We start from the raw sequence: 133669 nt of genomic DNA on the forward strand, positions 1-133669 counted from the left end.
AGAGCACAGGTCTCCTCGGGGCTTCCTCCTACTTCCCCAACACCCCCTCCCCGCCCACTTGTGTCCCCTGAATACCTAGATTCCAGGAACACCAACTTAGGGCCTACTTGGTGCTGGCGCTGTGCTGGGAACCTGCCTTACATCACCTCCATGAACGCCCTCATGACCCAGTGAGTGAAGCAGGTAGTACTCCTACCTCCTTTTCAGAGGTCACTGAATTGACTTGCCCAAAGTCACTGCGTTTGTTCTGTCTAGAGCTGTGCTGTCCAATATGATAGCCACTAGCCACATGTGGTTACTGAGTCCTCAGGATGTGGCTCTTCTGAATTGAGATGTGCTGTACATGTAATGCACACACTGGATTTCAGAGACTTAGTATGGAACAAGAATGTTAAGTATCTCATCCATAATCGTCTATATTGATTATGTGTTAAAATGATAGTATTTTTGATATAGTGGGTTAAATATGTTATTAAAATGAATTTCATCTTTTCTTTTTAAAAATAGCTACTGGACTTCCCTGGTGGCGCAGTGGTTAAGAATCCGCCTACCAATGCAGGGGACACAGGTTTGATCCCTCGTCTGGGAAGATCCCACATGCCGCGGAGCAACTAAGCGTGTGTGCCACAACTACTGAACCTGCGCTCTGGAGCCCGGGAGCCACAACTACTGAGCCCACGTGCCAGAACTACTGAAGCCCACACGCCTAGAGCCTGGGGTCTGCAACAAGAGAAGCCACTGCAATGAGAAGCCTGCGCACCTCAACGATGAGTAGCCCCTGCTCTCTGCAACTAGAGAAAGCCCGCATGCAGCAACGAAGACCCAAAGCAGCCAAAAATAAATAAATAAAATAATTTTTAAAAATAGCTACTGGAAAGTTTTAAATTACATATGTAGTTTGCATTATATTTTTGTTGGACATTCCCCAGGGTCTGGTCTTATGAAAGTAGGGGTGGTCTGCTCACCCGTGACCTTGCCACAAGTCTACAAGGCATGGAAAGGCTTCAGGTGAGCTTGGGTGAGCTTCTCAGGCTGTCTCCTCATTGCTTGGGAGGGCAGCGTCCCATTCAGCACCCTGGACAGCACCCAGGGCTGGCTTCCCACCTGGGGTCCTAATATATATAGCACAGAGGCCCGAGAAGGAATAACTGGGGGAGGGGTGGATACCACCTGCAAAACTCTCCCCAGGAATAATCTCAAGTCATGTTCTGGATACCCAGTGAGGAAGGCTGGGTAAGGATTATCGGTATCCCCATTTTGCAGATGAGAAAACCAATGTTCCGAGAGATTTGTGCATTCCATCTGTTCACTCAGTAAAGAGCCACTGAGGCCTGCTCCACATGGAGCCCTCCGCTGAGTGCACAAACCCAAACCAGGCTGACATAGATGATAGCCATTCTGTGCAAGCAGTGTGAGAGTCAAAGTGTGTGCCGGGGCTGTGGAAGCCCAGCGAGTGCTGACTGCTGAGGCGGGGAGCTCAGGGGCAGCTTCACGGAGGGGGGCCACTGGGGCTAGATCTGGAAGGCTGAAGCGGAAGTTGCCAGTGTGAGCAGGTGAAAGTTCCAGGCAGAAGGAATGGCATGTGCAAAAGCATGGAGGTGAGAGAGATGGGCCAGGAGAGGTAGGCAAGGGCCACATCACTAAGGGCCTTGCATTCTAGGCTAATTCTAGGGTCCTTGGAAGCCTTCTGAGCAGGGAGGGCAGTGACCTGGCCAGATGTGCATTTTGGAAAGATCACCCCAGAGCTAGGTAGCGACTGGAGGCAGAGAGAATAAGGAGGACAATGAGATGAGAAATTCAAGTCTAGGAAAGACGTGACAGGTTGTTAGATATTAGCCCAAGCGAAAGGACAATCAGGACTACAGATAAGGAAACCCCAGTCAGACGGGGCCCCGGTGACCTGTCTGAAGAGACGCAGCAAGTCAGTGCCTAGGGAGTGGGGACTGACGGGCAGAGAGGAGCACAGCCCTCGACACAGGAAAGCTCTGCCCCTGACCATGGAAGTGGTGAGTCTCAAAGCCCTCAGGAGCCTCTGCTGCAGCTGTGGTTGCTGTCGAGCAGGATCAACAGGATGAATAATACTCACCCTCCTCCTCAAACCAGATGCAAAGCAAGAAACTACAAGCGGGGAGGAGAATGCACACTGCAGCTCATCCCGAGAGATCCTTGTGGTGGCCAGTGGAGCCCAGCGCTGGGAAGCGGGGAGGCAGAGACACAGGAGAGGCACCCAGAAGGCTTTAGGTGATGCCTCTTTTAGAAAAAGGCCTGGCCCAGATGTGGCGTGGGATCTGCTGGCAAAAGGTCAGGGACCGGGGCTTTGTGTGTATGAGCCTACTGCCCCCTTCTGGGAATAGGACCTCCCCTTTTGGAGACCTACTCCCCCTCCCCCTCCCCCTCCCCTGAGGTTCCCAAGGGGGCTGCCAATCACAGCGCCCTACCCCCTGGCTGGGGCCAATCAGAGCCCTTCCTTGAGGGTTTTCTGATTGGAATTCAAGAGAAAGTTTCTTTCCCTCTGGGGGCAGAGTTGAGTGATAGGGGCTGGGAGAAGGAAGCCTGGGGGGCCCAGGGGGATGAGGAAACTTGCCTGAAAGAATGGAGCTGAAGTAGAGAGCAGCTGGAAGGGATGGGAGATCTGGCCACACCCTGATCCTGGCCTTCATCGCCCAAGGCTAGCCACCCACCCACCACCTACCACTCCCTTCCTGCAGCTTGCAACTCCGAAGCTAACGAAGTCCCCTTTGGCCTAAGCTGGCTGGTACTGGGGATTCTGCCACCTCCGGGCACAAGTTGCAATATAGCCACTTACAAGCCGTGGGAGTTTGGGAAAGTCAGGTCCCTCTCTGAGCCTTGATTTCCTCATCTGTAAAATGGGGGAGTCACAATACCTACCTCGAAGACTCAAGTGCCTGAGTGATCGCTTTGTACCCATAAGTGCTAGGGCTGCCCGAGGGGAGGGCGGGGGTCTGCTCCCTCCTCTGACCGGGCCGCAGCTGGCAGGATTCAGAGGAGACTTAGGGAGCCAGTACCACCACGACACCCACTCCTCCAGCCCCTCCAGGAGGCCATTAGCTGTGACACCCACCCCCACCCCAGCAGCCAGTCCCTTCTTCCTTCTCCCCCATCCAGGCTCCTATAGCACCTAACTCCTCCCTCTGACATGTCCACCTCCAGAGTCAGTCAGCTCTCCAAGGGCCTGCATCTGTGTCTCAGAGTCTCTGGGGAGGGGCCCAGAGGTGCCCATGCCGCTAAATGACCAGGCCGGCAGCTGCACCTGTGGCCTCTGCTCCCATGGCTGCCTGACCACAGAAGAGCCATGGCAACATGTCTCCACACTGATTCTACCCGTTCTTTGCCTGGATTCCTGGGAACTGAGAAGGGTTCACTCACTCAGGTTTATAAAGACTACGCCCTAGAAACTGCCCTCTGGCACCCCACACCCACCCTGAGCCCTGGAACCTCCACCCCACACCCCACACCCACCCTGAGCCCTGGAACCTGAGCTCTCCGATGCTCCTCTGCAGCCATGAAGGTCAGGTCCCTGGAAGCTGAGCTCAAGCTTCCAGTCCTACTAGGAGGGTACTGATAAAGGTGAAGTCCCAGCCCTGTCTCTGACTGTGGCCTTGAGCAAGTCACTTCCCATCTCGGGCCTCATTTTCTTATCCACAAAATGGGCCACCTAAAACTTTCCTGCAAGGTTGCTGTGACGGGTCCAGGCCGAGGGTGTGGAACTCCTAGCACAGAGCACAGCAGGAGACCAGGTGCCTTAGACAACAGCTAATACTAAAAGAGCTTCTTCTGTGCCAGGCACTCGCTAAGCTAACTTTACGTGTGTTAATCTGTTTCATCCTCGTAGCAACCCTATGAGGTAGGTACTGTCACCATCCCCATTTCACATATGGGGAACCTGAGGTCACTAAGCTCTGCCTGGCCTCTGGGCCCCAGTGAAAGGCAGCCATGACCATCACAGCCAATGGGGAAGTCCTACTTCAAGGGACCCCACCCTACATTCCCAATCTGCTTACCTCAGGCCCCAACAGGGGAAGGGCTGTGTCCAGGGTCACCCAGGGAGTCAGGGGCAAGGATGGAGTCAGAGCCTAGGCCACCCCCTCCCAGGTGGAGTCAGCCTGACCCCATCACAATTTGACAAGACCAAGCGAGGCGAACCAAAGAGATGGAGGAACAAAGTTGGGGTCCCAGGGCTGGGCCTTCCCCTGGGGAAAGCAAATAGCTCAGCAGCAAAATCCACAGAGTGAAGTTTATTCCCAAGAAAGTTCCCTCCCCCCTCCCCAGCCCGGGACAGGGACAGACAGGCTGGGGGTGAAGATGGGGCTCCAGGGGCTGAGGGGCCTCTGAGAGACAAGGAAGGGCCCTGGTCCCCCGGCCACGCTGTGTCTGGCTCCCCCAGCCCAGCTGAGTCCACTGTGCCTCCCTGCCCAGCCCTCGGGAGAGGGGAGGGGGCGCTGGCTCCTGGGTAGTTCCAAAGTGGAGTGTGAAAATAGAGAGATATATAATATTTATACGCAGTGGGCAGTCCGGAGTGGCACTCACACCTCTGTCTGGAAGTCACCATCCGGTGGTTCTGTGGGCTCCCAGGCTGCTGCCCGGTGCAGGGCCAGCCGTTCTCGGGGCTTAGGGGGCAGCGAGCCCAGCGTCATAGACTTAAAGGTGCTCCAGCTCTGATGTCGCCGCTGTTGGGACAAGCCGGGACGCTCCCCTGGACTGGGTTTCTCCTGTGGCGGGGAGAGGGAAGGGCCCGTGGCGATGGGCCAATACCCTCTCACCCACTGTACAGAAGAACCAACTGAGAAGGCCCAGGGAGAGCCAGTGACGCCCAAAGTTACCGAGCAATCGGGTGCCAAAGTGGGGTTCAAATCCAGACCCGCCTGGCTCCAGAGTGGGGTTCCTGATCCCTGTGCTCAGAGTGGCCCCCTGAGACCATGTCTCCTGCTGCCCACCCTCCTCAAGATCCTGATGGAGCTCCCACCAAAACCCCCCATCTCCTAAAAACCCCAGACTGTTGCTTATGCCATGGGCAGGCCCTTGGTGAGGCAAGCTGAGGCTGCCCAGGCCAGGGGAGGAGGGCAGGGAGGGAATGAGTGCCTCGAGGCCCACCTCCCCCCACCCCACCCCAGCCTGGGGCACTTACGCTGGACACGCTCCGTTCGGCTGCCCCACCTGAGGACACACTCCACCGCTTCTCCCTCTGCAACGGGGGCCACGGGTCAGGGTCTGACCCCAGGGGCCACTGTGCCAGGTTGGGCCCCGAGCTTCAGGCACAGGCAGTCACAAGAGGAGCCCTCACCTTGGCCGTGGACTGGCTGCGGTAGCGGTCGAAAGTGTGGAATTTCTGGTTGAGCTCATGGTAGAGTTCCGAGTGCCGTTTCCGGGTGTGCATCACCTTCTGGGAGCCACAGGGCGTCAGGGCAGGTGCTCCCCGTGGGACGCTCAGCATCCTGGGTCCCCACATCCCTGCTTGCTGCCAGCCCCTCTGGGACAAGGCCTGGCTCTTTCTTCACCCCAGAGCTACGGGCTTGGGCAGTTGAGGGACCGTCATGGGGTCAGGCTCTGCACTGGGGCTTGGGCTAATTTTAGGAGGGGACCCTCCAGGGACAAACCGCCCCCCACAATCCCAAACCCAACACACATACACTGTAGCACTTACCTCAAAGTCCAGGTCTGAATACCGTAACTTCTTTCGCTGGGAAGGAGCAACAAGGAAGCAGTGAAAGAGAAGAAAACTTTTGACCATGTGCAGGGGGTTTAGAGTGAGGAAATCTGCTCCCCCAGGGTCTGCCCACTGTACCTTCCCCCAGCCCAGGCTCAGGAGCTAGGAATCCTTTAAAGGACAGCCCTTGAGGTTGTGGAAATGGGCTTGGGGCCTGGGAAATGAGGTGCCAAGGCGCTACCCCACCACAGGACTGCCAGGGGCACACACAGGCTGGCACACGCGTAGACATGCACCTGCACGTGGACCAGATGTCACAGCGCAGACTTGCAACACGGCGGGACACAGATCCCCACATGGGATCACAGAGCAGACCCTCTTTCCTCTGTGTCCTGGATCCCACCCCTCTGTCCTGCCCCATCTTGCCCCATCCTCTCTGCCACCAACGGGCTCCTCTCTCCCTGGAAACCTCCACTTGTCCTGCAAATACAGGACGCAGGGTTACAGAAACCTTCCTTTCACCGCACTTTGCCCCTTTTCCTGCCAAATTTGGCCCTGCCTCCCTGGCCTCCCTCCCTCATGCCTCTCCCGGCTCTCACTTGCCCAAGACCACCTTCAAGGCCCCAGTGGCCTACGCAGCATTCGGTGCCACTCAAGAAGGAGGCCTTAGAGTCTCAGAATGTTGGCGCAGGAGTGCTCACAAGGCCAAGACCAACCTTCTCAGGTTACACTGGGGAAACTGAGGTCCAGAGTGAAGGGACTTGCCCCACAGTCCTCAAGGACGCCGCTAAAACCGCCATCTAGATCTCGCCAGTCCCAGGCCTGCAGACACGCTCACCACCACTGGCGGTGGTGACACCCCTCTCCTGGTCCTTCCACCTCCCTGCCTGCTCTTTCTTCGCCATCCACCCTGGCGTCTCCAACTCTCGGCCCCCGCACTCTGCCCTGCGCTCTCCCCTGCCCTTCACCACACACACACACACACACACGCACGCACACACACACGTGTCCTCCCCGTTCCCAGCCACACTGCACTTTCTGGAGGCAGCGGGACTCCTCTCCCTGCTCCCTGATGCCCACGGGCAAGGCACACACGGCTGCGCCCAAGAGAATAAACTCTAAATTCCCCCGCCCCAAACACGTTCCTCCGCCCCATCGCAGTTGCCCACACCAGAATTCTGGACGTCATCCTTGACCCCTCAAGACTCTGCCGTGTTTTTTGCTACCTCCCACACAAGGAGCCCAGGGCTGGCCCCTCCTCAGGGGCCCAAGCATGGACAGGTGTCCCCAGAACAAAACCTGCCACGATGCTGAGCGCTCCCCTCCCCAGTTCCCGTGTCAAGTTTTCTGTCTTTGTGACGCCTTCCTGTTTCTGCCATCTGCGGCAAGAGCAGGCACCAAATGTTCAAGAAACATTTCGGGAGAAAAACTAAACTTGCAAACCTTCTAGCTGCTAACTTAGTTTTCTCTGTGGGGAGGAAGGGGAGCTGGTTTCTGGGGCCGAACATGAGCAGCCAGTGGTGCCCGAGCTGTGACTCCTGACCCTGTCCTCATCCACACCCTCCTCATCCCTCCAACGAAAGTTCTAGAGTTCTACAGTGGGCCACGACCAACTGCTTGTTGCCAGTGATTCCCTGCAGGGAGCAGGCCTGAGGAGGTCAGAGAGAAGGTGGGACAGCCACAGAAAACACACAGGCAGGGAAAGAGAGGGGCTGACATTTTCTCAGGAAGAGAGGGGCAATTACCACAGGCCTACGGGCAGTGCCTGAGGCTGATTTCAGGAATGATACCAGTAGCAATCCCCAATCATCTAGCACTTTCTATCTGCTCCACACAGAGATAAATATTTTATATCAATTAGTCCTCGCAACAACTCTACCAAGAGGCTGCTCCTGTGTTATCCCCACTTTACAAATGAGGAGACTGAGGCTCGGAGAGATTAAGGCGAAGAGAGACTATGTGAGCCTCAGGGGAAGATTATGCTCCAAATCTCACTGATCAGCAGCGTCCAGATCTGAACTTGGGGACTCGGAGACCCAGGCTCTCATCCCCTATGATGTGGCTTCCCTAGCAATAGAGCACCGGGCCTGAGCCACAGGCCCCTTAAAGGAGGGCCCATCCTAACCGGTCACCCCAAAACAGGCACTAAAGCAAGTGTGAGCACCTTCGAGAAGTGCACCCTCAGCGCGTGGCGTCCAAGCCCATTTGAGGAGCTCAGAGGAGCCAGGATTCCCTTGGAGCCGCCATGGGCACAAACGGAGGAGAAATGCACAGCAGATATACTCCCCAGGACTTTGTATGAGGAGGCTGCCGGCTGTCCCTTCCTGGCTGCTGCCAGACATAGTCACAGGCACCCGGGGGCAGGCCTCCCACCCCCTCACCCCCCGCCCGTGCCCAGCAGCCCCTTACCTCCAGGGAGCCCAGCTTCATGGTGGAGCCGGGCACGGTGCGGGGCATGGTCCGGCTGCGCTCCCCCGGCTCGGGCACTTGGCGGGCGCTGGGTGTCGGCGGTGGCGGTTGGAAGGTCATCCCGTAGGGGTTCTGTAGCGACCCGTAGGCAGGGCCCAGCCCCAGGCCCGAGTGGTCCACAGACAGGAAGCTGGGGTAGCCTTCGGCATGGCCCAGTGCCTTGGCAGCCCGCCGGGGGGTGCCCTCGGGCCGGGCCCGCGGGGCGTCCTCGCCACCTCCGCCCCCGCCGCCGGGCTGCAAGCTCAGAGTCCTCCGGGGCAGCACCATGTAGTCCCCGTCGGAGCCCGGCTCGGCAGGCTGCAGCCATGTGAGGTCCAGCTGCCGCAGGCCACCCTCCCCACACATGTACACGGGGTTGGCCTCCTGGGGGGGCGGTGGCTCCCCCAGCCCTGGTGAGGCTGCCATGGGCACCAGGAGATTGCCAGGCAGCGGTGAGAAGCTGAGGCTGCCCTCGGGACCCACGAGGCAGGATTTGGGCTCCTCGTCCTCGTCCAGGGACAGGCGGGACAGTGTGCCCGTGATGGTGGACGGGTTACAAGTGTTGACCTCCTTGAACAGCACTGGGGGCAGGAGTGGAGGGAGGTAAGTCCGGGGGAGGAGGAGCCCCCAGAGGCCCTTGCCCAGGCTGAGCAGGTACCAAGCCCCTGAGCTTGGACAGCGGGGGAAACTGAGTCCTGGCGTGATGGCTGGGTGGTTAACACAGGGGTTAAGAAGGTGTCTATCCCAGAGGCCCACAGCAAGGGAGGGCGAGGAACGAAGCCAAGGCCCAGCTCCCACAGTGCCCGGGTGCGGGTCCTGACCTCTGACCCGACAGCCCCAAGGCTGTCAAAAGAGCCTTGCTCCTCCCCGCTCCCTGGGCAGCTCCTCCCCAGGAGACAGAACTTGAAGGAGGTTCTGGTAAGAATCATGGAAATGACACAGTGATATAACAGCCACTTTGTGCCGAGCACCCGGCTAGGCACTTGACGTCCCCCAGTTCACATAAGGCTCCCACCCACCCTGGGAGGACAGATTTCTCTCCTTTATAGGTGTGTTAACTGAGGCTCCAGGGGTAAGGTGTTTGCCCAGAGTCATACAGTGAGTGGTGTTCACAGCCTTGAATCCAACTCAGGGTTGCCTGACTCAAAAGCTGGACCCCGCAGCCAGACGCCTGTCAGGGCCTTCCTTGGTGCGGCTGGGGGCCCTCCCTTCTTGTCCCTCTCTGGGGCCATTCTCGGCTCTGCCCTGGCCCACTCACCTGTCTGACAAGCCAGATCCACATCTTTTTCAAAGTCTGACTATAGGCAGAGAGGGAGAGAGCAGAAAGGCAGAGAGAGGATCCATGTATCAGGGTGGGGGGGATGCAGGCCCCTCCCTACCCACCCAGAGGGTCTGCCTCTGTTGGGCACACTGCCCAACAGAGCAGAGGGGCCCCAGGCGTGGTCTCCTCCAGCCACACCTGACAGCAGGAAGACTGAAGGGGGGAAGGACTTGCCCAAGGCCACCCAGCTGTCAGTGGCTGAGCCTGAATCAAACCCAGTCTCTGTTCCTTCCCTGCCATAGATGAGGCAGGTGAGGGGTCTAGGGCAGGGGGCACTCAGAATGCACCTGTGCCCTGCCCAGGCCTCCTCACTCACCAGGATCTGCAGCTGCCCGTTCTTACACGAGTTGGGGGAGTCTTCACTCTCATCGGCCCGGCACACGCCCATCTGGCACTTCACCACATCCTGGACCTGGGGGCAGCAGGTGCCTGCTGGGCCTGAGGCTGCCACAGGGCCCCCCGCCACGGTTGGCTGTGCCTCCCACCCCAGGCACCCAGATGGGTGTGGAAGGAAAGAAGCGCATCCAGCCTAGGGGAGGGGAGAAGGAGCCCCAGGGGGCCGAGGCCAAGGCCAAGGCTGCCCAAGCTATCAGCGTGCACATTAAGGGCTGCCCAGCTGGGGACCCGGTCGGGCCTCAATCTTCCCCATCTGCACCCATCTGCACCATGGGGACAAGCGAGGGACTGGCATGGTCGGGGGCGGACAGGGGCAGGAGAGGCCCAGCCCACCTCTCGGCGCAGAAAGCAGTGCACAGCCGTGATGACAAAGCCCTGCGCGGAGTTGAAGACAGCAAAGAGGGCCTGGAAGAGGACGGAGCGGCGGTCTGTCATGGCCAGGACGGCGGACATCCAGGTGAGCGCCAGCAGGGGCAGCACCACGCAGGAGCTCCAGAGCGAGGCCCTGAAGACAAGGCAGAGGGTCCGTCAGGGCGACACTCCAGGGGACAGGCTGAGCGGAGCCTGGGCCTGCACTCAGCCTGGGGCCCTTAAGCTGCCCACGACTGGCAGGGCCCCAAATGCCAAGACCTCAGTAATGTCCCCAAGCAGGGGGGCTGAGGAGCCGGAGGCAGAGAAACAGAACAAAGACAAAGAGCAGAAAACTGGGGGACAAGGAGAGGGGGAGGGACAGACACACCGACACAATGGGACTGAGCCAGAGGCAGCATCAGCGGACAGAGACAAAGAAGGTGGAGAAACAGTGGGAGAGAAGAGGAGGAGGGAGACAGATGCAGACGCTGTGAGTTTCAGCCACAATTTGCACAGAATCACAGGCCTGGGCCACATCCCCAGAGAGTCTGGGAGGGGAGGAGAGGAAGAGGGACAAAGAGAGACGGCAGACATGGTGAGAGAGTGGATGAGACGGGCAAAGACACACAGGAAGGTTAAATCGGCAGAGAGGACGGAGGACATCACAGAGCACAAATCTTTGGGGAGAAGACGGGGGGCCAGGGCAGCAGAGGCTCCTCCCCTTCAGCTTCCCAAGGAGGAGGTGCCAGGCTCCCAGGGCCTGCTCAGAGCTGGGCAGAAAGATCATAGCTGGGGCTGGGGGTCAAAGCCAGGGTCAGGGCCAAACCCACAGATCCCCGGCCTCCTTGACAAGGGAGGGCAGAAAAAAAAGGCAGAGGGGCCCGGGCATCCGGGCACCAGTGCCAGCCTGCCCCCACCAGCAACAGCCCACGAGCGCACAGTAGGGCAGTCTTGCCCTACTGGGCCAGGTGCCACACCCTGCCCACTCTGCCTCATGAACACCGCTGATGGGAGAGTCAGGCAGGGGTGGGCACAGCTCTGGACAAGGCAGAAAGATGGGCAGGCAGCCAAGACCTGCCCTAGGAAGAGCGGTCCAGGGCTGTTCAGCCTGGCAGGGGGCGGGCACAGTGGTCTCCATAGGCCCCGGGGGCAGAGCCAAGACTAAAGAGAGGACCTAATCACAGCCATGAGGGCTACCACTGATTAACCACCAATTCTCTGGCAGGCCCTGCACCAGGTACTTTACATACATTAATCACACTGTGACCAAAACAACTCCAGTAAACAGGCATGGGGATTATTATCCCAATTTACAGATGAGGAAACTGGAGTGTGCCCAGCTGGGCAGACAGAGACAGAGCCGGGATGCAAACCCAAAGTGGCACCTCGGAAGCCCAAGCTTTTAACTGCTAGTTCTGAGAGACTGAGTCAGAGAGGCAGATGGGAGCCCAAGCGAAAGGGAGCTTTCTGCTACACAGAGGTTCCCAGAGATGTTGCCAGCCGCCTCCAGAGGCAGTGAGCTCCCTGATCCTGGAGGTGTGCAAGACAGAGCTGGGCCCCCACTGCTCAGGGAGGGTCAGCTGGATTTGTGGCCCTGAGTGGGAGGTTGGGCCTGAAGCCCTGAAGTTCATTCATTCATTCTACTCTTGTGCGGCTGGGATTTTAAGAGTCTCAGCAGCCCGGGGACAGCTCAGTGAAATAATTCCCTACCTCCAAGATTCTCTGTCCTCCAACTGATTGTAAGATTCAGTGCCTCTGAAATTCTAAGTCTCAGACTCTATGACAGATGATAAGACTCTATGATTCACTCATTCGAACATTCTTAGCTTCTGATTGTCTTATTCTAAGATTCTACCATTCTAATTCTAAGGTTCTATGGGCTCAAAAATTCTAAGGGTGGAAGATTCTATGAGCCTCTGTAGGTTGGGGCTATAAGGGGGAGTGTGTGTCTGTGCCTGGATAAAATGTAAGCCGGGGCTGGGGGGGCAGGGCCAGGGTGCAAGGGGTGGGCACGGGAATCCGGCATTTTCTGGAAGGCACAGACATTCATTCCCTGTGGCCTCTTTGCCATCACAATGTTGAGCCCTTGAGAGTGCATGGCAGTTGGCGGGGCAGGGGAAGCTTTCCAGGGCACTGGGCTGATATCCCTCCTCCCCCCACCATGGGCACTGCCCCCCCCTTCTTTTGCCCCCACCCATCCCCCCCCTTTCCCACGGGGGCACAACTAACATGGCGTTCCTGGCCGAGGCTGAGCTGAGCAGGGGGCTGGGGACCGCTCCACACGCTGAGCAGGGGAGGAGCAGGCTGGCCCAGGGGCACCGCTCCGACCTCGGGGGCGGCACAGACATGGGAGAAGGGGGGAGACACACGGGAAGTGGGAAGAGATGGGGCAGTGTGAGCCCCGAGTGGGGTGGGAGGGGGAGGGCAGATGAGAGAGAGAGAGGTGGGTTAGGGTGGGCGAGGGGCTGCAGCTGAGCACACCGGGTGCCCACCTTGCCTGCACCCTTGATGCACCAAGGTCAGGGAGCCCCGGTCGCATCATCAAGCCCTGAGTCTCCAAGAGTAGCTGTGGCCCACCCTCCCTACAGCATTTCCCACAAGGCCAAGTCACAGCGACCCCCCTCCCCTTACCCGGCCCTCTGCTTCTTGGACTTGTCTGAGATGCCATCACGAGCCATGAGCTTGTTGAAGACGATGATTCCGATGAGCATATTCACCTGGGGGCCCGGTGGAGTGGGGTAGGGGAAGACAGGATCACCAGATGCCCTCCTGGCAGGGAAATCCCCAGGTGGAGGAGGTAGACCCCCTGGGGCCATGCCCCTCCCCGGATGCTGCAGGGGCACATACCAGGACAATGACAGCTGCTGGGCCCACAAAGGCATAAAGCAGACCACCCTCCAGAGAGAGCCAGCAGCTGGGGAGAGCGGAAAGAGGGGGTATCAGACAACCAGTGGGCCCGCTCCCATGCTCAAACACCATCCCTCAGGGCTCCCTGAGCTGCCAGGTCACCTTACGCATGGGGCAGGGACCCAGACAGGGTGAGAGCGAGCCACTGACTGTTGCTGAGACCCTCTAACAAGGGCCCTGGGGCTACCTGGGCCCTGGGGCTACCAGGGTTGATCCCTGACCTAAATGGTTCTGAGATTATCCAATCCCAGCACAGCCTTTTATAGTCAGGGAAACAGGCTGAGACGGGAGAATTTGCCCAAAGTCCCACAGCAGGAGTGGGCCAGGATCACAGCCCGAGAAGTCTGGAGGCCTATCAGGTCCACTGACTCCCGCTTCCCACCCCGGGAAGGCCCACGTACTAGCTGGATGTACCGTATCCTTTGGTGCGGGTAAAGCCGACCGACACGGCCACCACCAGGGCAGGCAGACCTGGGGGAGTGGGGGAGCCAGAGTGAGATGGTCGCTCGTCCTCAGGGTCCTTCATCCTCCCAGACCCCCAGCCCAGCTGACCCCTGTGCCCAGAGAGCAGGGCCGGGGCCGGAAGCTCACTTGCTGCCCCTGCCCCCAAGGCCCAGTGACAGGGTCCAGCACGAGCCCTGCTCACCCCAGCCCAGGCAAAGGAAGCGCTTGCGGACGAGGCGGGTGCGCATCCGTCCGATGACAGCCAGATAGGACTGCCAGGCCTCAGTGAGCACCCAGCAAAAGGACGAGAGGAAGAAGAAGTGCAGGAAGGCGGCTGTCATGGTGCACACACCCTGCAGGGAGAAGGAGAGGGAGGGAGTGGCCCTGAGCAGCCGCCAGGGTGGGAGGCGCCGGGCTTCCCACGTCTGCTGCTGGGCGCTGCCACGGCCGCCCACCTGAGCTCCGCCTCCCACAGAACCCTGCCAGGCACCCCCGTCTTCCTGCACCCACACACAGCACGACACAGGCCTGGTGACACGCACACGGCACTCGGCATCCAGGAGGCGGGCGGGCAGGCTGCCCACGCACAGACGGGGCTGTCAGGGAGGGGGACAAACAGGAGTGCCTGCCACGTCATGGCCGGGTGGGCCCCACGTCTGGCACCAGCAGGGCTGGCGCTGTGCAGAGAGGGCCGAGGGGGCATAAGGGACAGCCAACACAGATCAGATGCGGGCAAGTGGCACAGGAGGCTTCGCTTGGGCTCCCACATGCCCGCAGACACGCCCAACACACATGCGCACAGGCGCTCGGCTCACGTACACGTTCACAGATGTACACAGACATCCCTCACTGGAGTACACACACCCCCTCTCCAACTCCCTCATGTACGCTCACACACTATCTCCCACACACACCCTCACCCAACACCCAGCTCGAGTGTCTACACACATCCGGCACTTAGTTTCATACACACGAGCACACGCGCCATCCCCCCTTCGCCCCACTCTCACACCCCGGCCCCCCTGTGAGCCTGCACCTGCCTTGCTCAGCACCCGCGACTGGCCCACGAGGATCAGGATGTTGGATGCCAGGATAGATAGGCAGAAATTCAGCAGGATGATGGAGCGTTCCGATTTTATAAACCTGGTGGGGCACAGTGGGCAGAGACAGGGGAGCTAGCCCAACCTGGGGTGGCCGGCCACCTCCCGCCCCGCCCCTCGCCCCCCCAACCCCCCACCGTCCCACCTACCTCCAGAAGGCAGCATAGATGGCAAGGAGGGTGAGCAGCGCCATGCAGGACACAGCACAGCCGATCACAAGGGGGACCGAGGGGGAGCCCGCCAGCTCCAGGGTCTGGGGTAGAGGGGCAGACCGTCAGATGGGTCACTGGGAGAGGGCAGCTACAGGGGTGCCATCGCCCTCCCCACCTCCTGTCTAGGACAGACTGGCACCTGCACCTGTGTCACACCCACGCACATTAGGGGACTCACCACTGCCTCCACACGTGCACAGAGCAGACCCAGTCACGTACGTGGACGTGTATTTATGCTGTCACCCGCACTCTTCCACACACAACCAGACACATGTGTGTGTGTATACGCATGCAATCACCCACTGCCACACACCCCTGGGCATGTGTCATCGCCGTGAGCACCATCCCAGGGGCACAGACTTCCACGTGCAATCCCACAAGTACACCCACGCAAACGCCACGTGGGATCACCCAGATCCCCGCCAGCACTGTCACAGATGGCCACTGGCACCCAGGAGCCTCTTCTCCGGCCCAGCCCAGGCACTTCCCTCCCACTCACCAGGTCCTTGGGCGGCTGGGCCAGCACAGCAAAGGTGGACAGGTGCTGGCACTGGCAGCGAGTGTGGGCTGCCTGGGTCTCCAGGGTCTGGCAGCTCTCAGTGTCCCAGTCCCCTGAGCTGGCATCTCTTGGGTGGAGGGAGAGGTGGAATGAGCCCCAGCCCAGCTCCACGGCCCCACCCCCAGTGCTGGCCACTGCCCAAGGACAGGTGAAACCCAGAGCAAGGCCACATCCAAGAGGCAGGCAGGCAGGCAGGCAGCGGGAGCCACAGGGTTTGCCCTTGATCCCTCAGGCCAAGGATGGTGCCAAGGCACCCTCCCTCTGGCCTTCCAGGCAGGACATCCCCTCCTGAGGGAGGAGTCCCAGGGCTGCAGCCTTCCCCACACAGAGCCCCTGCCCAACTCACGCTCTGGAGTAGTCCCAGCTGGCACAGTGGGGATCCGTGGTGCCCTGAGGAGCAGAAGACCTAAGTGCAGCGTGGGGGGGAAGCTGCCCACCCGTGACCACCCCCATCCTGCCATGGCAGTCCCCACACAGGTCAGCGGTTCAGCCTGCCATCAGGGCAGACCACCTGCCCATCAGACAGGCCTTTGGCTGCCCTGGCTGGGGCATACCCAGGGTCCCCGCCCAGGGCCCCACTCACGTTGATGATATAGGAGAGCTCCACGGTGATGAGGGGCTCAGCTAGTGGCTGGGTGGGGGGCCTCACAGTCACTGTCATCACCCTGGATGTGACGGCCAGCGGGGGCCTGGGGGACAGATGCTGAGGTCAGCTCCTGCCAGCAGGTGCTCAGACCCAGTCAGGAACCCTGAAGGTGCTTTGGATCGAGGGCAGGGGGCTACCATGGTGCCAAGGCCAGGGGAAGGCCTAGAGTTCAGTGGGGCCCAGGACTTTGGGTGAGGTCTAGAGCTCAGTCCAACACCCCCGGAACCCCCTCTGAAGCCTCTGGGAGCTGCATGGACGTCTTGGAGAAGCACCTGTGTCCAGAGCCAGGCGAGGGGTCCCTGAGGCTGCAGATGGCTCTCTCTGTGGCCAGCACGGGCTCAGCCCTCCTTCCCTTACCTGGGCCTCCCTGGACCCGCAGCAGCCCCATCCACCCCTCCCAGGGACTCACCTGGGGGGCGGCAGGATGAGGCCGAGGGTGCGGTAGAGCACAGCACCAATCACAAAGTAGGAGGAGGACTCCTCAGGGTCTGCCGGGAGGAGGCGCTGGTGGGAGTGGCCCGGGCCAGGGGGCACGGTTCCTGGGCCTCTCCCCCTGCCAAGGCTGCCTGCTGCCCCGGATGCGGCCGGCTTCCCTGGGGAGGAGAGGCTGAGCACCTCCTTGGGTAGGAAGAGGCGGTCCTCTGAGTACCGCACCCAGTCCTTCATGCCCCGGCGGCCACGCATGGGGAACGTGATGTCGCTGGACACAGCCGAGACGGGCTCTCGCTGAATGCTGATCACTGCAGAGGACAGACAGAGACAGAAACAGAGGGGAAGGTCACAGGGGAAGAGATGAATGTGGGGGAGACAGACAGCAGGAAGGCAGATGCAGACACCAAGGTTGGTACAAACAAAGAGGCGGGGAGACACGTATACAGAGAAACAACAAAGAGACGAAGCATGGGAAGAAACATGGAGACAGAGATACAAATAAGGGGTTAAATGAGGGAAAGGCAGGGCCCAGAGAAAGAGAGGAAGATAGGAAAAGCCCTCAGAAACCATCCCTCCCCCAAGGCGTCCTGCGTTTGGCCACATCCAGCACCCCCTCCCCTGCCTGCCTCCTTGTACCCAGGTTATCTGTGACAATCAGAGAGCTCTGGAAGGCCTTGAGAGCATCGCCCACCAGGTGAATGAAGTCCTCCACGACCCGGAGCAGGTGCACAGAGCCAGGGGACACCTGGGGACAGACAGGGCGTAAGGGACCGAGGCAGGGGTGGGCCATGGGGGAACAAGCCTGGAAGCCCAGCCCCTCACCTGCTGAGCGTCATCCCACTTGTCCTTGTTCTCTGCATCCACCATGAAGCTCACCACCTGGAAGAAGCGCTGGGGAGAGAGCAGTGGGTGTTGGGAGGTCCCAGCCCAAGGGACAGTAGCTTCCCCGCCAGAGCCACACCTGCCACACCCCCACGGACTCTGCTATACGGGCTCGGCCTCCCCCTTCAATCTAGGGCTTCTGAACCTTCAGCCCTCCTTCCTCTTGACAGGGTAGAGGGTACCTGCACGTCATCAGCCGAGGGCACATAGGTGGCTCTCTTGAAGGTGTCAGTGACATTCCTCAGAATGTCCACGGAGAAAAGCAGGTCCCCACTGTAATAGGTGCGCCGGGCCAGCAGCTCCTGCAGGCTCCGCACCACTTGTGACATGCCCTCGCCCGCCAGCATGCGCTGCCCCTTGGCCAGGTGCTCCCGAAGCTGCCAGTGACAGGTAGGCTGCTGTCACCAGAGTGTCAAGAGCCGGGACCCGCCCCTGGCCCATCCCACTCCAGTCCACCCACCACTTGCATCCAGAGGGAAAGGGTCAGATAGAGATGCTCAAAGGGATCATGGGGAGACAGAGTCTAAGAAAGAAACCCATAAAGACAGAGAATCCCCAAAGATACGTAAAGACTTAAATAGGAACAGCAAAAGAAAGGAGGAGCTCAGATATACATATAAAAGATGACAAGCACAGTTGAGGGACAAGGCACCTCCCTAATCCAAAGAGGTCATCACACGCTGGAGTGTAATGCGCTCTCTCTCTCTCTCTTTCAAATACAAGCTCCAAGCACAAACACAACAAATACCGGTTACAGTCAGACGAGTACACACAGGCCACGTTCGCTAACAACATTCTTACCCCATGGCAGGCCCTGGGCTGGGCACTGGGGACATAAAAATAATTTCAACTTTGTCCCTGCTTTCAAGGAGCTCCCAGTCTCACAGGACACAGACATTGTGATGAGCACTCATAACACCTAATGACTGAGAAGCTCAGGGGGCTGTAGGAACCCAGGGGGAGGCACTGGGGATAAGGGAAGACATCTGAGAGTCAGGCCTTGAGGGATGAGTAGGAGTTTGTCAGACAAGGAGAGGCACAGGCAGGTATTAGTGGGCACATTGTATGTACGCCAAGGCACATGGGCACGAGCAAGAATCAAGCTCCCTCCACGCCCACCAGAGTCTGGGACAGATCCTGTGTCGCCCCAGCCCAGCAGGGTGCACTCACTGACAGATACAGGTAGCGGTACTCGTGGGAGATGCAGCGGGCAAAGCTGGGCAGCCCCCAGTAGGCCACGCCCTGGGCACTGAGGAGACAGCGGCGGCTGGCAGACCCTGCATGGGGACAGGACAGAGGGTTGGGTGTGGGGGCCGAGCTCTCACCCACTTCACTCCACACCTCAGGATGGAGGCTCAAAGAGGCTGGGGGCCTGGAAGGGAGCGGCAAGAATGGCGGGTGTGGGAGGCATGCAGGGAGAGCCACCCGCCCCTCACCTGAGGCGTTGGGGGGGCACTTGTTGTAGATGATCTCTCCAGCAGCCGCCTTCTTCCACATCATCAGCATCACGTACTCGTCCCTGCACATCTCGTGGAAGGCTGTTGGTACAGCAGAGGGGCTCAGCCAGGCCCAGGCACTTGCCCCCCAAGCCCCAGGGTCCGGTGGGCAATACCTGGACACCTCTTCTCACTGCAGGGCTTCACCTCCTCTCCGGTGCCCTCGCAGGGGTAGCCCTGAGCGCCTGTGGCCTGGCACATGCGGAAACGGCGCTGCCAGCCTGTGTCACATGTCTTGGAGCATAGGCTCCACGCGTTCCACGGCCCCCACTTGCCGTCTGTGGCTGCAGAGATGGGGGGCGTGAGTGGCCCCAGGCGCCCCCTGGGCCAGGGCCGCCACCTGCCCGCCCTATGCCGTGCACTCACCCGGGCACTCAAGGTTGCCGCACTCCCGGGTGTCAGTGAGGGCCCCGGTACACGTGGCCCAGGCTGGGCCCGCCACACTGCATTTCCGGCTGCGCTGCTGGGTCCCATTAGCACAGGACATGGAGCACGGGCCCCAGGGACCCCATTCTAGCCACTGGCCTTCCACTGCATGGGGAGACACAAGCAGGGTTGGCTGTTGAGCAAGGGGTGTGGGGATGCGTCAGGGCAGAGCACCGCAGGGAGATGGCATTCAGATTTAAATAAGGCCAGACCCACTGGAGAGGGGTGGATGAAGCGGGGCTGGAGGGAGCTGGTGGTGCCTGGGCCTGGGCCTGCCTGCCTGCCACCAGCTCCAGGAACAGAGGACCCCTCTCCACTCAGCACTGAGGCACGCGCTCTCTTCTGGCTAGGGAAACGGGCCCCGGGCCACCTTCTGATCTTTGCCCACATGTAAGCCCAGCTTTGTGTCCCCTCACAGCCCAGCTGGCCATGAGCACCGAAGTGCTATGAACAACAAGGGTAGTCCAGGGCTCAGGGGAAGGGGCACTGGCAAGCAGCCCCCTTTAGATGGAATCACAGGGTGCCAACTCCAAGTAGGCTGGGCCAGGTCACCTCCCACGCTGGCAGGTAGACTCTGCCAGTCTCCCCATGCTTGGTCAAAGCTCACTGGGGTTCCCCCAGGGGCAGGGCACTGGACCTGACTTCCTCCCCTTTCCCGACCCCCACCCGGCTGGGCAGCGACCGCCTGGAAGCCCACGGGTGCTACTGACCCGGGCAGGCGGCCATACTGCAGAGCTTAGTCTGCAGCTCGGGACCCTCGCAGGCCTTGCCGCCGTGCTGGGGGGGCACGCAGGTCCGCATCCGGCTCCGGGACCCCCGCCCGCAGCTGCGGGAGCACAGGCTCCAGGACCCCCACTCCTCCCACACGCCGTGCACTGCAAGGAAGCACGTGGCCGGTGGCTGGGCGGCACCTTGGCCCCGCCCACTGCCCACCCGCCCACCAATCAGGAGCTCCGGCAGCTCTGCCACCGCTCCTCATTGGATCTGCCCTGGGCCCCAGGATTCCGCCCTTTGTGGGGGGTGGGGATGTGGAAGACACAGACTTCTAGTCCCAACTCCCACAGGACACTGCCTGTGGACACCCGGACGGGGAGACTAGAATCAACCCAGGAGGGGAGCCAGGGGTCCTCCTCTCCTGGGGGCACAGGAAAGCCCAGGAAAGGGCTCAAGATCTACCCCATCTTACCCCATCCCCATCCCTCCCCACCCCAGATCCAGAGCAAGAATCCAACATGGCAGGCCTGGGGCAAGAGAATGCCCCTCCCCACCCCAAGCACAGGGACACACAAATAGACATGACCCTCTACGTGGACACTGACACAAAGAGCTCACATTGGAACATGGCTTTGCCCCACCCCTTTGCAAGCTCCTGGCACACCCCCAGCTGCCAAGACCCCTTCCCAGGTAGCCCTACTTTAAGTTCCCAGCCAGGAGCTGATCTGGCCTAGGTACCACTTGCACTCCCTCAGGCACAAGGGGCAGGACCCGCTGAAGCTGCCGAGCCCCTCCTGACGGACAGGCAGTCCCCACAGGCACATGCACATTCTCAACAACTCCATGCTGAACTGAGGAAGGCTTCAGGGTCTAGGGGAGGCTCCCTGGGGAGTGGGATAGGGAGTCAGAGGAGGGAGGGGATGGTCAGAGAAAGCTTCATTTTTTTTTTTTTAAGTGGCATTTCTCTTAGATCTTGAAGGACAGGCTGAATTTTAATAGCCAAGGTAGAGGTGGAGGGGATAGGATGAGAATAGGCAAGTGCAGGGTGGTGGGAAAGTGCAAGAGGTGCTGGTGTGGCCAGAGCATAGGGAACACGGAAGGCGGTGAGGGTAAAAAGACAAGCCTTGATTACCAGGACGTAGGCATCAGGGGAGTGATGTGCCCAGAACCAAGCCTGCTGGTGCGGGCCCTGGTCTGATTCATCTGTGTCCCCGATGCCCTGTGCGGGGCTGGGCACGGTGGGGGTTGGGGGGACAGTCAAGTTTGCTGAATGAAAGGAGGAGGCAGCCAACCATCTTTGGAAGATGAACTTGCCTGAGTCCCAGGCAGGACCCGACCCTGCAGGCAGACTGGGCGGGGAGGACGGGCATACCTGGGCAGGTGGCTGAATTGTTGCAGGGCCGGGTCTCCCGCAGGGGCCCGCTGCACAGGGTCCCATAGGGGGAGGACACGCAGGAGCGGGTCCGCACCTGCAGGCCCTGCCCACACGTCAGGGAACACACGCTCCACGGGGACCACTCCTCAGCCGCTGGGTCGCCTACGAGAGAGGGACAGCGTCGGCGGCAGGGGGCATCTCCCAAGCACTCAGTCTCATAGGAATCCTCCTACCCTGACCCCAAGTGACAGGCTCTCCAGGAGGCAATCCAGCCCTGCCCACAGGCCTCGCATGGCAGAGAGACACGACTGAGCTCCAGGACATAGACACAGACGGGCACACGCCAAGCACACATGCCACCAGACGCCACAGAGTCGGGCCCCCGCCACAGAGGAAGGGAGGCGGGCCCGAGTTACCTGTCTGCGCCATGTACAGCCCAGGCTCATCTGCAGACCTTGGCCACTGGGTTTTCACCTTCGGTTCCTCTTCCGGCTCCTCACCTGGAACACGGAGGTGGTGGCAGGGGCTCAGCAGAGGCCAGCTCAGTCCCGCCAAGGTGGCACAGAGAGGGCAGCCTTGCTCGCCCTCAGCCAGAGAGTCTGGAACCAACTGCAGGTGACGCTGAAAGAGCATCACGTCCTGCCCCCTGCCCCACCACCACCATTTTACAGATAAGGAAACTGAGGCTCAGAAGGCCACACAGGGCTTGCCTACAGCCTCACGACTGTCTTTTCCTCTTGCCTCAGCCAAACTGGGGGAGACTGGAGAGGAGTGGCCGCTCATATTAATGAGCTCTGGGAGGCTTCTGTGCCAAGTACTGTCCCTACCTATCTCCTTAACCCTCCCCTGGGAAGTAGGGACCATCACCTCCGTTTAAAGATGAGAAAACTGAGGCCCAGAGAGGGGAAGTGACTTGCCCAATATCACACAGCTTGGAAAGCCTCAAGTCCAGTCTCTTTCCCCTCACAGGGCTGACCCTAAGGCAGACAAACAGCCAAGGTGAGCAGTTGTGACCACTCCGTAAGCTTGGGACACGACTCATGCCAAGCCAGGGGCTGGGCCTGGGGCGCAGATTCTGCTCCCCAAGCAGCACTGGACTGTAACCCGGAGGCACAGGTCAGAACGCTGCTCCTCTGAGACCTAAGGGCCTGGGGCAGGTGCCTCCATCCAGCAGACCCTACTCCCCACCGCCCTGTGGCCAGCGAGCAGGAGGTGCTCTGGGATCTGCTGCTGCCGCCTCGGCCCCCGCCTCACCGGGCTCTTGGCTGCCCGATTTCTGTGTCTGGTCTAGGCCTCGGAAGCACTGCCAGCTCTGGAGGAGAGGCTGGGAGCTCCCATTCTCCAAAGCCAGGCCCTCCTGCTCAGACGTGAGCTCATCAGGCCCTCTCCCACAGGCTGGGTAGCGGGGATGGTGGCAGACAGGAGTACAGGGGAGAAAGACCCAGCCCACGTAGAGGCTGCTGGGCAGGTGGGATCGGAACAGCATTTTGGGACAGGGCTCAGCCCACGCTGTCCCCAGACTAGAAGGTACTCCTCTCCCCCACTCCCAGGCCCTCTCCTATTTCTGAACACCAGGTCAGCACCGAACAGGTACTCTGTGTTGGAAGGAACCCAAGAAGGCTGTACTCTTCCTGCCCCCTGCCGCCCAGTCCAGGCCCTGCGTCTGAGAGAAAGCTCTTCCTCACCAGGCGTGAAGAGTGGCCACTCTGAGCAAACCTGCTGTCCAGGGGGCCCTGAGCTGCCACTCAGCCCAGTCTCTGGTCTCATCCACTCCTGGGCCCTTCCCTCCACTTCAGCCACTAGTCCCAGGACCTGATCTTCATCATCCCCGAAACTGCTCCACCATCTCTGAAACCTGCGTCTTCCCACCCCACAGGACACCTTCAGAGTCAGGCAACCCTGGTCCCAACTGGGGCGTGGACACGGATCAGCTGTGTGACCATGGGCAAGTGTCTTTGCCTCTCTGACCCTGTTTTCTGACTTCTGTAGAACAATACTCAGAATACCCCCTACCCTGAGGGCTGACCTCAGGACTTCCTGACAGGAGATCATGAAGCCCTCAGCACCCTGCTTGGACATGGGGAATGCTCAGAAGGCAGCAACTATCTGGTTTATTTTCACCATCTTCCCTTCCCTCAACACCTCCACCACTTCAGCACCCTCACGTGCCACCATCCCTCAGCCCCCTGGGCCTCCTCCCTCTGAACAGCATCTGCCATCGCTCCTGGCCTCACTTTGGGCCCTGCCTCTATCAAGACCACAGAGAAGGTGCTGGAACCATGCCTGGCAGCTCCTGAATCCCCTCACCCAGGCTTTCCACCACACCCGCTCAGCCAGTCCCCAGCCCTGGAGACTGTGACAAACCGCCTTCTCCACGCCCACCCCCAGGCTGCTAAAGAAATCTACAGCTGTGCCAACTGCCACCACGACAGATTCAGGGATGCACATCCGATGGCCGAGCAGGGCTCCCTGCCTTCCCTGTCCCCCACCTCGGCGGGCTGTGCCAGACCTTGACCTCTCTCCTCAAGCCCATCTCCGCCCACTCCCTCTCTGCAACAAGCTCCTTTACAGAGAAAGCAGAAGCTATGACACGGGAGCGCCCCCATCCCGACTTCTTGCCTCACCCCTCCAACTCCCAACTTTCCTGGAGCCCTTGTCTTCACAAAGACCAGCCCCTCATCCCAGTGCTGCCTTCTATTCCTCCCGCCTACCTTCTCGGGGAGGGCTCCACCCATCATCTCCTCTCATCAGCATTTCGTCAGCATTCTCCTCGTGGCAGCCTGGGAACAGATCTAGGCCCTTCCCGTTCTCAGAGGGGCCCTCCTCTGACTCTCCTGCCTTCTCTGGCTACTGCCCTCGGCTCCTCTTCACCATCAATGAGTGGTCCACAGCTGGCACTCCAGTTTCTCACCTGCCACTCACGTCCTGGCTCAGATGTCACCTTGCCTGGTAAATCCACTGCAGTCTGGCTTCTGACCACATCTTTCTGCTGAAACCGTTCTTGACAGAGTCATCAGTGCCCTCCTTGTTGCTAAATCCTATGGACGCTTTGCAGGCCTCGTCCCGCCCGACCCCTTGGCAGCATTTCGCCCTGCTGACTCTCCAGCCCTGAAACACTCCCCTCCCTGACTCGCCTGGCTTCCTGCTACCTCTGCCCTGCCTCCTTGACCGGTCTGTTTTCATGCTGCTTCCCACGTCAGGCATCCACGCTTTGTCCTGTTTTCACAGGACAACACCGCCCCCCCCAGGCTTCATTAACCCCCTCTGAATGGCTGCTCTGAAGTCATTGCGCCACCCACTGAACCTGTGCTTCACTCCTGTATAGCTTCCTGCCTCCTGAACAGGTCCCCTGACGAGGTGGGGGGCGGGGTGGGCCCTCAAACTCGGCGTGTCCAAAATAGGATCATCATCTCCTCTCAAACCTCTCAAACCCACTTGTTCCCCACCTTCTTCACCTGGAAAACTCCTACTTGACCTTCAAAACCCACCTCAAATGACCTCTTGTAGGCGAAGTCTTCCTTATCCCTCACTCCCCTGCAGTTGGCTGCCCCCTCTTCTACATGCCCACTCATCACAGATGATTCCATCTGCTGTCTGAATTACCCCCCATCCGAGAACCCTTTGAAGAAAGGCTGTGTGAGCCATCTCCCTGACCACATGAACACCAGCACAGAATCCGGCCCAGAGAAACAGCAATAAACACCGATGAACATGCTGCTCCTAGCTTCCCCCACCCCATGCGGGTCATTGGAAATGGTCGTTTGTCATCTTGAGTATCAGCTCTGACCTGCAGCCCGCCACCTAGACCACCCCAAGCTTGACATCCATTTATTAATAAACACTCTGGAGATACCATTTGACCTGTTGCAAATCCAGTCAAGAGTCTTCTCATCCAGCTCCTTTTTGGCGTCTTGGCCATTACTGTTGTGGGTGGCAACCCCTCCCATCCCTGGCCTGGCATCCAGTAAGCCCATCAAATGCGGCCACGTGAGAGACCAGCCTGACTTGCTTGTCGTGGACTCACACTGCTTCCTGTGGTGCCCCCATCCTCTACTGACCACTCACCACCTGTTTGCTGGCCAGCCCCGCCATATAACCAGAGGTGGTATCAGTAGTTTCTAGAATCCACCCCATTTGAAAATCAGAACATGTCCCAGGTCCAGCTCTTGAGCCCCTCTCCTAGCCTCCTGGGCTGGGCCAGAGAGGGGAAGGGACAAGCCCAAGGCCACACAGCCGGGGCCTGCACTGACTGCCCTCCCCTCCCCACCTACCCCCCTCTGAGGAAGGCCAGTTCTCCCTGCAGGGGAAGAAGACAGATAAGACCAGAGGTGTCAGCCACTGAAACAAACGTTTATTCAGCATACACCACGTGCAGGCCCCTGCCAGCTCCGGGCCCAGACCAGGGCAGGTGTGAGAGAAAGATGGGCCAAGAGGACAAGGAGGGGTCCAGGAAGGGGTGTGAGCACCCCCAGACCTCCTGAGCGTCCCACTCAGTGGGCGCCGTGAGCTGACTGGACCAGGGACTCTGGTGCTCCCAGCCCCACCACCTGTCAGCTTTCCCACCTGGCTGCTTGCTGCCTGGGACCCGCTTCCCCGCTCAACCCCGGATGATCTCTAAACTGTTCTGTTTTGTTTTGAATAACCCTGTAGGAGATAATTTACTACACACCTCCTATGTGCCAGTCACTGCATGCTCTACGTTACCTCATTTAATCCTCATTAGGGCAGGTTCTCCCATTTTACTAATGAGGTACTAATGAGGCTCCAAGGTCTCATCCTGGAGAGAGGCTGGTGTGGGATTCGAACTCCGGCCTGCCTGATTCCAGAGGCCACTTTATGCTGAACTGCGCTGGCTCTGACAAAATGCAATTCAACTTGGACCTCCTCAGAGACGGCTTCTCTGATTCCCATGGGACCCCGAGTTACTCCCTCGCCTCCCCACAGCCCCCCACGTACTTGCCTCTATTCTCGTTTTCAAATCTCTTCCTAATTGTTCCTTTGAGCATCTACGCCCCGCGTCCGCCAGGCGAGACTGATTCTCCCTTGTAGGCTCCAAAGTGGTCCTCTGGAAGCCCAGCCACACACACTCGCCTGCTGAGAAACCGTCAGTGGCTCCCCACTGCTACCACCACAGTAAACCTCTGAGCCTGGCATGCTCTGGTCCCTGTTGACCTGTCCGGTCCTGTTTTCCCCTCCCCACCAGGCAGCCAAACTGTGAGGCCGTGTGGGTCAGTGGGAAGGATGTAGATTTGGGAGCCAGACAAATGCAGGTCTGATTCCCAAGTCTGCATAGTCTTGCTGTGTGCCGTTGGGCAAGTCACCTCACCTCTCTGAGCTTAAAATTTTCCAACTGAGAATAGAGGTGACACTTCCTAATTCATCATGAGAATTAAATGATGAGAGATACGGATCACCTGGAGCATAATAAACTCTCAATGAAAGGAGCTGCCATTCCCTTATTGTTATCCCTTGAACATGCAAATGCTTTCCTCCTTCCACTCATCTGTTAATGGTGTTCCCTCCTCTTGGAACGCCCTTCCTCTACCTCAATCTGTCAAAATCTTCTAGATTTCAAATGCCACCTCCTCCAGGAAGCCTCCCTAGGCTGACTACACAGAGGTCTGGGTGTGCAGGTCCCTTCTTCTGCTATAGCTGTGAGTATCCTGTGCTAATCCCTCTCCTGGCCCCTGAGGGAGGGTTTCAATCTCCCTTGACCTCTTGCACAGACGGCCCAGCTCTGAGCTGCCAGACACAAGACAGGCATTCAGCAAACACCAAATATCCCTGAGGGTTCCTCCACCCTAACCACACAGGACCACTCTGGTCTCACCCCTGACACTGGCAGGCAGGGTGGGCACAGGCACTTTGCCATCTGAGCAGGACTGCACACACCTGCTACCCCATGCTCCGCAGACCCTGCCCCCCAAACTCCACACAGCCCAGCCCCCTCAGCCTCCTTTGTCATGAATGTGTTAAAAACAACCATGATAATCACCACTTCCACGGGGAGAGAGCAGTGCAATTTACAAAGCAGTCCTCCCTCCCCAGGGTCTCTGCATCCTCCCTGAGGCTGGCCCTAGAGCCCCAAGTAGGCACCAACTGATCCCCCTGAAACACGGTTCTGTCATGTCCCTCCATGGCTCCCCAGCCCCAGCAGAACATCAGGACCCCAGGGGGGCCGGGGCAGAGGAAGGTGGCTCTTGTAAATTCTAGACTCTGCCTGTGCAGTCCCATGCAACTGGGTACACCCAGCCAGAACGCCAGTCCCCTTCCAATGACTTCCTCCCCAGGCTGCTGGCCTATCTGCCCAGCCTCCCAACAGAGCTAACTGGGTCTCTGCCACCTCCCCCACGTAGCCAGGAGCTCCTCGAGAGCAGGGACCGCGTCCGACTCATCCTTCTTCCCCCACGCCGCCCAACTTCTTGCTGCCTTAAAGCCCTTGGCCAACAGGGTGAGGTCCCAGTGTCTGGGTGCAGCAGTCAGAGCCTTGGCCCCATCTCCCACCACTGGGGCTACCATCTGGTAAAGGCTGGTCTACTACAGCCCCCTGTCCTCAGCATGTTCACACTCCACGCCCTGGCACAGGCTGCTTCCTTTACCTTGAGAGCCCTTCCCCTTGCACCGGGAAATGACTTGGGGAGGCTCACAAATGTGTCATAAAATAACACTGGGTCACGGACTGAGGAAGTGATCCCCTTTCCAGGTCTCATTTTAGTAGAGTGACTATTTGCCAATCTGCCTGGGATAGTCTGATTTAGGCCTATAACCCTGATGGAATTAATAGTACCCCCTCCCCCCATTTATAACCTCGAAAATGTCCCGGCTCAGATGATAAATTATATGGTCACCTCACTTTTAATCCTTCCAAGTGCATGAGAAAGAAGGTCTCTGTGCAGTCCGAGACTTTAACACATCCCCAGTACGTGCTAATTTCTCTTTCTAACAAATTGAGAGGAGGGATGAACGTCTAGCTAGAATTTGTTGTTTCTTTGGTTATCTTCTATTTCAGATAAGTGATACTCTTTTTCCATTGATGATATGAAATTTCTTTGTAATGTATTAAATTTCAAAAGCGATTCGATTTGAAGAAAAAAATTCACAGGCTAGTGAATTCCTATTCACTCCTCAAAACCCAACTCAGAATCACCTTCTTTAGACCACCTTCCCACCCCTTTGTGGTTTAATCCCTCACTCTTCCTCCTCTTTTGACATCCAGCACATACATTCATACCTATTACACTAAGTTATGACAACACACAACTATTTATCAGGGATTTACCATGTGCCAGGCACTGTGCTAAGCATTAACCCACATTCTCTTGCTTAATCCTCACCATTACTCTTTAGAATAACTCCACTATCCCCATTTTACAGGTGATGATATAGGGATGAGGAAACACGCCTGTTGTCACACAGCTAGTCAGTGGTGGTATCAGGGATTGAACCTGGGGCTGGGTGACTTCAGCCTGTAGCCTTGACCACCACTGTACACTAGTGGTCACTCTCCCCCACCAGAGGGCAGAAGGTGTGTCTGCTTCACCTCGGATCTCATTCACTCAGAGCTGCTCCAAGGCCTGGCATAAACTCCATTCTGATAAAGAAATGAAGACGTGTGTGATGGATGGGCTGGGACTCAGTCCCCTCTGAGATGTCTGGGGGTGGTGGGGGGGTGGTCTGTGCCCCACTCCCCATCCCATGATGGAGCACACAGATTTCTAGCAGCAGAGATCTGGGCTGGAAGGATCCTCCAGGAATCATACCACATGTGCTAGGTCTCCCCCAACCCCACTCTGAGAGAGGCCCTGCCTCCCCAATGTCTGCACCCCAAACAGTCAGGTAAGGTAGGGCCCCTCTTTCTGCCACCAGACCATGCTGGCCAAAGGAAGATGGCAGAGCCTGAGGGTCAAGGAGAAAGCCAGTCGAGGACTGGGTTAGGCAGGTGAGAGGCAGCTTCCTAGAGGAGACAGGGCTTGAGTTGTGCTTGGAAGGATGGGGCAAAGGATAACCCAGGGCAAAGGGCATTCCAGGTGAGGGAAACAGCCCAAGCAAAGGCAGGGAAGCCAGAAAGCAGGGGGTTCTGGGGCCAGTAGGAGCCCCCGTTGAAAGGGTGGGAGAGAACCAGAGGGAAAGCAGGTGGCAGCTGGGTCAGGGGCGGGACTGGAATGCCAGGCTGAGGAGTCTGGGCCACGATGGGGAGTCCCTAGGGGCTGAATCAGGGAAGTGACACGCAGAGAACGGGGGGTCCTGAGGCCCCAAGGGGGTAGCGCCTTGTCCAAGTCACACAGCAGCAGTGGCAGAGGGGGGATCTGAACCCATTCTTGCCTCCCAGGCCTGACACTCAGGGGACCGCAGGCTCACCTGGCGCCCATGCCTCTGGAATGGAGCCTGGATGATGGAGATGGTGGGCTAGTAGCCACCAGCCAAGGGTGGGACAGTGCCCCTGGGGGGAGGCAGGGAGTGTGGCAGAGGAGGGAGGGGGCTGCAAGAGTGAAGGACACTTTCTCCCAGATGTCACCCCGCACAGCCACATCTCAGGATTGGAGGGTCAGCAGGCAGGAACTGCAGGTTGGCGACCAGCTCCCTGTAGCTGGGCTCTGGAGCTGGTACCAGTTCTACCACCTGCCTTCCGGCCCCGGCCTCGGCCAGCCTCCGTGCCTGTCCTCCGTGGAGCTCCTTCCTGCCTTCCTTCCCTTTCTTCCTCTCCCCCCACTTAACAGATTGCGGCAGCAAGATGGCACAAATTTATGGCTCAACTCACCAAAAATAACAAGAGATTTATCAAAGGCAGTTTGCGTGAAATTAACAGGCGTCTGTACCCTCTTGTCAAACGCACTCAGCTCTGAGGCGGGCCCAGGCACTCCGCTCCTGGCCTCATCGCTCTTCCAGTACCAACCCAGCTCCACCTCGCTTGGCCTTGCGTTGATCCTACCTGGGATGCCCCAGAGAAGTGGAGCACTGCTCCCCTGCCCCAGTGCCTGGCAGAGGGGCTGGGATGAGGATCTCACCTGCTCACCACCATCCCACCAATCTTGTCCTCAAGCTAGCAGCTCCATGTGCCAGCCAGTTCTCCTGCAGCTGGTACGTGTCCAACTGGCCCAGTGGGGAGGAGGTGAAGAGAAGCATGGAGGTGAGGCCAAGGGCTTGGCCAACGTGGTGCCGCCACCAGGCACAGAGTGCTCCAGGCCCTGATGATGCCACTGGCCCTCAGATGCCCCCTGCCGCATGGAACAAACTGAGTCGTGTGCCCATCGTCTCTTGCCCCAGAGAGGGTGGGCAGAAGGTAAGAGGTGGCAAAGAGGAAGAATCTCTTGCCTGACAAGGGAGAGGAAGGGGCCGTGCCAGCCCAACTCTGGACACCAGTGTGCCCTGTGAGCCAATGGCTGATGCCACATCACCACCACCCCTGCCCCCCATAACTCCCTACAAGAGCCCTCCCTTCAGGCCATCCCATGGAGCAGCCTGGCAATATGCCAAGCAGGACAAGGGGCATGAGTTGGGAGCCCAGGGCTCCCTGCTCAGAGAAGATACCAGGCTTCATGCCCAGGAACAACCAGCATCCAATCTCCACCCATCCTCAGTCCCAGAGGCCTCTGCAGAGGCTCTGATGATGGTGGGAACAATGGTGCCCTTCCCGTCACCAGCCCCCTCTGACCCCTAAAGACACCCCGGCTACCAACCAACTCCCGCTTCCGACTTCAGCCAAGCCCAGCTGGCTGCTCCTGGCTCTGTGCTCCACATGGCAGCCTGCCCGGATGGTGCCCGCCCAGGAGGGCAGAGCCTCACTCCATCCACTGTGAACCACTGGGCTGATGGACCGCAGAGAAAGCCAGACAAAAGAACCCGCCCTCTGCCGAGCACAATGGGGGAGGCCCCCACAGAGTGACAGGCAGTGGCGGCCAGGCAGGAACAGCCATAAACCTCCTGATATACGCCTGGTGCTCTCCGCCGATGTTCGACAAAGAAGCAAAATTCAATTTCTTCCTGCAGGCACTAAATCCCAGGCCAGCCTCCAGGGCCCGTAGCCTGCCCAGGGCCTGGCTGTCACTCGGATGGCTTCATCGACTGCTGTGAGAGGCCAAGCTGGCCTAGGGGAGAGGCCAGAACAAGGCCACTGGGCATTTGCCATGGATGGGTGTGATGCCAGATGTCTCATGAGGGAGGCTGAGAAGCTCTTCCCCAAAGCCTTGGGAGAGGCTACTGTCATGATAAACACCTCCTCTAATTAAACCAGGCTATCTCCCCATTTTACAGACAAAAAAACTGATGCCAAAAAAAAGGATCTACTCAACGTAACAAAGACAGTTCCCAACTTTCGGGTTCTGTCTCCAAAGCAGGCATGGGAACAGATCATACCCCTCCAATACTCCTAGCAGCCTTCACACGAGACCCCCTGTGTCCTTGTAAAAGCTCTCAGCCAGATCCAGACGCCCCTCTGACCCATCCCTGCATGACAACCTCACAATGGTAGGCGAGCATCTGTTATCCCAAATGGGAAACTGAGGCCCAGAGAGGGGCGGGAACTCCCTGTTAGTACCAGAGCTGGAAACCAGATCCCAGATCTGCCTCCCTCCCACCCCCACGTCCTGGGACCCCTGGCCAGTCCCTGGCCCAGCCCTGTTCAGCAGACACTTAGGACCCAGCCAAGGATCTTGGGGCCTTGAAGCTGCAGGAAGGAGGGTTGGCAGAAGGTGGCCGTGGCTGAGGGAGCTGGGTGGGAGCAGGAGCAGGCAGGACTCAAGGGCTTGAAGAGCTTTTGCCCAGTCAGCAGGAAGCTCTAGCAGCTGGCAGCCTTGGTCCCAGAAGACGTGGGCCCAGAGCGGGGGAGACAGGGGACGCTGGGAGCTGAGCCAGGCCAGCCCTCCAAGGCAGCCTCGAAGCTCAGGCCTCTTCACCCAGGCACATTCTTCTGTGCCTTCCTCTGCCCTGACCCTGGGGCCACAGCCAAAAACCACTGACCCGTGTGGGCAGGAAGATGTCCCTGCGCCCTGCCTACTCCAGCCTCCAGGCAAACTTGTCAACTTGCAGTGCCAGCGCCCGCCGCCGTCATTCCCAGCTTTGGGCCTTTGTATACACTGCTCCCTCTGCCTGGAATGCCCTCACCACTCCTTTGGCTTGGCTTGCTTCCACTTGTCCTTCTGATCTCTGTTCTTGTATCACTTCCTTCGGGAAGCCTTCCCTGACTGCCCAGTTAGGGGGTCCCCTCCCTGGGTTTATCACACTGCATTGTCTATGGGGGTCTATGCCCCCATTCATCCACCCAGACTGCAAACTCTTCAAGAGGGAGGTCTGACCCCAATCCACTTTGGTGACCCCAACACCGGGACAAGGCTGGACCCAGTGGAGACATTGGTGAACAACCACATGAATGCCCCAGTATCCGCCAAGATGGGCACCATCAGCCCTCCAGACACACCCACCTCACCTGGGCCCTGCTCAGACTCACCATATCTCATCTCTGTGGTGAACAGGTCATTGCTGCTCCCGGAATGCAAATCGGCCTCGGCAGGTAGGGCTGGGCCCCCGGGCACCAGAGCATTGGACAGGGTGTGGGCAGCAGGAGGACCCGGAGGCGTGGTGGTAGCGGGGCTGGCCCCTGTCTCACCAGGGCAGCTGCAGCCCGGCTGGGCAAAGCCACAGGCCCTGCCAGCCGCACGGCCGCACTCCTCGCTCCAGCGACACAGGACGCCGCAGGTGAACTGGCTGGAGTTATTGTTGTTGATGAGCAAGACCTCGACGAAGCGGAAGGCCAGGGCTGCGGGCGCCAGCAGGCGTGGGGCCTCCGAGGGCTCGGCGGACAGGCACAGCTGCACGAAGTTCTTGTCGAAGTGCAGGAAGGTGAAGGGGCCCGAACCGCCGCACAGCTCCAACCCCGCGGCCTCCTCCTCCTCCTCTGGCCGCCCCAACTCAGCCTGGGCCTCCGCCTCGTCGGGGCTGGGCCTCAGGCAGGTAAAGTTGACTAGGTAGTGGTCCAGGGGCAGCAGGCGGGGGGCAAAGTGGGCGCACACCTGCTCCTGGCGGTTGAAGCGCAGGTAGAGGGAGTACTTGGTCGGATCCGGGTTCTCCAGGGTCCAGGAGCAGCCCGAGGCGATGGTAGGAAAGAGGTCCTGCAGTGAGAAGGCCCCGTAGAGCACGCCCGAGGCCAGGGCAGAGCAGGCGCTGGGGGCGGGGTCGAAGGCGGCGGCCAGGCGCAGGGACAGAATCACAGATAGTAAGAGGGGACAGGCTGGGGTCATCCTATGTCCCTTGCCCTGTGGAGAGAGACAGTGGTCAGTGGCCCCGGGCGCAGCCAGCATGGGCTCTGAATCTCCTGTGGCTAGCTGCAGGTCATGGGCCTCGTGGTGAACACTATGTTCTTTTAAGTCACCCAGGTCCACCTGTGTGATCTTAGACAAGGGACTTGACCTCTCTGAGCCCCTTATTTGAGAAATGAAGGCCCTCAGGAGAGTGTCTGGAATCTCGTAAACCCTTAAGAAACACTAGTTGTGACTATTATTCTGTGGTTCCTCCATCGGTCCCATCAACTGCCAGCATCTCGGCCTGACGTTCAGATCCAGCCCCAGCCCCACCATGCAACTTGTATCCTCCAGAACTGCTGCTCTCAGTCGCAATGTGTCGTGATCAGCTGTGAGGCGTGTCACACATAATCCAGAGGTAATTGTCAAAGTAGCGATGTTTGACAACGATTTGCTTTTTTATAAATCAGAGCAATTCAAGGTTATTCCCGGAACACTGTTATTCTCACTCACTTGCTTTACTGAGTGGGAGAGAAAGGGGAGGAGTTACCGCTGGTGTGCTGGGGACTGAGCACAGCCTGAGCCATGCCCATGGGAGGGCATCACAAGTGTGAACGTCATGACTACCGCTGCTGTGGATTTCCTGCTGGAAACAAGCGGGAGAGGCATCTGCAAAATGGGTGCAGTTGTTCCCCTCTAACCCCTCTTCCCCTCCCACCATGGTGTTATCCTCCAAGGCCTGGCGCAGGGCCTGCTACCCCCGGGGAGGCCACCAAGCCATTTCCCTCCTCTTAGCTCCCACAGCCCCTTCCTGAAAGTTTGCGTCACCCAATCGTGACCACTAGCCCTTGCTATGTCCCCAGGGCTAGCTCACTCATCTCATGAGTCTTCAAGCTCCTAGGAGTGGAGACCAGCATCCGTTGATTTCTAACTGCCCCCAAAGCACTAAGCTGAGCTCCCAGCAGCTGTGCATGTACTCCAGGTGTGGAAGGGCAACCAGGACCCAAGTTGACAGACACACAAAGCAGTCACGCCAGAGTGGACAAGGGATGGGGGTGGGTGGCGCTGCACCTACCAGGCCAGGGCAGAGCCACTGCCCACAGCCTCCACCCCAGCTGTCCAGGTAGCAGAGAGTAGTGCCCAGGCTCAGCCCCGCTTCCAGCCCTGCCCCCAGGCGGGGTCCACGCTGCCTCCCTCCTCCATGCCCAAAGCATAGCTCACAGCACTGGATGGGCCCCCAGAGCCTGGTTGTTCCACATTAGAGGAGAAAAGATGAGGCTCTGAGAAGGGAGGCAATCTGCTCAAGATCACCTGAGAGAAGCCAGGCTGGGACTGGAGCCCAGGACCTGAGGCCCCAGCCCGGTCTCTCCCGTATCCACACATAGCTTCCTGCTCTGTCCCCTTCTCTGCTCCTCACACTTCAGTCCCAAGCTATTAGCTCTGGGAACTGAATCACAAACATAGGATAATTCACAGGGTGTGGCTAGATTGTGCCAGGACACAGCTGCTCCCCAGGGACAGGTTTTCCTGTGGCTGTTCAGGAGTCTAAAGAGTGGTCAGAGGCGGGGGGGTGGGGGGGGGTGGGGGTGGGGTGGGAAAGGAATGAGAATCCCAGAATTCCAGTTCCTGTGCAGCATCCAGGGAACTCCTCGCTGCCCCAGATCCCACGTGTTGCCACTCTGAACCAGGCCCAAGCCCCAAGCGCAAACACACATTTGCCCCTCCTGGGCCACAGCGGGGTGGGGAGGCAGGCTCTAGACAGGCGCATTTACAAGGAAGGAGCCACACCACCCTCCTCCAAAGACCTGCCTGGAGTTTTTCAGCAGAAGTCAGTATCGGCTGTGTCTCCTCTGCCCCGCACAGAACTGGAAAAGGGACCAGACCCCTGGCCTTCCCACCCCACATCATGACTGTGCCAAACCGTTCAGCCTGCCCAGCCTGCTGCGGCACCAGGGAAGCCAGCAGCTGATGATGAGTGACATCCAATCCCCCCACTGCCCCCAATTATTTCTAAGCAGGCTGCAAAATTCAGGCCATGGCTGTAGCTCAGTGGAGGGGAGGTGGGGCCTCATTATAACTGGCCTTGTCTCCCCCACTTAGAGCAGGGCAGGGAAGCTCCATGCACAAACACACCAACACCCCTGTGCCCTGCAGACATGCACACAAAAGCATGGATGCACAGACACGTGTGTAGCCAGGCATTCAGCCTGTGAAGAGATACACATGCACACAGACATGCACAGAGATCGGAGTAAACCACAGATGAGTGAACTCAATGCACACGAGGTGCACACACTCACATGTACCAGGCTGTCAAGAGCCAGACACTCATACACACGTGCAGAGATGCAAATATACTCTCTAGTGTGAACACACAGGTATTTGGGTTTTTGAAGCTCAGCATATGACAGCTAAGCATCAGGCAGGATCTGATCTGCTGCTCCTTCCTTGGTGTTCCTGAAACTGAGGGCTCAGGCCCCCAGCCCCATCTCCTGAGCCTCCCTTGCTCCCTAGTCCATAGCTCCAACCCATCAAGAAGCACTAGGTCCATATCCTTCAGAGCCACAGCCTGGCTTCTCCAGAATTGAGCCACCTCTAAACCCTGCCCAAGCTCCCTCCTCCACTCAGTCTCCTTCAGACACCTCCCCTCACATCAATTCTGGAATTACACCCTGGGTGTATATGACTCTCACTGTTCCTGCTGTGACATAAGACCTTCTAGGGCCCCCTTTTTATATCACTCCCCATCCACAAAATAAGGCAAGGAGCCCAATTCCAAGCTGGGTCAGAGACCACCTCCCCTGGGAAGGGACCTAGAAGGATCCTGGCCTCACAGGCAGCTCAGGTGGTTATGAGCCGTGATCAGCCTCCCTGAGCCTGAGTGTCCCCCTCTGTGCAGTGGAGACATGATCCCTGCCCTCAGGACTGCATACACCTTCTCATTCAGCCTCCTGGTGAGTTCCCAGCACAGAGCCTGCCATGCGGAGAGCGCTCACACCATCCTTTCCCCTTCGCCCTCCCTCTTCTCAGAACCTCACAGTCTCTCCTCTTTCCTGCTGAAGTTGAGGTCGGTACCTCTGAAGGCTCTTTGGGCTAAACCTCAGAGTAGCTTTGCCACCTGCAAGCCCAGGAAGATCACAGACCCCTCCACGCACAGAGCTAGACAGGAGGGGTATGGAGGTCACCTCCGAGGAAGAACTTCCTGGGTCAGGAGGCTGATGGAGAGGATAATCAGTAGGCCACCTCCTTCAGGACCTGTCTGGGCGGAGATGGGTGAGGAGCTCAATCTCAGTCTCAAGAACCCCCTCCTCCAGCCACAGGCCCCCTTCACCGGATGCCCCCCTGCCCCCCTCAAACCTGAGAATCCCACCCTCTCTCCAAACACATTCATGCCCCCTTCCTCCCAGATCCCACAGGCCTGGGCTTCCCTTCTGCACCAGTGAGGGATTCCGAGGCTTTCCAGCAGCTGGAAGGGCCAAAACAAGACTGGGGTGGGAGGAGGCATAGGGCGTAGTGCGGCGGGGAGGGGCACCTCAGCGCAAGGGCTGGGTCTCTGGGATCCCTGAGATCGACCCCTAGCCTCCTGATAGCTGAGAGCAGGGGCGCCGGGCGGCGGGAGCCGGGAGCCCCGGCCGCGGGCGGGGGAGGGGCGGTGGGTGGGGGAGGGGGCGCGTCGGTGCGCACATCCGTCGCGTTTATCCACCTGGCAGCCCCAATTCGCCTGCCCGTCACTCACCCTCCGCCTCCCGGGCGCTCGCTGCGCGGCGGAGCCCAGACCGACACGCGGGCGGGGACCCCCGGGCCTCGAGGTCCCCTGCCCTTGCATCGGCCGGAGGCGGGGTCCTCAAGCACCCCTCTCTCGGAGCTCTGGCACCCAGGAAGGCACACACCCTCCATCCAGCCTTGGGAGCTGGTGGGCCGGACCGAGGGGAGGGGGCGAACCTCCCCAGTGCAGCCCCTCCCTCTCCGGCTGGCAGAGTGTCTCTCCGTCTGGCGAGGGGGGCAGGGGCCTCCGACACACCACTAGGATGCGGGCCCCCAGCCCCCGGGGGAGGGGGGGGGGCGGTGCCGTGCGTGCGGGCGGCGGGGGAGGGGTCGGTGACTCAGCCGCCCTCCGCCCGCCTCCCCGGAACTTTGCAGCAGCTGGAGCCGCCGTTGCTACAGGAACCGAAAGCTTTTGTTCCCCAATGTCAGGGCTGCCCCGGCAGGCGGGAGGCTGGGAGGCTACCACTCCCCGGTGGGACCCAGGCCCAGCCACACTGCCCAGAGGGCTTCCAGGCCAGCAGAACGTCACGGATTCGAGCCTCCTCTCTCCCCCTTGCCCGCCAAAGCCAGGTTTCTTCAAACTCTTGGGGCCCTCTGGCCAGGTCGCCGCCTAACTCTGACCCGGAGCGCTAACTGCCCTGGAAAGTTCCTGCTGGCATCTCTCCTCCTGGGAGTAGGCAGAGGCTCTTCTGTGCCCCATGTGCTCCTCTGTGACTGATTTCCCACGTGGGCCGCCCCCCCCCAAGAGGCAGCCTACCTTTGGGGACCTTGACTTGGTTCCTCCACTTCCCCAGCTTCTACACTTGAACCATTACCTCAGAGGCCTTGGCCTTTCACTGATGCCCCTCTGATCCCGGAGGAATCTAGTGGGGTGTTGAAGGATGGGTGAGGGAGGGAGGAGACTAACGGTCAAAGGCTCCCTGGACCCATTCTGGACCTGAAGCTATTTTCTGGCTTTATTATCTTGGAGGTTGGAGCGATGTCACTAGAACTTGTTCTGCATTTCTACTCTGGGATTAGGAGTGGAGTGGAGAGGGGCCTGACCTTGGCCTTGAAGAGAAACAGCCCAACATACCTATCATTGTTGAGCATTACTAGGTGCCAGACACTCTATACAAACAACCTAATATCATTTCTCCCAGCAACTATATGAGGCAGTTATCACTGACCCATTTTATGGAGGGCCAATTGAGGCTCAAAAAGGTTATATAGCTTGCCCAGGTCACACAGCTTTTGAACCCAGGTCATCCAACAAAAAGCTGAGTTCCTAACTACTCAGCTCCATTACCTGGGGGTTGGGAGGGAGGGAAGAGGGCAGAGACTAGCTGGGACCTCAGTCTGGGTTACAGAAATGCCTACCGCACACACCCACCCCAGGCTGGACCTCTTTCCTTCTGAAGAGTGATGGGGGAGGGAGAGAGAAAAGGGGAGGAGAAGAAGAGAAGGCAGAGAAGGGAAGAAGAGGGGGGAAATCTCTCTGTCAATCTTGGTCCAGAGAAGACCCTCACTCATGGCCACCACCCCCCCCCCCCCCCGCAAACCAGGGCAAGCCCTGCAGAGTTCATACTGACCCTCACTCACCCCTGTGGCAGCTCAGGGGATGCTCCCCAGGTCCCTGCTCTGTCCCAGGGCCAAGTGGACTCCCCCACTGCCTACTCCATGCCCAAGCCAGACAGAGCCCACCTTTGCCCCCCCCACCTAGTGAGTACTGCCATGGGGTAGACAGATAGAGGCTTCCTGGGGACACCTGCCCAAAGCCCAAACGAGCCCAACCAGAGCACCTCAAATCCAGGGGCCAGTCCTGCTGGTCTGTGCCCTGAACTGCTGCTGGGATAAGCCCTCCACCCCACCCCACACCTCATCCCCAGAGGATAAGGCCAGACAACCAGGGCTGTTCTGGCACGGCTAGCAAGAGAGGGCACCGGGCCTCGCCCACCAGCCTCCTCTCCACAGGGACTTCCCAGCGCCCCGCAGCCACCACTGCTGCTCGGGCTGCGGAAACCTAGGGTTGCCCGCGGGAGGAAAAGGGGAAGGCGGGTCCAGGGCTGCGGGCAGGGGGCGCCAGAGGACGCCCAGGGGCCCGGCCGGCAGCTGGCGAGGCGGGCAGGCGGGCAGCATCTCTTGGCCCGGGAGCCCCTCCCCCCGCGGGCACCAGACCCTTCGCCAGCTCTGCACTGGCCGTGGCGCGGAGGACTTCCCTCGGACCGAGCTGACTGCGGGAGTGGCCGCCAACTTCACGGCCTACAACCCGCCCCCCCCGCCCCCGCATCATGCCAGCCCCCGGGGCTGCGGGAGGGTGCGTTTGGTGCCCAGCTCTATGCCCTGGGGTGGGAGGAGAGGGATGGGGGATGGACAGAGAGACTCCGACCAAAGATGGACAAGGGAGGCAGGGATGCGAGGCCAGTCGAGTTCCCAGACTGGAGAGGAGGGGGCTCAGAGCAGACATGGGGAGCACGGCCCCAAGTCCAGGCTGAGGGGGAGGGGACTTGCAGCAGAGACTGGCGAGGGATAGCGGGACTCCGGGTAGATATGGGGGAGGGGGCGATCAGGACAGAAATAAGAGGGGAAGCATGGTTGGGTTACCGGCGCTGGGAAAGGCAGTAACTATGGGCAGGCATGGATGGGGACAGGAAGGACTCTGTGCAGAGATGAAGTGCAGGGGAGGAGCAGGGTCCGGCTCCAGACGAGGAGGGGGAATTAAGCGGGGAGACACAGGCGAGCTGCAGGTTGGAGAGGGGAGCTCTAATCAAGGGGGAGGGCGCACCCCTGGATCCAGGCTTAGATAGGGAGAGACTCGAGACAGCGATGGGGGTAGGTGTGGGTGAGGACTGGCGGCGGGGGCGAGGGGTTTTGGCAGAGATGGGTAAGGAGGAGGGGGACAGAAAAAGGACTCGCCAGAGATGAAGGGGACCTCGGCCCCAGGCTTGTTAGTTCCCAGAGAGACGAGAGTGGGTAAATAGAGGCTGAACGAACTCAGTTCGGGCGGGGGAGAATTCAGCAGAGGTGGGTTGGGGGAGCGCCCCCAGTCCGGGCCGGTGCGGAAATCGGGACCGCGACAGGAGGGCTCGGTGCGGGGCCGGGTCGGGGTCTGGGGCCGAGCACTCACCTGGACGCCGTCAGCAGCAGGAGCGGGGGCCGGCGCTGGCGGAGGCGGCCACGGGGCGCAAGTTTGCCATCCCTAAGGCGGGGGCTTGGCGGGGCGCGGGGCAGCTTGCTGCAGCCGCGCAGAGGGCCGAGGCTCCCGCTCCGCGGAGCGGCGGGTGCAGAAAAGGCGCCGCGGAGCAGCGTGGGGCGGGCGGGCGCCGGGCCGGGCGAGGGCTCCTGCCGCCGCCTCCTCGCCACACCGCCCCCCACCCCCCGCTCCCCACTCCCCCGCCCAGAGCACCGCCCGCGCTGCGCGCCGCCTCCTATTCGCCGGCGGCGGCCGCAGCTCCGGGCTCTGCAAGCCGGCGCCGCATCCTCCTCGGTCTCCGAGCGCCGCTGCCGCTGCCGCCGCCGAAACGGGTTCCTTCGGCCGCTCCGGCCGCTGCCCGCAGCGCGCGCGGGGCCGAGTGACGGCCGAGGCGGGACGCGGCGCCTGCGCCGGCCGGGCCCGGGAGGAGGCGCGCGCTGGGCCGGGCGCGAGGAGCCGCCGGAGAAGGGGCGGGGGGGTGGGGGCGACGCGCGCCGCCTCTTGTTAAAGGGGGAACAGCTCCAGCCGAGCCAAGCGCACCCTCCCCCCTCCCCGCCCTGGGCCCCAGGCGCCGGCGCGGGAGAAGCCCCGGGTAAGACCCCGCCCCGCCCTCGGCCTCCAGGACCGCAGGCTGAGGCGATCCGCGACACCCCTCCAGCGATATCCCAGGCGTAAGGCATCTCGCGCAGCCAGGGTCTCGGGGCCCTGAGGGCTGAAACATTTGCCCCCCTCCCCCATGTGCACTGCAAATTGCATATCCCTGTGCATGCAGGTGCCAGTCGTGTGAGCTGAACTTTGCATATGCTTATGCATACAGGTGCCCTAGGCGTGCACTGCAATGTTGCCTGACTCTGTGCATGCAACTGCCTCACACATGCACAGTGCTTTAACTTGTGCTCAGGTCCTGGATGCATGTTGCTTTTTTCTGTGGGGAGGGATGCTATATATGTGCCAGCTTATAAGCGCCACATGTGTGCTGAATGCTGTGCGTCACTTGTATGTAGGAACCACATATGTACACTGCAGCGTGGTATGTTTGGTGCATACTCTGGTGTCAACTCGGCAATGTTGCATGTCCCTAGGCACGGGTATGCTACACGTGTGCAGTGTGTTACATGTTTTCCTGAGCGCCTGTCTATTCCCTCAAGTGCCTTTCCCTGTGCCAGGGGCGCCCCCATGTTGCATATGTTTGTGTAGAGGCAGTAGAAACGTACAGACCCGCCCCCTCCCCATCCCGGCAGTGTGCCCAGGAACAGTTGGGTGGGGCCAGAGCCCACATGGTAAAGGCGGTACTCAGGGAGATGCCCATGGCTCAGGACCCTGCTCCGGTGGTTTGTGGCCTGGGCATGTTGCCACCAGGAAGGTGGGCAGACCAGGGACACACCACTTCTGCCAAAGAAAGACAAGTAGGTTAATCCCACGGCTCTGGTCAGAGGAGTAGCCAGCAGGGGGCAGCTTTGCAATGAGGGTGGGATGGTTTCAGGGACTCTACTTTTTGAAGGTTCTCTGGCCAGGAGGGGGCCAATCCTAGGGAGCAAGGAAGTCCCCAGTCCACCCAATCCCAACCCCAACTCTCCACTGAAGCCCCTTGAGTTGTGTCTCCCGGGAGATGGAGCAGGATAAGACCACCTCTCCCCAGGGGCAGTACCAGAGAAAAAGCCCCCGTTCCCTCCCTCTGTCTCTCGCCTCTCCAGCAGTCTCAGTGACATTTGTTGTGAGTGATTGTGAGAGATTATCCACTTTAATGGAAGGAGGTAATAAGGAGTGATGAAGGAATCTCACCCATTACCTTAAGGGAATTTATGAGGCTGGATGAGGCAGGGAGGAGGGCTGGCACTTTTCCTTTCCCAGCAGGAGCCCAAGGAGGCCTGTGCCTTGGGCCTAGCACTGGCAGGCAGGGCTCCTGGGTTCTTGCTGGGCACCCTCAAGCACACCCCGGGTCTCTGGGTTCGGAGGTTCAGCCGCTACTGAGAAAGCCAAGCCAGGCGAGCCTTGCCATCTGCATGGTGTGTTGCGAACCACCCCAAGGGCAGTGGGAGATCCCAGGCCTCCTTACTCGAGCGCTGGGAGGGGCTGGGGTTGAGGTCCTAAGGAGGTGGGCAAAGGTGAGGAGAGTGGTCAGGACATGGGATACCCACAAGGATGTAAGGACAGGCCCTCAGAAGTCTCCAGGACCCTGTCCTCCACAGCTCCAGCCCCTTCCACTCCTACAGGGAGCCTGCCTTCCTCTGTATGAATATTCATGACATTAGCATACTAGAGACCCAGAGCCCAGAGAAACCCGGGCAGGTCTCTTGCAGATGTGATGCAGCTGGATCCATGAGGCTTTCCCCCTCCCCCCAGGATCCAGCTGGGTTCAGGGTAATGGGAGGGCTGGCTCCGGAGAGACAGCAGGGTGTTGTCTGTTTCTCTGTGCCTTGGAAACCCTCAGAGTTCTTGACCCCTTTCTTTCAGCCACAAAAACGTATGCCCTAGGAAAGACAGGTGGTCAGACAGAGTGAGGGACTGACAGAGATGGTACCCCATACCTGGGGGCTCATTGGGGCAGGGTGGGGAGATCAGTAAGGCAGGAGGGGCTGTGGGAGCTGTGTGGAGAAAGCTGGACCTCCCAGGGGTTGTGCAGGAGCAGCCTAGATTAGGTCAAACCCCTGGAAGGCTCTCCCCGAGGTGCCTCCCTGCACTGGGGCTTCCCCACCTCCTTTCCCAGGAGCCCCTGCCCTTCTAGACTCACTCTGGTGATTATGCCGCCCGGGAGGACTTGGAGTAATTACAAATCGTTTCCATATTCAAATCCAGCTGGTTGAAGAGAAATTACTTCTCTGACAGCCCTGGCAGGGGGTGGGAAGAACAAGTCTTAGCCCCAGGAGGGCTTCCAGGGAGCCTGGGGCAAAACCTGGGCAAGGTAAGGGGCACCGGCCACAGCCTGAGCACAGAGAGCTTGTGCAGAGTGAAGAAACAGCTCCCAGCAGCTCCCCACCACACAGACTGGACAAGGACAGTGAGTCCAGCTCTTTATCCTCATTGGGGCCCCTTCTGGGACCTCTGAGGGGATGGCGGGGACCACTCCCACAAGGGCAACTAGAAGTCAGGCTGTCTGCTTGCTCTCATACTGCCGTGCTAGGGTACCTTGAGAAAATCCCTTCAGCTTTCTGAGCCTCTGTTTCCTTATCTGCGAAGTGGTATAAATGATCTCACCTGCGCTCCAGTAAGATAAAGATATGGATTAGCAAGAGTTATGCACCTGAAAAGGGCTTTTTAAAAATAATTGTTCGATTACCAATTAATTTGTATTTTTATTAACAGTAACCACCACCAGTAGCCCAGTCGGGAGGCAGCCCAGCCCTAAGTGGGGCAGCACAGGAGAAGATGGCTTGTCGAGGAGGGGAGCAACCCCAGCCTTGCCCGCTTGGCCTCAGCTCTGCCTCTCGCTGGGCCAGCCACCGCTATGCTTCATTGCCCTTTAAACAGATGAGAAAATGTTCTTCTTCCCTTTGCAATGATTTATTTGGCCCAGAGCCTGGGCAGGTTTACTTCCAGTGGGTGGGACCTAGGAGCACCCCTCCCTCAGCCCCTGCCCTCCATTGCCACCCAGCCAGGCACCTACAGCAACCCAAAGCTCTGGGTACCAAGGTCTCCTTCCAGACCCCCACCCCCACTGTAGACACCTATCAGGAGCTCATAACATGTCCCCAAAGACACCCAAATCCATGTGACAGTCTTCTACCAGGGTCTGCCCCAGAGCTCAGTGCTCTGGCTGCCAGGGCGGGGTATCCTGGAAAAGATGGACTGGCGGGCCCTCTCTGCCTGCAGGAAGTCCTGCATGTCTAGCTTCCTGCTGCAGATGCCAAATGGGTTAGGAGCCTGGGGCAACCCAGGCTGGATGTTTGTCATTTTCTTGGTGCTATAAATTAGGGAGAAAAGGGAGGATTAGTTGCTTCCTAGCTAAATCTTCCCAGAAGGTCAATGCCTGGTTTGTGTACAGCCCTCAGGGCAGTGCCTGCATTCTCTGGGCCCTAGCCCCTGGGGCAGAGGATAGAGAAGAACTTTAGGGTCCTGGGTGATTTTTACATACATGTCTTATACTGGAGGATGTGCACAAGACACCTGGAGGGTATGCACAAGAAGATGCCTTCACTCATTCATTCAACAAATATCTGTTAAACGTTTACTATGTTCTAGGCACCAGGATACAGACCATCAGCAAGTCCCATTGCTTCTACCTCCCAAAATATCCCAAATCTATTCACTCTTCACATCCGCACTGCCAACACCAGGATCCAAGCCACCAACATCTGGTGCCCGAACTCTCCCTTATTTAATCTCCGGGTTCCCACTTCTACTTCTCCATCCCAATCCATTCTTTGGAGCCCACTGAGCCATCTTTTTAACATGTAAATTGGAGCACCCCTTCTTAAAGCCTCCAATGGCTTCCCACTGCATTTAACACCATGACCTTCCAGGCCCTGCATGACCAGGCCCTTACCAACCTCTCCAGGGCCATTACCTCACCCCCACACTATGCTCAAGTAGCACAGGTCTCCTTGCTGTTCTTGGAAAACTCCAAACCCTCCTCCTCCCAGCACTTTGCATGGCTGACTCCTTCTCAGCAGGAAGATCTTAGTTCCAATATCGCCTCCTCCTGCAGGCCTCCCTGATGACACTTCTAAAGCAGCTTCCCCCCTCCCTGACCCCACCTGCACCGCTCCAGTCGCTCCATCCCATTGCCTTGTTGTATTTTCTTCCTAGCACACATTACTCTGAAAATATGTTGTCTATTTACACCCATGTCATCTGTTTCCCCCACTGGACCATGAGTTCTGTAAAGGCAGGAACCTTGTCCATCCATTCACCATTGGATCCCCTGGCACAAAGCACGATGCCAAGTACACGGTAGGTGCTCAGCAAATGTTGAGGGAGTGAATGGTGAAAGGACAAGCATAGACCCTGCCCTCAAAGAGCTTCCAATCTGCAATCCTCGATCAATGTTTGTCCAATAAAATTGTGTTTTACAGTTTCCCACATGATGAACTGGAAAGAGTTCAGGCCCTGGGATCACACAGATCTGGACTCCTGCTTCTGTTCCTCACTGGTTGTGTGACCTTGGACAAGTCACTTATGCTCTCCAAGCCTCAGTTTTCTCTTCTGTAAAATGGAAATAATGATCCCAACCTAACAGAGCTGATGTGAGTCACATGAGACGATAAAGATGAAGTGCCTCACGCAGTGTCAGACATAGGGAGGTGTCATCTGCATGAATGTGGGCCCCTTTCAGACCTACTCGGGGCTGCAGGCTGTTCTAGGTTCTGGGGGTCATGGAGATGACTCAGAATGGGGCCCTGACCTTGAGGCCTTCCCAGTGCCCCCTACCTGAGCCCCATACCAGCTGGAGTTCTTATCTGCTGAGATCTTTGAAGTGAAGGAGGCAGCGGGAGCCAAGGTGTGACCAGGACAGTGTGCGCATGTGACCCCTGCAGAGAAACTGAATCTGGATCCACTTCTCTGCAGCACCTCCTCTCCTCATTTGGAAGCCCTTCTTCCTTTTCTGCCATCCTTGTCTGTGTAAACACACACACACACACACACACACACACACAGATGCATATACAAACATATCCACACACTTTACACAGTCGCTGTCCCACAGACATGTACACTTGACTGGGGTACGCAGGTATATAATTAACCAACACACCCAACCCCAGGACACGACCCCCTCCATTTTTCTGGTGCAGCGGGGACCTGTCTGGCTTATCTATCAGTCCTGTCACCTCCTGCTCTAGACTGAGGTCAGAGACAGTCCCTCCCAGTTGACAGGAGGCAGCCCAAGCACTCCCCTTGGTAAATTCTCCCACACTCCCCGCTGCTGCAGGCCTTAGGGGCTAGGAGCCCTGGCAACGACCTGGGGTCAGGTGGGGGGAATCCCTTGGGGGAGGGCCTGGGACACTCGGCAGGCATGGGGCACACTGGCAGTCAGGGGGTCAATGTGTTCCCATCGTTTGAGACGCCCCAAGTTCTCTCCCTGCCCCCAGGTGGGCTCCGTGTCACCTGGATCCTGCTGAACTGGGCTTGTATCAAGTCGGACCCCACGAGCATAGCAGGCAGGGTGGGGGTGACCTAGAGGTCTAGAGGGACCAGCTCATCCTGTGAAGCCCTTCTGTGGGCCTGATACTGTGCCAGCTGTTTCTAACTTATCGTCACAATTAGCCCCTGGAACAACCCTTTAAGTTGGTAAGGTCACTCCCATTTCACAGATCAAGAAACTGTGGCTTAGAGAGAGGCAGAGATAGAACCCGTGCCTCCCCTCATTCAATAAGGCCCTGCCTGAATCCTGCCTCATCCTTAGCCTCCTTGCTACCCCCCAGAGGACAGACCAAACGCCAACTGTGGAAAATAATTTATTTCAGGATTAGAGCTGATCTTCCAGAGAAGACCAGCTCCCTCAGGGTGAGAGATCTGAAAGGGGTCTGACTCCCAGGGCCTCGTCCCTGAAGGGAGAGGCTGAAGCCAGACACCTAGATTTGGGGGAGACAACCAGAGTTGCTGAAGGTGTTGGGAAGGACATGGCACAGGCCTGCTGACACCCACACCCTTGCCTGGCAAGTACAACCGCCGTTGCCACAGACACCACCGCATGGGGACTCACCCCAGGAGGACATCACTCGTGCTTAAGCATACGCCACCTCGTGCTGGCAGGAGAGCAATCACTGCCAGGTGAGCGGCTGGGCCTACCTCACTGCCAACCCTGGCGACTCTGACCTCTGGGGTCTGAGGCTTGGAGGTGAGGCCTGTGGCTGAGGCAGGGGTTGGGGGTCAGGGGAGGAGGGGAAAGAAGGCTCCTGAGTGCTGTGGTTGGAGGGGAGAGGCCCTGGGGTGCACCACTGAGCCAGTGTTCTGCGTGTCAGAGTGGGAGTGAGCAGGGCTGAGCTCGGGTACATGTGTGGGTGGTTGTATGCGTCAATGCGTGGGGGGAGAGTCTGTGTGTGTATACGGTGTGCCTGCCTGCAGGTTCTGTGTGTGTCTGCCTAGGCCTTGTACGTCAGAAGCCGGGGCCTGGCTCCGGGGATCTCTGCTCTGTGTGTGCGTGTGTGTGTGTGTGTGTGTGTGTGTGTGTTTGCGTGCAGGATGTGTGGTGTATTCGTGCATTGATTTTTCTGTTTGGGTATATGTGTGGTGTGGAATGCATACTTGTGTGTGACACTGGGATTTGTGCACCCCCTCAGTGTCTGGGTGAATGTGCCGGGTGTTGACAGGGCAGTGTTTGGTGTTGTTGGAGTTTGTGTGCAACCAGAGGGTGTGGTGTTTCTGTTTAGTGTGTGCTTGAGCCTGTGTGTGTGTGTGTGTGTGTAGGAGAAAGTGCTTTCAGGCCTGTGCATGTCTGTGTGTCAGTGTTTGGTACATGTCTGTGCCAGCCTGTGGTGTGTGTTCCTGTGTGCACTTGGAGCTGTGGGCAGGCCTTCAATTCCCCAGGAGGCCTGTGTGTGTGTGATACTATTTGGTGCATGTCTGTGGGCAGTTGTGGGCCTGGGTGCTTTATATATATGTATATGCCTAGGTAAGTGGTGTGCATTAGTGTGTTGCGTGTGTCTGCTGATCTGTACTCATGACCTGGTGATTCTTGTCGTCGGGGATTTTTTGAACTAATTCTTGCCAGGAAGCCCCCGGGGACACACGGCACTCCCAGCCTGAGACCTTGGTGGTGCTCCCCACTCCCAACCAACTCGGTGAGCTCTGCGCCTGCCTTCTGGAGGCGGAGCCCTCCTGAGGGTACCCAGAAACTGTCGGCCACCGGGGCAAGGTCACACAGCTGGAGGAACACGGCCTCCCCGCACCCCTCCGCTCACAAAGGGCACTCGCCGAGGCTGCCGAGCACCCCGCGCCCCGCCCAGGTGTCCCCTGAAATGAATTTTCATTTCCGCTCGGGGCGGGCGGCGGTAAGGAGTCCGGAGCCCGCCGTGGAGGCGGGGGCGCCGGGCCCGCAGGGTCGCAAAGCGGCGGAAGGCAGCGCGGATTTGAATTTCAAAGGCAGCAGGGGCCCAAGTGCGTCTGCGTTGTGCGGTTGTGTGTGCGGCGCTGGTGTGTCCGCTCACGCGCGCCTGCGTGTGTGGCGTGTGTCTGGGTGGACGTGCTTTGTGACTGGGTCTCTGCGGGGACGGGGCGAGCCCGGCGTGGGCTGCGAGCCAGTAACTGGGAGCACAGGTGTCAGGGTCTCCATCACTGCGTGAACATCCACGGGAGCGTGTCGCGCGTCTGTGCGCGCTGTGGGCAAACGTTTGCCTCTGCGAGCATGTGTTTCCAGGACGAGTCCGCCCGAGCGTATCTGTGTCTGTGTGCGTCTGTGTTCCCGGTCCTGCGTGTGTCTGCGAGTGTGCCAGTGCGTCTGGGTGCTCGCTGCCTATGTCACTGCGGGTGTGTCGGTGTGTCTGCGCTCACGTGTGGACGAGCGTTTGCCCCGGTGAGGCTAGGGGGCGGGTGTTTGTAGGAAGGAGTCTGAGTGTGTCTATCCGTGTGTGTCCGCGCCCAGCCCCTGCACAAAGCTGCGATCGTGTCCCTGCGTTTGTGCACTTAGGTGTCTGTATCATAGTGTCCCCGCCGGCGTTGGCGCCCACGAGTGTCGGTGTGTCTGTGCAAGGGTGCAGGAGTGGGTGTCCGTGAGCGTGCGCTGGGGGCACAGCGCTCTGGGGAGCAGGCCCGACGCCCACAGCCGCCCGTGCCCCCAGCGCTGTGTCCTCTACACCGCCACTGGGCCTCTCTGGGCGCCCGCGGGAGGCTGAGGGAACGGCCCTCTCCTCACAGGGACCCCGGGCCGCCAGCCCCGGGCACGCCCCGGCCCTCTCCTCCCCGCCAACCCCGGCTGCCCGGCTCGCCGACCCGCGGGCGCTCAACGGGCTCTCGGAGGCAATGGCCGGAGAGGATGAGCCATTAGCCCGAAGGGCGGAGCGGCGCCCATTTCACGCTCGCGCTCTTCTGAGGCTGTGGGGGGAGCTCATCCGTCTTGGGCAATGGGCCTGCGCTGCTCTGAGATCTTCGCCGACATGTGGCTGCACTGAGATTCAAGTTAGATTGCAGGAAGGACCACCAGGGTACCAAGGCGGTGCCGACTCCTAACAAGCACATGCGCACACGAGCCCTAACTCAGACGCGTCTGGGCACATTCCTAAGCACGCCTAACACAGCCAGGCGTGTGAGACAGGCCCCTGACACGGGGCTCAGAGGGCAGGACCACGGGTGCACACCCAGAGACCGGCAAGTGTGTGTGCACATTTCACTCACTTGAACAGCCTCAACTCTCCCTGGGTTTTGGACCCTGTGGGGTAAAGAGCACCGTGGCTCAGAAGTGCTAGAGAAGAGGGGCAGCCTGAATCACTGCATGTTCCCTTTACTCTGTCAGGCCCTAGTTTGGGCCCTGACAGGGAGGCTTCACCCTGCATCCTATCTCCCAGAAGCTGGGGGGAGGGGGCACAAAGACCCCAAATCCAGTTATTCCTGGTCATTCCAATAATGTGTGGTCCCATAGCCAAAGGCAGACAAGAGCCAGTTGCTGCCTCCTCCTGGGAACCCTCCAGAGGCCTGACTGGGGACAGGGAGGTGACATCAGGATGCCCAAAGGACAAGAGAAGAGGAACTAGGGATGAGAAGGTGATTTCAGGTCCTCCTTCCCTGACAGATGGGGAGCATTTTGAGGAGGGGAGGGGCCGACCCCTCCCAGTAAGGCTCAGCCAGGGGCCTGGCACCAAGGGGCTGCTCCAGAAACACTAGGGACAGAATGAAGAAAAGAAATGAATGAGTCAGAGAAAGCAGAGGACCACCTGAGGGCTAAGGGAGCCCTATACAAAGGCAGAAATAGTATATCCAGGCTCTGTACCTGTGTGTGTGTGTGTGTGTGTGTGTGTGTGTGTGTGTGTGTGTGTGTGTTTGTATTCAGCTGTTTGGGGGAGGACGTGTGAAGCTGGAGGTTAAGCTGGAAATATATCACTGAGGGTCTTGTAAGCTAAACTAGAGGTAGATTTTATTCTGAAAGCAAGAGATCTATGAAGAGCGTTGGACAGGAAAGAATCATAGTCAAGTTTGTTTAAGGAAGGACACTAGGCAACTGGAAGGTGGATTTGAGGAGTCAGAATTGGAGAAGGCAACTGGTTAGAGGCTCATTTGATCATTCATTCATTCATTCAACAAATATTTAGTGAGAGCTTACTAAAAATGTCTGGCACTGAGCGAGTGAAACGGATACAACCTAGGATCTCAAGGAACTTCTAGAACCCGACAACCACATAACTGCTGTGGTTATGTGGAGTTTACCTTCCAGTGGGGGAGGGGAGCCAGGTACAAAAGCATAAATACATGGCATGTGAGCGTTGCTAAGTACAAAGAAGGAAGACAGTGCTGGGTAAGGAGGCAGAAGAAGTAGAGGAGAATGGGGGTGATTTGGGGTAAGGTGGTCAGGGAAGGTGTCTCTGGGAAGGTGACATCCAAGCAGAAGGAGGTGAGGGATATTTGGAGGAAGAGCTGTCCAAATAGGGGGAACTGCAAGTGCAAAGGCCCTAAGGGGGAGTGTGCTATTTACTCAGATGGGGAAGGATTCGTGGGAAGTCGATATTTTCTATTTTGGACACACTGCATTGAGGTGCCTTCAGGACATCCGGGGATGGTGACCAAGAAACAGGAGAGATTTGGGTAAAGATAGGGATTAGAGAGAATGGAACCTTGGGAGCTAATGCAGTAGGAGAGATTAAGGATACACTGCAGGGAGGAGAATGGGAAGCAACCTGAGGCGTGAGAGTCAATTTTGGAGAGACTGGCTGCTAGGGGTGGAGAGTGGGCGTGGGGACAAGGTGACTAAAATGGCATCCCCAGAATGATCCTGGTACTAGCTGCCCCTCCTCCCAGTCCTGCCTGGGCCCACAGCCTCTCCTCTCTTGCCAAACTACCCTGCTGCCTGGGAGAGAGCCAGGGAAACAAGCTGGGTTGTTGACAGGAGCCCCTTTCGACATGACCTCCTGTGGTCCCCGGGGCTCCATCTGCCCCATCCCGGCCATCAGACCCAGCCTCTCCACCTTTAGTGCTTCCTTCCCCTCCCTTGAGGCTGAATCCTCAGGCAACTCTGCAGCCCTCTCAGATGTTATCGGTCCTGGGGAGTAGGGGAGCCTGGACTGAGAGTCTGGGGGCCCACAGACTTCTTAGGTGGCTCCCGAGCCTCAGTTTTCCCTTGCGTTGGGATTTGTAGAGACCTTCCAGCCCCAACATGATTAGAATCTCTGAGGCTCTTCCAGCACATTTCAGATGGTTTCAGTGGTGTGCTGGTAACTGTTTAACTGGCTCTGGGTAGGGAGTAGGGAGGTGTAGCCTTGATTTGTAGCATTTGTCAATTTCCATGGTGTAAAGCCTCCCATGATGGTCAATTTCAACTACTAACATGAAGTCAACTGGTTGACAAAATTCCTAAACATTTACAATGGGCTCTTATAAGCTGGTATGAGCTGGCTTTGGCACCTTTGCCAGACCCTTTCCAGAGAGATGGAAGAGGCAAAAAGCCTGGGATGGGGCATGGGGGTGTGTGCGGTATCTGCCGGCAAGTGAGGAGGGAGAAAAGCTGGGCTTTCTAGCCTCCCCATCTTCCCTCTCAACACCGAAGTCTTTCCCCAGGGAGAGGCTCAGAGCCTCTTGTCTGCCCCCATTGCTCCTCCAACTTTAACCATTTGACATCCTTCCTAGGCTTTCTACCTACTGCATTTCCTACACAAAAGGGGTCTGGTACCCACGACCCCTCCCACTTTCCCCTCCTCCCTCTCAAAGGGGCACCTTTACTTGGAAACAGAGGTCAGACAGCCACAGGCCATGTCATAAGGACCCGTAGTCAGGCCACAGCTGTGGTCACTGTAGACAGGTGACCCAGATATCTGGTCCAGCTCTGCCACCAGCTCCCAGGACGTTCCTCCCCCTACCTGTCCTCAGTTTCCCCATCTGAAAGATAGGTAGCAAGTGCTGGCCTCTCCAAAGGCTCTTTCAACTGTGAGATTCTGCAGTCTCTACCTTTCCTTGTCTCAGCCCTGATGGCAGCTCAGGGCCTCCTCTCTCAGACACATTTCCCCAGCCTCCTAGACCCTCCCTGCTCCAGTGGCCCCCCACTGCTTCTGGCTCCCCAGGCTCCCCGATAAGGGGCCCAACTAATTACATTAGGATTTCATGTCAATTAGCGAACAATTACACGGGAAAATTGGTGCCTAATTTGGAGCAATAACAACAATTCCATTGGACATCTCCACTGGCCAAGGCGAGATAGCTGGAGACAAGACTGCTCAGCAGGCCTGGCCCCGTCAGAGCCCCTGCAGGACGGGAGCTGGCTCTCAGCCCTGACCTGAGCCAAAGCCTACAGTTCTCCTTTAAGGATCTTTCTTTGAACAACTTTGTGCTGATGACATGGTCTGCCCGGGCCTTTGTTAAGTGAAGGTTATAGAGGAAAGGAGGGAAAGTGGGCAGTGAGGACAGAGGGGAGCTGAGGCAGACAGGGCCTCCTTCACTGAGGAGGTGGGGAGGGTATGGAGAGGCAGGGAGGAGGGGAGACATGGTGGGGGGGACAGTAATTAACATGAGCAAAGGCTTGGATGCTGGAGTGGGTGATGTGAGCTCATGACTAATGGAGAAACCAGTTGGGCCAGAGCACAGGTTGGTGAGAGGATCTGAGGCCACAGAGGTAGGTAGGGTCAGACTGGGAATGCCATTCCAGGGGATTGAAACATTCTCCTGGAGGCCTAGGGAGCCACTGGGGGCTCAGGGGAGGAGGAGGAGGAGGAGGAGACTGTGCTGAGACTCGTCTTGGGTTCCTGACCTTGGACCACCAGCAACTACCCATCTCACTCACAGCTGCTGTGGGGTCCCATCTGATCTCCCCTCTTAACATCTCTGGAATCCACTGCCTTTGTTCAGGACCACAGACATGTAACAGTAGCTGCTAGTCTTGTCCCTCATCCTCTGACAGTATTTTCCCCAAGTGATCACCCTAAAGAACAAATTCAACCATATTCCTCCTTTGCTTAAACCCCCACCGGCTCCCCAGTGCTCTCGGGATAAAGTTCAAACTCCTTACCTCAGCATTCACTGCCTTTTACCATCTGACCCCTGTAGACCCCCCAGCTTTCCCTTTCTTCCTGCTTCCACATCCATCCCGTGTCCCAGGATCTAGACCCCATTTTCTGATCGTGCCAGCCTCTTTCTCACCTCCCAGTCTTTGACCATGCTATTCCTTCTGCCTGGATTTCTCAGTGCATCTTTCCAGGCCCCCTCCTCTACCTCCCAGATTCCTCCAGAAAGCATCAGTTCTTTTCTCCTCTGGGCTCCCTTTGTAACCTCCTTCTGTGACACTGTAAACTCTGTTTCAGAGCTGTTAGCACCAGCATCTGCTTGTCCCACTGGACTCAGAGCTGCTCATGGGCAGGGCCTGGAGCTGATTTACTCCGTGTCTCCTTCCTCAGCACCAAAAGTGAACAAATAAAGAAGACAAAGGGATAGGAGAAAAACATTTTCCCCTGAGGGTGGTAGGGAAACTGAGGCAGGGACCCAGAGAAATATTCATGAATCTGGTGATGCTTCACTTAGAAAGGAAAGCTGGGTCAGCTTTCAGCCCTCTGTCTGCTAGAGCCAAGCCCTGCCCCCATCCCTCCAGGTTTTTTTCCCAAACGTCCTTACAAAGCCTGGAGTACCTCACTTCAATCCACTCTTACCCAGGTGTTTTCACCTCTGCTTTCAACAAATGAGATAAAGAAAGCCCCTACTAAGCCAAGGATACCCCACCGCCAAAAAGGCAGTTCTCAGGAGGGCAATGGCACAGTAAACTGAACTGCAGCATGAAGAACTGTGGGCAGACTCAAGGAGGAACTTCCTGACCATCAGGGCTCAGCCCCTAAAGTGATCCCTAAAGGAATGACAAAGGGAAAGGGGTGGGGGGCCTTGGCCTATCCAAGAGAGACCAAAGAGAGGCCAGGGATGGATACGCAGACCTTCCTGGAGGCAGGGGGATACCTGGCTGACTTTTCTGAGAGCTTGGTTCTCACTTGGGGGGTTGCCACTCCATCTCAAGGCCCATCATTCACATTAATTACCGAGAAAAAGCTGATTTCTCCTCATTTCCAGATCTCAAATGACAGTATCATTAGGCTGGTAATGTTCAGAGAAATTGTGTGTGTCTGTCTTGGAACGTTTCCTGAGCCAGAATGGGTGAGGGTGCCCCCAGCGAGGGCTTGTCTCCAAGACACTCCGTGTGACAAAGGGCCAATCTCAGAAAGAGATGCTGTGCCACCAGGGCAGAGGTGCTCTCCTTCTCGGTGATGGTGATTAAACCATACCAGGCAATGGTGTGGGTAACAGCTCACAACACAAAAACCCTGCCAGATGTGAACAGAGCCAGCAATTCCCCTCTGGGACTTACACAAGGACACAAACATCCTTCACTCAGCTGAACTTGAACTCAGGCCTGACGGTTGCCACAGGCCTTCCCATTCTAACCTGGACTCTGTGCTCTGAGATCCCTGCCCACCTCTAGACCAAGAGGCATCTGGGCACCATCTTGTCTCTGGGAACGGGGAGTTGGCCATTGCCACACATTCCTTCCTCCCTCAGCCCCCTGAACGTAAACATGAGCAGACCTCAAACAATACCTCACAGCCCTTTATATGCCTCTTCACACTCTTCATCATGTTTAACCCTCACTCAAACCCACTTATCATATGTGGAAACTGAGGCCCAGGTAGGTGAATTAATTTGCCCAAATTCAATCCTCCGAGCTAAAGCTTGACTCCAGGTCTTTCTTCCCAATGTCAAAGTTAAGGCTGAAGACAGAGTCTTCAGTGAAATCCAACCAGTACTCTGGGAACACCTCCTCCGTCCCTGCTCCTGATACAGAGAATTGGACCCAATAGGCTCTGCCCTCAAGAGCTGAGGTTGGTGAGGGAGAGGCAGGATGTAAAAATATAATTATAGCTCACTGTGATCTGTGCATGACACAAAAGAGGAGATACAAAAGCTTTATCCTCACCAGTAATCAAAGACATGCAAATTAAAACAATATGATGTAGTTTTACCTATTGAAATGAATAGTTTTTTTAAAGATAGCACCAGTGTTGATGAGAACTGAAATCTGGGGCGCTCTCAGCCTCCATTGATGGAAGGGTAAAGGCCATCGGGCTGTGGTGTCAGGAGCTTTTAAAACAGACAGACCCCTTGGTGCTCTTAATCTACTTTTAGGAACTCAATCCAAGAAATAACCAAAGATGTTGAAAAAGAACCACGCATAAGGATGCTTATTGCCATTATTTATAACTGTGAAAAATCACAACCACCATAAATGTCTAGCAACAGAGGGTTGGTTAAATAAATTATGATATCTCCATATATAAGAATATTATGCAAACATTAAAAGTCATGTTCTTGAAGAATTTTTAATAACCTGGGGAAAAGCTCATTATATAATGATAAGTGAAACAAACCAGGAAAAGAAACTGTACATACAGGATAGTCTTAATTTTATAACAAAAATATTCAATCAATTCATTTAAAGAAAGTCTGGAAGGAAATAAACAGAGAATTGAATCTGAGGAGAGGATTATCGGTGATTTTTTTGTTTCAATTAATACTTTTCTGTTTCTTCTAAATCTTCTACAAAATTTTTGGGGAAAAGTCATTAGAAATATGTGCAGTGTGTGTGTAGGGGAGGAAGGGGGCAGCCCAGGATGTCCTGAGAACACAGAGGCTCCTAACCCAGCCTGGGCAGTCAGGGAAGGCTTCCTGCTGGAGGTGATGCTTATGCTGAGTCTCAGGATGCGAAAGTTTATCCAAAGGAGGGAGGATTGGCTAGTATAAATGGTAAGTATAATTTTGGATATCTGGGTAATTTCTAAGTAAGATAGGATGCTCAAACATTGGTCATGAGGTATAGTCTATATCTAGCTTTGCTTCTTATTTTTATATGTTATGAAGTAGTTAGATCTTTGTGTCAGTCAAACTGCCACTTAAGAAGGTATAAAAGGGATGTGTAAAGCAGTGGGGCTTATTTCATGTGTTCTTATAAACTCTTTTGGTTTGTGTGAAATTGTGATTTATAATAAGAAATATATATTTTGTCTTCCTCTTGAAAAAAAAAAAGGAGGGAGGATTGGTCCCAGGCTAGGAAACATTATGTGCAAAAGCACAGAGGCAAGAGAGATCCTGACCTCTTCTGGCAACTCTTAGTAGCTGTGTAGCTGAGTGAAGGGGCAACAGGTAAACCCAGTCAGTGAGCAGAGACCTAGACCAGGTTGAGGAGCTGGCGCTTTGTTGTGAGAATAAAGTGGATGGTCCTCTGCAGGGGCTGTAACATAACAAGATCCAAGTTGTGTTTTAGAAAGATCCTTGTTGTGGCCACAGAATGGGGCATGGGAGACAGGGTGAGGCCAGGAACTGGGGAGAGCCACTAGGAGTCTGTTGCATCATCTGGGTGAGAGAGGGGGTTGGCCTGGGCTGGGCGGTGGTGACAGAGAGGAAGAGAGGAGGGGCAGGCTGGAGCAGTGATCATGAGGAGATTTGACAGGAGAGGGGAGGCGGGGTGGGGGAGGGGAGGCTCTGCCTCTGACAGTGACTGTAGCGCGCACATGCAGGCACTCAGATTTAGACCGCACGGTTTCAGGAGTGGCTTTCTCCCCCATTCTCCCAAAGGGGCAGATTTGGGGCTTAGTCAATATTTGGCTGCAGACCCTGGAAGAAGCTGACCTTGGCCCAGTCACTCTGGCTCGCACTGGGCACCCCTGTGCCCGTGTGTGTGTGCCCAGCCTGCTGAGCCGAAACGTGGGGGTGGGCAGGGTTAAGGGGAAGCCCACATGGAGGGGGGCCATGGGGCCGTGGGGGGCAGGCACAGAAAGGCCGAGGCTAGGCCTTCCCTCATGACTCAGATACACACAGCCACACACATGGACCGGGATCCACAGAGAGAGGGCACAGTCGTCCACAGGGACTCTGAGAGTCACAGACGGCACAGACAGAGATGCACAGAGGCACAGCCTGACGTAGGCTGTCAGACGCGGGTCCTGTCGCACACACAGCCACGTATCCACAGTCAGACAGCCTCCGACACAGTCAGCCCCAGACGGGGCTCACGCTCGGGCCACTGTGCTCAGCTGGAGCCCCCAAGGGCCTCCCGGCTAGTCCACCCCCAGCCCTACCACCCCACCTCCCTCCCCAGGAGGACAGGACAGAGGGGCCAGCAGAGGGGACTGGCACAGAGACCAGCAGCCAAACGGGGCAGCCGGGAGGGAGGCCTCTGAGAAGGGGTTGCCAAGGCAACAGGCTCCTGCAGAACCAACCAGGGGCTTAGATTCTTGACTCTTATTTTTAGAAGTTGGGCCTGGGCGGGTTGGACCAGCCAGCGGGCCAGGTTCCCCCAGGCAGCGCCTGATGGTATAGACACCAGCCTCAACCCTGTCTCCGGGGGTTCAGGTGGGCACTGCTCCTGCCGAGACTTCCACACCCCCCCAGCCTCCTTCCCAGGGACATGCCCTGGGCAGGATCTTCTACTTCCTTCTGTCTTCATGCAGACCCAGGATCCTTCTACCAGCACTAGCATCTAACCTCCAGGCCCCAGGAATGGGGACAGAGCCTGCCCTCCTACCACAGCCTGTTGATGTCTATGGCTTAATTTCTGGTGTGCTGGGGGAGGAAAGGGTGGGGAGCTTGGCCAGATTTGTGTGGTGGTGCAGGTGGCACCTGTGTCTGAATAGTGCATATGTGTGTACATCTTAAGGGTGACTCTCGCACTCAACTCTGCATGCCTGTGTGTGTGTGTGTGTGTGTGTGAATTCTCTCTTCTGCAGGGGCAAGACAGAGTTCTCCCTCTCTCTCGGCCCCACTCACCACCACCCCCCCAACCTCCACCCCTGTCTGGATGTCTTAAGAGTGGGGAGAGGGCAGAGACCTCAGCTGGAAAGGTCGTGCAGGGCCTGGGCCCTGGTGTCCCCTCTTGTCCAGACCCTCTCTGCGTCTGAGCAGATAGCTCCTGAGGGGGGTGAAAGAGTGGCGTCAAGGACGGGAGGGACCGGACACATCCAGGTGGACAGAGACTGGATGAGGGGAGCTGGGAGAAGCTCCAGTGAGCTGACATCATGGCGACTCCTCCAGCTGCTGGGGATTTCTCTGTTAATCTGGGACTGCTCCATTTGCATCTCATTTGCCTATATTTGCATAACAAGGACCTGGCTGGCACCAGAGATTGAAATTCCTAGCCTGGGTAATTATGTGAAAAAGCCTCTGGAGACCAGCAGGAATCCTGGGGCCAGGGAAACAGAGGCAGGGAGCTGGATGTGTTGATGTTACTGGTACCCATTCAATCCCAGAAGCCTCCACTCCTTCCCTAATCCCTGCTGCAGGAGGGGTGGGGATGTCAGTGAGAATGGGATGGGAGGGGCGACAGGACTGAGAATCAAGTCATCCTTGGGAGCCCCCGAAGCCCAGATGGAGCTGGGCACAGAGCATTCCCATGGGGGGGATGGCCTGAATTTGGTCAGGGCAGGGTTGGGAGTGGGGATGGAGAAGTAAAACTTAGCAACCTCTGCCCATCCCACCAGCCCCCTGCCCCCCTCAGCCCCCATCAGTCCTTTAAGAGCTGACTCTAACCAGAGAGCCTGGGATCGTATCCTGGATCTGCCATTTACTAGCTCCAATATTTTCAGACCTGAGCAACCAAGGCCCTTGCCCTGGACACCCCACTTTAGATGACCCCACTTTGGCCCTCTTCTGCATGGGGTGAAGAATTTGAAGGTTCACAGTGCCACAGGGTTGTGCCCACCTGGAGCTCCAGCCCCCTTCTAAACTATACTCCAACCCTAAACCAGGCCCTGGCGGCCTCTTCCCACATCCTTTCTCCTCAAGCTTGAAGGGTGGCAGAAGGGTGGCTCTTTGCCAGGAGTGTGGCAAGCAGGGTCTTGAGTGTCAGGGCATCAACAGGCATGCACACAAGGCCCCTCGTGCAGCCACAGGGAGCCCAGGGATGGGAGAGAAGGGAACCAGGTGGAGGGCTAGAGGCCTCCTTTTGTACTCTGCCCTAGGCTCTTTAAACACTTGGGGTGGCTCTGACAAGCTGTTTGACATTGGGCAAGTTACTTAACCTCCCTGTGCCCCTAAGTGGGGTTAATAATAGTAACTGCTTCATAGAGTTGTTATGAGGATGAACTGAGTTAATTCATGTAAAGCATTTAGAACGGTGCCTGGCACAGTGTAAGAGCCTGTAAGTGTTAGCCATTATTATCTATTATCCTGGGACTTGGCTTTTTTCCTTCCGGCTGCAGAAGAAACACCTTTTTTTTCACTTTGAGAGACTGAGGAAGAAGTAGGGGATGGGGGATACCCTTTCCACTCTTTCCCCTTCTCCCTCAGAGCCCAGACCCACCTTTTCTCCCTTCCCAGCAATTGCATCCCCAGGCCAGGAGGCCAGGAGGCCAGGAGGGCAGCCAGGTTATTAGCCTGAAAGTAATGATTTGTTTAACGTCCTTATTGGTTGAATGAGTGAGTGAACAAATGAACAAGTGAAAAACAAAGATTGAATGAATAAAAGTCAAACAGAAGGCTCGATTGACTGACAGAAGGAGGGACTGACAGGCAGATATTTTGGCTTTGGGGGCCCTCAGATCTGTTTCCTGTCTGCTTTCATTAGATGGTGGGAGGCCGAGGGGGAGTGAGGGGCCTGGCCAGGCGCTCTGCAAGGTTAGCCCTGGCTTTGGCGAGTGGCTCATGCCTTGGGAGGGGGTGCCACTGCCAAGGGCTGCTAAAGGGGGAGTGCCAGACACTGCCTGTGTCTGGGTCCTTTTGTGTCCTGTGGAGGTCTGCGTCTGTGTGGGTGGTTCCGGGTGAATCCCTGTAAATGTGTGTCTCTGCTCAGAAGCTCCTCCCTGCCCAACAGTGAGAGGCCCTGGGGCAGGCCGCATCTGGGGGATGGGGGATGTTGGTGAGCCTCATTACCCCCTTATTTACACCGTGCCCCCCTCTGGCAGAGCCAGGCCTCAATGTGCCCGCCTGTCAGCTGGCGGGTTAGCAGTGAGGGAGAATTCTCCTGGGGCCTGGAGGCCTCCGCCATCTGGCCAGACTAGTGTTGGGGGAAGTGGTAGGGGGACCTGTCACTAGCTCCAATACTTTCAGACCTGGGCAGACCTTGGAGTCTAATTGTTCAAGTGTCCGTGTTTCTCACCAACCTGTCGGTAGGGGGACCTGTCACAGGACAACCCTCTGGGCCCTCGGGCTTGGCACTAAGCTCATCTCAGAGAGGGATGGGAGTGTGGGCACGTGGGAGTGCAGGTGTGTGCGGGCATCGCTGCGTGGGAGCCCATGTGTGTGATTTTGTGTGTGAGGTGAGACTGTGCGTGGGCAGATAGGTCTGGGTGTGACCGTGAGTAGAATTTTATGTGTTTATATTCATGACTGTCTATGTTTGTGTGTCTGCATGACTGTATCCTTGTGGTCTGGGGTTTCTGTGTATGATGGCGTATGTCCCAGGCTGTGAGCTAAGTACATGAGTCTTGGGTCTGGGGGTTTTCCATGGGAAGCTCCAAGGTGGAGGCAGGAGTAGGAAGGGCCCGGTGGGAACTGGAGCTGTGGCCTTGAGAGGACGGTGAGCATTCTCAGTGAACTCCTGACTCGACTTTCAACCAGGAAAAATTAACCTCCAAGTCCATTCCTTTAGAAACTGTTCTCATTTCTCTCCTCCTACCTGGGTGAGGCCCAATGGTGCTGAGTCCCACTAGAGGGGCTGGAAGTCCCTGTGAGGAAAACCAAGGAGTCCTAGAGGATGTTTGACAGTCTCTGAGCCTCGATCCCTGGAGGCAGACCCTGGGATCAGCAGAACTCGCAGGTTCCCCGGGAAGCATCCCATAGAGAATTCCCTCATCTGCCCCAGCACAGGGACAGGACACACATAAAGCCACTTTGAGGTACAGTCACACAGTGACCCAGACCTGGGCACTGACATAGCATCACACATGAACCGGAAACCCACGTGTGTAGTCACAGATCTGCTACACACAAGCACACGTACCCATTCCCATGCACACATCACGACACGCGGACACTCATACAGGCACTCAGATGTATAGACCCATGCGTGCTTACACACAGGAACATGCCCATACATCGGTAAAACACACTCTTGCAAGGACATACATGCTTAGACTTACATGCACGCATACATGCTTGCATACATGTTCACAAATACTCTGTCCCTTCCTACCCACACTCCGGTTCTCTCAAACCAATGCCCAGCTGCAGCTCTCACCCACTACGCACGACCCTTTGCAAGGTGGGCATCAAAGGAGGGCAGATGCCATATGCATCTGGGACCCTAGGAGTATGGAGCTGTGTGTCCATATAGTCAAACTGTATATGTGTGTAGCTGTGTGTCTATATATCCAAATTGTATATTGTATATGTGAGTGTCACATGGGGTGACACTGGTTGTCTGGTTGTCTGTGTGGCTCTGTCTAAAACAGGGAAGTGTCTGTTTATGACACTGTGGGTATTTTCCTGTGTATGTCTGTGTGTATTTCCGAACGACCAATGTGTAGCTCTGTGTTGTGTGAATGCGAGTGTGGGTGACAGTAAAGGATGTGTGTGTCTGTGTGACTGCACTTTGTGGACTATCTCTGTGAGCCTGTCTGTCTATGTATGTCTACGTTTGTGTATATGCACATTTCCCATGTATATATGACTCTGTGGTCCTGAATCCACAGGCTGGCTGGCCTGACTCCCTCCTTGCAGAGGCTGCAGCCTGGGGCGGGGCCAGGAGAGACTGCACTGAATCCCTCAGCCATTGACAGTCGTATTTACAGAGCCCCGAGTAGGACGTAATTGCTTCTATTAATCTTTCTCCGGTTGTTAATTGCTCACTTATCGGGTTGTGTATTATGCTGACTGTTGCTCTTAATTCGCCTCCATAGCTGCAGGTGTTTGCTGCCTTATTAACTGTTAATCGGCGCGGCTAGAGATGGAGACTTAATTGGCCCCCAGAGTGGGACACAAGCAGGCCAACTGGGCACTGCCAGGCTCTCAGCCTGTCCGTAGAATCCTTACTTGTGGAGCACAGGTGGCTACTAGGGAAGGAACTGGCTCACTGCCATCCGCCGGCAGACAGTAGTTCTGCATACAGTGTCAGAGTGACAACGGCAGGGTATGGCCCCCAGGTAATTCCACCTCCTCCAGGAAGCCAACCAACCAATCAGAATCCAGCTTCTATACTCCCTCTTCATCACCAATAACCTTCCTCTACCCAGGATAGGAGCCAATCTCATTTATTTTAATTATCTGAACCTAACTGAGAACTAAGAGACCAACACAGAGTGGAACTGATTCTCCTCCTTTAACACATGCTCTGCCTCCCCTCTGACCCTAGCAGTCAAGGCTGTTAAGGTTACAGAGACACCAGCAGAAAGGAGGGAGAGAAGGAGCTTCTGCCAGAGCAGGAAGGTAAAGTTAGACCCAGGAAGGACTTCCCAGCTTTTGAAGAGGCTATCTGGAACAATTAGAGTCCAAGTAAGAACAAGAACTCCCAGGAGATCTACTGCTCCATCCCAGCCACGCTCAAGGGGTACCTCGCAGCCTCTGCCCCAACAGAAAACTCACTTCCTCCATGGCACTGCTACAGAGCTGCAGCAGTGAAAGGGTTCTCCATACTGAGCCCTCTGCCCCAAATCACAGCAGAGGAGTCCCAGTTGTCCACAATGGGGAACCTGAGGACCAGAAAGGGCAAAGGAGTGGCCCCAGGGTCCCCTAGTCCTCTCTGGTAAAGGCTCAGATATACGGCTCTTCAAGCAAAGTTTCTGACCTTAGCCTCCTGCTGGACCCTGCTCCATCCCAGACATCTCAGTCCTGGAGAGTAGTTTCTCCGTCACCTTAGCTCTGGTTCTTAAGTCTCTCAACCTCCCTGCTGCCGTTTTGAGACAGAAATGCAAGGTTTCTGGAAACGGCCGCTGAGAGAGACAAGGGTGTAAACGTGTGTGTGGTAGTGGTGGTGATGGGGGTGGTGGTGTCCATGTTTCTCACCAACCTGGCCTCCAGCCTCCAAGAAGGACAAACAGGAAAACTAATAGTCCTCATCCTGTGCCTCGAACCCAGTCTGCCCTGACATCCGGAAGTTCTTCCTGGTGTTTAGTTGTCATGACATGAGCTGCAAAGAAGTCAGTTTGCTTTGGCTGGGGCCTGAGAGGAGGTGGGCTCCATGGAGGGAGGCAGAGAGCTACCACTGAGTGGATACTGTATGCCAAGAGCAGCAAGAAGTGCATGTAAAAGTGGCATCCCATTGAACCCTCATGTAACCTGATGAGTTAGGGATTAGTATCCCTATTCACAGAGAAGGAAACTGAGCCATAGAGAGGACAACTAAACTTGCCCAAGGCCACACAGACAAGAAAGGGCAGAACTGGGATTCCAACCAGGCCTGGCACTGCCCAGTGGGACTGGGTCTTTGGTCAAGGGTACCTGGACAGATTCATCCAAACAGCTCTATGAGGTGACTGGGGGGCCCGGGAACCGGTGGTCACTATTACAGTGCACCCACCCACCCCCAATCTGGGAACATTAATAAGCAAAACACTCACGCATGCGCGGCCCACGTGCCCGTCAGGCGGGATGAGAAAGAAGCAAACGGAACTGTCCAGGGATACTTGCCCAAACAAGTTCCGGCTCCGCCTCTATGTTAATGACATGCAGATATATGTAAATTTGCACACGCAACCGCTCAAACCTTTGGGAGCAATGGGGTGACACTGGAGCGGTTGCTATGGAAACCCAAAAGCGACCCTCCCTCCCCCTACCGCACAAGCAAACGCGTAGGCACGTGCACAAAGACCCAGGGTTCCTCGCTCCAGAGCCCAGAGGATAACGGAGTCGCGGAGGGTGTGACCGGAAGGACCCTCCGAGACGGCGTCCTGCCCAGGGGAAGCTGAAGCCCGCAGAAAGTCGCGGGGAGAGTAGCGTCGACGGCCGCCTTCTATTAAACCGAGGGAAGTTAGCTGGCCCTTCGGGTCCCCTGATACGCCTACTCCGGCCAAGCACCGTGAGCCCCGCCCAGCGTTGCTTAGCAACCCCGAGCCCAGCAACCTCCGGTCACGCCCCCTAGCAACAGCTCGCCTAATCCGCGCTCCTGGCCTCCTCTGCCAAAAGAAAGGCAAGGGGCTTGTGGACTAGAGCCAAAAGGTGGGTGAAGGTCATGCTGTCCAGCCCCCAGCCTCGAAGCAGGCTGAGGCTTTCGGGGCTCACCTATAGCCCTCTCTGCGGGGCGAGATGCCAGAGGGCCGCATGATCACTCCCATTTACAGAGGGGAAAACTGACGCTCCGAAAGGAAGTCCCAGCCCAGAGTACGGAGCTTTTTCCTCCCTGAGTGCTCGGGAAGGCAGCAAACGGTCTCCCGTCTCCCTGGGAGGAAGTCCTGGGCTTGGAGGGAGGGGGCGCATAGCCGTCCCCCAACTGCCCTGTGTTAAGAAAATGACCCAAGTTGCTGCCAACTTAAGAGTCAAGCCGCAGGTTGCAGGTAATTTGGGTAATTTGCATATAGCACTGAGGCCCTCACAAGGCCCTCGGAGCTTCCACCCTCCCCGGTTCACCTGTCCCGTCCCCACTCCTTGTCCCACCCCCGGCACCCCACCCCACCCCCACACACGCCCCAAATCCCTACGGCTAAATTCCCACACTTCGTCCCGCCTCCAGCTTGGCCTCCAGTCCTGCCAGCCCCGACCTCCATCCCAAGGCCTAGGGCCCCCTCTGCTGTCGGCCGCGGGTAGGGCAGCAGCACAGCTCATGGGGCAGAGAAGTGGGACTCCCCCAACTATTGCCCCATCTTCCCCAGCCCAGGGCGAGGCTGGTACATGGGTAGACTTCAGAGAAGGGGTGGGAAGAGATACACCCCTTCAGGCCGGGGCAGGGGTGAACGGTGGGGTCCTGCCAGAAGTTCTCTCCTCCAAGCCAGGCCCTGCTTCTGGACCCTGGGTTAGGTAGCGAGGAGGCAGTTAGTTCCCATGGCAATGCCTAGACTCAGCTCTCCGGAGGTACACACACACTGAGATGCCTTACAACTGTAGCTGCGGTTAAGAGCTCACTCCAGGCCCCAGGCAAAACAGCACCATCCTGCCCGATAACACCAGCCTCCAACCCCATCCTGAATGTCCACCCCCAACCCCGCACCAGGCCAAGGCCCTTGGCTTTCTCCAGTATCAGTCCCCAGGAGCGGGCAAGAGGAACAGAGAGGAGACATCCTATTTGGACCTCCCAACTTCCTCAACAGAGACCCACACACAGACATATGGTCACAGGCATGCGCACACACAGAGACCCTCAGACACACACAGAGATGCGTAGGGATTATGGCGGTAACCCCCAACTATCCAAAGGAAAAAGTCTTGGTAACTGAAAAATTTTAAATCCATTGCAACTTGCTTTCCTTTTCCTCTCTAACAATCTCTAAGTGTCTGTGCCCCTTCAAAAGCCTCGTTTTTCTCTCTCTCCCCAACCTAGTGCTGCCTTCTCTCCCATCACTTCTTCCACCCAGTTCAAAATACTTGCAAAATGCTTCCAGAGCCCACCATGGCAACAACTGAACCCTGGTGCACAGTGATGGTTAAGGACCTCAGACAAGCAGCTGGCAAGGCTGCCCCCTCCATCCCTAACACTTTAGCTCTGCTGTATCTGTGCACAGAAACTCCCAGACACACCCACCCCAACCCACACGTGGTCAGGCCCAGGGTTCCTCCTGTCCAGCCAACACATGCAGTCTCAACTTTGCCAAATTCTTTACTAAACCAAAAATCAACACAAAGCAAACTGCAGAACAGGAAATTCAAACAGCTGACCATCCCCTTCCTCTGCCCCTGTTGCTCTTTCTGGAGCACCTTAGGGTTCAGCACTGGTTAGGGAATTAAAGCCCCTCTTTTGGTGGGTAATGAGTGTAAGGTCTCCCAGGAAGGGGACACTCAGAGCCAGCTCCATCTGTAGACCCCAAAGAGGAGTCAAGGGCTGGGCCAGGGGGCTCTGGAGCTGCAGGGGACTGGCAGAGGAGGCCAAGAATCCCAGGGGCTGCAGGAGGCTGGGCAGGAGGTCGGGGAAGTTGCTCCTGGCCTAGGGACCTCAGTGAGGCTTGGAGCCGGTGGCTCATGGCCACCAGGGATTTGAGATGCTGGAGCAGGGCTTGGTGGGGACAGGAAGCCCTGTGGAGGTGCTGGTCATGGCCAGCTGGTGAAGCTGAATAGGGATGCCAGGACTGGTACCAGCCTGGGTTTGGAGGCCGTTGCCCTCGCCCAGGACCCTGCCAGGTCTCAGGCTCTCCCCACAGTCTCCCCCTGCCTCTGGGAGGCCTCTGCCGAGCACAGATTCCCCTTGGGGCCAGGTTGCCTTTGTCCTGGCCCTGCTGCAGGGCACCCACCGGGGAAGGGGAGCCCTTCAGGGCTACGTCTGGCCCCCTGGCCTCTGGCTGGTAGTATCTCATCTCCACTTTTCTGTTGAAGGAGAGCATTTTGCGAACCTTCCCCCCCAAGGGGCTGGACTCTGCTGTGTCCAGAAGCCCTGCCTTGGGGAGCAGCACCGCCAGCAACAGGCTTGAGTGAGTGGCTTCCAGGCCTGGAGAAAGAGGGGGAAAGAGACCAAAGGCTTGGACGGAGAGAACTCATAGCCCCCAGAAGCTGCATTCTGGCTGTGGCAAGAGGTCTGGAGGTTAGACCCCAAGAAGAGCTTTCCAGTAGTGAGATGGGGCCCATGAGATGCTGGGAAAGTAAGTAGGAGGGTGTAAGATTTGCTCTCACAGTGTGTGAAAGGGTTCACTTGGCTGAGACTGGGGCATGGATGGTTTAATCTCAAGACTGTATGATTCAGTCTACCACACTGTCCCCAGGACAGGCAGCCCAGAAAGATCAAACACTACTCAGCAACAGGTACAGTCCACCCCTCGATACCCCCTCCAGCCCCCTCCCATGCTTTCCTGGATCCACGCCCTGGAGGCTATCCAGGCACAAAAGCCAAGCTTGGCCCAGGATAGCTGTGGTGAAAGCATCTCTCCTTCCTCTTTTATTTAGGTCCTAATTTCAGCCAGTTGGTGGTCCTGCCTCTGTTCTGCTATGCTGGGGTCAAATGTGACTGGTTTCTCATCAAGGTGCCTGATTGGAGAGGCTGTATGTGTGGTGGTTGGGAGGCCAGTTTCTGCTACTGACTGGCTCTGTGACTCTGGACAAGTCACTTGCTTTCTCCCTACCTCAGTTTCCTCATCTATGAAGTGAAAAAATTAATAGCACCATCCTGAAGGGGTTATTTTGAGGACTAACCGAATTAATATAAGTAAAGCTTTCAGAATGTTGTCTGGCACATAGTAAACAATATACAAGTCTGAGCTCTTCTTGTTTTTGTTCTCACATTTGCCCATCTCAGAAGTTCCCTTCTGAGATGTGCCTGTCTCCATGGAGACAGGGGTGACTGTGTCTACAACGCCTGTCTGGTCACCATGTGAGGGGAGGCAGGGTCTGGGATGGGCATCGGGCACTCACCTGGGCCTCCAAGAGGGCGCAGCCTGGAGGGCAGGGGCTGGAAGGCAGGCAGGGGCAGCAGGACCACCCCCACCTGTTCCACAGCTGCCAGGCCATGGCGCTGCTTGTCATTGAGGTAGGAATAGAGCAGGTGGCAATTCTGGGTGTCCCGAGAGCCCTGTGGGCACAGTCTGACCACACAGACGTCCTGAGGTTGCAGGAAGGAGAGCAGATTTAGGAACAGTCATTCTTTGCTCCTGTGAACACCCCTGGTCTCATCTGAACCTCTGAGAACCCTGTGAGGAAGAGTGGCCCCATTTTCCCAAGGTGGAAACAGAGGGACTTGCCCAGGGTCACACAGTGAGTCTGCAGTCACAGTGGGAACTGGACCCGGATATCTTAAACCAGGCCTCTGCTCCAGAGCTGGAGCGAAAGAGCTCAGGGCTGGGGATATGGTGCTAGGAGGAGAGGTGGTGCCCAAGGGTGGGTGGTTACCTTGGCCTTGGCTGGGCAGATGCTGGCCAGAAAGTCCCAGACAGCACTGGGGGGGATGCAGCCTGCAGAGCGGATCACCTGGGGCAGGGCCTGGGGACAGGTAGGAGGCCAGTCAGCCTCCCAGCTTCCCACCCACTTAAGGCAGACTCAATACTGGCTACCCGGAAGCCACAGCCTGTGGCCAAGAGGATTGACAGGCAGTATATCAGGAGCCCCAGTGGCTGCTGGAAAGCCCTAACTACCCCTGGAGGCCTACAGCCTGTCCTGGCCAATCTCCTCCACTTCTCAGAAGCCCCTTACTCCCTCCTCTAACCCCCTACCCTCATCCAACACTTAGCTGATCATTCACTCACTCAACAATAACTCCTAAAACCCTTCTCTGGGCCAGGAGGCACCAGACCCTTTTCCTGGGTCCTTCCTGCTTTATGCCTTGGGTTATAGGGAGTCCTTTGCCCATGTGTCTCTGCAGGAGTGGGGCTGCATCTAGCCTAGCACAGGGCCAAGCACAGAGAGGGAGCCAATGACTTGTTTCAGAAGGAGTGAGTGGGTGAATGAATGAATGGGGGTGTGTGTAGCTGACTGGGCTGGTCAGGGTGCAAGGGAGTCTCCGGCGAGCAGGGCAGGAGTACCCGGATGAGCCGAAAGTTGTGCCCCGAGACCAGCTGGGCCTTGACCTGGAACCGCTTAATGGAGAACATGTCCAGAGACCCCTCCCAGGGCGGCTGGCTGGGCAGGGCTTTTGTGGACCCAGCAGGCATCTGGAGCCTAGAGGGAGGGACAGAGAGAACAGGGCCAGGTGAATAGGTCACCAGGGCTTCCCCAGCAGCTCCTTAGTTTTCAGAGAAGGTCCTGTGTCCCCACTGTGGGTGCTGGAACACTGGTCCAAACATGGCCTTATGTGGTGGAGACCAGTAGGCAGGGATGATTAGTTCCATTGCACAGATGGGGAAACTGAGGCCCACACAAGAGGCAGGATTTGCCTAAGGCCATATGGAAAAACCCACCCTGTGTCTGCTGCCTCCCCCCACAACCCTGCCGGTTGCCCACCTCCTTGCCCACTGCCCCATACCTGTCCTTGGGCTCCGTGGGAGGCTTCTCCTTGGTTTGGGGCATCTCTGGAGAGGACATAGGGACTAGGCTTGGGGCTCTCTGGAAATCATCATCCCCCATCCTCCTGGTGGCTATGAAGGAGGCTGGCTGCTCATACAAGGGCTTCCAGTCTGCAAAGCGGAGAGGCAGGAGCTAAAACGCGGGCCGGCAGCTAGGCTGAAGCCAGCCCAGGGCATTAGAAATGGAGTTTGAACCAGGTCCTTTTTGAGGTGACCTGGAACACGGGTACCCCCGCCCCACCACCTTCCCCCCAAGCCATGAATCCCCGTTGCCGCTGAACCCCACACTCAGCCCCGGCCTGCCCACCACCCCTGTGCCCCTCCTGTGTCTCCCTCCCACCCATGCAGATGCGGCAGCTGGGGTCTAGGAAGTGGTGCTCGTGCTGCTCCGTGGTGTCCTCGTGCTGCTCCGTGGTGCCCTTCGACGTGGCAGGCAGGGCCAGTGGGTCGCCGTCTATGGACACCATGGGTCCCTGGGAGGCAAAGGAGGAGAGAGGGGTGGGCTGGGAAGGCGGCTGGGGAGGTCAGCAGCCCTCCATGAGTAGGGGGCCCTCAGGGCTGTGGTTTTATTTTTCTAAATAATATATTCTTTAATTACAAAAGTATCGTGAACTTGTTACAGAAAATTTAGAAAATACAGAAAATTTGAAAATGAAAAAAAAAAAATCACCCCTTGTCCCACCACTCAGAAACAACTGTTGATATTCTGGGTATCCGTTTATAATAGTTTATCTATACACAGAGTTTTGGGGGTCCTTTTGTGGTTCATGTGTCCATGAACCACAGCAAAGGTATCTGCCATGTTATACTATCCCTGTAGGCACTGCACTGATGGGGTGGGCTGGAGTGTACGCATCACCTCTGCTGCTAGACAATCAGGTCGTTCCCAGGCTTTCACTGTAACAAATAACACTGAGGACATCCTTATGCTGAAAGTATTTTCCTAAACTTTCAATTATCTCCTTAGGATGAGTTCTCAGAAGCAGATGACAGAATTGGGGAGAATGAACGTTTTTAAGAACCTTGATGCCAAAAAAAAATAAAAAAAAAAAAAAAAAAAAAAAAAAAAAAAAAAAAAAAAAAAAAAAGATTAGGGCTTCCCTGGTGGCGCAGTGGTTGAGAATCTGCCTGCTGGTGCAGGGCACACGGGTTCGAGCCCTGGTCTGGGAAGATCCCACATGCCGCGGAGCAACTGGGCCCGTGAGCCACAATTACTGAGCCTGCGCGTCTGGAGCCTGTGCTCCGCAACAAGAGAGGCCGCGATAGTGAGAGGCCCGCGCACCGCGATGAAGAGTGGCCCCCACTTGCCACAACTAGAGAAAGCCCTCGCACAGAAACGAAGACCCAATACAGCCATAAATAAATAAATAAAAATAATTTAAAAAAAAAAAAAAAAAGCATACTATAAAAAAAAAAAAAAAAAAAAGATTAAAAGAACCTTGATGCCCAATGCCAAATCACCCTTTTTTCCTCATAATAGAAACACCTTTAAACACACAACAAACATTGCTTCAGGAAGATTTGAAAAGATCTTGAAACTCTCACTCTTGCCTTAAAACCACCTCCAGAGCAGTGACAAGGCACAGGCTTTGGAGTCAGAGAGCCTGGGTTCCAGTCTCCCCCACTGCCAACTAAGTGACCTTGGGCAAACGGTTTCAGGTGCCTCACCCAGGAAACTGGCATCACCCATCTTGTAGGTTATATCGTGAGGTTTGAATGAGGCATTGTTTGTAAAAGTGGCACATAGTAGGTGTTCAATCGGAAGAAATGTTGCTATTCTGTGTTATCTTCCCCTCCCCTACTCTGCCGCCCCTTCTCTCTTCCCTCTCTCTCTGGCTCCTCCCCCTATATTTACATTCAATTTACTCAGGGAATACAGGTTGGTTTGGGTTGGGGAGCAGCCACGCCCTCTTAGGGCTCCTCTCCGCACAGCCAGGAGGTCTGGTTGTTGGCCTGGATACTGGTGAGGGAGAGCAGGGATTTTTGTCGGTCAAGGTCACTGCCATTTCCCCAGCGAACGTGGCTCAAGGGACCCTGCGCTCCCCCATCCTGGACACACAGCTGATTAGACCGGGGTGAACATCTGACCCACGGGACACCCAACCAAAGCCAGAGCAGCCTTCTCCTGAGAGTGACTGAAGTGAGCCAAGGGGGCGCTCTGATTGGCTGCAGGAGGCTGAGGGGATGGGTTCATTGATTCGAGGGCTGCTGAGCCATCCTGTTGAGCCATGTGCAAGGAGGAAGAGCCAAGGGGGAGGAAGAAGCAGGATGGACAGGAGGATGGGGCAGATCCCCCACAAAAAAAAGGACACTCTGCACAGACTGCTCTGGACTCCAGGTGGTACCCTGCCGGAGCATCCCTAAGTCCTTCTGCTGAATAGAGCAAGTCTCTGCTCCTTACATCCAAAAAGTCCCTGCCTCAAACAGTGTGTCCCTCCTGCTTCCCAACCTGGGATCTGGTCGGAATGCCTGAGCTCGGGGGGAACTGCGGAGATAGGACTCACTACTACTCACATGAGGTGCCCTGGGGTTAGGCCACAAGGAGGGGGAGCGGCACTGAGAAGGTGCGGACAGGCCCGGCGCCGGCGTTTGTCTCACCCCACGCTCACCCAGACCCTGTGCGGCGACCATCATCCCCCTATTTACGATGAAGACCGTGGGCCTCAGCGTAGTCAGATGACTTGCCCAAGGCCACACAGCTGGTGAGGTGAGGGGTGGGATCCGAGGGCACAGGCCCTGCCTGGCACCACGTCAGGCTCCCACTTACCACCAGATCCTCCAGGGTCAGCATCTGGTCCATGTCCCGCAGGATCTCGACTTCCCCCTTGTGGGTCAGTTTGGAGGCCGGGAGGCTGCACGGCTCCTTCTGTAGCTGCTCAATCATCTCCAGGCTCTGAGGGGCGGGGCAGCCCCAGCTCAGCCAGGGTTGGAGGACTTTGGCCACCAAGAGCCCAAGTGCTCCCTCTCCTCCCTTGAGGCCCCTCCGCTGCGGCTCCCCTTCCGTGCCAGCCCTCTCCCTTCCTCCACGTCTCTGCTTCTGCCAGTCCCTCACCTGGAGACCCCCCGCCATCCACCTCGCCTCTCCATTTTCCACTCATTCACCCTCCAACTTAAACCCGGCCTCCTCCAGGAAGCCTTCTGAACTTCGCCTTCTCGCACGAGTCAAATCTGCCCCTGACCGTATCCCACCCACCCTCTGCCCGGGGAAGAGTGTGGGGTAGTCGAAAGAGCACAGGCTCTAGAGCACCAGCTGTCATTAATAAAGACCCACAAGATGGTGTGGCCCTGGGCAAGCCCTTCATTGCTCTAAGCCTTAGTTGATCTGTTCTCTAGAAATGAAATTAAGAGCATCATATTAAACAGCTTATGTTGAGTGCTTAGCCTGGAGCCTGGCTCATAGTAAATGCTACTTGTGATTCTTATTGTTGATCAGTGTCATCCTATCTGAAACGATTCCTGAAAGCCTGTCTCTTCCTTTCTAACAACCCCTGGAGGACAGAAGCCGTGTCCTCCCAGCAGGGTTGGCTTCGTGGGCATGGGCTCCATGCAGTAGCCCAGGGCCCTGCGCCTAGAAGGGCCCCATGCTAAATACTGCCGTCATCTTGAAATCCTTTTTTTTTTTTTTTCTTGGCCGCGCTGCCGGCATGCGAGATCTTAGTTCCCCGACCAGGAATCGAACAAGTGCCCCCTGCAGTGGAAGCACAGAGTCTTAACCACTGGACCGCCAGGGAAGTCCCTGAAATTCTTAATCGTTGAACAAAGCACCCGCATTTTCATTCTGCACTGGCTCCACAATTTACATAGCTGGTCCTGGTTGCCCACAGTGCCCGGACAGAAGCTCAGAGTGGACAGATGCTCCTAATGGATTCCAGTTATTAATTCTAACCAGCCCAGTGTCTGTCAGAACAAGGGCCTTAGTGCCCCAGCCCATCCCACGGGCCCTGCTCCCTCGATCAGTCCCTCCCTTCCTCACCGGGGCACCAACAAATATTATGCAAGCATCTCCTGAAGCTGGCTCAGTGCCCACACCTTCCCTGCCCCTGTGCAGTTCCCTGGGAAGGAGAGACCCACGGACGCAGGGTGTATGGGGGTGTATCTGTGAACTGCTGGAGGCTGTGGGGTTCCTCACTCCACCTGGGGCACTAGGAAGACTTCCAGCCTTTTCTGGAACTTCTGGGACTGGGACTGGAGCAGGGGCATCACACTGGGTCTGTGCCCCATGGATGGCGGATGACAGTCCTGGATTCCAGACTCTGGGCCAACATCCCCAGTCCCCCCACCCACTAGCCCAGCTCCATAGAAAAGCAAGTGGAAGACGACACCCCCGGGGGCGTCACCTCTCTACTGAGCTCTCCATCTCCAATCCCCTTCATTTCTGCCCCTTTTCCCTTTTTTTTGGTGGGGAGAGTCTCTCTGACTCTCTCCCTGTCTGCCTGATCTTCCTGTTCCCTCATTTCTGTTTCTGTCTGTCCTGTGCTCCCCTGTCTCATCACCTTCCTCCTCACTCTTTGTCTCTGTCTCTCCCGCTCCATCCTCGGGCCTCCCCCTCCACAAACCCCTTCTCCATGTCCTGACTTGACCCAACAGCTCACCCTCTTCTCCTCCTGGTCCCGCCAGCGGGCCAGCTCTTGGGGGGCCAGCTGGACTGAGCTCATCCGCACCAGGCCGTGGGGGCTGACGTCTCCGTGAACCACTTTGAGAAACAGGTCCTGCAAGGGCAGGGGCTGCACCACACCGCTTGGAGAGCCCCACCCAACATCCTGCCGGGGCTTCCCACCTCTGAGGGGGACCCAGCCCAGCCCAGAGCCCCACTCACCGGGTTCCTGGGGTCCCGCAGGTTGAACAGCAGGCTGCGGTACTTGTTCTTGTAGCGGCCGTTGGTGGCTTTTGTCAGGTCGAAGAGGGCTGCCTCGATGCCAGCAGCGATGCCCTCCACGGCCTCCTCACTCAGCACCAGGTCTGGGCGCTCCTGAAGGCTGTGGGGCACAAGGGCAGGGCCAGGGCGCCGAGCCCGAGAGGGAGACATGGGTGGAGAGCAGGGTCTGGGCCAGCTCTGGTTTCTATTCTGCACATTTTCCTACATGAACCCATTTATTCTCCCCCCAACTCTGTGAAGAAGAGGTATTATCATTCTCCATTTACAGATGGGGTGACTGAGGCTCACAGAAGATAAGGGGCTTGCCTGAGGCCACACGATGAGTAGAAAAGTAAGATCGGATTGCTCAGCCCCTGCTCTATCCCTGGCCAGTGAACCGGGGTATGGAGGGAGGGGAGGAAGCCTGGTGGGGGGAGGGTAAGGCATTGGTCAGGGGAGGGGATGGAGCCCTGGCCCTGGATGTAACCCTGAATCTGCTACTGACTTGCTGTGTGACCTTTGCAAAACCCTGTCCTCTCTGGGCCTTGGTCTCACCATTAGTAAAATGACAGCTCTGTGCTCAGATCTCTGAGATAGTCCCAACACAGAGTCTCACTGTGTCTGAAAGCATTTGCTGTGGGTGACGTCCACGAGGACCTGAGCAGACACTGAGAGCTGCAGCGGCTTAATGAGAAAGCACAACCCTGAAGCCAGAGAGACCCAGGTTCAAATGTGTGGGCAAATGACCTCACAGGACAAAATGGGGTAGTCATACACACAGAAGCCCTTAGAACACGGCACAGCCCTGGGAGGTGGTGTGTGTGAGGGCAGCCCTTCAGGATGTCCTGGATGACAGGGAACGCGGAACAAGGCCTTACCGACTCCACAGCGCCTCCTGCATGGCACGGACCACAGTGCCTCGTACCCCGATATCCAGGGGGAGCTTCTCCTGTTGGGGCTGAAGCTGAGCTGTGGGGAAACAGAGTCACTGGCGCCCGGTGGATGCTCAGGGGCAAGGGGAGGGGGTGCCTCAATGCCGAGGGGCTTAGGCAGGCAGGGGAGGGGTCCCACCCTCAGGGACCCAGGGCATCTAGGATGTCTGTCTGGGAGCCGAGTCCAGGCAGCCAGCGGGCCCCACCCCTTTGGGGAAGGACTACAGGCTGATTGGGGGTGGGAGAGGAGAGGAGCCTTAGCAGGGGCTGGGGCCCGGAGCTGGCTGGGAGCCCCCTGCACGCTCAGCAGTCCCTAGAAGACAGACGGCTGCCGAGGGGCACCCTCCACGGCCCCTCACCTGAGTCCTCTCCCCGCGCTTGCTCACCAGGCTCCTCCTCTTCAGCCTCCACTGGGCCACACTGTAGGGGAGGGGTGAGGAACCGAGGCCTTGTCCCTGGGTGCAGCCTCCCAGCCCCAGGGGGACCCTGCTTCCCCAGTCGCCTCCCCAGCCCCATATTCCCCCTACCCGTGCTCCAGGGAGGGATGCCGTGTGGCCAGGGCAGAAGCACTCACCCCGGGACACTCAGCACCAGCCTCCTGAACGGGAACCCCCTCCTGCAACAGAATGAGGATGTGGAGCCCCTGGGCGGAAAGGAATGACTCCTCGGATGGTGAACGGGGTCAGAGAGGCCACCAGAGCCCCATGCTGTCCCCCCGAGGGAGGTGGCTAGAGGATCTTGGGATGGCAGGACATGAGGGGCGGCCAGGAACAAAGGTCAACAACTGCTCTCTCCCCAAATGCATGGAGGCCCAGCCCCTCCCTTCCTCCTCTGCTCCGGTCAAGCTCCTGAACTCAGCAGTGCAGGAGAAGGAACGAACAGACCACCGCCCGGGGGCGGCCAGCCAGCAGAGGTCTAACCCTGCCTCTGGCTATTACGTTCTGTGTGACCATGTGCAAGTCACGGCGTCTCTCTGGGCTGCAGCACCATCTCTGTGAATCAGGTGTGCATGCGCCTCTCCCAACAGGATAAAGAGACATGTCAGCGTAAAGAACATCTTCTGTACCTGGCACCCTGCGGGGCCCTGGGCCATGCGCCTTTCCTTCCTTCTGGGCCTCTGGGCAGGTGAGGCTGAGTTGACCTCCATCATGTCCTCCAGAACCTCCAGCTTTGGAGGCAGCAGCCCCCCTGCCTGGCCGTAGCTGATGGCCCCCAGGAGGTGGATCACTGCCCCAGAACCAACCTGCCAGGGGAGAAGAGCCCTTCAGAGCACTAGCCTCACCTGCAATTGTTTCCTGTCCTCGCTCTTCCCTGCTGAACTGTAAGCTCCATGAGGACAGGGAGCATGTACGTCTTAGCCCCCACTGTATTCCCAATGCCCAGAAAAGGCTGGCACAGAGGAGGGCTCTATAAATGTTTGCTGACTGCCTGGCCTCCATCCCAGGAGAGGAACCTGTCTTCATTCCCATCCTCTCGGCTTCCCCTCTCACTCCCAGTCACGTTCAAAGTTACCTGGACCCTGTACTGAGACCCTTCTCACCCTTCTGACCAGAGATGCATCTTACCAGGGAGCCATATCCTGTTCTGAGCCCACCTTCTCTTTCTCAAAGCTCTGTCATGCCCCTTTTTCCAGGGTCACTGACTTGCCTTTTGCCCCTGAAACAGCCACGCAGTGAACACGTCCACCACCCCCTCTGAAAGCCTGCTGATCACCCCTCTATTGTCCCTGAGAGGAAGCCCTTCATGACCATTTCAGGATGCAGAGTGGTTCTGGGTCTTCTAATGAGATATAGAATCTCTCTTGCTCCCCTTTTTGCATTGGCTGCCAGGAAGCTTAGTATTAACTTTAAGCCTAGACATTGTACCTTCCCAGGACTGGGTGCGGGGGGGTGTTGTAACAAGATTTCCCCTTCTCCTTCCCCTTTTCTTGCTTTCTTTAGACTTTAACCCATTTGAGTATGTTTTGATTCTTTTAATTTATTACAAACCACAGGGGATTGTTTTGAAAGTAGATGGGTCTAAAAACTAATCTTTGAATGAATGATCATGAATGGTCAGGTTCCAAGGTTTGGGGGAAAATAGAGGTCTGAGATTCACATCATAGGAAGTGGGGAGTACTAGGAAGCTCCGGAGGAGGGCAGGCTAGGGCAGGGGGCTGGGATTGTCTCTGGGGAGGACCCCTCCCACCCCACCACACCTCAGGAGAGAGAGGAAAAACAGCAGTAATAAAAAGGAAAAACCTACGTAACACACATGCTTCACCCCATGGGCCGTTTTCATTGCCTCCTTGGAGAGAAAGAGGATACAGACATTAGAATTCAGAGGACCCAGTGACCCCACTGCAGGGAATTCACAAGAAAATACACACAAAGGTGAAAGATGTACATTCAGTGTTCACTGGGTTGGCATTTACAACAACAACAAAAAAGTTGGGTACAATCCAGTGTCCATCAAAAGGGTAATGGTTAATAAACAGTGACATATCATACTATGGATTCTAAGTGGCCATTAAAAAGAGTGAGTAGTAATAAAAAACTACCGTTCATCAAGGGCTTATAAAGCAGCTGACCCTGGAGGAAGCATGTCATACATGATCTTATTAAGGTCTCAGAACAACACTATGAACTATGTACTATTTCCATCCCCATTTTACAGATGAGGAAACTGAGGCTCAGAGAGGCTCTGAAAAGTCCCATAGCTACTAAGTGACAGAGCTAGGATTAGAACCTAGTTCTGTCTGACTCCGAAGCCCAGGCATTTAACTGCTGGGCTATGTGGAGAGCTCTGACAGATATGGTAAGATTCATGGAAAGATGGCAAGCTGTACTGTTTGGAGAAAAAGAAAAAAATAGGTTATGGAGCAGTATGTGTTGCATAAGCCTATTTATGTAAATATATATTTATAGATGCATAATAGAAGTTATCTCTGGGGAATGAAATTCCAGGGGGATTTTCACTTTCTACTTGTAGACACTTGGGTATTTATGTTACTCAGAATGAGCATGTGTCTCTTTTATAAGCACAAACATACTTTTTAAACTAAAAGACAAGTTCAGAACAATGTGTGTAGTGTGCTACCATTTGCTTTAAAAAGAGAAAGATTTTTTCATTCTATTTGCTTGAATCAGCATGAAATATCTCTGGAAGTATCCACAAGAACCTGATAACAGAGGCTTCCAATAGGAAAGGGACTGGGAGTTGGGAAGGAGAATTTTCACTTTTTTTTTTTTTTTTTTTAACCATGGGAATGAATCAGCCTTTCAAAAAAGTAAATTGAGATGGGGAGGAGGGGGTGGCAGAGAGAAAACAGGGGACATCTGGGAAGGAAAACAGGAAAGAGATTAAGAATGGTCCTTCACAGTTTAAAACCTTTTGACTGGCCCCTGTTCTCAGGGGTCCACATACCAGAGTTTTGAGGCTCCAAAACAATAGGCAGCAGAATCAGACCAGCAAAGACTTTAGATACTGGACTTAGCAGACAAGAATACAACATATGTATGTATGATATGTTTAAAGAAATAAAAGGCAATGTCGAACATATGAGTGAAGGGCAAAAATATGTATTAAAAATATTATATACATATATATATAAAATCTGAAGGGCAGATTTGGTTGGGGACAAAACACGACTTCTGGAAATAAAAATACAATAATAATAACTATTAAAATTTAAAAGTCAGTATATAGGTTTAATAGCATATTAGACACAGCTGAAATAAGCTAGTGAACTAGAAGATAGACTTAAAGAAATTATCCAAAATATTCACAGCACAGAGATCGTGAAACACAATCAAAGAGACACAAAGGCTAGAGCGAAAGGACTAATATCACTCTGGAACTAAAGTTCCATAAGGAGAGAGGAGAGAATTGAGCAGAGGGAGTATTTAAAGATAGACAGCTAAGAATTTTCTGGACTTGATACAGGACGACAATTTACAGATTCAAAAAGCTCAGTGAATTTCAAAAAGTTTAAGTAAAAGTAAATCCACACCTAGACACATCATAGTGAAACTGTTCCACACCAATGATAAGGAGATCCTGGGCTTCCCTGGTGGCGCAGTGGTTAAGAATCCGCCTGCCAATTCAGGGGATACTGGTTCGAGCCCTGGTCCGGGAAGATCCCACATGCCGCAGAGCAACTAAGCCCATGTGCCACAACTACTGAGCCTGCGCTCTATAGCCCACGAGCCACAACTACTGAAGGCCGTAAGCCACAGCTACTGAAGCCCGCACACCTAGAGCCCATGCTCCGCAACAAGAGAAGCCACTGCAATGAGAAGCCCACACACTGCAGCGAAGAATAGCCCCCGCTCACCACAACTAGAGGAAGCCCTCACGCAGCAACGAAGACCCAACACAGCCAAAAATAATAAATAAAATAAATAAATTTATTTTTTTTAAAAAAAGGAGATCCTAAAAGCATTGAGAGAGGGGGAAAAAAATTCTACACTTTAATAGCACTGAAAATGTGCTACCACTGTTCTGAATGCTTTCCTTGTTAGTTCACTTAATCCTCATCACAACCCTGTGAGTTAGGTACTGGTACCATTATTGCCCCCATTTTACAGAAGAGGAAACTGAAGCACAGAGAGGTTAATCAGCTTGCCCAGTGTCATACACCTAGTAAACCAAAGATCTAAGATTTAAATCCTGGCAGTCTGATTCCAGAGGCCACACCTTTAACCACTAATGCTATAATGCCTGCCTCTCACAAAAAGACACTCTACCTACAAAGGAATGGTAGTTAGACTAACAGCTAACTTGTCAATAGTAATATGGAAGCAAAACATAGTAGAATAATATTTTCAATATGCTTAAAGAAAATATCAATTGTGCACCCACACAAAATATTTTTTGAGAATGAAGATAAAATAAAGATATTATAACATTTAAAAAACAGAAATAGACTCACAGACATAGAAAATAAAGTTATGGTTACCAAAGCGGATAGCGGGGGCGGGGAAGGATAAATTAGGAGTTTGGGATTTACATATACCCACTACTATATATAAAATAGATAAACAATAAGGACCTACTGGGTAACTCAGGGAACTATATTCAATATCTTGTAATAACCTATAATGGAAAATAATCTGAAAAAGAACAGATTCAGTGAACTGAATCACTTTGCTGTACACCTGAAATATTGTAAATTATACTTCAATTTTAAAAATGGTTTAAAATAAAAAATAAAGATATCACAGAGAAAACCAAGAGAGTTATTGTTTTTCTTGATAATTTTATTTTTCTCAATAAACAAAATGTTAAAGGATGAACTTGAGGCAGAAGGAAGGAAAAATGATCCCAGATATAAAAGCTGAGATGTAGAGAGGAATTCTGAGCAAAGAAAATGATAACTATGTTGTTAAATCTAAACGAACACTGATAATATGAAACTATAATATTTGTGTAATTTGTGGGATTAAAAAAATAACTTAGGACCAACTTGCTAGATAACAACAGCACATAAATTGGGAAGGTGCATGCTTGGAACTAAAGCATTCCCAGATCATCATATTACTTCAGAGGAAGATAAAGACAGTAACTTCCTTTATACTTTGATAGGTACAAAATAAGACAGTAGGAATAGAGTCAAATAAATCAGTAACTACAACAAATGTAAATGGACTAATATTTCAGATTAATGCAAAAATTATCAGAACTTTAAAAAAAGAAAATCCAATTATAAGACACTTATAAAACCTATTTCTGAAACACAACAATGCAAAAAGGTTAAGAGAAAAAAATGGAGTAATATGTGATTGGACAAATACTAACCCAAATAAAGTTTTGTAGCTACACTAGTCTCAGACAAAACAGACTTTAAGGCAAAAAATAGAGGCAAAGACCTCATTACATAATGATTAGCAGTTTCACCAGAAAGCTAACAACTCTAAATGTATAAGCGTCTAATAACATAATCTCAAAAAACATAAAGTAAAAATTGACAAAGCTATGAGGAAAAAGCAAAACCACCACTATAGAATGAAATTTTAATGTATTTCTCTAACTATTGCTAAATCTAGCTGACAAAATAATCAGTAAGGATAAAAAAGATTGAATGAAAACCATGAAGAAGCTTAATCTGTGTACATATATAGAACACTTAATATACACATTCTTTTCAAGTATACATGTAACATACATGAAAATTAAGCACAACCTGAGCCATAAAGCAAATCTCAACAAATTTCAAAAGACTAGTATTTTTTAGACCAATGCTGACCAATTAATTACAAATGTAAACCATAGGTGTATTTTTAAGTTTTCTAGTAGCCACATTAAGAAAAGGTAAAAAGAAACAAGTGAAATTCATTTTATATTTTACTTACCTCAAAATATCCAAATATTATCATTTTAACATGTAATCAATAAAAAACATTATTAATGAAATTTTAATTTCTTTTTTTCAGTGACTAAGTCACTGAAATCCAGTATGTATTTTACACTTACAGTACATCTCAATTTGGACTGGCCAGCTTTCTTTTTTTTTGGCCACGCCACGCAGCATGTGGGATCTTAGTTCCCAGGGATTGAACCCACGCCCCCTGCATTAGAAGCACGGCGTCTTAACTACTGGACCACCAGGGAAGTCCCCTGGCCAACTTTCAAGTACTCAGTAGACACAAGTGGCTAGTGGCTACCACATCAGACGACTCAGATAAAGATCACTTTCTCAGACCACAATATGATTAAGTTAAAAAGCAATAACAAAAAGAAAAACATAGAGAAAGAGAGAGAGAAAGAAAGTAAAGAAAGAAACTCATATGAATGGAAATTAAGAAATACACTTCTAAATAACACATAAGCCAGGGACTTCCCTGGTGATCCAGTGGTAAAGAATCCACCTTCCAATGCAGGGGACGTGGGTTTGATCCTTGGTCGGGGAAGATCCCACAGCCGAGGGGCAACTAAGCCCATGTGCCACAACTACTGAGCTTGCGCACCTCAACTAGGGAGAAGCCCATGTGCCGCAAGGAAAGATCCTGCATGCCTCAACGAAGATCCCATGTGCCAAAACTAAGACCCGATGCAGCCAAAAAATGAATTAAATAAATATAAAATAAATAAATAACACATAGGCCAAAGAAAAAATTGTAATAAAAGTTATGAAATACTGAGAATTGAATGATAATAAGAAAGACATATATTAGAGTGTGTGGATGGAGCTAACATCATCATTAGAGGTTCCTTTATAACTTTAAATGACTATTAGAAAGGAAAAAGATAGAAAATTAATGAACTAAGCATCATTCTTAAAATATTGTAAAAATAAGAGAACAAATGGAAAGAAAGATGATACTGAAAACAAACATATAATGGAGAGGATCAACAAAACCAAAAATCAGGTCTTTGAAAAGACTATAGAAACAAACAATTCTCTGCCAAGATTAAGGAAAAGAGGGAAGGGACAACAAGACAATATTTAGAATGAGTAATCATGAGTGCACAGATATTAAAAAGATAAGAGGCTATTGTGCAATACTTTATGCCAACATGCAAGTAGATCTGAAAACTCAGATTAAATGGATACATTTCTAGAAAAATGTAACTTACCAAAATTGACTCAAGGAAAAAATTTTTTTAAACTGAATAAACCTATAAGCATAGAATTAATTGAATCAGTAGAGAAGGAATCATCTTCCCTAAAGAAAACACCAGTCCAGACTTCTTTTTTTAAACCAGTGATGCTACCGAAATGTTCAAAGAACAAATAATTCCAACTTTATACAAATTACTGCAGCAAATGGAAAAAGGGAAAACACTCTACAATTCATTCTATGAGGCTGCAAAACCGAATACTAAAACCTCACAAGGACACTATAAGAATAAATCATTTCAGGCCAGTTAACTCATCAATAGAAATACAAAATTTCCAAACCAAATATTATCAACATGAATTCAGAAAACATAAAAAAGATATAACATGATCAATTTTGGGTTTATTCCAGAAATGCAAGATTGACTTAACATTTAAAAAACCCAACTCATTAAATTAACATTAGTAAGAGAATAAAAGTCATATTATATCAAAAAATGCAGAAAATACACTTCTTAAAATGTACTTTCCATTCAGAATAACAAGCAAATCAGGAATAGAAGGGAGCTTCCTTAACTTGATAAAGTATCTATATAAAAACACAGCAAACATCACACTCATGCTGAAATGATGGCCACATTCCCTTTGAAATCCAGAACAAGACAAAGTTCCCTGTTGTTACCCTATTACTACTTCTATTCAATATTATACTAAAGGTCTTAGCTAGCACAGTAAGGAAAGGGGGTGGGGGAGATGTAAGAATTAGAAAGGAAATAACAAAACTCTCATTATTTGCAGGTTATATGACTATCTACATAGAAAACAAAAAAAATCCTAATAGGTAAATTATATAAATTAATAAAAGATTTCTGCAAAATCAATTGCATGTTATACGCCATCAATAGTTAGAAACCACAATTTTTAAAAGTTACCATTTTATAATACATAAAAACATAAAGAAATAAAATCAGACATTATGTGCTTTCTGATGGAAAGACCACACCACCACCTAAAAAGTAGTCGGCCCCAAAACTTTGAATCCAAATCTAATTAGAGCTCCAGGTTTAACCACAAGTTCACAGAAAATACAGAAGACAGAGGAACAGGTTTCACTATACCACAGCAATGCAATAAGCTATGGGACAAACAACCTAGTTTCTTCAAAAATGACTGCAAGGGGCTTCCCTGGTGGCGCAGTGGTTGAGAATCTGCCTGCTAATGCAGGGGACACGGGTTCGAGCCCTGGTCTGGGAAGATCCCACATGCCGCGGAGCAACTAGGCCTGTGAGCCACAACTACTGAGCCTGCGCGTCTGGAGCCTGTGCTCCGCAACGAAAGACCACGATAGTGAGGCCCGCGCACCGCGATGAAGAGTGGGCCCCACTTGCCGCAGCTAGAGGAAGCCCTCGCACAGAAACGACCCAACACAGCCATAAATAAATAAATAAATACATAAATAAATAATAATTTAAAAGAAAAATGACTGCAAGAAAAACAAGATTGGAAACAGACCTATACATTAAAAGAGGCTTACAAGGCATATCAACCAACTGCAATATGTAGATTTTACTTAGCTCCTGACTTTAAAAAGACAAAGTATAAAAATAAATTATCGGGGCTTCCCTGGTGGCGCAGTGGTTGAGAATCTGCCTGCCAATGCAGGGGACACGGGTTCGAGCCCTGGTCTGGGAAGATCCCACATGCTGCGGAGCGACTAGGCCCGTGAGCCACAGTTGCTGAGCCTGCGCGTCTGGAGCCTGTGCTCCGCAACGGGAGAGGCCGCGATAGTGAGAGGCCCGCGCACTGCGATGAAGAGTGGCCCCCACTTGCCGCAACTAGAGAAAGCCCTCGCACAGTAAACGAAGACCCAACACAGCCATAAATAAATAAATAAATAATTCCCATTTTTAAAAAAAAATTGTAAAAATAAATTATCATCTTTATGAAACTATTGGAAATTTGGATATTCAACAAATATTTGATATTAAGGAATTATGGTCAACCTTTAGAGAAAATAATGCGTGGTTGCTAGAGTTGGGTGATGAGTACAAGAGATTTCATTCCAGCGGCCGGTCATTTTTTTCTGTAAAGAGCCAGAGAGAAAATATTTTAGGCTTGCTGGCTATACGGTCTCCATTGCAATCACTCAACTCTGCCACTGTGGTAGGAAATCAGCCATGGACAATATGTTAACAAATAGTTGTGCCTGTGCTCCAATAAAACTGTATTTACTAAGCCAGCTGAGGTGACCAAAGCGTGGGTGATAACTTGCCAACCCCTGCTTAAAATTCAATCTACTTTTACATATATTTGAAATTTTCCATAACAAAAAGTTATATATAGATATAGTATTTAGGAATAAATCTGAAAAGATATGCAAGACTTTTATGGAGAACGTATAAAACTTTATTGAAAAACAATAAAGATGATCAAAGTAAATGGAGGAATATACTATGTTCATGGATTGGAAGACTCAATATTGTAAAAATGTTAGTTCTGCACAGGTTTTTTCAAGTGTGGAAATTGACAAGCTGATTGTAATATTTATGTGAAGGAGAAAAAAATAGTTAAGAGTAAAGATCCTGCTCTTAGATAGCCTCAACCACCAGAGGGCAGACAACAGAAGCAAGAAAAACTACAATCCTGCAGCCTGTGGTCCAAAAACCACAGTTACAGAAAGACAGAGAAGATGAAAAGGCAGAGGGCTATGTACCAGATGAAGGAACAAGAAAAAACCCCAGAAAAACAACTAAATGAAGTGGAGATAGGCAACCTTCCAGAAAAAGAATTCAGAATAATGATAGTGAAGATGATCCAGGACCTCGGAATAAGAATGGAGGCAAAGATTGAGAAGATGCAAGAAATGATTAACAAAGACCTAGAAGAATTAAAGAACAAACAAACAGAGATGACCAATACAATAACTGAAATGAAAACTACACTAGAAGGAATCAATAGCAGAATAACTGAGGCAGAAGAACGGATAAGTGACCTGGAAGACAGAATGGTGGAATTCACTGCTGCAGAACAGACTAAAGAAAAAAGAATGAAAAGAAATGAAGACAGCCTAAGAGACCTCTGGGACAACATTAAACGCAACAACATTCGCATTATAGGGGTCCCAGAAGGAGAAGAGTGAGAGAAAGGACCAGAGAAAATATTTGAAGAGATTATAGTCGAAAACTTCCCTAACATGGGAAAGGAAATAGCCACCCAAGTCCAGGAAGCGCAGAGAGTCCCATACAGAATAAACCCAAGGAGAAACACGCCGAGACACATAGTACTCAAAGTGGCAAAAATTAAAGACAAAGAAAAATTACTGAAAGCAGCAAGGGAAAAACGACAAATAACATACAAGGGAACTCCCATAAGGTTAACAGCTGATTTCTCAGCAGAAACTCTGCAAGCCAGAAGGGAGTGGCATGATATACTTAAAGTGATGAAAGGGAAGAACCTACAACCAAGATTACTCTACCCAGCAAGGATCTCATTCAGATTCGATGGAGAAATCAAAAGCTTTACAGACAAGCAAAAGCTAAGAGAATTCAGCACCACCAAACCAGCTCTACAACAAATGCTAAAGGAACTTCTCTAAGTGGGAAACACAAGAGAAGAAAAGGACCTACAAAAACAAACCCAAAACAATTAAGAAAATGGTCATAGGAACATACATATCGATAATTACCTTAAATGTGAATGGATTAAATGCCCCAACCAAAAGACATAGACTGGCTGAATGGATACAAAAACAAGACCCATATATATGCTGTCTACAAGAGACCCACTTCAGACCTAGGGACACATACAGACTGAAAGTGAGGGGATGGAAAAAGATATTCCATGCAAATGGAAATCAAAAGAAAGCTGGAGTAGCTATACTCATATCAGATAAAATAGACTTTAAAATAAAGAATGTTACAAGAGACAAGGAAGGACACTACATAATGATCCAGGGATCAATCCAAGAAGAAGATATAACAATTATAAATATATATGCACCCAACATAGGAGCACATTAATACATAAGGCAACTGCTAACAGCTATAAAAGAGGAAATCGACAGTAACACAATAATAGTGGGGGACTTTAACACCTCACTTACACCAATGGACAGATCACCCAAAATGAAAATAAATAAGGAAACAAAAGCTTTAAATGACACAATAGACCAGATAGATTTAATTGATATATATAGGACATTCCATCCAAAAACAGCAGATTACACGTTCTTCTCAAGTGCGCATGGAACATTCTCCAGGATAGATCACATCTTGAGTCACAAATCAAGCCTCAGTAAATTTAAGAAAATTGAAATCATATCAAGCATCTTTTCTGACCACAACGCTATGAGATTAGAAATGAATTACAGGGAAAAAAACGTAAAAAACACAAACACATGGAGGCTAAACAATACGTTACTAAATAACCAAGAGATCACTGAAGAAATCAAAGAGGAAATAAAAAAATACCTAGAGACAAATGACAATGAAAACACGACGACCCAAAACCTATGGGATGCAGCAAAAGCGGTTCTAAGAGGGAAGTTTATAGCTATACAAGCCTACCTAAAGAAACAAGAAAAATCTCAAGTAAACAATCTAACCTTACACCTAAAGAAACTAGAGAAAGAAGAACAAACAAAACCCAAAGTTAGCAGAAGGAAAGAAATCATAAAGATCAGAGCAGAAATAAATGAAATAGAAACAAAGAAAACAATAGCAAAGATCAATAAAACTAAAAGTTGGTTCTTTGAGAAGATAAACAAAATTGATAAGCCATTAGCCAGACTCATCAAGAAAAAGAGGGAGAGGACTCAAATCAATAAAATCAGAAACGAAAAAGGAGAAGTTACAACAGACACCGCAGAAATACAAAACATCCTAAGAGACTACTACAAGCAACTTTATGCCAATAAAATGGACAACCTGGAAGAAATGGACAAATTCTTAGAAAGGTATAACCTTCCAAGACTGAATCAGGAAGAAACAGAAAATATGAACAGACCAATCACAAGTAATGAAATTGAAACTGTGATTAAAAATCTTCCAACAAACAAAAGTCCAGGACCAGATGGCTTCACAGGTGAATTCTATCAAACATTTAGAGAAGAGCTAACACCCATCCTTCTCAAACTCTTCCAAAAAATTGCAGAAGAAGGAACACTCCCAAACTCATTCTATGAGGCCACCATCACCCTGATACCAAAACCAGACAAAGATACTACAAAAAAAGAAAATTACAGACCAATATCACTGATGAATATAGATGCAAAAATCCTCAACAAAATACTAGCAAACAGAATCCAACAACACATTAAAAGGATCATATACCACGATCAAGTGGGATTTATCCCAGGGATGCAAGGATTCTTCAATATATGTAAATCAATCAATGTGATACACCATATTAACAAATTGAAGAAGAAAAACCATATGATCATCTCAATAGATGCAGAAAAAGCTTTTGACAAAATTCAACACCCATTTCTGATAAAAACTCTCCAGAAAGTGGGCATAGAGGGAACCTACCTCAACATAATAAAGGCCATATATGACAAACCCACAGCAAACATCATTCTCAATGGTGAAAAACTGAAAGCATTTCCTCTAAGATCAGGAACGAGACAAGGATGTCCACTCTCACCACTATTATTCAACATAGTTCTGGAAGTCCTAGCCACGGCAATCAGAGAAGAAAAAGAAATAAAAGGAATACAAATTGGAAAAGAAGAAGTAAAACTGTCACTGTTTGCGGATGACATGATACTATACATAGAGAATCCTAAAACTGCCACCAGAAAACTGCTAGAGCTAATTAATGAATATGGTAAAGTTGCAGGTTACAAAATTAATGCACAGAAATCTCTTGCATTCCTATACACTAATGATGAAAAATCTGAAAGAGAAATTATGGAAACACTCCCATTTACCATTGCAACAAAAAGAATAAAATACCTAGGAATAAACCTACCTAGGGAGACAAAAGACCTGTATGCAGAAAACTATAAGACACTGATGAAAGAAATTAAAGATGATACCAACAGATGGAGAGATATACCATGTTCTTGGATTGGAAGAATCAACATTGTGAAAATGAGTATACTACCCAAAGCAATCTACAGATTCAATGCAATCCCTATCAAATTACCAATGGCATTTTTTATGGAGCTAGAACAAATCATCTTAAAATTTGTATGGAGACACAAAAGACCCCGAATAGCCAAAGCAGTCTTGAGGCAAAAAAATGGAGCTGGAGGAATCAGACTCCCTGACTTCAGACTATACTACAAAGCTACAGTAATCAAGACAATATGGTACTGGCACAAAAACAGAAACATAGATCAATGGAACAAGATAGAAAGCCCAGAGATTAACCCACGCACCTATGGTCAACTAATCTATGACAAAGGAGGCAAAGAGATACAATGGAGAAAAGACAGTCTCTTCAATAAGTGGTGCTGGGAAAACTGGACAGCTACATGTAAAAGAATGAAATTAGAATACTCCCTAGCACCATACACAAAAATAAACTCAAAATGGATTAGAGACCTAAATATAAGACTGGACACTATAAAACTCTTAGAGGAAAACATAGGAAGAACACTCTTTGACATAAATCACAGCAAGATCTTTTTTGATCCACCTCCTAGAGTAATGGAAATAAAAACAAAAATAAACAAGTGGGACCTAATGAAACTTCAAAGCTTTTGCACAGCAAAGGAAACCATAAACAAGACAAAAAGACAACCCTCAGAATGGGAGAAAATATTTGCAAATGAATCAACTGACAAAGGATTAATCTCCAAAATATATAAACAGCTCATTCAGCTCAATATCAAAGAAACAAACACCCCAATCCAAAAATGGGCAGAAGACCTAAATAGACATTTCTCCAAAGAAGACATACAGACGGCCACGAAGCACATGAAAAGATGCTCAACATCACTAATTATTAGAGAAATGCAAATCAAAACTACAATGAGGTATCACCTCACTCCTGTTAGAATGGGCATCATCAGAAAATCTACAAACAACAAATGCTGGAGAGGGTGTGGAGAAAAGGGAACCCTCTTGCACTGTTGGTGGGAATGTAAATTGATACAGCCACTATGGAGAACAATATGGAGGTTCCTTAAAAAACTAAAAATAGAATTACCATATGACCCAGCAATCCCACTACTGGGCATATACCCAGAGAAAACCGTAATTCAAAAGGACACATGCACCCGAATGTTCATTGCAGCACTATTTACAATAGCCAGGTCATGGAAGCAACCTAAATGCCCATCAACAGACGAATGGATAAAGAAGTTGTGGTACATATATACAATGGAATATTACTCAGCCATAAAAAGGAACGAAATTGAGTCATTTGTTGAGACGTGGATGGATCTAGAGACTGTCATACAGAGTGAAGTAAGTCAGAAAGAGAAAAACAAATATCATATATTAATGCATGTATGTGGAACCTAGAAAAATGGTACAGATGAGCCAGTTTGCAGGGCAGAAGTTGAGACACAGATGTAGAGAATGGACATATGGACACCAAGGGGGGAAAATTGCGGGGAGGTGGGGATGGTGGTTTGCTGAATTGGGCGATTGGGATTGACATGTATACACTGATGTGTATAAAACTGATGCCTAATAAGAACCTGCAGTATAAAAAAACAAACAAAACAACTAATACTAAACTTTCATTGGGTTATTTGTATGGAAATATGTTAATATAAATGTTTCAGACATTACATGAAATTTCTAAAAATCTTATATTTGTATTTGTATGGAAATATGTATGGAAATATGTTAATATAAATGTTTCAGACATTACATGAAATTTCTAAAAATCTTATATTTGTATTTGTATGGAAATATGTATGGAAATATGTTAATATAAATGTTTCAGACATAAAAAAAAAAGAGTAAAGATCCTCCTGAAAATAACAAAATTGGGAGACTTTTCTTGCTAGATATCAAGAATTATTAATAATTATTATAATTAATATAAAATATATGCATAAGGAAAGAAATTTTAAACAAGATGAGCATAGGGAGAACAAAACCAATCCCACATATATGGAGACTTGATTTATGACAGGGCTGGCGTTGCATATAACTGGAGAAGGACAGAATTTTCAGTAAATGGTGTTGAAACAATTGGGTATCCATATAAAAAAGTGATATACCCCATATCACTCACAAAAATCAATTCCAGGCAGATTATAGACCTAAGTGTGAAAGGAAACACAACACTACATAGAAGAACATCTTCATGACCTTGAGATAGGAAAGAAATTCCTTAAAAAGATTATACATATTAGGATACATTAAAATTAAGAATTTCTCCAGCAATTCTACCTCTTTTTAATTCTAATTCAATTCAACTTCCACTTCTGGGTATAGACACAAAAGAACTGAAAGCAGGGACTTGAATATTTGTATACTAATGTTCATAGCATTATTTACAATGGCTAAAAGGTTGGAAATAACCTAAATGTCCATCAACAGTTGAATGGATAAACAATATGTGGTAAAGGCATACAATGGAATGTTATGCAGCCTTAAAAAGGAATGAAATTCTGATGCATGCTACAACATGGACCTTGGAGACATTATGCTAAGTGAAATAAGTCAGTCACAAAAGGACAAATATTGTACAATTTCAATTATATGAGGTACCAAGAATAGTCAAATTCATAGAAACAGAAAGTAGAATAGTGGTTATCAAAGGCTGGGGGAAGGGGAGAATGGGGAGTTATTGCTTAATGGGTACAGAATTTCAATTTGGGAAGATGAAAAAGTTCTGGAGATGGATGGTGGTGATGACTGCACAACAATGTGAATGTACTTAATGCCACTGAACTGTACACTTAAACATGGTTTAAAAGGTATATTTTGTGATGTATATTTTACCACAATAAAACAATTTTTAATAATTAAGAATTTCTACCCATCAACAGACACCATAAGGAAAGCAAAATATGAACCACACTTTGGGAGAATATATTTGCAAAACATATAACTGACAAAGGAAGAGTATCTAGAATACATAAAGAACTCCTACAGATCAGTAAGGAAAAGTTAAAACCAAAAAAATTGTTTTGGCAAGACTTGACTTAACCAGAAATGACCAGAATGCATGCAAAGATTCTTCTTAGTAATAGGGAAATGAAAATTAAAACAACATTGAGACGCCATAGCATATCCCTATTTTGGCAAAAATTGAAGTCTGATAATATCAAGTGTTGTTAAAGATGTGGAGCTACTGGAATTTTGCACTGCTGGTGGGAGTACAAACTATTTTCAACCATTTTAGAAAACATCTGGCACTGTTTAAGTAAAGTTGAATATGTGTATACCCTATAACCCAGCAATTCCACTCCCAGGAATATTCCACGGAGCCACTCTTGCCCATATGTACCAAGAAACATACAAAACTGTTCATCATAGCAGCACCATATGCAATAGCAAAAAACTGCAAACAACCCAAATGTCCACGTGGAGTCAAGGAATAAATAAATTGTGGTATATTCGTGCAATAGGATACTTACTGCCAATACCTAGGATATGTGTGATCTTGGGAAAGTTACTTAACCTCTCTGTGCCTCAGTTTTCTCATCAGTAAAATGGGGATAATACAAGTATCAACCTCATAGTGTTAATGCAAGGATCATTATCATTATTCAAGACTCTTAGAACAGTGCCTGGAACTCAGCAAGCTCTCTCTATAAACTCTGATGTTGTTAAGATTCCTTGGCTCCTGCCCCTGAGAAAGTCCCTTCCGATACCTGACCAGACTTCAGTCTCTCCATTTCCCTTTAAGCAATGTTGTCCTTACTGATCTTTCCCACCTTCCTCCTCCCCTCTTGACCATACCCCACCTACTGCTCTGCTCCTGCAATGCTCCAAGCTGCTTCCTGTCCTGTACTTTTGCATGTGCTCTGTGCTCTTCCTAGTATGCCCTTCCTACCTTCTCTGCCTGCTGCACACCCACTACCTTTGCCCAGATCCAGCTCCCACAGCCCCCTCCTGTGCCCTACCCTACCTCCAAGCCCTCCCACCCACCCGTCCCTAGGGAAGACTCAATTGCTCTCTGGGTATCCAGAATCTGCTAGGTGTCAATCTGAATCTCAACTCTGGTTACTTGTTTGTCTCCCCACACTGGACTTTGAGATCCTGGAAGAGCACCCCCTGTTTGCTGAACAAATAAAGCCCGATAAAAATCTAAATCCCTTAGCCAGGCCTTTAGCATCCTGGCTCAGTGCACAGAGTGGAATTGAACAGGCACTTACTTACTGTGTGACCTTGAGTGAGTCACTTAGCTTCTCGGAATCCCAGTTTTCTTAATCAGCAAAACAAGGGTATTAACACTGACTTTTCATGCTTTTGTGAGGATTAAACATGAGATGATGACCTACGTGAAGCTCCTGGTATACAGTAAGCACTTAAAGAGCTATCCTTAGGCTGTCCATCTGCTGGAGACACGCTCCTCCCTCACACAACTCCTGATGCTTCCTAGCTGCAGAGGGGGTACCTGAGTGTGGGAGCCTAGGTGGGGCCGGAGGAGCTGTGTGCCTCCCGAGCTGTGACAGGCAGAACAGGGGACACTGCCAGAGCTGCCCTCCCCATGTCCCCCGCTATCCCATCCACTGAGTGGCTCCAGACCTAACTGACCACCGTGGGGATCAAATAGAGAAGAAAATGGCGCTTCAACCAACTTCCCCACCCCCTCTAAGAGTCTCTATCTCAAACCAAAAGAACACAACACAGCCAGCCTCTCATACCAGATTCCCAGCAGTTCTGGGGCCCAGCTGATTCCCACATTTCATAGAGGAGGCAACTAAGATTCAGAGAAGAGACATCTCTCGTCTAAAGTCACTCCGTTGTAAGAAGCAAAGCCTGACCTTGAACCTGTCTATCTGCCCCTGACACGAGCCAAGCTGCCTCCAGGAGAAGGTGCCAGGGCCCTCAAAGGGGATGCAGACCAGCTGGGCACTATGCCTACGCTTGCCCACGCCCCACTCAGCCCTGTCCTCAACCACCTGCCCGTCCCTGTCACAGCCCAGCCTCAATTCTTCTCCTGCAGCTGGCACCAGTTGCCGTGGCAACGGGTTGTTTGGGAAGCTGTGGGATGATGGGCTGTGCCGCAGAGTCAAGGATGGGGCCTGGAGGAGAGAGCAGATGTGGGCTGGTTCCAGTCAAGGTGGGCAGGAACCTGGCTCCACCACCAAGCTCAAACACCCCCTCAAAACACTGCAGACCCAGGAATTCCAATTCCGGGCATCTGGCCCAAATAAATAATCTGAAATGGGGAGAAGCCAGATGCACAGGGGTGTTCACCCCGGCAGTCCTTAAAGCAGGACAAAATTGTATACATCAATAACAGGTAACATTTTTTAGTTTTTTCTTATACCAGGCACTATGCTAAATACTGAACACACATATGTGTCATCTCATTTGCTCCTCACACCGCCCTATGAGGTAAGTACTTTTAATACCCCCATTTTGCAGATGAGGAAATTATACTCAGAAAGGTGAGGCCGCTTGCCTAGGTCACATTCAGAGAGGGGCAAAGCCAGGACTGAATGCCTGTCTGTCAGCCTCTGAGCTTTGTGCTCTTAACTTACATGACAGTGGTCGGAAATGAGAAGAGGAAGGCCCAGCCCATCCTCTGGTCCTGGCAGTGCCTGTAGACAGCTATGATGCAGGGTTCAGGGAAAGCACAGACTTGGCAAAATTGTATGTACCAACTGGGAAACACCTTCAAATACTAAAGCACTTGAAAATTAAAGTATAAGTCCCAGAACAATGAGGCATGGCATGAGCCTACTTATATATAAAAAGGTGCCTTCAATATACAGATGTTCAATATACAGATGTTCATATATGTATAGAAGTTATAAAAAGGAGACTGGAAGGATGCTAAGCATTAACAGCAGACAAAGGGCAATTGGGCCGGGAGGCATTAAAAGGGATTTCCTCACTGTGTTAACAAATTCATTGTAAAACAATTTTTTTTAATACCTAAAAAATCAAGTTATAAATTGTGACATGGGGCTTCCCTGGTGGCGCAGTAGTTAAGAATCTGCCTGCCAATGCAAGGGACATGGGTTCGAGCCCTGGCCCGGGAAGATCCCACATGCTGTGGAGCAACTAGGCCTGTGCACCACAACTACTGAGCCCACGTGCCACAACTACTGAAGCCCGCACACCTAGAGCCCGTGCTCCCCAACAAGAGAAGCCACGAAAATGAGAAGCCTGTGCACCACAATGAAGAGTAGCCCCTGCTCACCGCAACTAGAGAAAGCCCACGCACAGCAACGAAGACCCAACACAGCCAAAAATAAAAACAAATAAATTAATTAATTTTAAAAAATTAAAAAAGAAATTGTGACATGCATGATCCCCTTTCTAGGCAAAGAAAAGATATATATGCTTAGGAAAAAGATGGAAGAAAGGATATATATCAAAATGTCAACAAGATAGAACAGGATAGAAAGCCCAGAGATAAACCCACGCACATATGGTCACCTTATTTTTGATAAAGGAGGCAAGAATATACAATGGAGAAAAGACAGCTTCTTCAATAAGTGGTGCTGGGAAAACTGGACAGCTACATGTAAAAGAATGAAATTAGAATACCCCCTAACACCATACACAAAAATAAACTCAAAATGGATTAAAGACCTCAATGTAAGGCCAGACACTATAAAACTCTTAGAGGAAAACATAGGCAGAACACTCTATGACATAAATCACAGCAAGATCCTTTTTGACCCAACTCCTAGAGAAATGGAGATAAAAACAAAAATAAACAAATGGGACCTAATGAAACTTAAAAGCTTTTGCACAGCAAAGGAAAACATAAACAAGACGAAAAGACAACCCTCAGAATGGGAGAAAATATTTGCAAATGAAGCAACTGACAAAGGATTAATCTCAAAATTTACAAGCAGCTCATGCAGCTCAATATCAAAAAAACAAACAACCCAATCCAAAAATGGGCAGAAGACCTAAATAGACATTTCTCCAAAGAAGATATACAGATTGCCAACAAACACATGAAAGAATGCTCAACATCATTAATCATTAGAGAAATGCAAATCAAAACTACAATGAGATATCACCTCACACCGGTCAGAATGGCCATCATCAAAAAATCTACAAACAATAAATGCTGGAGAGGGTGTGGAGAAAAGGGAACCCTCATACACTGTTGGGAATGTAAATTGATACAGGCACCATGGAAAGCCGTATGGAGGTTCCTTTAAAAACTAAAAATAGAACTACCATACCACCCAGCAATCCCACTACTGGGCATATACCCTGAGAAAACCATAAGTCAAAAAGAGTCATGTAGGGCTTCCCTGGTGGTGCAGTGGTTGAGAATCTGCCTGCCAATGCAGGGGACACGGGTTCGAGCCCTGGTCTGGGAAGATCCCACATGCCGCGGAGCTACTAGGCCCGTGAGCCACAATTTCTGAGCCTGCGCGTCTGGAGCCTGTGCTCCGCAACAAGAGAGGCCGCGACAGTGAGAGGCCCGCGCATCGCGATGAAGAGTGGCCCCTGCTTGCCGCAACTAGAGAAAGCCCTCGCACAGAAACGAAGACCCAACACAGCCAATAAATAAATTAATTAATTAAATAAATTTTTCAAAAAAAGAGTCATGTACCACAGTGTTCACTGCAGCTCTATTTACAATAGCCAAGACATGGAAGCAACCTAAGTGTCCATCGACAGATGAATGGATAAAGAAGATGTGGCACATATATACAATGGAATATTACTCAGCCATAAAAAGAAACGAAATTGAGTTATTTGTAGTGAGGTGGATGGACCTCGAGGCTGTCATACAGAGTGAAGTAAGTCAGAAAGAGAAAAACAAATACCATATGCTAACATATATATGGAATCTAAAAAAAAAAAAAAAAAAGGTTCTGAAGAACCTACGGGCAGGACAGGAATAAAGAAGCAGACGTAGAGAATGGACTTGAGGACACGGGGAGGGGGAAGGGTAAGCTGGGACAAAGTGAGAGAGTGGCATGGACATATATACACTACCAAATGTAAAATAGATAGCTAGTGGGAAGCAGCTGCATAGCACAGGGAGATTAGCTCTGTGCTTTGTGACCACCTAGAGGGGTGGGATAGGGAGGGTGGGAGGGAGACACAAGAAGGAGGGGATATGGGGATGCATGTATATGTATAGCTGATTCACTGTTATAAAGCAGAAACTAACACACCACTGTAAAGCAATTATACTCCAATAAAGATGTTAAAAAAAAAGAATATTAACTGTATCTTATAACAACATATACTAGGTTCTAATAGAATTTTGACGTTATTAATAAAACTTGTTGCAATTACAAAAAAATGTCAACAGGAGATAGCTGTGAATGTTGGCATTATGGGGATTTTTATTTCTTCCTTATTTTCTACGAAAAACACATATTAGTTTTTTTTATTAAAAATTAATGTTTTTGAGTGATGTTTGCAAAGACAATGTAATAGCACTTCTAATGTAATTATAGTACCAAATAGCGGTCAATCACACAGGCAGCTCATTGGTTCCTATCCCAGTTCTACTAATTTGCTATTTGGTCTTGACATAGTCACTTTACCTGTCTGAGCCTCAGTGCCCACAACATTAAAATGGGTATACATCATTAGCACCTACCTCGTATGGTTGTTAGGAAGATGGAAGATAAAGAGCTCGGGAATATACCCAGCTCATGGTAGGCAGGCCAGCTGCTATTACTGCTGTGATCCTAGCAGGGAATGTGCACAAGCAAGCAGTCCAGCAAGCTCTCCAGACAGACTGCCTGGGTCTGCATCCTTGCTCTGTCATTTACCAGCTGTGGGACCTTGGGCCTGTAACCTTACCTCTCTGGGCTTCAGGTGAAGACTAAACCAAAAGCACTTAGCACATAATACATATTCAATCAATGTGATAAAAATTTAACTATGTGACTACTATATATAAAATAGATAACCAACAAGGACCTACTGTATAGCACAGGGAACTAACTATACTCAATATTTTGTAATAACCTATAAGGGGAAAGAATCTGAAAAACAATATATATATATACATATATATGTATATATATATATCACTGAATTGCTATGCTGTACACTTGAAACTAACATGATATTGTAAATCAAATACTTAAATAAAAAAAATTCAACTATGTGAGAAATATACTTCAAACACAGGTAATGCCATTTTCTGCCTTTGGTGTACAAACATGTTAGCTATGATTATTAATAAAATGACAAATATTACTATCAGTAAAAGAACAATGGAAAGGGAAGCAGTGAATACAGGGAACACAGCCAGGCACTGCCTCCCTTGCTGTGTGAGCTTAGAGAAGTTTGATAACTTCTCTGAGCCTCAGTTTCCCCATCTGGAAATACAGGGCTAATGCCTGTCTCATATGGCTATTATAACACTCAAGGAAAAGCAAATTTAACATAAATGGATTTACCTTGTGCCTTATGCTAGGCACGTTAGTTTACACCATCATCTCATTTAACCCTCAAAACCAGGGGTCCTCATCCCCCAGCCACGGACGGGTACTGGTCTGTGGCCTGTTAGGAACCAGGCTGAACAGCAGAAGGTGAACTGTGGCTGAGCGAGCGAAGCTTCATCTGTATTTACAGCCGCTCCCCATTGCTCCTGTCTCTGTACTTTTGCATGTGCTTTGCGCTCTTCCTAGTATGCCCTTCCTACCTCCTCTGCCTGCTGCATATGTATGCTCGCATTACTGCCTGAGCTCCGCCTCTTGTCAGATCAGCGGTGGCATTAGATTCTCATAGGAGCGTGAGCCCTACTGTGAACTGCGCATGCGAGGGATCTAGGTTGCACACTCCTTATGAGAATCTAATGCCTGATGATCTGAGGTGGAGCTGAGGCAGTGATCCTAGCACTGGGGAGCAGCTACAAACACAGATTATCATTAGCAGAGAGGTCTGACTGCACAGAGACCATAATAAATCAATTTCTTGCAGACTCATATCAAAACCCTATTAGTGAGTGGCAAGTGAAAACAAGCTAAGGGCTCCCACTGATTCTGCATTATGGTGAGTTGTATAATTATTTCATTATATATTACAATGTAATAATAATAGAAATGAAGTGCACAATAAATGTAATGCACTTGAATTATCCTGAAACCATCCCCTGACCCTGGTCCGTGGAAAAATTGTCTTCCACGTAACTGGTCCCTGGTGCCAGAAAGGTTAGGGACTGCTGCTCAAAACAACCCCATTGGGGCTTCCCTGGTGGCACAGTGGTTAAGAATCCGCCTGCCAATGCAGGGGACACGGGTTCCAGCCCTGGTCTGGGAAGATCCCACATGCCACGGAGCAACTAAGCCCGTGAGCCACAACTACTGAGCCCCCGTGCTGCAACTAATGAAGCCCACACGTCTAGAGCCCATGCTCCGCAACAAGAGAAGCCACCGCAATGAGAAGCCCGCTCACCTCAACAAAGAGTAGCCCCCGCACGCAGGTAGAGAAAGCCTGTGTGGAGCAACAAAGACCCAACACAGCCAAAAAAAAATAATAATAATAAAGTAAAATAAATTAAAAAAAATAAAGTATAGGATGTGGATGTGTGTAGGTTATATGCAAATATTATGAAGAAAAAAAAAAACCCCATTAAATTGGAATTAGTATTCCCTTTTTACAGATGAGGAAACAGGTTAAAAAATATTCCAGGGTCACTCAACAAGGAAGTGGGCAGAGATAAGCTTTCAATCCAGGACTCACTGACTCCAAAAGATAATGATGCCCTTCCTATCTCAACCTCTCAGACTCAACCTACCAGTTTGGGGCAGCCTCCTGGGCTGGATTCCTCTGCCTGGTCCTGGTTGGAGTCGTCCGGGCATCTGTCAGTGCCCTGGTCCTGGGCATGGGGCACCGGGCCCCTGCTCAACTGTTTAGCACACTTGGATCTTCTCCGCCCCATGGATGGGCCTGAGCTAGCCTTGCTGGCTACAGGCTGCAGGGCAGCAGCGAGTCCCTGTCCTGGCATCTCCCCAGACACTGGCTGAGCCTTGACCTCCAACTCCTCCTGGTTGTGTGAGGTGGCAGGGCCATCACCACCACCAGGCCCCACGATGTGCCTGGCTTCTTTCTGCTCTGTGGAAGCCTTTCCGGACACTCCCAGGCACAGTACAGGGCTCTGTGGAGAATCCCGGGCAGCTGGCTGAAGGGACTCGCCTCCACTGGGCAGTGGGGACCTGACAGGGTCACAGGGGCTGCCTGGCTGGGTCCCGCCCTCTGCAGTGGGCAAATATTCAAACTTCTCAACCCCTGAGGCATAGCTCATCCAACTTCCACCTGGATCTCCAGGCCCACACCCAGTGTCCTTGCAAGAGAGAGGACTGCAAGGGCCTCCCAAGGACTCCAAGTCAGCACCTTGGGGGGAGTCTCCCACAGACTGGGGTTTGTCCCCACCAGGGCTCTGACCAAGCCACAAGAAGCCATCAGCCCCCTCCTCCTCCTCTGAGGGGGCCTCAGACCTCCTGCTTTTCTTTCTTGTTCCCACGGACGCACTACAAAGATTCCTGGGCCAGCTTCCAGCTAAGATGTCGTGCATTGTAACCTGGAGCCTCTTGGAGGCCTGAGCCCTCCCGTGGGCAGGCACTGTGGGCGGCTGGATGTGGAGCCTGGGGCCGGGCACCGAATCCTGGCTCTCTCCCATAGCTTGCAGCCCCAGGACCACCTCGGCCTCCAGGCTAGTCCCAGGAGCACCCACTACCTGGGAGCTGGCATTTTGATGAGCCTCTTCCCTGAGGACCCTCTTCCTGCTGCCCACCCAAACTGGGGCCCCAGAGCTCTCTCCTGGCAGGCCTGGTGCCAGGCCTACCACGGAGCTGGTTTCTTCCATATCCTCCTGGAAAGGCCCACAGCTGTTGTGGAGACTGAGAACGGGGTCCTCTGTGCTGGAGCCCTCTGCAGCTGCCTCCTGAGACATGTCTGCCCACCGACAGGGGCCCACAGCAGAAGGCAGGCTCTGTGAGGAGACAGAAAGGGACTTCATCACGGAGAGTCTGACCCGCCAGCCCACTCAGGACACCAGGCCAGTGGGAACCTGGGAGGCAGCCGCCCTTACAGGTGGCACCTCCAGGGCACCCAGGTACCACTGATGTAAGCACCCCAGGTGAGGGAGGGGAGGCCTGTCTCCAAGCAGGGTTGCGCTACGGCCACCTTTAAGGTCTTCCCCTCTCTGAGAGTTCACACTTTTGCTTAAATGGGCCATAATAACAGCAGTTATCATTTATTAATTAGTTACTTCTGTGCATTATTTCATTTCATGCTGGCAGCCACAGGTGAGGAAACTGAAATTCAGTGACTTGCGCAAGGACACGCGCAGATAAGAAGTGGAAGAGCCGGGATTCTCTCCCCAACAGAAAGCCCAGCCCTAAACCACTCTGAACCAAGCAGACACTAACGAAGTTAATTCCCATCACCCTGACCGCCCCCGCCTCACATCGGGCCGGGTCTGACAGACACTCCAGTCAGGTTCCCAGGCCTGACCCGGCAGTCCCCCACCGGCCCACACGCTCTCACCTGGGGTCTCTGGGCTCCACCTCTCGGGGTTCCACCCCCAACTGTAAAGGGCCTGAGAACACGTGAGGCGGGCAGCCCTGAGGGAGGGATGGGGGCGGAGTCTGTTGATACGCAAAGGGCGGTACCCCATGCGTGCTGGCGTCCCTGTTCCGGCAGAGGGCGCTCTCCCCCACCGAGGGCTTCCCGGAGGAGGTGCCTGGTGACGAAGGACCTTGAATGCCTGCCTGCCTGCCTGCCTGCCTGCCTGCCTGAGAGTTTAAACTTGATCATAAGGCGATGGGGAGTTACTGAAACTGCCTGAACCTCTAGAGGAATGTCAGAATCAGATCTAGATTTTTGCTCAATTATTTATTTTAATTATTGTTATCTCAAATATAATTCATATAGATGAAAATGCACACCCGATGCAATGCCCAACAGAGAGATTAGAAATAAAAAGCTAAAAATGTCGTCTCACTCCCCCAACTCTTGGGAGCAACCTTCCTTTCTTTCTTTCCTTCTTTCTTTCTTTCTTTTTTTAAAATTCATATAACGATGAATAATATACTCATGCCTCTATTACTTGGTTTATTAATGTTAACAGTATCTACTGACTACCTGCTGTGTGATTTCATTAATCAACTTTTCCCCCTTTCTCCTCCCAGTTTTTGTTTTTATATTTATCTTTTTTTTTTTTTGGCTGTGTTGGGTCTTCGTTTCTGTGCGAGGGCTTTCTCCAGTTGCGGCAAGCGGGGGGCCACTCTTCATCGCGGTGCGCGGGCCTCTCACTGTCACGGCCTCTCTTGTTGCGGAGCACAGGCTCCAGACGCGCAGGCTCAGAAATTGTGGCTCACGGGCCCAGTTGCTCCGCGGCACGTGGGATCTTCCCAGACCAGGGCTCGAACCCGTGTCCCCTGCATTGGCAGGCGGATTCTCAACCACTGCACCATCAGGGAAGCCCTTTTTTTTTTTTTTTCCATTGGTTGCTGTTACAGTCTTCCCTCTGTATGGGGGATTCGGTTCCCCAACCCCCAAGCACACCAAAATTCCCGAATGCTCAAGTTCCTTATATCAAATGGCACAGAATTTGTATATAACCTATGTACCTCTTCCCAAATACTTTGCCGTCTCTAGATTATTTATAATACCTCGTAGAATGTAAATGCTGTGTAAATATTTAGCATGTGCCCAGCAAATTCAAGTTTTGCTTTTGGGGACTTTCTTGAAATTTTTTAAAAAATATTTTCCATCTGAGGTTGGTTGAATCCAGATCTGGAACCAGAACATATGGAGGGTCAACTGTATCAGTTTAAATAATAGTCTTAAATATCTGTTTCTTCTTTAGATTGTATCTCTTGACTCTCCTGTGTGAAATGAATAATTTCCCTTGATTTCCCCTCCTTGCTTCTGCCTTCCTCCATCAACTCAACCTTAACTTTTGCTTTAAGGTTGTTAGCATGTACATTCTCTCTTGTAAACATAATTCAGTTTGCCATACTTTGCCTGTATGTATTTCTTAACATTGAAAACCAAATGACATTTATATCATTATGACTATGTAAATACTTTCATTTCAGAACCAGGGATTTGATAGACCTCACTGAGAGGGAGATGGAATTCCCCAGCACTAAACCTGTGACATGTGAGGCTGAGAAGCTTCCAGGTCAATGAATTACTACACCCAGTTAGAATGAATACATTTCGATATATATAGATTAACATGGATGTATCTCAAAGACATAATGTTGAATTAAAAAAGCAAATGTTAGTGAGCGAAACTGAGTGCTGGGTATATGAAAACTCTCTATACTAATCTTCAATATTTTTCTTTAAATCTAAAACTCTTCTAGAAGATAAATTTTAATTAAAAAAAAAAAAGGAAGTTGTAGTTTGATCCATATTGAAAACTCTTATGATATGGCTGCCAGGGTCACAAATGAGGTAAGAGTTGAGATTGGATGTCACCAATGACCACAATTACTGCTCTAAAGAAAAAACTTTTTGGAGTGAGATGACCTCCCACTATGGAATGTCCTGGCCATGATGGCAGAGACGTGGACCAGGGCCCCTAAGACAAAGTGGACTGTTATTCTGGTGCATTCAGTTAATGGATGTCTCCCATCACTGGGCAAAGAAAGGGGGAGTGAAGGTACCACGTGGCATAGAGGATAAAAGGACAATGGTGGCTAATACAAATAGTGCTACTTCAAGCCAGGGACTGGTCTAAATCCTTAACCTATATTAATCCTATGTTTACCTCTTTTAATTTACCTATATTAATTCTTACACCAAGTCTAAGAGGTAAATACTGTTATTATCCCGATTTCATTTTTTAAAATGTACTTATTTTTATTATTGATTTTATTTTTGGCTGCGTTGGGTCTTCGTTGCTGGGCGCAGGCTTTCTCTAGTTGCGGTGAGCAGTGGCTACTCTTCGTTGCGGTGCGCGGGCTTCTCATTGCGGTGTCTTCTCTTGTTGCGGAGCACGGGCTCTAGGCGCGCGGGCTTCGGTAGTTGTGGCTCGCGGGCTCTAGAGCGCAGGCTCAGTAGTGGCGCATGGGCTTAGTTGCTCCGCGGCATGTGGGATCTTCCCGGACCAGGGCTCGAACCCGTGTCCCCTGCATTGGCAGGCGGATTCGTAACCACTGGGCCACCAGGGAAGTCCCTAGATTTTCTACTCCTTATAACATTTGGTGAAATTCATTGGAAAATTATATGGTGCCATTTGGTGAATGAGACATTTTACTACTACTTTGATTTATTTAAATGACTATTGGTTTGTTCAGTTCTATTTGTTTTTGAAACAATTTTAGTAATTTATATTTTCCTAAAATTTGTCCATTTTATCAAGGGTTTCAAATTTAATGGCACAAAGTTGTCCATAGTATTCCATGATTCAAAAGACCTCTGTTGTATCAGAGTTATATTCCCCTTTTCATTCCTAATAATGTTTATTTGGGCTTGTTCTCTTTCTCTCTCTCCTGATCAGTCTTTCTAGGGTGTTTTTCAAAGAATTAGACTTTTGTTTTGTTTGTTATCTCTGTTTTTTTGTTGTTGTTGTTGTCATTATATATATACATACATATATTTATTCATATATATATATATATATATATATATATATATATTTTTTTTTTTTTTTTTTTTTTTTTTTGGCCGCACCACACAGCTTGTGGGATCTTAGTTCCCCAACCAGGGATTGAACCTGGGCCCCAGCAGCAAAAGTGCCGAGTCCTAACCACTGGACCGCCAGGGAATTTCCGTTGTCATTATATTTTCTACTTCCTTATCTTCTGCTCTTTCTTTCATTACTTGATTTCTTCAACTTCCTTTGGTTTACTATTGTTCTTTTAATTCCTTCTTAACCTGAACCTTCAGCTCATTTTAAAAACTATTTTTATTCATAATTAATTCATTTAATGCTATACATTCTTCTCTAAGTACTTCTTTAGCTGCATCCTACAAGCCCTCATAGGTAATGGTGATGCTTTTTCGTCATTCAGCTATAAGAATTTTATAATTTGTTATAATTTACTCTCTTATTCATGGATAATTTAGAAGTTTATGGGTGCATTTAGGGTTCAAATAAATGAAAAAATTAAAGCTACCTGTTATTATTGAAAATAAATGTAATTTTACTGCATTGTGATGAGATAAAGCGGTATATAATGCTGACTTTGAGAAATGTTTAAGATTTCCTTTGTGAGCCGTTAATATTTGTTGTGTGCTTCAACTACTGAGCCCGAGTGCCACAACTACTGAAGCCCACACGCCTAGAGCCTGTGCTCCGAAGCAAGAGAAGCCACCGCAATGAGAAGCCCGCGCACCTAAACAAAGACCCAATGCAACCAAAAATAAACAAATAAATAAAAATAAAATAAAATAAAATTTAAAAATATTTGTGTGCTTGAAATAATGTAAACTCTCAGTTTAATGGTGTAAGCTTTTCTTGCCTCTTTATATATTAAAGGTTTATAACCACATTTTCAAATCCATAGTAATCTATAGCAATCTGAATCTGTAGAAATCAGCGTTCAGTGCACAAGACAGAGAAACCACTCCAGGTATTTTAAGCAAAATGAACATTAAGTTTTTACAGAGTCATTGGAAGGGCTGTAGGAGTGCACTTGAGGTTGGGTCTCTGGGATGCTATCTATCCCTAGAACCACGTTTACGATACACTGTTGTAACAAGCCAAAGAGTGGGACACAAGCACTGCCAACACTGACACTGCTTCCTAACATTCACAAAACCAGAGGCCAGTCATTGACACAGAAAAACTCGATGGCTCTAGGATTGTGCTTGTAAGCAATAACAGCCCAAGGAAAAGGACAATGATCTCTGCCTCTCATCCACCTTCTAGATCTTGCACTGTGGCACCAAGTGGTGGAAACTAATCCACATCTGGAACACTAGCTGTGAGAGACTCTGGGAAACAGTTTTTAGCTTTCCAGCCTCTGCACACTAGGGTGTGGGAATAGATGCCGAGTGAGTCCTTCCACATTTTCCTCTATAATATATTAATTTTTCATCTACTTGATCTATCAATTTCTGAGAGGTGTGTTTTTAAATCTCACACTATTATTGTAGACTTGTCAATTTCTCCCTTTACTTCAGTACGTTCCTGCTTTATATACCTCAAAACACTTTTTAAAGTACATACAAATTCATAAATAATTTTAAATCTTTTTGGTAGATTATAACTTTCATCAGTGTCAAATGTTCTTCTTTCTTCCTATTAATGTTATTTTGCTTTAATTCAGTTTTTCTGATATTAATATGAATACATTTTTGCCTTTCAGTCAGTATTTACCTGGTGTAATTTTTCTATTATTTTCAACCTTTATGTGTAGTTTTGCTTTTCACTATTCGTCTTGTAAACGGCATATAGTTAGGCTTTAAAAATCCAATCAGAGCCTCTTTGTCTCCCATTAGTGTGTTTTACCTATTCATATGATTGGGACGATGGATATATTTGGTCTTATTTCTACCATTGCTCTTTATGCTTTCTTATCGTGAATTCCCTGCTTTCTTTTTATTCCTTTTTGCCTTCTTTAGGACTTGTCAAATTATACTTACCCCCTTTATTTTCCTCCACCAGATTGGAAATTATATTTTCCTACTTCTAGTCTTTAACATTTACCCTTACATTTATAACATATGAACTTTCATTTATATTTATCCAAGAAAGTCTACATTGACATTTTTGTTCTTCTCCCGAGTAAGACAATTTCCTTTAACATGATTTCACCCCTCCTAAAACATCTCCATTTCTTTGCTATTTTAATTTCACCCTTTTTTCCCTTTCTTTGAAGACGTATAAAATTATTCTTTAACTTTTTTACGGTCAATACTTACTTCAATTTATCACCAGGATTTACTTTTTTTTTTTTTTTTTTTTCCTCTCGGATGCTTCTTGCATTAAACCCATAGAAGTGAAACTAGAGATGGAGTAACCACATGGGAGGATGCAGACAGGATCCAGGCGTCAGATGGTTTCTTTAGAAAATATCTATTGAACATTCGCTATGAGTCAGGACTTTCTGTATATTATCTCATTTAATATTCTCATCAGCTCTATAAGGCATCATTATTCACTTTTTACAGAAGAGGAAAGCTGAGGTTCAAGTAGGTGAAGTAACTTCCCTAGGATCATGCAAGATCTGGAGAGAAGTAGAGCTGGTAGTTCAACTTCAAGTCCAACTCCAAGGAAAGAGTATTTTGGTTTCTGGGAGGGTTTTTTTCCCCCTGCTAATAAGTCATTTCTCTTGGAATAATTTTAGGCTCCCAGAAAAGTTACAAACATAATATAATACATAATTAGGTTTATCATAGTCATTGAGTATATAGTACACATTCTCATCACTGGTCCATACAAGGCCTCCTTTAAATTGCTTATGAATTTATGTATTTATTTTAATAATATAAAACAATCCATGGAGCCACTGCCCAATACGAAAAATAAAACACTGATGAGAACTTGCATCTACAGTCTGGTCCTCCACACTTCAATCCACCCAAAGTGAATTTGAATCCTGTGTTCAGCGTTCTCTTGCTTTCTTTTTTATGTAGTTTTATCAAATCTATATCTATTTCCCAAAAGTATATTTTTTTCTAGTATTCAATTTTTATAAAAAGGGTACCATGTTGAGTGTGATATTTGGTGATATACTTTTATTTTAATTTATTAATTTATTTATTTTTGGCTGCGTTGGGTCTTTGTTGCTGCGCACGGGCTTTCTCTAGTTACAGTGAGTGGGGGCTACTCTTCGTCGCGGCGCGCAGGCTTCTCACTGTGGTGGCTTCTCTTGTTATGGAGCGCGGGCTCTGGGGCGCGGGCTTCCGTAGTTGTGGCACGTGGGCTCAGTAGTTGTGGCGCACTGGCTTAGTTGCTCCGCAGCATGTGGGATCTTCCCAGACCAGGGCTCGAACCTGTGTCCCTTGCACTGGCAGGCATATTCTTAACTACTGCGCCACAAGGGAAGCCCCTGGTGATATACTTTTTTTTATATATAAATTTATTTATTTTATTTAATTATTTTTAGCTGGGTTGGGTCTTTGTTGCCGCGCATGGGCTTTCTTTAGTTGCAGTGAGCAGGGCTACTCTTCGTTGTGGTGCGCAGGCTTCTCAATGTGGTGGCTTCTCTTTGTTGTGGAGCACGGGCTCTAGGCGTGCGGGCTTCAGTAGTTGTGGCATGCGGGCTCAGTAGTTGTGGCTCTTGGGCTCTAGAGCGCAGGCTCAGTAGTTGTGGCGCACAGGCTTAGTTGCTCCGCGGCATGTGGGATCTTCCCTGACCAGGGCTCGAACCTGTGTCCCCTGCATTGGCAGGCAGATTCTTAACCACTGTGTCACCAGGGAAGTCCCCCTGGTGATATACTTTTATCACTCAAAATTATGTTGCTAAATTCCATCCAGACTGTTGCATTTAACCTTACTGCATTCATTTTGACTGCTGTATAATACTCCATTGTATGTTATTCTAGAATTTCTGTGTCTGTTCTCCTGCCAGTGCTTTTGTGCCAACAGGAACATTCTTGTATCTCCTGATGTACATGGTAAGATTATCTCTTGAATATGAAGATAGGAGTGGAATTGCTGGGTCACAGCTGTCTTAGTTTGGGTCCCCTAAAGCAGAGCCTGAGACAAAAGGGATGCTGATAATTTATTTGAGGAGTCATGCCAGGAAGCAGGAGAGAGTGAGACAGGGAAGGAGGAAAATACAACGTAAGGGAGAAATATTGAGGTGACTGCTAGGGGCTGGTTCCCAGAATTGTGGGCCTGAAGGATGGACAGCAGGGGCATTTATCTGCAGGTTCCTGAGCCCCATTGATCAAGGGATGCCCCTGGGATGTTAACTTCCTTACATTTCTAGGCTGTGCTTGTGGATGGGCTGAGTGCTGCCACCCCCAGCCACCCAGTGGAGAAAACCCTGGGCAGAAAACAGAAAAATGTGTACCTATGCTGTGTGGGGAGCTGTCAGCACACGTGAGTCCTGAGCTGGGTCGAAGGGGATTACAGCTGTGGCTTAAAGGTGAACTAAGGGGATGTGACACTGGCACCAGAGGCGACTACTAGATAGGATGGGTGAATGTTGGAGTTTACACACTAATGCCTGACTGTGTTCCTAAGTAGTTGCGCCAACTTACACTCCCACCACCAACGTGGGAGAAACCCAGTGACTCTGCATCCTAACAGTGCCGTTTTCTCGCTTCTTAATGACCGCTTTCTTTTTTTTTTAATTTTATTTTATTTTATTGAAGTACAGTTGACTTACAATGTTGTGTTTATTTCTGCTGTACAGCAAAGTGACTCAGTTATACATATATATACATTCTTTTTCATATTCTTTTCCATTATATTTTATCACAGGATATTGGATATAGTTCCCTGTGCTATACAGTAGGACCTTGTTGTTTACCCATTCTATATATAATAGTTTGCATCTGCTAATCCCAAACTCCCAATCCATCCCTCCCCCAACCCCCTCCCCCTTGGCAACCACAACTCTGTTCTCTATGTCTGTCAGTCTGTTTCTGTTTCGTAGATAAGTTCATTTGGGTTAATGACCACTTTCTAATTCTTAGTAGCCTGCCTCTCTCTCTCTTTCTCTCTCTCTCTCTCTCTCTCTCTCTCCTTCTTCTTTCTTTCCTGCGATAAGTATTTTTTTGGGGGGCATATATTTCCTTTACATTTTTAAGGAAAAACAAATCTTTTATTTTTTCAAGGAGTAGTTTATCTGTTGAGAGTGTCAATTGCCTGGGACTTCCCTGGTGGTTCAGTGGGTAAGACTCTGCGCTCCCAATGCAGGGGGCCCGGGTTCGATCCCTGGTCGGGGAAATAGATCCCGCATGCATGCTGCAACTAAGAGTCTGCATGCCGCAACTAAGACCCGGCGCAGCCCAAAATAAATAATAATTTTAAAAAAAAGAGAGTGTCAATTGCTACAGAAGAACCTGAAAATATAAAGACTAAGAAAAGGCCCAGCGTATCACTTGTATGTGGAATTGAAAGTATGACACAAATGAACTTATTTACGAAACAGAAACAGACTCCCACACACATAGAAAACAAACTTATGGTTACCAAAGGGGAAAGGGGGTGGGGGAGGGATAAATTAGGAGTTTGGGATTAGCAGATACAAACTACTATATATAAAGTAAACAACAGGGCCCTACTGTATAGCACAGGGAACTATAGTCAATATCCTGTAATAAACCATAATGGGGAAAAGAAAAAAAAGAAAGAATGGGCCCATCATGAAGCCCGGGGGGTATTGGTGACTCCAGCAGGAGTGGCTGGGGTGGGTGTGCGGGTGAGAGGTGAGGGTTGAGTTGATCAAAACTCAGAGGGATAAGGGGTGGGGTGACAGAAGGGAACCAAGCTGGCAGTTTGATAGCAAAAGGAAGGAGAGGATTGCAAGGTCAAGGGGAGAGGATTTCCAGAAAAGGGAGCATTGAGTTTACAGCCAAGTGAGAAGGAAGCAGGGAAGAGGGGATGACGGAGATGCAGGAGCAAGGGGCTGCCTCAGTATTTAGAACACGTGGGCAGTACAGCTCTCTCCTCTTGCGCAAAGGGCACTGACTTTGGAGCCAGCCAGATGTAGGTTCAAATCCCAGGGCTGCCATTAGTGAGAGGGCGGCAATGCACCTGGCAGAGTGACGCGAGGAGCACCTAGACCAGTAGCTACTCAACACTTGGTGGTTCTTTCCCTCCCTTCCCCCTCCCAAAGTGTCTGAGGCCCAGTCTGGATTGGCAAGCTGGGAGGTGACACTTGGCTGAGTGGGCTGCAGGGCCGGAAATTCCATGCATCGGAGGAAGGGAAGGGGATGGGGAGAGCTGAGGCCTGGAGCCCAGATGCGAAGAAACAAAGGGGCTCCTGAGAATCAGGGAGAGACAGAGCGCTGATGGAGGAGGCCGAGGTGCTGCTCATATGGCAGGGAAGTTGCCACTGATTGAGGGCTCCGGGGCTGGGCCTTCCTGGCTGGGCACCAGCCGAGTGAGTAGATGTGGAGTCCTGACACAAAGGGCTTTGTCCTCCCTGCCCAAGAGGTGCCATCTCCACTCCCAGCCTCTAGGCAGCCGCTGTGGCCCATGCTGGGTTCCTGCCCCACCTGGTCCTCCTCCAACATCCCCCTCCCAGTGTCCTGGGGTCCATCCACTGAGTCCTCCCAGCCAGAAACCTGGAAGTCAGACTTACCTCTCATCAGCCATAAGGTCTATCAATTCCACCTCTCCCTCTGCTTTTCCCAGCAGTTCCCAGGGTTGGGGGCCTTCCTGGGGCACCAGGCAGCTCTCATCTGGCAGGATTCCCTCCAGTCAATTACTCAACAGGCTGGGCCTTGGCTCTGCTGTTTCCCTCTGGCTACCACACTGGATTCCACTATGGATTCATCTAGGGGGAAGCTCAGTCTTCACTCCCTGAGATGAGCTGATTTTTGTAAATTGGCTTCTCCAGCAGCTGGGGAGGGCCAGAGAGGACGAAGTTCATTTTCCATGGATGCCTTTGTGCACTTTCTTCCACCTGGCTTCACAAGCTGTGGGACCCAGGGAATGAAGGGACTGATCTGGACCACACTGAGCAGCCAGGAGGCGAGCCCCTGGAGGGAGAAGTCACTGGGAACTAAGCTTCCCCGGAGGCACCCCCTGCACGGCCAGTTCCGGGCCAGCTCCTGCCAGCCAGCAGCAGCAGTACTGCTGTGCACTGCACGCTCCAGCCCCAGAGATCTTCAGCAGAAGGCAGCGGGGCTGCTCGCTCATAGATCACCGTGCTGTACCCTCCACCGAGCCCGGCCTGGATGGGCCTCTGGCTCAACATCGCTCCGCCTCCCAGGTTCCCTGATTTGCTGAAGGACATGTTCCAGGTTGTTGACTCATGAACTGGAAAACCAGAAGCAGACCCTCTGGGCCCCAGGCAAGAGGCTCCAGAACACAAGTATGCAGCTCCTCGTCCTGAGGCTTGGTCTCGTCTGAAGGTGGAGATACACCACTGTATCTCAGGACTCTGCTGAGGCTGCCAGCTGCCTGGACCCCAGCCCCAGGGACCTCCTCTAGGCACTTTTGCTCCTCTGACTCAAGGTCATGCCACTGGACACTGTGAACTCTGTAGCCAGGGATCCCAGTCAAGGTTGCTGGGCACTGCTGGGCCTCTGACAGAGCCCTGCCAAGATGCTGCTTGAACCCGGCTCCCCCTCTAAGACTTGGGCCATGGTTGAAGGGACTGGATTTCCCGTGCCTCTGAGCTCCTAGCAGCTGAGGCGATCAATGGCCAGATGCTCCAGGGCTCCTGATCCCCATCCCACAGGGTCGTGGACAGACGCAGTCAGCAGTAACCCCGGGCTGTGGTCGCTGCAGGTGGACATGCCTGTTTTTATGCAAAGCTGCTGGCACCCTGCCGAAGTCTGCTGATGGACACACGTCGTTATCAACATGACTACTTAGCACTGTCGACCTTGATCTCCTGGCCGAGGTTGCGTTTGCCAGGTTTCTCCACTGAAAAAGTTACTCTGTGCCCCCCTGCCCCCCACCATTGTACTCAGGAAGGCGGTCACTGTGTGCAGCCCACACTTAAGCAGTGGGGGGTTATGCTCCGCCTCCCTGAGGGCAGAATGTCTACATCAATTATTTGGAATTCCACATGGGACATTTGTCTCTTCTTAATCATTTATTTACATCATTTATTCAATCATTTATTTGTATCTGTAAGGACTCATGGATATTTATTGTACACTTTGGGTTGTAATCCAATGCTACTTTATTTCTTTTGTCACTCAAACTGGTCCCGCTTTGGTCACCGGGAGCTCTTTCAATTGGCTCTTATGTCCCTTTGACATTTGACGTACCCCCATTATTGTATGTGTGTCAGGGGATGGGTATATTTCCTATCTCCTTGAAGACTTTTGATGTCAGATATCAGATGCAGCTGAGACTCAGACTGACCCATCCCCCTTCACTCACCCCTGCCTCTTGCTCCTGGGCTTCCACATCCTGAGCCCCGGCTGCACCTCTGACCATGGGGGACCTCGAAGCTGCTGGACACACCTGAACTTTGGACCCTGCCCTTTCCTCCCTCCCCAGCCACTGCCCTGCAGAAACAATGCCCTTTCCCCTGGTTGAGTCTGTCTGCCAGTTCCGGCCCCAGAAAACTTTGTAACCGTAGTGACGTAACTGTTGTCCTTAGTGTGTGTGAATAAACTTATTTAAAGAACAAAACAAAATAAAAATTCTGCCTCTCTATGATCTTTGCAAACTACCTTATCTTCTTCATTCCTGGACTTTAGATAAATGTCCTTTTGCCTAAAACTGTTTTTATTACTTGCCCTCCCATCTGGTCAGGGTAGCGTCAAGGTCTCTGCAATCAACCAGACTCGGATTCCAATCCCAGTGGCCCTGGGCAGTTACTTGACCTCTTAATACCTCAGTTTTCTCATCTGTAAAAGAGAAATAATAATAGCCTCCAAACAGCTACCATTGAATGAGCCCTCCAAAGTATATTAGGTGATAACTTATGAGATGCCCCTAATACTCCTAACACACATAGTAGGTGCTCAATAAACGGAAGCTATTACCACTATTAGTAGTGGGAGTAGTCCCAGTCTCTCCCTCAAATCCATCCTCTACTTCTAAAGCTCATACACAACAATAGCACACTTTCACTCACAATCTTTCCAGAATCCAGAATCCAGAACCCCCTGGGATTCAAGATCTTACAGAATCTTGCCCTGCTCTAGGCCTTGGCCTCATCTTCCTTCTCAACCCAAATCTCACTAGACTATTCACTGTTCCCCAAAGAGGCTTTGCACTTCACACTTCCCTGCCTTTGCCTGTGCTGTTCCCTCTGCCAGGCTTTCTTATCTGGAAACTCCCAGGTTGGAAAGAGCATGGACTTAAGAGTCCCACAAACCTGGGTGTAATCTGCATTTGGACCCTGACTCTGCAGCTTATCAGTCATGTGACCTCAAGCGAATTCTCTAACCTCTTCAAACCTCATTTTCCTTACTCATAAAATGATGATGATAATAGTAGTCATTTCACAGGAATGTTGTAAAGATTTCAGTAGATAATCCATGTGAAGCATGTCGCATAATGCCCAGCACACAGAAAATACTTAATAAATGGTCCCTGTCTCTCTTCTTACTAATATCAGGCAGCCAGAAGTTGCCTGCTCTGCCAGGCTCTGTTTATTGATGGATTCAAGGCTAAAAATAGAACTGCAGCCTTGGGGAGTAGGTCCTTCTGGAGCCGGGAATTGATGCCCTTGGTACGGTGGATGGGGAAGGAGCCAGCTTCTCCCTCTGGGGGCTGCTCAGAGAAACACAAATCTCAGTGCCTCTGGCCTTTCTTCATTATTCCCAGGGCAGGCATGTGGAGGTTGGACCAGCCCAGGCTGACGAGCTCTCCTAGCAGAGGGTTCTGCAATCCCACAAGCTGGCTTCTAACTCCAGAGCTGACATTCACTGGCTCTGTGACCTTGGGGTGGCAACTCTCCCTCTCTGAGGATCGTTATTACTCCTAGCCCAGGAAACTGACAATGGTAATGACAAACAGCTTACATGCACAGGGGCATTGAAGCCAAGGACCAGCTCTAGGACTTTGGGTAATGACTCCCCTCTCTGAGCCTCGGTTTCCATATCTCTGAAATAAGCACAGTAGTTCTGACCTTACAAGGCTGTCATGAGGGTCTAGAGAGGCCATGGCCAGCAGTCGCTGACAGCAGTGGAACCTGATGGGAACCTGAGTTATCTAATGGCGCATCTTCCCACCTGAGGGCGTGAGGAGCTGAGACAGAAATTCATTTGAGCTATCTGTAGCTATTGATCCACCGGCTTTGGAAAATGCAAAGAAATGCACCCAGCAGAAAAACACCTCATGTCTTTTGCTGCTAACAGGCAGGCCCTGCCACTGGATAGACCACTTGTGTGCAATCGACTTCCCTTGCTGTCAGTTCAGTGCTCTGGGCGAGTTGTCTTGTCTCCCAGAACAAGATGCTGAGTTAACTAAAGCAGATCCTGAATTGCGGGCAGGAGTCCCCATTTTCCCTTCTGCAGTGGTAGTCTTAACAGTGAGGTCAAGGGCAAACAGCTGGCTTCCAGGGGCATTGAGCCCTCCTTCTCCACAAAGACACAAACGTGGGGGGCTCGGATGCCCCACGACCTCCAGGCCGCACAACCCAGGTTGTTTCTCCCCTTCTTCCCTTCCTGCGACAGGCCCTGTCAGGCTGTAGCCCTCCCTTATTTCTGACCATGAGATGGATACAGAATTGCGTGACAGTAACATTAACAAAAATACACAGTCCCATCGCCTTGCAGTCCTCAGGGCAGGAAGATAGTAGAGCAGTCGCTGCAAGAGATCAAGAGCCTGGGACCAGGGCGCCACATGCAAAGGCTTCCTTCCCAGCCACCTGCAAACGGTGCCCCTGACAAGGGGAGAGGAAATCGTGTTCTTCCACATGAAAGATGGAAGACTGGCTGGTCACCTGAGGCCAACAAGCCCTGTAGGACTGAACCCACTAGGCAGGGGGCGCTGATCCAGTGGCATCTAGGAGATGTTGGCTCTGGATTCTCACTCTCCTGGGTTCGGATCTCGGCTCCACCACTGGGGAACCCTGGGCAAACCCCCTGGTTTCCCCGGTGTGCATATTTACTTGTTTGTCGGCATATTCACAGTATTCTTGTTTGCAGACAGTGGAGTCCACTCTGGCCAATTTAAGTAGAAAGAGAATTTACTTAGGGATGTTAGGCTCATTGGATGATGGAGAACTGAGCTCTAGATGCAGCTCAGGCGCATCTCCAAGAAGCACATCTCAGAACTTGGACTGATGGGGGAGCTGCTTCTGCTGTCACAGACCCCAGAACCAGTACTGCCTTGGCCACCACCCAGGCCAGCAAAAGGTGTGCCCCACGTGTAGCTGTTCCCACACATAGCCCATCTCCTGGTTGGTTGGTCTCAGGGGGTGAGTGTGATTGGAGGAAAGTAGGTCACACGTCGGTACCCTTCAAGGGGGGCTGACTTCTGCTTCGGGAAGGAGAAACTCAAGATATAAGGGCTCATCAACATATAGAAAGGAATTTTTTAAACTGTTAAGCAGTGATGAATGATAAATGTTCAGTACATCTTTCTTGTCTGTTTCCCCCACCTTGAACGAAAGCTCCATGGGGCAGCTATCTTGAATGTCCTGTTCACCTCTGTATTCCTAGCACCTAACATGGAGCCTGTGATGAATACACAGATAAATAAAATGTGGGTAATGAAAGGACCACCTGTACTTTGAGGCTACCGGCCAAATTACAGTCTCTCAGGGGGGTCACAGCTTCATGCCTTTGGAAAAGCTGCTCCTTCTTTATGGCATGCCCGTTCCTCCACAGCCCCTTGCCTGAGGGTGAAGTTGTCTTCATCTTTCATTTCTCAGTTTCAACACCTCCTCCTGGAGGCCTTCCTTGATGTACAGCTCCATGCCTACCACTGCTGTCCTCACCACCATCACCTCTCTGGGGATGCCCTGGGGAGCTGGTTTAGTCTGGTGGTTAAGAAGGCAAGCTCTACAGTCTGATTGGCTGATTTCAAATACTGGCTTCAGGTCTTACTAGCTGTTGGAGCTTGGAAAAGTCTTGTAATCATTCTAAGGGTCGTTCTCCTCATCTATCAAGTGGGGATAATAACAGTATTTAAGTCACAGAGTTGTTGTGTGGCTTAAATGAGAGAGTGTATGCAAATTCTTAGAACGGGGCTTGGCGCAGAGAGAGAGCTCAGTCCACTGCTGGTGCTGGTGCAACCCTTACTGTTCTGGCACTTACTGGGGCAACATCGTGACTGTGTTCATGTCTGTATCCCCAACTTGAGACCTTCTGGAAATCAGGAGATGGGATGTCCTTTACTCCCTCCCCCCACCTCTCCATGTGCCTCTTTTACACATGGTGTTTGTTGGTTAAACAATGAACTCAACCAAAGAAATCACAAACACAAAGACTGATAGATGAAACACTTAAAGTTTGTCTATTAGAAAACAACTAAAATTAAACTGTCCCCAGGGAGTGGGGAAAATGGCAAATGGTTAATATCTATATTATGTAAAGATCTCATACACAGCAATAAAAAATATCTGAATTGCTAAGAGAAGTCCGGACAAAGGTCATGAGCAGGCAAGTCAGGTGAGGAAATAGAAGGAGTAAGTAAACATGGAAGAATATTCAACCTTCAGTAGGAGAAATACAAATGAGATACCAATGAAAGCAACAATAATATAGAATACAGAATTCGATACGGAATTACTTGCAACACTGAAAAATATCCAATAGCAGAAGAATGGCTACATAAATAATGACACATTGATTCAGTGGCACGTTCACTATGAAATAATCATGAAAATGTTGAAACAAGTGCTTAGGATACAGTAAGTGTACAAGCAGACTGCAAAATTAAATTTAAAGCATGATCACAAGTGCAAAATGTTCATCTGGACTTGATGAAGGCTTGGCAGAAGCTTTCTGAAATTTTCAAGAAAATGAAAACAGTTGCCTTGATTTAAAAAAAAAAAGGAGCTTTGCTAAGTATCCACCATACACCAGACACTATGCCAAACGGCTTCCACATACGTGATCTCACTTACTTCCCCAACTGTCCCCAAATCCCCATGAGGTAGAAACTGTTCCCCTTTACAGGTTAGGCAACTAAGGCAGAGAGAGGGGGTCAACAGGCTGCCCGAGGCGGTACAGCCAGGAATCGGCAAAGAGGGCTGCCAAGCCTGGTGTGCTGGACTCCAAGCCCAGGCCTCTTTCCAGCACATCAGATGTGTAAGATGGATGGGGTCCAGTGGCTTTTCTTTCTTTTTAAACATTGCCTTTAGTGCTGTTTAAAGGTCCTTTGTGCAATCAAAACACAATTAAAAGAACAACCGAAGCCGTCTCAGGAAGGCAGCTTAGCCCTGTTCCCTCCGGAGAGTTCTGTGGACCAGTGCCCCACCCCGCCACTGGCCGACGCCCTAACAATACCAGGAAACAACCCTGCTGAATCTTCTGTCCCTCTTCATTGGATTAAACACTCCTGGGGAGGCGCCTGGCCTTTCTTCACAAAGACCCTCCTTCCATCCCAGAGAGTCCCAGGAACTCTGGCTACCCCTGCAATGGGGATCCCACTACTATTGTCAGGATTTCAAAAGGCCAAATGGAAATTGTGCTTTCACCCTGAACAAAGCCTCATGGGCTACTGAAGTGCCCAGTTTCACTGCTTGGATGGAATTAGAGCAGCATGGGGGGGAAAGATCACAATGTGTCCTGACTGCACCAGGAGGAAAGGTGATGAGCACTGGAGCATTTGACAGGGTTGTGGAACCCCAGCTGGGAAGTCAGGGAGAGCTCCTTGGGGAGGTGACTTTTTCAGCTGAGATCTGGAGGATGTGTAGGAGTCAGCCAGGTAAAGAGCAGAAGGAAGGGGGAGAAGGTTGAGTAAAAGCCCCGAGGTAGGAAAGATCTTGGGCTTTCAAGGAAATGAAAGAGTGCACTGTGGACAGAGTGGAGGGCAATGAAAACGAGACCAGAGAGGTCAACAGAGGCCGATCCCACAGAGCTCATAGACTTGACGGGCAGCCACCGTAGAGGAGAGAAGTGGAAGTATTCATGATGCAGTTGGAACGTCTTGTTTGAAAATGATAAAGTTGGTCCTTCCCCACTTCTCTTCCCAGAAAGCAACAAAAAGGGGGGAAAAGATGCAAAGGCCATCTTTGAGGAAACCAGGAGAAATCTGACAATGGAATCACAATTCTGTGGAAAAGCAGATAACAGCAGGGCAGGTTGGAAAGGGGCTCAGGAGGAAGCAGAGAATTCATCTTTCAGCGTGAGATGGTGAGGGGCATGCCAACAGGGAAATGGAATGGATGAGGTGGGTAGAGGCCCGCATCAGGAGCTTCCCTGGACCTTCTTGGATTTCATGAAACAGAGGAGTTGAGGCTGAATTAAGAATCACACATATATACACTACCAAACGTAAAATAGATAGCTAGTGGGAAGCAATCGCATAGCACAGGGAGATCAGCTCTGTGCTTTGTGACCACCTAGAGGGGTGGGATAGGGAGGGTGGGAGGGAGGGAGATGCAAGAGGGAAGAGATATGGGAACATATGTATATGCATAACTGATTCACTTTGTTATAAAGCAGGAACTAACACACCATTGTAAAGCAATTATACTCCAATAAAGATGTTAAAAAAAAAAAAAAAAAGAACCACACAGACAAATGAGGTTTGGGGGAGGGGAGGGACTCTAAATGGCGAAAAGCCCTATCATGATTAGCAACCAGGTAAAGGCTCAAAGAACTCATATACACTCCTGAGTCATAAGAATAACTCCTGCTATCCTGAAACAGCTCTGGCCCCTCCCCAGCATAAACCTCTTGCAAACAGCTGGTCCAGGGAAAACTTACACCTCTCAAATATTAGTAATCAACAATGAACCATCTCAAGTACGGTACACAGATACAAGAAACAAAAACAAGAGGACAAGAACAAGCAAAGGCATCAAATGAAGAACCAAATAAACAAAAACCGAAGAACATTCACCAGAATAAAAACAAACCAAAACAAAAATCCTCAATGAAGCATTTATTTCTACAAAACAAGAGTACAGAGAAGAAATCTAAGAGCCCATGGAAATAACAGCAAGATGACAAAAGGAAATAAAACAAGCTGTCAGGGTTCAGGGAAATTACAATGTCACAGAAATGAAAGCCAAGGTGAAAGCAGCACAAGAGAAACAGACTCTGCTGAAACACAATAATGGACAGAGGGGAGAGAAATAAGGAGAGTGAGAAAAATGAACTGAAAAGTTGTTTTTTTAAAAAATTTAACTAATGAAAGAAAATGACAAAGAGAAACCGTATGTACCTAACAGAAGAAGTAAACCAAAATAATGGCATCAAACAATGATTACAAGGTATAATTCAAGAAAATGTTTTAGGAAAAAAAAAAAAGAGACATTAAAAAGTAAATGAGACCCAGGAAAACTGACTCAAAATGATCCTTACCAAATATATTCTAATAAAGTGATGAGATTTCAAAGTTCAGAAAGAATCTTTTGGGCAACTCCATGAAAGGGAACAAGTCACTTACAAGGTGGAGACACCAGGCTGGCCTCTGACTTCTTCGTGACAGCATCCAGCATTAGAATTCAATAGAGCACCACCTACAATGTCAGCCAAGGAGAGAAAGTGTGACTCAAGAATTTTATTTTCAGCCAAACTGTTGATCCACTATAAAGGCAGAAGACAACATCTTTGAACACATGTGGGAGTTTGGAGGCTAAGGCCTAGATTTGTTGGAAGAATGGGACATTTTTTTCCTTTTGGTGACCTGGAGTCTTAGAGTTCATTTATGTGTTTGTTCAACAGACACTTACAGACCCTTGTATGTGTTGGGGCCTGTGCCCCAGACTGTAAAAGAGTCTTATACCAAATGCTAGAGAGGGTAGGAGGAAAGCATCCTTGGAGAGGTGAGCTGGCCTTTGAAAGATGAGTGGGAGTACATGAAAGGAAGGGTATCCCAGGCAAAAGGAAGAGCATTATGCAAAGGCAGGCAGGCATAAAGGCATAGAACAAATATTATAAAATATAATTCAAGATACCATCAAGGGTGTGTTCTATAATGTTCGGACATTTGGAATGAGAAGAGTGGGTGAACCCTGAAGACATAGGATTGGGAAAGGGTAAGAGGCCTTGAATGCTGGGTTTTTGTTTTTGTTTTTAATGCTTAAACTTTACCCCATAGGTAATGTGGAGTCCTGGAATGGTTGAAGCATGAAAACCATTGTTTAGTTGCAAGAAGAAAAGGATCAGAGGTTCTGTGAGGACTCAGATTTCACCATTCCCACATTTTCTTAAGCTAGCATTCATCTCGGATGGCGCACATTCTAACCATTCTTTTGAAAGTCAGGAACAAGGCAACGTTGCCCACTATTACTGTTTTTGTTCTATGTTGTATTGAAAGTTCCAGCCAGCACAGAAAGAAGAAACAAAGTAAAAACTTAAGGATTACTGTGAACATCTAAATATTGTTCATTGCTGAGTCAAGGAGTGTGCTTGTATATTTCCTTACTTCTGCATCTTTATGTTTTTCCTGGCATTTTAAATTATCTTTCCTTTGTTCTTGCCTTTATTATTGAGAATTTTCCCAACAACTCAGTCAGGTCAGTAATCTTATCTGCATTTTACAGAGGGAGAAGGAGGGGTTGACAAAGTCCACAGCCGATACACAGTGGAGCTGGGGTCTTACCTATCTTGATGGGATGACTCTCTCAACTCCTAGGCTGGCTGTACTCAGAGAAGGAACACATACTGGGGAGATGGTGGTGTAGTGCGGGTGTGACTCAGTCATTTGATCTTCACCAAGTTCACGAAGAGGAGGATGGTTGCAGGAAATCCCAAAGGGCACCTAATCAGTGAAGATTCTATAAAAAGATGGATGGAAGGCCAGCTACTCTGGCCAACATTCAACTCCCCATAGGGGCCAAGCAACCTCTCTCCAGCCTCAGGACTTTTGCACATGCTGTCCTCTTGCCTAGAATGCTCTTCTCTGCTCTTCATGTGCCTGGCTCCTCCTCATCCTTCAGGTCACCACTTCCTTTCCCTCCTCAGAGAGCTTCCCCGGTTACTCTTCATCTTTACTTCCCTGGATTGCTCAAGGCTTTGTTACCAAGGGAGGCTCCCTCCTCCCTGAGGGAGGCTGTTTCTTGGAGGCTTCCTAGGCCCCATGCAAAGAAGCCCTGGGCTGTCCACCTCACCAGGTCATCAGATTGGTCCATTCCTGTAGGGGGTCCCAGTCTGGGTGCCAGAAGACGCCATCCCAAGCCCCTGCAGAAATACAGGAAGTAAAGCACTTGGACAATTCCATGTTATTTGGCACCTGAAAGTAGAGAACTTTTTTTTTTTTTTTTTTTTTTTTGGCTGCACTGCACAGCTCGTAGGATCTCAGTTTCCTGACCAGGGATTGAACCCAGGCCATGGCAGTGAAAGCGCTGAATCCTGACCACTAGACCACCAGGGAACTCCTGTACAGAACTTCTTTTTGAGCACAAATGAGAACCCCTCAGGAGCTTCCTCGTCTCCTTCTCGCTAAACCCCACATCGAATCATCAACTTATTCAATAAATTTCTTCAGTGCCTCCCATGTGCCAGGCCCAGGCTAAGCACTAACTATACACACAGGGTAGGTCACTCACTGCACAAGGACACCCAGTATGGGACAAGTGGGGGGCTGAGATGCAGCGCATGAACCAGTCACCAAGTTGGGGGCTCACAGAGCTGTGTCTGTTCAGAAGGATGCCTTTTTTGAACTCCCTGGAAAGCACCATATGGGCTAGCAGCAGCCCTGCACATTGATGAATTAAACCCACATGGAGGGCTTCCCTGGTGGCACAGTGGTTGAGAATCTGCCTGCCAATGCAGGGGACACGGGTTCGAGCCCTGGTCTGGGAAGATCCCACATGCCGCGGAGCAACTGGGCCCGTGAGCCACAACTACTGAGCCTGCGCGTCTGGAGCCTGTGCTCCACAACAAGAGAGGCCATGACAGTGAGAGGCCCGCGCACCCCGATGAAGAGTGGCCCCCGCTCGCCGCAACTAGAGAAAGCCCTCGTACAGAAACGAAGACCCAACAGAGCCAAATAAATAAATAAATAATAAATAAATAAAATAAATTAAAAAAAAAAAACCCATATGGACCCCGCCCGTGTGGAGTTGCAGTCCAGTGGGAGACAGACAATTAATTAAACAACTAAATATATAATTAGAATTCACCCTTATTTTGCTCGTGAGGACACTGAGCTTCTGAGAAGCTAAACAACTGGCCAGAGGCCACACAGCTAGTGAGTGACAGAGTCAGGGTTCAAACTCAGGTCTCCTGGCTCCAAAGCCACAATCTGCTCTGCAGAGTGAAAGAGGCATTTGAACTACATCAGCATTAATGTTGAGCTTCGGTCCCGACCTCCAGCATCTCCGTTTCTCCCTCTGACCCCTTTGATGACAAACTCAGGTTTCTCTGATCCTGAGGGTCGTCCCTCCTCTTGTCCTTGCCACCTCTCCGGCTCAGCTCTCTTGGATCCGCCTGCTGCCTATTGCAGCGGCTTTTGGTGAAATGACTCATGCAATTCTTCCTGTCTCATGTGTCTTTTGGACCCTATCATTCATCTCAGGGGCTGGGCTGGGGACAGACCTGAGTGACAGCCCTGTGCTACACTCATGATTCCAGTCACAGTGGCAACTAAAGCCACTATATATCTAGGAATAAGCTGATGTGAGTAAAATTATAAAACTTTACTGAAGGACATAAAAGGAGATCTGAATAAATGGAGAGACACACCATGTTCCTGGATGCAAAGACTCGGTATTATAAAGATGTCACTTCTCCCCTAAATAACCTATAAATTTCATGTAATTTCAATCAAAATATCGAAGGTATTTTTAAAATAAATAAATTTATTTATTTATTTATTTATTTTTGGCTGCATGTGGGCTTTCTCTAGTTGCGGCGAGCGGGGGCTACTCTTTGTTGTGGTGGCTTCTCTTGTTGCGGAGCACGGGCTCTAGGCACGCGGGCTACAGTAGTTGTGGCTCGCAGGCTCTAGAGCCCAGGCTCAGTAGTTGTGGTGCACAGGCTTAGTTGCTCCGCGGCATGTGGGATCTTCCCGGTCCAGGGCTCGAACCCGTGCCCCCTGCATTGGCAGGCGGATTCTTAACCACTGCACCACCAGGGAAGCCCTGGAAGGTATTTTTTTATGGAATTTGACAAGCTGATTCTCAAGTTAAACTAGAAGAAAAGATACATAGAAAACACACACAAGTAGAAATCAATTTTAGAATTTTTTATTGTGGTAAAATACACATAACATAAAATTTACCATTTTAATCATTTTAAAGTATATAGTTCAGTGGCGTTAAGTACAGTCACATTGTTATGCGACCATCACCACCATCCATCTCCAGAACTATTTTATCACCCCAAACTGAAACTCTGTACCTATTAAACAATGACTCACCATCTCTCCCTTTCCCCACAAGAAAAAAAATTAATGAATAAAATTAAGGGACAACAGCCAATCCAGAAATAAAAATACTTATAAAACAAGAGAAATTATATTATCTATCTATCATAAGTGTAGCATTTCAAATCCACAAGGGAAATATAGACTGTTTAATCAATGGCATGAGGACAAATGACTGTCTAATTTGAAAAATATAAACTTTGAACTCTACCTCACACCAGACACACATACAAAGTACCTTTGATTTAAAGAACTAAATGTAAAAAACAAAACCTCATAAACCGTTAGAAGAAAAGTGGGACAGGTGAATAGATTTCACTACATAGAAACATTTCACTTCTGAAAGACAGGAGACTATAGGAGCAAAGTTAAAAGACATGTAACAGACTGGGAAACAAACCTGCCATAGACATGGAGGAAGGCAACACAAGCACATCTCGAAGTAACTATTTTGCTTTTATTTTCCCCACTTCCTCATGTAAATCAGAGGTTCCACTTTACCTCCAGGAGAATTAGTGCTTTTATAGCTGGAATATAAAGAGAGGGAAACAGCCAACGTTCAGATGTCATTGTTTTTTTAACTTCCCAGATAGTCTGCTGAAGCTCACATCAGAAACCACACTTTTGAAAGGCAGAGCCTTTGATTTTCAAGAGGCTGCTTTTGCCGAGAGAAGAAAATGCTATTGAAAATCGAAAGGGAAGGTCCTGACGAAAGCAGGAGAGAGAGTTTATGCCTTAACTATAGATTGAAAAGAGAACAGAGAAGACCCACACCATGTGCCACCTGGGAAGTAAATGGGGTCACCGGGCTGGGAGAGGGAAAAGGATCGGGATGAGGCATGACCTTGGAAGAGGTTGGGGGGCTTGGGATGAGGGAAATGGACCTGTGGGACCACAAGGAAGGGAAGGGAGTCAGTGCCCAGAGACTGCTAAGCCCTCTCCATCACCGCTACCAGGGGGCTTTATGGGCACTGGACCGTCACCAGTAGATGCTCTGGGGCCACTTAAGTGGGCACCAGGGGCCACCTTGGCTGAAGAGCCACATTAGCCATTGGCTCTTCATTTTTGAGCCCACGTGAGAATCTGCCAAGATGCTTACAGACCACGGTGGTGCCCCTCCCCACATCCCACTGGCCCAGTGACTCCTGGCAGCTAGGGGGCTGGTTCTGTGCACCTTGCCTGCACCCCAACCCCCACTTCAAATGCTCCCTGTGGCTTCCCTGGGCCTTTCTGCCTCGGCCTTCTCTTTAGCTGGGGAAGGCCTCTCAGCCTTCCAGCAGGCATAGTTTGGAAATGTAGGAAGCTGACGCCCCTGGAGCAACCTTCCACCGTGAGGGATGAGAGTCCTGGTTAAACGCCTCAGCTTCTGGCCTTAAGAGGCACAACTCAAAGGCCTGCTCCTCGCGGGTCCTCAGAGGGGCTCCAGTGGGATTTGGCCCCTTGCCCCCAGTGGTAACCAGCTCAGAGAACAGCATGTTGAAGAAATCATTTGTCCTGTAGGATTTCCTCCATTTTGGGTTTGTCTACCTGCTTCTGTGTGTATCATTCACCTCGTCCCTCCATCCCCAGGATTTCCTGTCACTAGAAGTCAATTCTTCCGGCAAGGCACCAGAGCAGCTGGCATTGGTGCCTGGCCAGCTCCTCTTGGCCAATCCTGGCGGCATGCAGGATCTTAATTCCCCAGCCAGGGATCGAACCTGTGCTTCCTGCAGTGGAAGTGCAGAGTCCCCCCAGTGCCCTTCTGAGTCTTGCATCCTGAGGGCATTCTCTGGTCCTGAGAGGAGCCGGGGTATTAATACCCCAGGAGCGATCTTTGAACAGAGCAGGGTGGGGGCGGATGGCTCAACACTTCCAGCTTCCTTGCCTCTCAGAGGAGGTTTCTAACATATGTCCTGCACAGCATTTCAGAGGGTGCCCAGAAGAACTGGTTCCCAGCTGTCTGAGTGGTATCCCACTCATTAATTCATTTTTATTGGGTTTCTACCTTCCCTGCCTCACCTCCCCACTCCCTTAAAGGTACTTCCTCTGATCATCTCCCAAATAAACTACCTGAACCCAAATCCTTTTCCTAGGATCTGCTTTTTTGAGGGAATCCAAGCAAAGGCAGACACTTGATAGGCGGGGCTGTCACATGACACCACATCAGGAGACACACATAGCGGTGCTAAGATTAACCAGTGGGCTCAGGCGGTGACAGCCTGACCCTTCCATGATAAAACTCCCCAACAACTTTTCATATAATAATTTCATCCATTGGTGATTATTGCCTGAACCCATTATTTTATTAGGGGCTGTAAAAAGATGATTTTCTAATCCTATCAATCCTTCCACATTTATTAGCTGGAATTTTTTATAAGGAACTTTCTCTCATAAACTAGGGCTTTTAGGTTGAGATGAAATAGTAGAAGAATGACAGGATAAAGTCTTAATTCTTTCCTTTTCATTGCTAATCCTCAGGATGAGGAATTATGCCCTAGTTACCTTCAATGGTATTTAATGATATTTGGTTGATTTGAGGCTTTCTCTCTCCGAGCATCAGTATGGACAAATGAGTGTTTATATATTCAGTGTGTTTCAAGCATTATCAGTCACTGTTCTTTCTGCTATTCAAATTCTCCCATCTTTAACCAGTGGGTGTCTCTTCTTTTTGGCTTCTATATTTCCTTTGGACGTGATCCCATTACTCTTTGACAATGTCCTTGCTTTCTGACCCAACAAGATGTCCCTGGCTCACACTGTCTATTTCCTGCCCAGACCTGGAATTAGCCAATCCTCCAAGGAGCCGTGGTTCGTGGTAGTTGGAAAAGACATCTGGGCACTAGGTATGTTCACTGATAGTGGGTTATCACTGCATCCAAATTTTTCAGTGAACAGAACTGGGAAGTACATACTTTTGAACAGAAAAATAAAAGGATTATGAGTTTCTGCTAATATTTCCAATTCACATGTAACATTCAAGGCTTTTACTTAACTTCTTTGGCCTTATCCTCATATCTCTTTTCTCAGACACTGAAGATCTTGGATTCCAGTATTAACATCATTACTGATTTGTATTATCATGTGATCTATATAAAATACTTTCAAAAATAATGCCAATATTTTTACTAACAATAAGACTTACAAATGAAGTGTTAAGATTTCTTTGCGGTTCTTTTGTCCTTGAAAAATGTTTCTTTAAAGATGTCTAGCTAGGGCTTCTCTGGTGGCACAGTGGTTAAGAATCTGCCTGCCAATGCAGGGGACACGGGTTCGACCCCTGGTCCGGGAAGATCCCACATGCCGCAGAGCAACTAAGCCCACGTGCCGCACAACTACGGAAGCCTGTGCACCTAGAGCCCATGCTCCACAACAAGGGAAGCCACCACAATGAGAAGCCCATGCACCGGAAGGAAGAGCAGCCCCCGCTTGCTGCAACCAGAGAAGAGTCCGCACGCAGCAACGAAGACCCAATGCAGCCAAAAATAAATGAATAAAAAAATGTATTTTTAAAAAAATTTTAAAAAAACAAAAGATGTCCAGCTTTACAACAAATGCTAAAGAAACTTCTGTAGGTGGGAAACACAAGGGAAGAAAAAGACCCACAAAAACAAACCCAAAACAATTAAGAAAACGGTAATAGGAACATACATATCGATAATAACCTTGAATGTAAATGGATTAAATGCCCCAAGCAAAAGACACAGACTGGATAATGGATACAAAAACAAGACCCATACATATGCTGTCTACTGGAGACCCATTTCAGACCTAGGGACACATACAGACTGAAAGTGAAGGGATGGAAAAAGACATTCCATGCAAATGGAAATCAAAAGAAAGCTGGAGTAGCAATACTCATATCAGATAAAATAGACTTTAAAATAAAGACTGTTATAAGAGATAAGGAAGGACACTACATAATGATCAAGGGATCAATCAAAGAAGAAGATATAACAATTATAAATGTTTATGCACCCCACATAGGAGCAACTCAATACATAAGGCAAATGTTAACAACCATGAAAGGGGAAATCGACAGTAACACAATAATAGTAGGGGACTTTAACATCCCAGTTACACCAATGGACAAATCATCCAAACAGAAAATAAATAAGGAAACACAAGCTTTGAATGACACAATAGACCAGATAGATTTAATTGATATTTATAACATTCCACCCGAAAGTGGCATAATACACATTCTTCTCAAGTGCACATGGAATATTCTCCAGGATAGATAACATCTTGGGTCACACATCAAGCCTCAGTAAATTTAAGAAATTTGAAATCATATCAAACATCTTTTCTGACCACAACACTATGAGACTGGAAATCAATCACAGGAAATAAACTGTAAAAATCACAAATACATGGAGGCTAAACAGTGCGCTACTAAAGAACCAAGAGATCACTGAAGAAATCAAAGAAGAAATTAAAAAAATACATAGAAACAAATGACAATGAAAACACAACAACCCAAAACCTATGGGACATGGCAAAAGCAGTTCTAAGAGGGAAGTTTATAGCAATTCAATCTCACCTAAAGAAACAAGAAAAATCTCAAATAAACAATCTAACCCTACACTTAAAGCAACTAGAGAAAGAAGAACAAAGAAAATCCAAAGTCAGTAGAAGGAAAGAAACCATAAAGATCAGAGCAGAAATAAATGAAATAGAAACAAAGAAAACAATAGCAAAGGTCAATAAAACTAAAAGCTGATTCTTTGAGAAGATAAACAAAATTGATAAACCCTTAGCCTGACTCATCAAGAAAAAAAGGGAGAGAACAGAAATCAATAAAATTAGAAATGAAAAAGGAGAAATCACAACTGACCCCACAGAAATACAAATGATTATAAGAGACCACTACAAACAACTATTTGCCAATCAAATGGACAACCACAAAGAAATGGACAAATTCTTGGAAAGGTACAATTTTCCAAGACTGAACCAGGAAGAATTAGAATATATAAACAGACCTACCAAAAGTAATGAAAGTGAAACTGTAATTAAAAATATTCCAACAAACAAAAGTCCAGGATCAGATGGCTTCACAGGCGAATTCTATGAAACATTTAGAGAAGAGCTAACACGGATCCTTCTCAAACTCTTCCAAAAAATTGCAGATGGAGGAACACTCCCAAATTCATTCTACAAAGCCACCATCACCCTGATACCAAAACCAGACAAAGATATCACAAAAAAAGAAAATTATAGACCAATATCACTGATGAACATAGATGTAAAAGTCCTGGACAAAATACTACCAAACAGGATCCAACAACATATTAAAAGGATCATACACCATGATCAAGTGGGATTTATCCCAGGGATGCAAGGATTCTTCAATATACGTAAATCAATCAATGTGATACACCATATTAACAAATTAAGGAATAAAAACCATATGATCATCTCAATAGATGCAGAAAAAGCTTTTGACAAAATTCGACACCCATTTATGATAAAAAACTCTCCAGAAAATGGGCATAGAGGGAACCTACCTCAACATAATAAAGGCCATATATGACAAACCCACAGCAAGCATCAAGGTGAAAAACTGAAAGCATTTCCACTAAGATCAGGAATAAGACAAGGATGTCCACTCTCGCCACTCTTATTCAACATAGTTTTGGAAGTCCTAGCCATGGCAATCAAAGAAGAAAAAGAAATAAAAGGAATACAAATTGGAAAAGAAGAAGTAAAACTGTCATTGTTTGCCAATGACATGATACTATACATAGAAAATCCTAAAGATGCCACCAGAAAACTACTAGAACTAATCAATGAATTTGGTAAGGTTGCAGGATACAAAATTAATGCACAGAAATCTCTGGCATTCCTATACACTAACAATGAAAAATCACAAAGAGAAAGTAAAGAAACAATCCCATTTACCATCACAACAAAAAGAATAAAATACCTAGGAATAAACCTACTTAAGGAGGCGAAAGACTTGTACTCAGAAAACTATAAAACACTGGTGAAAGAAATCAAAGATGACATAAAATAGATGGAGAAATATACCATGTTCTTGGATTGGAAGAATCAATGTTGTGAAAATGACTATACTACCCAAAGCAATCTACAAATTCAATGCAATCCCTATCAAACTACCAATGGCATTCTTCACAGAATTAGAACAAAAAATTTTACAATATATCTGGAGATCACTCCATTGCAGTGACCTTCCACGTTTCTTTTAAGAGCTGGAGAGTATTCCACTGTGTGAATGGACCACAGCTGATTCAGCCAGTCTTAGTGATGGGCATTTGGATTGGTTCCAACTTTTTGTTATCTTAGATAATGCCACAATGAATAAACTTGCGCATAAATCATTGCAGCATTTTTTTCCCAGCATATCTTTAGGTCAGAATACTGGAAGAGGGATTTCTGGGCCAAAGGGTAATTGTATAAGCAATCATGTATTTTTAAAAAGTATTTTCAAGTTCCCCACCCAAAGAGTTGTACTGTTTCACATTCTCCCTAATAACCATTTTTCGGTCATTCATTCAATAAATACATATTGAAACACAGAACAAGATAAACTGGTTCTTGCACCCAGGAGATTTCAGTCTAGTAGGGAAGAGAGAGTAAACAGATGATCGCACCAATAATCATTCCTGATGTGTATTAAGAAGAAGTATTAACTCTGTAAGAGTTTATAACAAGATGCCCTAACCTGATTTGCAGGGTCAGGAAGACTTCCCTGGGGAATAACGTCTAAGCTGAAATCTGATGAACAAGTAAGAATTAGCCAGGAAAAGTGGATGGAAGAGAATACCTGAGTAAAGAGGAAATAAAAACAGAAATTATAATAATATAATTAAGGAAAAGAGAAAACTTTATAGCAAAACATATGGGGTATAGTGATCTTTATTCAGAAGAGAATTTATAACTTCAAATTATTTTACTGTTAAAAAAATACTGAAAGCAAATGAACAGAATACGCAACCTAAGACCTAGAGAAATAACAAAATGAAGAAAGGTAGAAGAAGATTAATAAAAATAAAGTAAGAAATTAAGGAAGTAGAAAAGAAAGAAATAAAAAGCGGTTAAGGGACTTCCCTGGTGGCTCAGTGGGTAAGAATCCGCCTGCCAATGCAGGGGACACAGGTACAAGCCCTGGTCTGGGGAGATCCCACATGCCACGAAGCAACTAAGCCTGTGGACCACAACTACTGAGCCCACATGCCATAACTACTGAGCCCGCTTGCCTAGAGCCTGTGCTCTGCAACAAGAGAAGCCCCCACAATGAGAAGCCCGTGCACTGCAACGAAGAGTGGCCCCCGCTCGCCGCAACTAGAGAAAGCCCGCATGCAGCAACAAAGACCCAACGCAGCCAAAAATTTAAAAAATAAATAAATAAATTTATATATTAAAAAAAGGCAGTTAAAAGGATAAATTAAAGTTGGTTCTTTGGAAACATTTTTTTAAAGTACAAAACCACTAGCAAGCCTAATTAAGTATAAAAACATATATATATATGGATACAGAAGTAGCTAAAGGAATTAAAAGATAACACCATGGCAACAAATGTGTAAACCCACAAGAAGATGATAATCTATCAAAACAAATTACCAAAATTGTCTCAAGTAGAAGTAGAAAAGCTGAACAGACCAATAATCAAAGAAAAGATTTTAAAGACTATTGAAGAACTACCATTAAAACATGGCATAGGGGACTTCCCTGGTGTTCCAGTGGGTAAGACTCCGTGCTCCCAATGCAGGGGGCCCAGGCTCGATCCCTGGTCGGGGAATTAGATCCCACATGCATGCCGCAACTAAGAAGCCCACACGCATGCTGTCACTAAAGATCTCGTGGGCCGCAACTAAGACCCGGCACAGCCTAAATAAATAAATAAATATTAAAAAACAAAAAACATGGCATAGGTCTCTCTGTCTCCCTCCCTCCCTCACTTTCTCTTTCTCTCTCCGTCTCTCTACCTTTATTTGTATGTTGGCTCCATGCCCTCATGCCACACAGTCTCTATGTGAGCAGAAAGAGATCCACTGGCATCCTCAGGGGCGACCTCACTGACAGCCTACACCTCATTCTCTTGTGAAACATAAGAAAGAGTACCTTGGGCTTCCCTCGTGGCCCACTAGTTAAGAACCCACCTACCAATACAGGAGACACGGGTTCAAGCTTTGGTCTGGGATCCCACATGCCACAGAGCAACTACGCCCGTGCGCCACAACTACTGAGCTTGCACTCTACAGCCTACGTGCCACAACTACTGAGCCCGCGAGACACAACTACTAAAGCTCGTGCACCTAGAGCCCATGCTCCGCAACAAGAGAAGCCACCGCAATGAGAAGCCAGCGCAATGAAGAGTAGCCCCTGCTCACCACAACTAGAGAAAGCCCACACACAGCAACGAAGACCCAACGCAGCCAAAAATAAATAAATAAATAAATATTTTTTTAAAAAAAAGAAAGAGTACCTTAACATCTTGTTAATTATAATAGTAATAATAATAACAACAATAACAAAAACTCCCAGCTGATTGCTTCAGTAACAGGGTCAATCAATCACAGGATTGGGCTGGGCTGGGCCATGCTTCACCCCTCCATGGCTTAACGGCTTGGGCACCATGACTGATAACTCCACCCAGATCACATGGAGTTGGGAGGAGTTACCCAAGGAAGTAAAACCAATGGAGGATCACAGTCCACAGTAGGCACTCTAGCACTTTCAGACGATGAAAAGAGGAAGGAGCAAGTAGTGTGCGCAATAAATTGGAGTATGGCATGATGAATGGTGACCGTGAGTCAGACAAAGCCATATAATATAGCTAAAATTTAACTGGCTATCATCTCAAATATCATCCATTCAACATTTGACAAACAATTATGGAGTGCCTACCTTACTCCAGGCACTGTTTTAGGTCCTGGAGAATCAGTAAGGAACAAAAGATACAGAGTATCCAAGAATATCTGTCTTCACGGAGCTTATGTTTGGTGCCTAGAGTTATGCGACCATAAGAACATGACAGAATGAGTGATCTCACCCAGTTCAAAGGTCTTTACTTGTAAAACAGAAAATCATGTTTACACATCTTAAGAGAAAAAAAAAGCGCAAAATTCAGTCCCAACCTGAGTGGGAGTGCACTTTTTTGGGGGCGGGGGGTCACACCAGTGAAAGCATGGAGTCCTAACCACTGGACCACCAGGGAATTCCCAGGAGTGCACTCTTTTTTGAGTAAAAAGAATTAGATAATATAAGTAACTTGAATCCAGGGATTCAAGCCTACATGGAAGTTCTCATTTTTTAAGTTTCAAAGAGGTGGTTTAGGGTAGTTTTTAGGCACATGGATTGTCAGTTCAAATCCTACTCCACCACTCATTGGCTGGGTGATCTGGGACAAATTCCTTATATTCTCTGTGCTTCAGCTTCCTCATCTGTAAAATGCAAATTAAAATTTTACTTCTCTAATGGAATTGTTCATATAAAAATATTTACTGAGTGCCTACCAAATGCCAGGCATCATTCTGGGCATTTAGGAGACATTGGGGAACAAAACAAAGATCTTGGCCTCTAGCAGGGCAAACAGTAAGTACAATCAGCAAGTAGGCTATATGTCTTTTTGGAGATGATAAATGCTGTGGGAACAAAAGCAGAGCAGGGTAAGAGGCAGC

General features: G+C 50.9%; 2 protein-coding genes and 1 non-coding gene across 20 annotated transcripts; all 3 read right to left on the bottom strand.

Annotated features, from left to right (window-relative positions):
* Window positions 1-4260: 4260 nt before the first annotated feature.
* Window positions 4261-64161, bottom strand: ADGRB2 (adhesion G protein-coupled receptor B2). Of its 13 annotated transcripts, none has more exons than XM_057532749.1 (31): window positions 64139-64161; window positions 32818-33622; window positions 21791-21874; window positions 21372-21536; window positions 19996-20160; window positions 19226-19390; window positions 18976-19143; window positions 18800-18901; window positions 18534-18640; window positions 17546-17740; window positions 17304-17372; window positions 17118-17226; window positions 16459-16789; window positions 15987-16092; window positions 15750-15793; window positions 15344-15470; window positions 14782-14885; window positions 14573-14675; window positions 13735-13885; window positions 13490-13559; window positions 13029-13095; window positions 12813-12898; window positions 12411-12509; window positions 10164-10335; window positions 9751-9846; window positions 9372-9411; window positions 8075-8694; window positions 5663-5698; window positions 5303-5401; window positions 5147-5203; window positions 4261-4730 (listed from the first exon to the last, which is right to left on the bottom strand). In XM_057532749.1, the coding sequence occupies exons 2-31, from the start codon at window positions 33605-33607 to the stop codon at window positions 4545-4547; spliced, it is 4713 nt and encodes a 1570-aa protein (XP_057388732.1). In that variant the 5' UTR covers window positions 33608-33622; window positions 64139-64161; the 3' UTR covers window positions 4261-4544. The 13 variants fall into 13 exon arrangements, with proteins under 13 accessions (XP_057388732.1, XP_057388722.1, XP_057388693.1 ...); XM_057532739.1 differs by lacking the exon at window positions 64139-64161 and adding an exon at window positions 40479-40736; XM_057532710.1 differs by lacking the exon at window positions 64139-64161 and adding an exon at window positions 37344-37636 and having other exon boundaries at window positions 5303-5398.
* A 2170-nt stretch (window positions 64162-66331) lies between these two features.
* On the bottom strand, window positions 66332-111791 carry SPOCD1 (SPOC domain containing 1). Of its 6 annotated transcripts, XM_007170586.2 has the most exons (17): window positions 111229-111791; window positions 100848-100994; window positions 99801-100160; window positions 77681-77722; window positions 76503-76679; window positions 76011-76052; window positions 75796-75856; window positions 75383-75473; window positions 74466-74625; window positions 74242-74358; window positions 72417-72542; window positions 69990-70122; window positions 69610-69760; window positions 69170-69305; window positions 68541-68630; window positions 68067-68253; window positions 66332-67149 (listed from the first exon to the last, which is right to left on the bottom strand). In XM_007170586.2, the coding sequence occupies exons 2-17, from the start codon at window positions 100953-100955 to the stop codon at window positions 66452-66454; spliced, it is 2679 nt and encodes an 892-aa protein (XP_007170648.2). In that variant the 5' UTR covers window positions 100956-100994; window positions 111229-111791; the 3' UTR covers window positions 66332-66451. The 6 variants fall into 6 exon arrangements, with proteins under 6 accessions (XP_007170648.2, XP_057410019.1, XP_057410010.1 ...); XM_057554036.1 differs by having other exon boundaries at window positions 75823-75856; window positions 99801-100994; XM_057554027.1 differs by having other exon boundaries at window positions 99801-100994.
* On the bottom strand, window positions 104715-104786 carry TRNAK-UUU (transfer RNA lysine (anticodon UUU)). Its single transcript has one exon. It is a non-coding gene; the product is annotated as a tRNA-Lys (tRNA).
* Window positions 111792-133669: the final 21878 nt, after the last annotated feature.

Source organism: Balaenoptera acutorostrata, chromosome 1 (genome assembly GCF_949987535.1).
Source record: "Balaenoptera acutorostrata chromosome 1, mBalAcu1.1, whole genome shotgun sequence".
Taxonomy (NCBI): Eukaryota; Metazoa; Chordata; class Mammalia; order Artiodactyla; family Balaenopteridae; genus Balaenoptera; species Balaenoptera acutorostrata.

Excerpts from the sequence above, each read along its gene's own strand:
- ADGRB2 (XM_057532706.1), bottom strand. The coding sequence starts at position 37,433 with ATGCAAGGGCAGGGGACCTCGAGGCCCGGGGGTCCCCGCCCGCGTGTC. Across the intron at positions 33,623-37,343 it reads GAGCGCCCGGGAGGCGGAGG|GGCAAGGGACATAGGATGAC; the intron begins GTGAGTGACGGG and ends CTCTCTCCACAG. Across the intron at positions 8,695-9,371 it reads GGATCTGGCTTGTCAGACAG|TGCTGTTCAAGGAGGTCAAC; the intron begins GTGAGTGGGCCA and ends TCCTGCCCCCAG.
- SPOCD1 (XM_057554027.1), bottom strand. The coding sequence starts at position 100,955 with ATGTCTCAGGAGGCAGCTGCAGAGGGCTCCAGCACAGAGGACCCCGTT. Across the intron at positions 69,306-69,609 it reads CCCACGGAGCCCAAGGACAG|GCTCCAGATGCCTGCTGGGT; the intron begins GTATGGGGCAGT and ends CCCTCCCTCTAG. Across the intron at positions 68,254-68,540 it reads TCTGCCCAGCCAAGGCCAAG|GACGTCTGTGTGGTCAGACT; the intron begins GTAACCACCCAC and ends CTGCAACCTCAG.